Source organism: Notolabrus celidotus, chromosome 3 (assembly GCF_009762535.1).
Source record: "Notolabrus celidotus isolate fNotCel1 chromosome 3, fNotCel1.pri, whole genome shotgun sequence".
Classification (NCBI taxonomy): Eukaryota; Metazoa; Chordata; class Actinopteri; order Labriformes; family Labridae; genus Notolabrus; species Notolabrus celidotus.
In genome coordinates, this window is record NC_048274.1 from 21,620,885 (window position 1) to 21,765,063 (window position 144,179).

General features: G+C 39.5%; 7 protein-coding genes across 10 annotated transcripts in view; 2 read left to right on the plus strand and 5 right to left on the minus strand.

The window, feature by feature from the left end:
• gse1 (Gse1 coiled-coil protein) overlaps window positions 1-1,936 on the minus strand; it is a 206,324-nt gene extending 204,388 nt beyond the window's left edge. Inside the window, exon 1 of the mRNA XM_034679727.1 lies at window positions 1-1,936. This exon is cut by the window's left edge and continues 950 nt beyond it. Within this exon, the coding sequence (XP_034535618.1) occupies window positions 1-1,534 (1,534 nt within the window). The 5' untranslated portion in view covers window positions 1,535-1,936.
• Window positions 1,937-31,674: 29,738 nt separating this feature from the next.
• LOC117810286 (protein phosphatase 1 regulatory subunit 3E) lies at window positions 31,675-36,536 on the minus strand. The gene has a single exon (XM_034680044.1). The coding sequence runs from the start codon at window positions 36,195-36,197 to the stop codon at window positions 35,274-35,276; it is 924 nt and encodes a 307-aa protein (XP_034535935.1). The 5' UTR covers window positions 36,198-36,536; the 3' UTR covers window positions 31,675-35,273.
• Window positions 36,537-36,883: 347 nt separating this feature from the next.
• Window positions 36,884-39,565, plus strand: LOC117810285. 3 transcript variants are annotated; one of them, XM_034680041.1, is made up of 3 exons: window positions 36,884-37,012; window positions 37,173-37,395; window positions 38,212-39,565. In XM_034680041.1, the coding sequence occupies exons 1-3, from the start codon at window positions 36,948-36,950 to the stop codon at window positions 39,064-39,066; spliced, it is 1,143 nt and encodes a 380-aa protein (XP_034535932.1). In that variant the 5' UTR covers window positions 36,884-36,947; the 3' UTR covers window positions 39,067-39,565. The 3 variants fall into 3 exon arrangements, with proteins under 3 accessions (XP_034535932.1, XP_034535934.1, XP_034535933.1); XM_034680043.1 differs by having other exon boundaries at window positions 36,911-36,991; window positions 38,212-39,552; XM_034680042.1 differs by having other exon boundaries at window positions 36,913-37,035; window positions 38,212-39,552.
• Window positions 39,566-40,746: 1,181 nt separating this feature from the next.
• Window positions 40,747-50,496, minus strand: atmin (ATM interactor). The gene is made up of 4 exons (XM_034680040.1): window positions 50,114-50,496; window positions 45,094-45,219; window positions 44,725-44,924; window positions 40,747-44,634 (listed from the first exon to the last, which is right to left on the minus strand). Exons 1-4 carry the CDS (start codon window positions 50,399-50,401, stop codon window positions 42,855-42,857), a joined length of 2,394 nt encoding a protein of 797 aa, XP_034535931.1. The 5' UTR covers window positions 50,402-50,496; the 3' UTR covers window positions 40,747-42,854.
• Window positions 50,497-54,484: 3,988 nt separating this feature from the next.
• Window positions 54,485-59,762, minus strand: cenpn (centromere protein N). Its single transcript, XM_034680899.1, has 10 exons — window positions 59,444-59,762; window positions 58,347-58,392; window positions 57,766-57,825; window positions 57,407-57,480; window positions 57,098-57,271; window positions 56,911-57,012; window positions 55,788-55,839; window positions 55,549-55,658; window positions 55,249-55,372; window positions 54,485-54,893 (listed from the first exon to the last, which is right to left on the minus strand). The coding sequence occupies exons 1-10, from the start codon at window positions 59,612-59,614 to the stop codon at window positions 54,772-54,774; spliced, it is 1,035 nt and encodes a 344-aa protein (XP_034536790.1). The 5' UTR covers window positions 59,615-59,762; the 3' UTR covers window positions 54,485-54,771.
• Window positions 59,763-63,028: 3,266 nt separating this feature from the next.
• Window positions 63,029-65,695, plus strand: cmc2 (C-x(9)-C motif containing 2). Its single transcript, XM_034680626.1, has 4 exons — window positions 63,029-63,324; window positions 64,193-64,309; window positions 64,391-64,462; window positions 64,602-65,695. Exons 2-4 carry the CDS (start codon window positions 64,229-64,231, stop codon window positions 64,683-64,685), a joined length of 237 nt encoding a protein of 78 aa, XP_034536517.1. The 5' UTR covers window positions 63,029-63,324; window positions 64,193-64,228; the 3' UTR covers window positions 64,686-65,695.
• A 3,655-nt stretch (window positions 65,696-69,350) lies between these two features.
• LOC117810595 (chromodomain Y-like protein 2) lies at window positions 69,351-110,108 on the minus strand. Of its 2 annotated transcripts, XM_034680508.1 has the most exons (8): window positions 109,863-110,108; window positions 94,107-94,713; window positions 80,639-80,856; window positions 72,103-72,275; window positions 71,797-72,007; window positions 71,506-71,649; window positions 69,707-69,895; window positions 69,351-69,665 (listed from the first exon to the last, which is right to left on the minus strand). In XM_034680508.1, exons 1-7 carry the CDS (start codon window positions 109,884-109,886, stop codon window positions 69,737-69,739), a joined length of 1,536 nt encoding a protein of 511 aa, XP_034536399.1. In that variant the 5' UTR covers window positions 109,887-110,108; the 3' UTR covers window positions 69,351-69,665; window positions 69,707-69,736. The 2 variants fall into 2 exon arrangements, with proteins under 2 accessions (XP_034536399.1, XP_034536398.1); XM_034680507.1 differs by having other exon boundaries at window positions 69,351-69,895.
• Window positions 110,109-144,179: the final 34,071 nt, after the last annotated feature.

The window sequence follows — 144,179 nt, forward strand, 5'->3', positions numbered from 1 at the left end:
CAGTGATGCTCTCCATGGACTGTGGAGGTTTTCCCTCCTGGGATGGAGGGAGACCAGCAGCCGGGTTTAGGGGGACAACATATAGTCGCTGGAGGACAGGTACATCTGCCAGCTGGAAGCTCTGCCACTGCTGCATGAGGGAGGTGTGGCAGCTGCCGCACACCACAGTGGTACCTGTAGGACTGATGGGCATTGCTCCTCTGGGCGGGGAGTGAAGCCACAGGAAGGGAAAGAAGGGCTCACCCTGTGCCCACTCCTGTTTCTGAACACTGACTTTAAATCTGCCATCATGTCTGAGCCCAGAGCCACAGATGAAGCACACACAATCCTCAGGATTGTCATTCACTTTTTGGGAGCTCTTCCTTGCCGAGAGGTCTTTTGCAGGTCTAAGTTGAGCAGTTGGACCCGCTTTGCTTTCATACATGTCATCATCACTTGTAATGTTAATCTCATCTTCATCAGAGTTGTCAGAGTGAGCCTCCCTGCTCGCACCTATATTGCGTTTAGTGCCAACAAATGACAGTGCAGTGGTGGGGTGACCCTCGCCTCTCCCTCGGTGCAGCAGAGATGGATGTCTGGATGAAGCACAGCTGCTGTCGGCAGCTCGCTGAATGTGACGCTGCTCTGCATGTCTGACATTCCCCTCCTCCAACCAGCGCCTGTTGCGCATAATGACCCCGTTGTCTTGCACAGGTGTGTCAGACAGAGGACTGTCATAGCACCGTGGAGGGAATCTCTCCTGAGACTTTGCCAGAGATCCTGATGATTGACACACATTATTCATAATTTTAGCTCCGCGCCTCGCGGAGAAAACACTCTCCGCTTTTGGCGATCCCTGCGCCCCATAAACACCCACCGGGTAGCGGACTGCCCGCTGAGAATCTGGGCTGTTTTTAACACTGATGACATTGTTTTTCCTGCTAATGTCTCTTGGCGATTTGGCAGATGATTTCATGTACTTATCTCTGCCTACACTAGCTCTGTCGACTAAATCCATCTCCTGGTCTGACATGTTCTCGTTTTCAGAAAAAGATGAGAAATCAGACTCTGCGCCCCCGTCGTAGTGGCTGCCCACACTTATTCTCCTCTCCAGATCATAGGAGATGTTCCACTCCTGTGGCACCCGTCGAGAGTCACACTGGTAGGGTCGTTTTAGCCAATACATGCGCTTCTCAATGGGCGTCCTGCTCCGTTCAAAGGAGTTCCACTGCTCCGTCAGGAAGCAGTGGCACACAGCGCACACCAGCGTGTGTCCATCCGGGCTCACTTCACACGCGCCCGGGGCTGGCTCCTGATTCTGTAGAAACGGGAAAAACGGAAGTCTTTCTTTTTGGTATGTCACTTGTAGCCTCAACTCCTTTCCTGGGGTGACTCCACTTCCACAAATGAAACAGTGAACTAGTCCCCCTAATCCGTTCCGATCAGTCCTGGAAGTATTACCGGGCAAAGGGCTGTCCTCACCGGGCATAGCTGCAGCCATGAGTCGGTGTTTTCGAGGTAAGGGTGTCAGCTCCTTGTCACGGGGGGAGTTCATTGTTTTTTAACACCCAAGACTAAACTACATGGCACAAGTTAAGTCATGCGTGTTGTCCACAGTTAGCCTATCTGCAGGTCAGGAAATTATACAATCAATTTCTGTTACTCACTCAGTGATAACATAGTCCATTGAAGCGACAGCGTGCAGTGAGGACAGCAGAGCGTGAACAGTTATCTTTGAAAGACAGGGAGAAAGTCACCCAGCACATCCACAATACAGATAAGAAGTCCCGGCTAATTGGAGTGCGTAGTCCGCATGTTTTCACTGGAGCTCCGGAGGTTATATGACAGCAGAAGTTGGAATCACGGGTCCCCTCTCCGGCGAACTTTTCCTGCCTGCTCTGCAAACTTTGGCTGCTAACTCGCTTCCACTGTACACAGCGCCATCCCCGATTCATGGGACCCGCTCCGACACCCCAAACACAACCTCCACCCCCTGCCAGCCCCCCCAGTAATAATTCTGCAGAAATTATGAGACCACACTCCCGCAGTAGTTGCCCATGCGTCAAAATAAGCATACACAGGATATCCACAGTTTCGCATGCACAGGGGCGTGTATTCAGTAGACTCGCTGCATTTAGGTATTCATCTGTAGTGAAAACTTTGGAGTTACTTCTCATGATCAATGTCAGACCACAAGGGGAGGAATGCATGCGATTGGAGGTATCCTTACCATGAAACACAAATCAGCAAACTTTATCATTTTGTTTTATCCATATTGTGAAACATGAGTTATGTCTTCTTGCAACCAAACGAAAAAATTTAGAGCATGAAGTTGTTTGTTTTTCTCTGCATGTCATGAGAAAATGCATAGAGAAATTGTTTGTTGGGCATCTATCATTACTGCCTGCTGCAAAATGAGATAATATCAATCATAAGCCTTCCTTTTTTGCCACAGGCAACTCATTTCCAGGGACTAAAGCTACATTTTATTTGCAGCCAATTAATTTAAAAAAAAATGAATGTTCAATTACTTTGTCAAACACAGAATAATGATTGCATATGCACAAGTATGTTATGCCCTTTGTAAACATACATCATCAATCCATTTTGATTTGTTCAGATATTGACAGCTGACTTAAAGCTCCTGTGAGGAACTTTGATAGTGTGTTGATTTTGTCACACCCTGTGGACTAAGTAGTGGGATTTTTCTCTTTGTTGATTTCGCTCCTGTACATTTGTAAGAAGTGTTTTCTGACAAAATAAAAACAACTTTCTTTATTTTTAAAAGTGTAACATTTTGTTTACAATTAATCTTTAGCATGGCAATTTTAAAGAAGGTGGTTTTAGCAGCTCGATGTTAATGATACCTACCCCTTGACATCAGTTTCAGGCTATATATGATAACAATATAGAAATAGTCTATCTTGTCGCTGATGGTACAATTTGCTTTTCAAGGTTGAAAGGGGGCATCAATATTAATTTCAGACAGTTTTGTTGCCAGATGGGGAAAAAAACACAGGAGCTTTAAGCTCATATCTAGAATGGTGAATCTTGGCTTGGTTTCATGGCATACATGTACGGTGAAGACAAGTAGATTTCAACAAATCTGTCAAAATTTTGCAAAAAAATCACAGAATATGTTAGAATATGGCTCAAAAGTCCAAAAAGAGGTGAAGGACGGGGCTCTGGTATATTCCACTGCTCCTGGAGAAAGCAGTGCAGTGTAACTGCAATAGTTTCCCAGGTGCTTTACTTGTTGCAGACGCATGACAAAGTACAAAAGGGAAACACACTTTCAAAGAAAATTAACAAAAGATTATCAACCCAATGGTTTTCATGAGGTATTTGGCAGACTTTAAAGCAACCAAAACCTAAACTGAAGGTATCTAGTTTATGAAAGTTGATTAAGCCTTAAGGCCAACACCATATGTTTCAAGCCAATCACATTCTGTCAGCAGAAGCAAAGATTTTCACGCTTATAGCCATGGTAGTGGTAGCAATGTGCTGCAAGAATGCACCTTGCAGTATGTCCTGTCATATAGGCACATTGCACAAAAAATGCACCATGCTGAAAAAGGATGGCACCTAACAAAAAACTCTCACTCAATGTACAGCTAAAACACCTACTCCAGCTCTTTTCTATGCCTATAATCCTGTATCTAAGACAAAGACGAGGTCTCAAGTCAAGTAATCACACCTCAAACACTCACTTCATCTAACATCAACATACATAAACTGTTATGTCTGTCTGTTCCATGTGAGCTGCGCCTGGCCTCTTCTGCTGTCTGGTGCTTCACTGATGTCAAAGTATCAGAGACTACACGCTACCTTTTTTCCTCCACTCTTTCCTATTTTCACCTCTCTCTTCGGCTTGATAGATTAATTTTCCTCCTTAACCTACCCAGCTGGCAACACAGAGAGGTCTCCAATGAGACTTTTGTACCTCTCTGTAACTCCATGCCCACCCAAGATCTATTTTCCCTTAGGCATGGCAACCAACAAAGATCATTGAAAAAGAGGAATTCCTAAGTGATGCTGACCTGTTTCTATTGACAATTCTCACAGAAAGCAGAGGGGAAACAAGCATGGGAAAAATACACAATGAAGTCCAGCAGAGTATTTGATTTGATGCATTTTAAATCACTTACTTATTATAGTCATGAATTAACAAATGAATGTTTTTGCATCCCTAAATTACTCCATCCTCAGTTTGAGGTAAATGTGACACATACTGTAGTTAGACAGTAATGAAGTGTTGTCTGCACAGATTTACAACACTGCCCTTCAGTGTCAACTCTTGGTACTGCATCATTTGGGAATTCCCCCCATGCAGCCAGTCAGACTGAGGCTAAATCAGGAAAAGCACAGTTCAGAAGAAGCCTTTAAAGAAAAGTTTCTCACCATCTTACTTAACCTCTTTTTTTTCTTGCTTTCTCAGTTAAGAGGTTCCCTGCAGGGTTTGGCATGATAAATCAGATGTCTGAAAGATGAAGAAGTACAAGTAAAAAAAAATTAAAAAACGCATTTCTTGCACAACGATCTAATTGTGTTTCTCCTGACTTATGAAATTCTAAGAAAATCTGGAAACTAACTATGTATGTGTTGGGTGTCTTAGATATTTCAGATGTTTACATCATGGGAGGTAATATTTTTGTTGGCCACATCAACTGCATCTAGGAGTTGGAGGTGAGGAGGATGCTTTTTATTCATATTAAAGATCACACAATGAAATGTCTGTTCTGCTCATTTATGGTACATTACATTTGTCAATGAGTTAATGAAACACTATAGCAACAACATGTAATGCCTTATACTGTGCTCATAAAAAAGGTGTTATTAGGCTTGTCCTTGTAGCTCAAAGAGCATGTGTGGGTGTGAAATGATCATTCTTTGCTCATTGTGATAAACTGAATTGGCGATTTCATGAATGAAATTTATTTCAGTCTTAGACTGACTCATTGTCACTGTAAGAAAATGGAAATGGGTTCACACTGTCGTTCCCTGTAGGCTGGGCTGGGATGAAGAGGAGTAGATGAGAGAGTATTATGTGTGTTGAGGAGGTGATAGAGGTGGGAGAAAGGGAATGCAGAGGGAGAGTGATTTGAATAAAATCCTCTTGTTGAGTAGTATAGGGCCTCCAGGAGTGCTGTTAGAAGGAGGTGATGACAGGGGCAGGAGGAGGGCAGAGACATTATGTGTATATGTGGGAGAGTTGGTGTCCGGTTTTAAAGCACCTGTCATTAAGTTATTCGACAATAATTATGAGACCATGTGACTTTTAATGTTTATAATTAAAAATAATCACACATACAGAGTTCACATGTTTGAACATACACACATCCCTCACAATCACACTGCAGGCGGTAAAAGCAGTCAGAGGTACTTGATAGTTTGGACCTGGTTCCTTTATTCGGGGGAGGCAGATAAATCAGGTCATACATACACCTGATTCCATCATATATACTAAGTTCCCCTCAAGTGCATGTGCAGAGCAGACGTACAGTGTGTCTGTTTCTGTGCATTACTTATGGCACCCTGTATGTGTCTGGGCCTTCAGGGCACATCTGGGAGGCATTATATTAGAGCTCCACCACAGGACTCCATACTTCACCACAAAGACCTCCTGGGATCCGGACATGTCAGTAAGAGTGAGAGAGAATATACTTATAAGGGGAAATACTCTTTTTTAAAACAACCAAAGCTTAAAAAAAAGGTGGGGGGGGGTTGATGCAGCGCACTGAAGCCGACATGATAAATCAGAATCTAAAATACAAAGATTCATCCTTGAGCACTGAGAACTGTGTTTTTTTAGACAAATATCAAGTAACAAAGTGTTCTTCAAGTATTTGCAGAACTTGTTGTGAAGCTACCCTGCAGATTTTGTTTCAGCAGCTGATTAACCCTTACACTGTTCATACTCCACCTTGGCAGTATGCTCCAGGTCAATTTTGACCCCGGCCAGGAGTTCCATCAAAACATGTGTATACCAAAATTTGGACTAAAGATCTAGCAGTAAAACATGTACTTTCACTTAATAGCATGTCCTCAAACTTGACCCAGATATCAGAGTTAAATTACTCATATTTTTTCTCATATTTGTGGCTGACTTTACTCACCTGTTGAACAAAGCATCTGTGCACTTGATACAGCCCACATATTTGCTGTACAGCATCACCTGTTTTTTCTTTCACAGCTGATTCTAAAAAAAGTTCAAGTACATCTGACACAGATTTTTTCTGTTGATGACCTTTTTGACTTCTCTCCAAGGACTTCAGCTCTTTTCTTATTCCAGTGTCATGCTTCCTTTTTCGGTCACCTTGTTTCCTTTTCTTGAGTAGTTGACTCATTTCTGAGAAACATGACTCTTCTAAAAACATATTTCCAATAAAGCCCCCTCCCCATGTGTTTTTGGACACAGAGGGAGATATTCATTGCTCATGCGGGTCTAAGTTCCAAATAATAAACATTAAACCGCTTGGAACAGTTGGTCCTTTTATTCTGATGGACTTGGACTGAAAGTAGGAAATTGCTTTTGTTTTTGATTGGTATTTAGAAAGAATTCTATTGTTTTTTTTCTCACACATGGTCTGCACATGATCGAGTATATGTGAGCCATCATAAATCATAGAAACACAATACATATTCTTCAACAGAAGAGTATCACTGTCGACTCAGCAAAGATTTCTATCCCTTTGTTAAGTGATGAAGTTTGAGTGTCTACGTCACTTGAAAAAGGGTTATCCAATTTTAAGCATGGACAAAATTCAGCAGAGAAAGCATCACTTTTTATTTTCCCCCCAAGCTGAATTTAGAGAGAGCTTATTAAAACTGAAATTAGAAAATCATTTGAATTAAGACTGAAGTCCTCTGCTGGGCAGTGCAGCAAATGTGAGTGCAGGGTTGGTGATGGTCCTCTTTCTGTCTGTTAACAGTTAATGTCCTCTCTGTTTATTAATGTTCAAAAGTAACCTTTTGATGCCAGAAAAAACAACCCTCTTCAGCTGCCAAACACTGCTCTGCATCCTGCCAACCGGGAAGTGAGGGTGCACATGCCATTGCAGGGAGGTGACAGAGGAAGTGAACCAAGCCAAGGTGTCAGCAGTGCAATTGAATATATGGACAGAGAGCCACTGAGCTGGGCAGCAGGTTGAATATTACAAGATGTATCTCAAAATCTTTTGAGAAAAGAGTGAAAGACACTTAAAAAATGGTTTATTATTTGTTTTTTAGCAGATGTCACACAGAGCAAAGAGAGATAGAGAGAGAAAGAGAGAGTGAGAGCAGCCAGGACTTCTTCTTGTTTATTTATTCTTTTATTTCAGCAGGATCTCTTCCCTCTCTCCGGGGTCAGAGGGGAACCGAGGAATGTGTTTCCTCTGGACAAGGAAAAACCAACACAACCAGCTTGTACAGTGTAGACTGGGACACATTTCACTGGGTTTTCTGGACTATGCTTCCTCTGCTTCAATCAACATGTATCAAACATTCTTTCCATAAGGTGTGAGAGCTGTGTCTTCAAACTCAGTATATTGTTAGGCATTGATATAAAAGTTGCTACGTATAACAGAAAAGCATTAATTGGTACTTTTATATCTTCTTATTTAACCCAATCTCAGGTCAAATCAAAGTAATGTGTACTTGAACAGGCTGCATCACCAGCTTTCATATGATTAATTGTCTGAGTGGTTATTACATTTGCATGACTCTTAAATGGGAATTTGATGCCCTTTGTTTTCATTCACAATATTAAAATAAAAGTTTTAGGCTTTTGACTGTTGGTTGAAAAAGAGGAGAAAAGAATCAAATGGAGGATGACTTTAGACAATAAAGTGAATCAATTGATTGATTAATCTTGTAAAAAATGGTTCTAAGTATTCTATAATCTTAGGGCCAACAGAAAAATGTTACTTTGAATTTGGAAAAAAAGAAGGATAAACTGAATAATTGATAAATTGTTAGATATGTTGATATTTCTTCTCTATAGATGTGACAATTTGCTGCTATACTTTGATTCTCTGTCATTTATGACAGTCAAAGGAAAACCCAAGGACTCTTCATTCACTGTTATGACAAAGCAGTTCTTGGATTTTACAGTGTTGGTTGAAAGAAAGAAGCTTTTAGAAGGCCACTTTGGCTTTTGACACAAGGCCAACTGATTAATGGATTAAAAAGAATGTGCAAATTAGTTGACAGTAACCATTACTTGTACTGCTGAACCGTACTCCCCACCACAAGTCTTCGCTCCCTGACAGTGATGTGCAAAGGAAAAAGTAGACTGTAGTCCCTGCAGACCTTCTACGTTCCCCTGTAGCTAACCCCGTCACAGCTGTAGTTGACCTCTCCCCTCTTTCCCAGAGAGGTTCAGTCTGACTGGAGCCTGGGTGTGTGTGTGTCCACAGTGACACAAGGTTGACCCAATCCACTTTCACCTGTACATGTCAGTCAGTCACGAGGCCCCTCCCCAGACCTGAGGCTCCAGGCCTCTCAGCGGAGACCTTGAGAAGTCTTTACATACTTCTGATGAACATCCCTCCCACCTCAGGTCACTGAGACCCATTAGAGGGAAGGAATGCACAGGGGAAAGAGGAAGAGAATATTTCTGAGAGGAGTGAGAAAGGGAGGAAGTGTCGAGGAAAAAACAAGGGACCAGAAGATAGAGATAAAAGAGGGAGTGTGTGAACAGGGAGAGCAATGATAAGAGGCGCTGATGGTGTTTTCCTGCAGGGTCATCACTGGTCCACATGGGACTGGAGATCTGGGGACACCTGCTCTCTGTGGCAGATGTTGAATAACTATCTCTCAACTTGTCACCTGCTCTCAGTTACAGCATGATATCAAGCCTTTCTTATAAACATATTTAAATGTGGCATAAATATAAATATTCACATATTTAGATATGAAAATCTAATAAAAGTAAAAGCACTACTTTAATTTCTTACAGTGTATAGAAAAAGAGACATAAGCTATTGAACCTAAACCTGTTTTTTTGAAGCAGGCTGAAAACTTTTATATTTCTGCTCTTAAACTGGGCATTTTTTATGATGGGGTCTACCTGGCCTCAAGAGGACACATGAGGAACTGCAATTTTTTGCACTGTCTTCATTTTTCAACAACAAAGGTTGCTGCTTGGTTACATGTAATTTTTGTCATGAAACATCTGTCATGTATGATATACACTAATAGAAACACCAAAAATGATCATTTCTAAGTGATATTTTCTCATACATTTGAAAAAATGTATCCAGATATTATAGAAACAGCACAACTTTGAAAATGTCTGATAATTCGTCTTAAAAGTATTGAGGGCTAATGTCACAAACCTCTTTTGAAAGTGTAGTAACATAGTTCAACTATTTGTGCTAGAATGTAAAAGTGAAAAGTTGAATATCTGAGTGAACAACAGACACCTGGAAACTTTGCAAAAAAGAGCAAAAACAAGGTAATTACACTTTGATACTGCTCACCTTCGTACATGACCTTACTGATTAACTAGTTCTTGTGAAAAGAACATTTTAAAGTTTGAAAATGATAAGGCAAACACTTTACTTGACACAAACACACACACACCTGCACACACAGACCCACATGGGCCCTTCAGTCCCCTGCTCCTGTTCCCTTCTTCTCCCTTTTTCCTCCTGCTCTCTGACACATCTCCGTCTTTCCCCTCAGCTGCCGCAGCTAATAACCAGAAAATAATGGTGAGGATGAAAACACGGGACATCAGGGGCCAGAGGAAAGGCCAGCACTATCTGGGGATGGTGCTGTTCGTAAAGAGACGCCTGGAATAATGGCATAGGAATGTGCTGTAACGACTCCCCCGGGACTGGCTGAGCTGAAGGCCCTCTGGCTCGGGAACAACAAACGGGAAAGCTTGAGGAGAGCAGGGTGCACACATAAGGGCTTAACAGCCCCCTCTCATCTCCACCCCCCCATACTCACACACACACACACACACACACACACACACCACACACACACACAGACACACACACACACACACACACACACACACACACACACACACACACACACACACACACACACACACCTCTACACACATACTGTTGTACACTCACCCCCACCTCCCCCCCTTCCTGTGCCGACCTACTGGAGTCGGCTGTTGTTGTTGGCTGCTGGCCACCTTCGGAAGAAGCGCAGCACTCCTCAGACTCTCCCTCCTTCCTTCTCTCTCCCTCTCTCTTTCTCTGCTTGCAAGCTGCCAGGGAAATGCTGATGACATGACATCTTCAGAGAGGTCCCTGGAAAAAGCCATTACCGCCCACCCTCATTCCTATCAAATAATCCTATTTTTTCAGTTCAACCCCACCTTTCAGTCTATTCAGTACTCAATATCCACACTTCGTCCCTCTAGCTGTCTCTCCATCTCTCTCTATCACCTGTCTGCCCTGTGTGTGTGTGTGTGTGTGTGTGTGTGTGTGTGTGTGTGTGTGTGTGTGTGTGTGTGTGTGTGTGTGTGTGTGTGTGTGTGTGTGTGTGTGTGCGTGTGTGTGTGTGTGGTGTGTGTGTGTGTGTGTGTGTGTGTGTGTGTGTGTGTGTCTGTGCGTGTGTGTGTGTGTGTCTCTTCATATTAGCAGCTAGATCACTTGTCCTTTGCCCCAGAGAGGAGAAAGTGCTTTTTTCCTTGACCCCTGGCAAACACATTTACGCACACAGGCAGGCTCAGCTGTCAGGAGGCTGCATTTTTTTCTCAGGTTCTGTCCTTTGACTCATGTAATCGTGTGTGTGTTTGTGTGTTTGATATTTGTGTGTGTGTGTGTGGAGAGAGTATCCAAGCAAGGTAGGAAAGCCCCTTGTCTCCTGTTCATTTTGCTCTGGTGAACAGAGGTGCTGTCTGATACATGAGGTGCCTGCCATACACACAACCTGTATAAGGGGTCTTTAATTCCCTGCAAACGCACACACACAAACAGACACACACACTAACACACACACTGGATTCCTGGGGTGCGCTGGTCACGCGAAGAGCTGTGTGAGAGCTGAGTGTGGGCCAGCAGTCAGAAGAAGAGGAGAAGTTCTGATGAAGGGAGGGCAGGATGGAGGTCGGCTGGGCTGCTGTGTTTGGGTCAGAGCCATCTTTACGTTCAGTACTTTGACTCACAGCTCAGTTCCTCTTGCCAGAACCGTTAAACCCGTATGAACTTTGAGTTTCCAGAGGATGTCTTGGAAGACAGCAAGGAAACAGCTAAGCATCTTATTTTCTGATATTTCTAAATGGAAGGAGGCACATTCCCCTCATGAGAAAGTGTGTATAATTGTGGTAAAGACAAATTGCATTTGTATTTCAAATAAACATTTGCTGGTTGAACTGCATTTTCATTATGTTAAAGTTAAAGTAGGCCTGTCTGATTGGCTCAAGGAGGAGCATTTAGGACAACTGACCAATAATCCAGACTTATTGTATTTGCCCTAATGACTTCTTTAATCTATCTGAATTTTCCTCTATCACTCCAGTCGGTTAACATTTTGGGTTTTATGTGAAATATCTAAAAAGCTAGAGATAATTACAGTGGAACCGGGTACCACCACCTGGTCTTGTAATACCTGCTAAACGTATGACATTTCTATCAGCCTTGGCTAAGATTTAACAGGCAAATAAAAGCAGTCTGACATGCTAGACTAAGACAGTGGAAATGTGGGAAAGGTGCCTGCTAAACATCAGCTTGATAGCATTGTAAATGTAAGCATGTTAGCATGTTTATGACAGTATTCCTCTTACAGCAGGCTAGTTAGGCTAGCATCGTAGATACAGCTGCTCCTCTGAACTAACTCTTCCAATTAATACTCAATATATGATCTGTTCAACCTTTTGCAGGTGTGTAGTACATCGCCAAAGCATAGGGTCGTAAATACCTATTAATAATGGTATATCTGTCCCTCTAAATTTGTTTTCATGCAATTCCTCCATTCTCTCAATTTTTTATCTTCAAAGTCTACAAACGGAACAACTAAAGTGGTAAAGCAAGTAAGCTACAATATGACACTGAGAGCAAGCCCTTAACTCCCACTCTTTTCTGTTTCTCCCAAATGTTGGTCTCCTTGATGACAATTGCTTTCCAAACCTACCTTTTTAAGCCACTGAAAGCCAAGAGCCAGAGTTCAGAACAAAAAGAAGGAAACGAAAAACTCTTGTCGTCAGTCCTCCTCATAGAAAACATAATTCTACTAGTTTGAATCCAGAGTTTTCATGTCTAAACTTTTCGTAAGACACTGTTTGCAGTAATTTCACACTGATGCGATGCTCTGGGTGGGATCCCCCAATGCTGGTATGATTTTAGTGGTCTACTGTCCAGGTAGTAAGATCAAGAAATGTAGCTGGTAAATAATTAACGTCAGCACTTTTCAAATTATCAGCACATGAAAAGATGATGAGAGGGAACATTTGTTGGGTTAGCTCTGAATCTGGCCAAATTGTATTTGATAATCTAAGGTAAGGTCTTAGGGCAGTAAACTTATCCATTAGCGAGGGAGATGGGATGTTATCTTTTTCTAGTGTATCCAAATACTTTAGTAAGGATTTACACCAAACCAACTGGTTTAAAGCTAAAATTAGCCCTTTTTACTGCCATAACCAATAGCCTATCGAATGTGTTGTTTTCACTTAAAATATAAAAGGATGTCTCTCTGACTTTTCATTTCCAAATGTCTTTTCAGTTGCTCATCCTTCCCATCCTTAACTTGCCATCAGAGGAAATTCCCCCCAAGATAAAAAAAAGTTAATTAGACTGCTTATCAACTCAACTCAACTCAACTTTATTTATATAGAACCTTTCATACATAAAAACATGCAGCCCAAAGTGCTTCACAGAATAACAGAGACAGAAAACAACAGCAATGGTAAAATTATAAAAGGCATGACTATGAATAAAATACTTGAAAGTAAAAGAACAACACAGTAAAATTAATTAAATGAATAATAGTGGAAATAAAAGTTAGAAAAAAGGTAGCATTAACAAGATCAGATAAATACAAGAAATAAATAGATAAATATATAATTTAACAAAGTAAATAAATGTTAAGACAATGATTTAAATGATAATGATTAAAATAATATTAAAAATAATGAAAATAATAATAACAATGATAATAACAATGCAGTCCAGGGCTAAAACAAATTACTCCAAATGAAGAGCTAGATTAAAAAGGTAAGTCTTAAGTTTACTTTTAAAAACACACAGAGAGCTCACCGTTTTGATGTCCAGAGACAGAGAGTTCCTTAAAACAGAAAGCTCTCTGGCCGTTGCTTTTGTGAGACACACGAGGAACATAGAATGACAGGAGATCAGTGATGTATGGAGGAGCAAGGCTGTTAAGAACTTTAAAAACAAGTACAAAGGACTTTAAAATAAGTTCTAAAATAAACAGGGAGCCAATGCAGAGTTTTTAAAAGAGGGGTTATGTGATCACTTTTCTTTCTCCTTGTTAAAACTCTGGCAGCAGCGTTCTGAACAAGCTGCAGTTTCTTGAGTGACTTTTTGGGCAAGCCCGTAAAAATCAAGAGGTTAGCTGTGCAAAGAGAGAAAAAAGATCAGAGCAAGTCATTCTTGATTTTTCATTTTGTTGGCTCATAAGTTTTTTTCAGACAGAAACATCCAACCAGATCATCATTCCAAGTTTGATCTTGACTCCATTAACAAATCTCTCTCAGCCATAAAAGCTCAATAAATAGCCTTCTTTTTCTGAGTCATATCAACCTTTAAAGAAAAATTATCCTCCCTTTGTGAAAAATACATCAGGAAGGAGAAACAGGATTTTTTTTTGTTTGTTTGGATGCTAGGAAAAGTTGAAAAATGTTCACATATAGCACATGTTGACCCTACTTGGTGTCTCTCACTTCTCTACTGTGTGTTGGGTTGTGCATGTGTTTCTAAAAAAAGAGCTCACTAATTGCTTTAACAAACGTCAATGATGGATGAGGCCTGCTGTGTTGCATTTGTTCCAAAGCCAGTGTTGTAATACAGTTTGTGTTAGTCATTGGTCTCTGGCTGTGTTCACAACATCCAGAAACTTGCTGTTGTATTGCTGTGTGAAGTTGTGTGAATCATACAAATGATTGTTTCTGAGTCTGAGTACATTTCTGAATGCACAAGAAATGTGTGCGTGTCTGTGGAGTACAATGCTCATCTCCAGATGTGCCAAGCAGATGGCCATATTACTCTCCTCAGAGGCCACTAACAACAGCTCATCAACAGATTCTCATGTATCACCTTTCACCTGATTATAAAAACAGAGCAGATTGAAAATAAAAAGCATGTACGCACAAGTTTCACCCTGTATGTGCACTTTATGCCTGCAAGTTCTCATGCATGTGTATGATTGAGCACATGTGTGTTTATCATGATGCCTCACCTCAGCTCTCCCACAGCTTCCCGGCAGTTTCCCGAGGATGAAAGCGAGTGAAACCCCAGACTAGTGGGGCTCCACAGCCAATTAGGATTGTTTATTTAGCCAGCCACGGCCGCCTCGCAGAACAGGAGCACACAGCCAGCCACACAGCGCTGCACTGGAAACCTCTCTCTAACTCCCCCCCCCTTTTTTTTCCACTCCTTTAAACTCCTTTGGCTCCATCTCTTCTCTTGCTTCTCTACACCCTTTGCCCTCTCTATCCAACTTGTATTGCCCTCCAGTCAGATGCAACATTTCCAAGACATTATAGAAGACCTAACAGCTGATAATTGTGTTAAATTACTTGGAGTTTATTTTTTATTTATTAGGAGATGCTATTGTTGCGGCAAGCATTAATGCTCATAATAACCCCTTTAAAGCCTACATAAGCAGGAACACATAGGCTGGATAATATGTTATTTCTCTCCAACTCTCTGATATTCATCCCCTGGTAACATTATAGTCTAGCTGTGGTAAAGCCTGTCAAACATTGTAGCATTTCCAAGCGGTCCAGCGTCTGCGTTTATCAAATCTTCCATTGTTGGACTCAGATCATGACAGTACTGTGGTTTCTCTCTGTCTGAGTTTTACTGATTTCTGACCAGTATAAATCCTCCAGTCTTTTGTCTGATGTTTGAGCTGTAAAAAACCGACATGGTGAGTTATTGCTGTAAAAAAAAAGGTTGCATGCATGTTGGCAGTAGCAAAGACTGGATTTGTTTATGAGAGAAACAAAAAATAAAACTCGCCTGATTACACACAACCCCCCCCACCCTCCAAAATCTACTCCCTCCTGGGTTTCTGTAGCCCTTTCACACCAGCCATCCCATGTGTAAAGTTTTCCTGCTTGAGTTCACGTTCACATGAGACTCAAAGGGGAGACTAGCCATCAACCTGCATCCTCTGTGTCATCCATCACCTGGATCAGGGCTCTACATCTTCTCCCCTCCCTCTCTTTCTCCTTCCCACATCAGCGCCCCTTTTTCTCCACCTTCTTTCCATCAGCACAAATGTCCCATGATGGATTGGCTCACTGACTGATGCCTGGGGGGGGCTTTAGCGTAGTATATGCATTGGGATGTGGGTTTGGGGGTTATTGGAGTGAGGAAATATGCAGAGAAAAGAGATGTGGTGAGCGAGCAATATAATATCCTACTAAGACCTATTTTCAAGTGTGGGGTGAAGCATCTGTCACAGGGAAGAGGGAAGCATTTATTGAATTAACCATTTAAATCACACCTTATTTTCTTTGAAGCCTCAAACTGCACATAAGAGATAGATGTAGCCTTTTTTTATGAGGTGATGCCAATGTCAGAGTGCAATAAACCTACATTCTTTCTACTGGCCAGCAGGGGTAGACTCCAAACTAAGCCTTATTGTGTAAAACCAAATGGCCTCACTGAACATTTTCCTTATGAGTTTATGATCTCAATAGCTTGATTACGTTTTTTTTCTTAATTAAGTATGTTTATATTATAAGTTATGGTCGCAATTAGGGTAAAGTTGGTGATAATCAAAGTTTGTTCTAGGGTGTTACTAGCTTTGATCATAGACTGTATAAAACATGGACACAGACTCACTGACATCACCCATTGGTTTTTGAAGAGCCGTAACAAACCCAAAGATAACGGTCACAATATTGGAAATAATGACTCCTACCAACTTCTGAGTACTCTGGAAACCTATAAAGAGGTGGAGATGAGGTGTGCCAATAGCCTCCTATAATGTCCCCACGTTAGTAAAAAATGCCTCCAATTACGCATCATAGTTAGCCTTGATATAATTACAACAGATAAGACAATCCAACCCCCATGGAGTTTGTACAAATAAAAAATGAGGTATAGAGACCAAAACGGTCTTTTTTTCTGTACCAGGCTATAAACATGTTTATTTATGTTGTAATACTGGCATTTTAAAGGTCCCATATAATGACAAAAACATTTTTCTTACTTAGTTATCCTCCAGCCCATCAACCCTGAGAATGTGGACACGAAGGAGCCTCTGCATTATTTCTGTAGCCCCTGGGAAAACATCTACATGGCGATATGAATTGGCTCCTGTGGTGACGTAATGTCAAAAGTGATGTGCTTAGGCATGCATGCAAAACCACTCTTACTCCCACTCTTTACTATTGCAGTACTGTTTTCCTACTGTGGATTTTCTACTGCATTGCAGAGACAGGATGTCAAGAGTTGGAGCCAGGCATGCCAACTGCTGTTCCTGGTTGCAAAAACCAAGCACAAAAGGATTAAAGAAAAAAGTGGTTCCTTTTATTTTTTAACAACATGTCAGCTACAATTTGTGCTAATTTGTCTGTTTGTGCCAACCACTTCACCTTGGACTGCTTCAACAACAAGGGCCAATCCATAGCTGCATTTGTTTCAGCACTGATCTTCATATTAACATCTTTATCAACAGTTTGTGACCCAAGGACAGCAGGAGTGCTATTGATAAGTGATGTGATAGAGCTAATTATATTGCTTCTGTCTTGGTACTGGAGTGGGTTTTTCTGGTGCATTCACCAAGTAAGTTTTGATGTTTTTCCACCTCTGCATCTGTCTGCTCTGTTGCATTGTAAACAGCTCAAAACACCATTATGGGACCTTTGACATGGGTTTCCAAAGGGTCTAAATTTGAGGCTTTGAAGGTTAGTAAATAACAAATATGGGATGTCACATTGCCTTCACCTTCCATAGATTATTTTTGTGTTAGGAAATATCATCTGGTTGTTGCAAATGATGAGTCCTATTGACTCTCTGACCCCCCCCCCCCCCCAAACTGAAGAAACCCAATGTTTCTGAGTATTTTTGTACATACACAAAACAGAAGAGGACACATGTATGAATTCACACACAAACACACACAGGGCAACCGGAGCTTGTGCTTCCAGGAGAGTGGAAAATGAAAAAGAATCTTTGTATACTGCTGCACACTCCTGCACCCTGTGCCAGGGCTCCTGGATAGGTGGGGAAGTACCTGTTTACTCCTACACACACTCAGTAACCCAATCAGTGTGTCCGACAGGTACTGAGGAGCCAAATGGGCCTCACGTACCTTACTGGGCAACAGGCCAACCTGAGAGAGTTCACTCCAAGGTCGAAGAGCATACAACGGGGAAACTTAGCAGGTAACAGGGTCAACATGCAAACAGGACAAAGGCAATTTGGTGAGACACGCTCAGTGCTTTGAATGATTTTGGTTAGTCATAAAGATGGCACAGTTAACTCAATGAGTAAGTAAAGAAAATAGAAACCAGACTTGAGAGAGTTTGAGTGAGTTTACTCACAGAGAAGCTCAGTGCAGGAATAAAGGTCTGTTCACTGACTCGTTCCACATGGGTGCCTGTGGTCTGGGCTTGTCGTGACCACAGTGGAAGTGTGTGCATACATATGGGTGTGTGTGTGTGTGTGTGTGTGTGTGTGTGTGTGTGTGTGTGTGTGTGTGTGCGTGAAGTGAGTGTGTGTGTGTCTTACCCTTCCGCCACCATCACTCACAGAGTGGGTATGACTCTGTGGAGCCAAAGATCACGGAAACCAAAAAACTAAATGACGTCATTTTGCCAAAGCTAACACAAGTTTGATGATTGAGTAAGCCTGGTCGGCTGAGAATTAGTACAAGACAGAATTGACTAATTTCTTTACATTCCTTTAATGAGTGTACTGTGACCTCCTGAACTTGTCATTTCCCTTTGGAGGACAAAATAAACCAAAATACATCTGAGAAGTGGTCAGTGTTTGTGCATTGTAGTGATATTTTTTGATTTTACATAGATCATGGAGATGCTTTGGTCACTAATATTAGAGCTTATCGAAAGTAATGGGTACTTGTCTTGTTCAAAACAGTTTTTCATTGTGCCATCAAAATTAAGAAAGCTACATGCTTTCTTTGTGTGACCACATTTGTATCCCTTTTTGTCTTTCTTGGCTGACATTGAATAAAAAGAGATGTGACTCTGAAATTCAGAAAAATACTGACAAAAAGAAGAATTACCAAGCACAAAAGTTGTGTTTTAGGACAACTTGTAATAGTTTTGAGTCCAATTTTTAAAGGCTGTTGTTCCCAATGGATTTTGGACAGAAAACTGAAAGCAGCTGAAAGTAACACAATATTGAACAGACAACTAGATATTCAATGTTTAAATTAAGATAACATGGGGTACTTTACAGGATTTTTTTTGATGCCTTTACCATTTCAGAAGTCTAGCTTCTTATGTCTTAGATCCACAATATTCTGGAGAAAAATCCACTCTCTTCTGTGTGAGTTAAATCCCAGCACCGGATCAAAAATCTTTTATGAAGGTCAGCACAAAATGGTTTCCTTTGTATCAATGTGGTCAAAGCTCGTAGTGCGCTAGAAAATAATATATAATTTTAGTCTGGAAAATTACTCAAAAGTACACCACCTAATGGAAATTTAATCATTTCTTCTAAGTCCTGTGACCTTTGCTACCATTCAGTGTGAAAAGTTGGCTCACATATTGTAAGAGGCAGCTCACTTAAAAGATAAAAGTTGGTTTTCATCAACAGCACATTCAGCATGTTAAACACCCATACGGACTCAGCTCTCTGTTCTCTGAGTTGGCTTGGCTTGATAGATAATGTAGATGGTCATGCTCAATCAATCTCCCCAGTCCGCCCCCAGTGAAAAAACATCTTTCAAAAGAAAAGAAAAAAACTGTCTGGACTGTGTTTGGTATATTTCAGCCTTTCTTTCGCTGTATCTGTCTCTCTGACTTTCTGTCAGGTTGGCAGAGCTGCTGTTGGCCTTCAGACTGGCAGAGCTATTGTTTTCATTTCCCTTCCATTAAACACAGCCTTGGGAGAAAAGAGAGGGAAAGTGGGAGAGGAAAGGATAGGAGAGGAGGGGTGGGCGACCATCTTGGGAGGATCTGTTGCTACTAGACAGTGTGTTTATCATAACAGCTGCTGTCCACAGGGGAAAGTTGGCAGGCAACATCAAAGGCTCATTCACAGCCCACCTCTGCCATCAGACACACATCACAACCTTACACACACACACCATGGGAGAAAGTACTATCCTCAAGTTTAATGTGCTAAAGATTTTGTAAGAAAAGGCTTATAAAAGGCTCATTCTCAGGTTAAAGGAAGTTGTGTTCCAGCTTTTATTACCTAAGCTGTTAGCTCTCGGCAGCGAGGTCTGCTTTTACGATTGTTCTGGTTTTGTGTAAATGAATTAAAGTTCCATTTGAGTGGCGCCCCTTGAATATGCCAACACATTCTTCAGATTGAGAGCTGAGCTGGCCCGGCTTCAACACATCTCTCTCACAGAGTCTGGTTAATAGGGAGCAGTCGTTACAATTCCTCCCCTCAAGACAGGGAGACAGAAAGGGAGGGGGGGGGGGGGCAATGAGGGTGGTTTTATGCAGCAATTTAACCAGACTCCTCAAAGGCTCCGAGGATGAGGTTACAATTTATTTCCTTGTTAAGTCTCACCCCCTGCTCTGAGGCAGCACACCAATCTTATCACTCTGCTGCCATCTTGTGGTTGGAAAAATCAACTACCAGCTAGTTCTCCAAATCAAAGGTCAAGAAATACAAGACTACACTACACTTCTTAATTTATGTATTACTGTAGTAAATACTACTATGACAAAGAAATACAAAAGAGTAATACCATGGTTTACATGTGGACAGCATTTTTAAGTATATGGACATTTTAATCAATTGTTGTAACGATAATGCATTAGTTACCTCTTTAAAAGCACTATGCCAACCCAGAGGAAAAATTTACTGCTCAAGGCTTTCTCTTCTAAGTCTCCGGAGACAAAATTGAGATTCTCACTTCAGCCTCATTCAAGTTTCAAATTGTTCTCATTCGTTTCTCATTAGTTTCTCCTAAAATTCACTAAGATAACTAGTTGAGACCATGACATGAGTCTTATTTGAGAGTTAAATGAGAGATCTCATTAATGGCTAATTTTCTTTTCTTTTTTCAATTATATTTTTGGCCTTTTTGCCTTTATTTGATAGGACAGATGAAGAGAGACACCCCACAAAAGTAAAATTCTAGAACATGTACATGACAAATTTTCACAATTTCCCTTCTATTGAAAGAATTCATCAAACATAAGCAGCCCAGCCACAGACAGTGAATTAACAGTAACTCATGTCCCCGACATGCTGCTACTGCATGAACTGAGACTAATTTCAAAACAAGTCACAGCCACTGTTTGTTTCCTCTTTGTGTGTCATAGAAAAGCATGAAAATGTACCTGTTCTCAAATGATGAGGCCAAATACACACATTCAGACCTGCTCTGGGATGTCTGCAGATATCAGACATGTGCAATGATCTATGTCAGAAGACATCAATAAGACGGAGCAGAGTGACGTCAGTGCAGCAGTGCTTTACAGATTGCTGCCATATTTCATCTTTTGAAGTCTGTCAAACTTAAGAAAGTCATTACAGCTTCAACACTTTGTAATTATCTGATGATGGTCGTGATTAATCAAATGGATTGATAGGATATCCAACACCACACAGTTTTTACTTTTATACAAGCACTTCTACATTTCATCTGTCAATCTCCTTCTTCTTCTTCTTCTCCTTTTTTGTCTTCCCAGTTTTATCTTTATCTTTTCACCCCTTTTTGTTTTTACCAATCTCTCTTCTTCTTTATCACCTCTTTTTTGTTTTAACGTATTTTTTGACAGTGTTCTTTTTCATCCTCCTCTTTTTTTCTTTTCTTTTCTTATCTATATTACTTTTTCCCCATTTTAGAATATTCCTAACTTCTTCTTTTTATCCTTTTTTATCCTTTTATCATTTCTTACTCTTTTCACATTATTTTACATAACCATCATCTTGTTTTTCTTTTTTTTGCTTTTCTTCCATCTTTTTCTCCTTTTATCTTCTACCCTGTTGCTTTTTCATCTCTGTACCTTCTTTTTCCCATTCCCTTTTTATTAAACTATTTCTAAATTATTATGTATTCCTGGTTGATCATCCCTTTTAATCATCATTACTTTTTGCCTCCTCTTCTTTTTCTTTTTTGTTCTCTTTTTAACTCCATTTCATTCTCTTCTGTCACATTTTTTCTCATTTATCATGCCATCTCCTTGTTCTTCTTCTCCCTCCTATTGTGTCATTTTCTATTCTTCTTGGCCTTGTTCTTGTTCTTTTTATGCTTCTTCTTTTTCTACTTCTTCTTCAGGTCTGTGTGTGGAGTCATTTCTCATTGTATCTGTCCGTCCATCTTTCTGTCAGTGCTGTTGAAATCTCTCCCTCTGTCCCCCTGTTGTCCTCGGGGCTGAAACATCACAGAGCGCAGGACATTTTTGGATCACTGCGCTATCCTCTTGCCAGAATCATGAGCCCTCCACTCATCTGCTGCCAAAACCTCTCCCTCACTGCATGGAAGTGAGTGCTGTGTTTGACAGCGGCATGCTGTGATCAATTAGAACACATTGTTCAATCAATCGATTTCATTGACTTCTGGTCCAAAACAGGAGACCTGTGGTTGATCTTCTGGTGACCATTTATTCCCACAAGATTGGGAAGATAAGGGTCACATCTTGACAACGTTAAGAGGTCACCATGGCAACAGGTGAGTCTTGGGATAGATGAACGCAAAAGAGAGCAGGCTAGGGAAGGATAGCACACCTAGCATTTACATCATGTTTATGAGTGTGTGTATTTGCATGAACAGGTGGACTCAAAAATAGAAACAAAAGCATTGTTCTGATAAAATTAGTGCGACTGTATGCTGATAGTGGTATGGCGACACAATCAGTGTGAGATGGGGAGAAGGGAGAAAGAGAGCTGACAGATGGAGGCAGAGATGCTGTGTCCAAAGACTGGGCTGCAGAGACAGGGGCAATGGCCTGTGCTGCTCTGTTACGCAGGAGGCTCACACTCTGGGCCTTTTGATCTCTGTGATCTGCAAACCTTTGGAGCATTTTAAACAGATGAGACATTTAGAGAAAAACAGGCCATCAGATGGGTCACCAACAAAGGCTCATCTAGTAACCTGGCTTGTACTGAGAATTTACACCATTCTGAAATGTATTTTTTGCCATTTGCATTCCTTTGTGTGTTGTTTTGAGTAGCTAATACGACATTTGAAATTTAATCAAGGATTAAAATTACACATGCTGAAGAATCTGAGCCTGTTTTTTCCTCTGCTGCCCTTGAAGAAACACACGAGAATGATGACCGTGTATTAACATGTTTGCACAAAAGAGGGCAGCAGAGAGCGAGCAGCAAACCCCAGGAGGAAAAGTAAACATATGAAGAGCTTCAGTGCACACATGCATGAAGAGCATCAGTGTGCATCACACATAAATAGTGTGTACTACACGTGGTGCATGTGCTTTCAAATAAATAAATAGTTTAAGCACATGTCAAGACAGTTGAGGCTTCTAAACTTTAAAAGAAACACCACTCTGAACCTCACAAAGCTTTAACGGTCAGCTGTTACTCTTTGAATGTATTTACAATAAAAACCTGGCATCAGAGCATCATAGCCATAGATTCATGTATGAATCTTTAAAATGTATTGTACTAGGAGTTTAATTAATTTGGTTTTTATTGCCAGCCTGATGTAATGTGTAAGAATTAACTACATTGGTACCCAATCAATTTCCCTGCACCCTCCTGCACGCACATGTCATGGGTGGGTGCTCATAAGTGTGGGATATATATCATCTGTTAAGCTAAAGGTCCCCGCCAGAGGAAGACTACTGCATGTCAAGTCACACACTCGCTCCATGTGACCTTCCTCTGTCGGCAGGAGAGAGTCAGAGAGATATGTGAGAGAGTGCTTTGGGACAGACGCCAGACACACTGAGAGGTGTTTGAGAGTGCAGCAGCATCATTATTTCATGAGACCTGTTGTGAGTGTTCTTCACCCTAAGGCAACAGGCCTTATGGAGGTATAGCCAGTAGGGTGAAAATGATATGCTTCGGTTCGCTATATGGCAGACACACAGAGAGAGGACAACCTATATATAGACGCATCATTATCTCATGTGCTGATGTATATGCATATTCAAACTTGCAGGGCTGTGATCATGCATGGCTGCTGATGCCAGCTGCGTCATATCTCCAGCACCAATCTGCAGGAAGAGATGGTCCCCCAAACAAGCTAACAAATATCAGTACTGACAGTGGTCACGTTTTGCTGAATCACTCACGCGCCCAGCACTGCTCCTAAACACCCGACAAGGTTTTTATTTAGAAATGAGGGTGGGGATGGGAGCCTGTGACATCATTCCTTGTGACAAAGTGCTGATGACACCCCTGCAGGGGTGAGAATGGTGTGGATGGACAGATGGAATGTGGAAGTGACCCCTCTGAGCACACACAAAGAGTGAGAAACAAATAGGAGACACAGTAGGAACGTACATCCATCCATTTCTCCCAGCATAGAGAAACTATCACAACCTGAATGGTAAAGGCCTTACACACCAGTATTTAAAAGTCAGCTTAAGACACCGTCGCAGCCACACCTCTTGGCTCTTCTTGTCCATTCAGTTATTTTCTGATTCTTAATATCTAAAAAAACATCATATCCTTGATTTTCATATCAATTCAAAGAAGTTTACATTCTACATCTACATCCAACCAAAACTCATGCATTGGTACTTCAGTACATATTTACTTAGTTTGAACCTTTTACATAGACTGTGTAAGTAGTAAACGTAGTTTCAAAATGAAACCAAACTAGAAGTGTCTTCAACCTGCTTTTTTTTGTCTGATTTTTGTTCCTGGAGGCCAGCATGGGTTGACAAACAGTTCAAAAAGTATGTTGTCTTGTGAAATGTACCTACTTTTCAGTCAGTTTATTACCTCACTTAACATTATTCAAATCTGTGGCCTTTATCATTAATGTCAGGTCATTATATACATACAACATGGAAATATATTTAATTATACAGCATGATGTTCAATCTTTATTATGTCCCATTATAAGTGAAATACATGGTAAAGCAGGGTATACAGTATATGGCCTCTTCTGGCCCCAAAAAACAAGATGGTGGCATCCAAGGTGACAACATTGGCTTCATAAGCCAAATTTACAAAACAGCAGGGTAAGTCACGATGTCTGTGTCCACTTCTCATATGTTACATTACTACATTTAATGTGGCTGTTACATATTGGGGATATTAAATAGTGAATGGGTGGTTAGAAATTAGAATCCCAACAAGTAGAACGAGACCCTGATGGGAAAGAGAGGGGTCTAATCTCAATGTAAGAGCCATATTCATGTTCTTGGGTCAAGCTGTGAACTACATTGATTATGGTGCCACTGGGTGTCATTGTTTTGTTGATTAAGGGCACAGGTATATAGGTATGTCACTGCCAAGGTATCAGATGTGTGTCTTGACCTGGAAGGGCATATGGTTTTTGACCGCTGTGACGCTGTGACGGCAGGCGGAATGGAGACACTGCAGCTGAATTGTTTTTATTGTCTAATGAATGAACTGTTGGATGCTGTTATCAATTTGCATGGTGCTGCAAATAAATGGATTGTACTGTGCTGCAAACTAAAGTTACGCCTGAAGAATTGTTATTGAAAATCTACAGCAAACAGTATTGTATCGACAAACATATGACAGTACAGCGCGTCAGCAAAGTCATACCCGGGATTAAACAAAACACATTGGCAGCTTTACTATTGGACTAAGCTTCCATACTCAAGATGAAGAGACTCTAATCTACCAAACCACCCGCTCATTATACTATCCCTATTATTACTCAGCTACCAAATTAAGTTACAAACAAGTTGACACAAAATATTGATTCAAAGATGATTTTATTGATTTGAAGTCTAAAACAGATGTTAACGTTTTTGCCACAGTTTCAACAGGCCGGGGAAAATTGTGCAAGACTATTTTATGTGGATTGATTTGATATAACCTGTTGTCGCTTTTACAGTTAAGAATGAGTCGCCTCTGTTAAAGGATTTCAACCAATCAGAATCAATTTTTGCTCCTCATATCAAGCTGCGGGAAATCTAACTGCAACAACACACACTATAACATTGGATGAAAGAGTATACTGTATATTGTAATATGACAGGATCTCTTACCTATGTACAAAGTTTTGTTTTTCTGTCTAAATTGATTGGGAAAGAACTTGACAAGCCTACAGATTCTCAGTTGTAACTTCAACCAACACCTTTGGAATCAATTGAACACAAAGAACTATTAGTGCCCAACATCACTTACGCTCTTGTGCTTGAATGAGAGCAAATACCCACAGCCTCTTTCCAGAATCTTATGGAAAGTCTCCTCAGGACAGAGTGATAGAACTTTCAGTGTCGTCAATAGCTTACTTATCTTGGTATGACGGCTGTTTTTAAAGTGGCAGACCTATCAGCTGAGAACTAATGCTGCCTAATGTTCCACGGATTATCTCCTCTCAACACATGGTCTTTCACAGTCTCTCTGTGTGTGTACTCTGATGTGTGCTTTAACCAAGTGCCCACCACCTAGGTCCCTCCACCTGTTTGTCAGCCAGATGCTGTCTTTTTATCCATCTGAGGTCAGAGCGACATGATGGAGAGCTGATGAGAGGATGAAATCAGTCTGGTTCAGTTGATTATTTATGAGTGCACCCCTGGCCCGAGTCCCTCCCTGAAAGAAGAAATTTACTGTGTCTGCAGTGGTCTGAATGCTGATTGTGTTATTGGAACCGCAGATACAGTCCAAGAAAGGCAGTAAACAAAGTAAGGACAGAACAGATGGTAAAGGGAAAAAATCTGAATGGACAGCATTAACAGAGTAGTTATCTATTTGGTTTGGAGCATTGTTCTTCTTTATATATATATAGAATCATTATTTAAAGCTTTGGAAATAAGTAGAAGTAAAAATAAAAAAACAGCGAAGTCACTGAAGTTGCGTCATCAATGCAAGCTGTATTCCTTATAAAATCATAATATGAAATGAAAAGTGGAGAATGATGGAAACAGAAAGAGATAGGGAGTTAAAGATGAGGAAGAAAATGTAAGCTGCACCTTCTGTTTTATACAAAGAAGTGGTGCTCATATTGAACAAAAGTAATTTGTGTGTGTGTGTGTTTCTGGCAGACTTGAGAGCGTTAAAAGGAGATCAGCAGCATACCAAACAGTCACTGATGGTAGCGGGACCCACCTAAACCGCCCTTTGCATTCACATCACATGCACAATGGTCCAGACAATTACTTTTCAAGATATCATTATATTACATCATTGTAGTTTTCAGTGTTAGATGTCGTTCCATTTGCTGCATATGACATAACATCTATTTCACAATATCCTGCCCATGGTATTGCATGGTTGCTCTTGCAGTCTGAGCATCTGCACCAGAACTTCCTGAGAATTTGGTCAAATAATATTAAGATAAACTGTCAATTCTGATGTTTTGTGGTAAAAATGTTATTCATTAACAGTATCTTATAGATGTCCTTAAAACCTAAGTAGCATCAGCCTCAGTTGTTTTTTTCCAGTCACAATGAGTGATGACAAGTTTTTCAACTTCCTCTTTTACCCAGGTTCTCACAAAGGCCTTCAGTAAGATGGAAGAAATGTGTCAACCAACAATGGAAATCACAAGTGTATCTAACAAACACATTCCTTAAACTTGAACTGTGTCTCAGTTGAGGAAGGGTGGGGTAGAAAGGTATCATGGGGAAATCTGATGTAATCTCTATGATTACCTTAAATTCATATGTTGAACTCAGTGAAGAGTTACTTAATGTTATGCCTAGTTGCTGTATTATTAATTTGAAGTCTTATTTATGACAATTTTCTAAATACCCAATATTCATTCTCTTTTTGTCTTTTCTAAATTGTGATAGAAGTATCTGTCTGTACTACTTTTGCTACCTTTTTCACTGTCAAACTTTTTCAGACTGTCATTTAATTTTTTTAAAGAAACGGAATTATGCACAGTACAAATAGGTCAACTCTTAGTTTATCTGGAGGCAGTTGTGACATAAATCACACATGAGGTTATCTTTCCAAAGTCTGGCATTTAGTCAAGGCACAGTGCCACTGTTCTGTTGGGAAAGTATTTCCTCTGAATCCTCTCTCCCTTTCTCATGTCTAAATATGGTGTGAGTGGAAACAAGTCATGTTTATTTAAAAAAAAAAGTTCAACACAATGGAAAGCTCCACCAATAAAAGTTTAAAGGGCTTATTATAGATACAGATGGGCCTTTTGTAGATTTCTTTAGGTGTGTGCACATACTGTAAGATTGTTGTTAAGCCTTCAATAATACATAATGTCCACTCTGATGATTTACCTTTAAATAGGGTTTTACATGATGAAAAAACATGCAACCCCTACAGTCTGCTGCACATCCTACTACATTTTGCCTCCATTTATGTGTGTTTCTCTGTGTTAACAGCCAAAACTACATAAATACACAAACTATTTTGACTTTGTAGAGTAACATTCATGTATGGTTCCCTTTTTTGTATGTGACACACTGTCATACTATATACTGTGCACAAGCGTGTATTTTTGAACTTTCACATGTGAATAGTAATGTTTACATTTGCTTTCAGCATTTTTTTTGTGCTTAGTGTCCTCATTGCAAAAACATCCAGGGACATAGATGTATTTTGTCACTGTACTCACAGTGCTCTCAGTTAAACATAGTTCAGCTTTTGGAATACCAATGTGCATGCAATTTTACATCTCCATCACTGACCAATCAAAACCAAGAATGGGTGGGCCTTCTGAATCAGCTTTGTCAACAACATTTGCAGAGGTCTCATTTGTTTTTTAAGGTATAACACAATAACTATCAACTATCTTTATTTTTTCTTTGTAAAATGCAACTTAATAACAGCACATCTGAGCATACCGAGCATTACAGACTTAACAGTCCATAGTAAGGGAAGCAGAAGTGTCACAGGACAGCACTGGTGAGAAGACTCTGACATTGAGGTCACTATTATGGCCCTTTTCCACTACACAGTTCCATCCCTACTCAACTCGACTTGGCTCTACCCTACTCGACTCTACTCGGTTTGGGTACCTTTTCCACCAGCCGGAGTACCGACTCACAGTGGGCGGGGTTGTCATAACACTGCTGCGTGAAACTGCATTCACGTCATTTTGAACGCGACAAACACAACAATCACAAACGATGGAGGATATGTTCCCGTTGGATCTATTCGTCGGTCACTAGACCCCAAAAAGTCTGGACCTCGTCAACGGACCACTGAGAAACTTTGTGTGCAGACATTGTACAGTACTGATGTTGTTTTTTTAAAAATGGCGGGTTTGATTCCTGTGTTTGGCAGCGGCAGTCCGTCGACATCACCTTTTAGTATCGGCTCAGCTCGCTTGGAAGCAGAGCAGAGCGGGTACGAAAAACTGGTGTCTGACACGAGGTACCGCGCCCGTGGAAACGCAACACAAACCGAGTAGAGTTGAGTCAAGTCGTGTAGAGTAGGGCTATGACGGGCTGGTGGAAAAGGGCCATTAGTGTGCATGGTTCCTAATGTAATCCAAATCTGTTTATAAAAAAGTTGAGGACATGCATTACATTGTATCAAAAAATGATATAGCATAAAATTAAGTGGCCTAAAATATATACTCTACACTTACATGAGGTACATAAAGTGTTGAGAAGTTACTGGAAAGAAATGACAAATGAATCAGAAAGTGCTGGTGAACCATTGCTAAATGAGTTACTCCTAAACAAATGTAAAATGATAGTCTATGATAAGTGCATGATTAATCAGTGTTGAACTAATCAGGGACAACTTTTATTGTCATGAAATGTTTCAACATACTCTCTCAATACTTTTCTAGTTAGAAGCTACAGAACAGAACTACATAGCTATGGATGAGTACTAGAAAACTAGTTGGGAGATCCTAAATATCAATGAATCATTAAGCACTTGAAAAGCGATGTATCTATCATACTGACCTCTTTATAAATGAGATGATCTCAAATTAACTCATGGGATGGCAGGAAACAAATTTGGGATAGAGATATGCAGTAAAGGGGGATGAGAGAGGTAAGCAAGCCAGCTGTTTGATGAAGATTCGGTGTGACTCCTGCCATCCCTGGTTTGTACATCTCTTATCTGAGATGGTGTACTTTATAGAGTATGTGCAAGGCTGTGTTCCGATACACAGAGAAAGAGTTCAGTTTTAACAAACTGTTTTAGGGGGAAGGGAGGTTATGGGTGATTTGCCCTGCAGGAGGCCTATAAAGAGAAAGATTGCAAACGAAACAGCTGTGCTCAAAGGACAAGGAGGCTGTCTTTGTTATCCTTTGTGAGTGTACATAAAGCAATGTCTAATACATTTTCCAAAGTTCCAAAACAACAACATTTAGCAAATTAATTATTCAGGCCTGATGTGCTCACTGAGCCGAGGTTATGACTGAGCTATATACAGCAGGCCTGACATCAGCAGATTTAGGATCAGTCTCCAGACACAGCATTCCTCTCAATGCACTGCATGAATTATTTACACTGGAATCATGAAACCTATTTGTGTGCCACATTACTGAGCCGAAGGACACACTTTGGATGAGGTGAGAGAAGCTGCGCAGGTGGGATGGAAGCAGCTCTGTGGTTGTAATTTCATAATGCAGAACGCCTGAGGGGAAGGACAATCAGAATTGCTGTCCTCACATGAACACAGTAGACAAGCAGCTGTTATTACACAGCATGACAGTCATTTTAATTACAGAAAGTACACCACTTGAGCGTGTGGCTGAAATACATAGGGTGATAGGATTCATGGTCCTGCCTCAGGCCTTTAAAAAACGTTCTTACAATTCGTTCAATAAAATCTAGACAAGACAAATGTACCTCTTTTAATTCAAATCAAACTGTGCATGTCTTCATCTCCTGCTTCACCAGTTACAGCAAAGATGTTCTAATCTCCTTCATGTCTTTGAGAAAGTTATGAGACTTCCCACTTCGAGCAAGTAGCTGAATAGCTCTAATCATAGAACTAAAGTGGAATCTAACAGCAGGTCTTAATTGTCTCACCATATGGATCCTCTCTGACTGACCGCTGAAGCATGATGCAAGCATTGCAGAGCTGCCACAAAGTGTCAGGAATCCTTCAACACAGGCAGAAGTAAGCAAAGTTTGGCTCAACCTTCTCTGTATGTGGGCCAATGATGCTCAGTTGTCACTGTGTCAGGTTTACATGACAATTAAGCCATATCGTGTTCCTAATCTGACACGGAAACCCCCAATACACAACCAGCACAATATAGAACTACAACATATGACCCAAATACACACCTAAAGTGTAACACTGAATGTCAGTGAAGAAGGAATTTTGTTACAGTGCACACTATGAGACATTCAAATTTATGTTAAAAGAGTTGGAGGCTCTGGATGCAGACTTTAACTTTATTTAAGTTCACACCAGTTGGCTTATTACTTTATAAGGAAGTTGAGTTATTTAGAACAAAAGCTGTCATGACTGCAAGAAGAGGATATATTGTAAACTGATTACACTTCAAGTAATTGTTCACCAAATAGTATCACAGAGTGTCTGACATGAAATGATATCCCTAGTAAAATCTAAAACTAAGGTATGGGAATAAAGTGTATTTGTTGCACCTCTGAAAAATGAGAGGACATACATAGCTACAGGTTTTCCTGTTTGACCAAGCAGGGGCTGTACTTACATGTGTAGTTCAAACATGTCTAGGTCAGACAGTTTCTGTTTTGCTGAGTGTTTTCTAATGTTAAAGGTCTAATATATAGTTCATCAATTTTGCAAGAATAAAATGCTCCAAAGGGCCTTTCAGAGGACATCTAAACAAGCAGCTTGAAAAAGTCCCAAAGATGAAAAAAAACAACAACAAACTAAATACTATCATTCGCTGCCTCTACAAGCTTTTCTGTTGTCCCCAGATGCCTCTGCTTATCTCTCCTGCACCTCTCTCTGCCTCAGTCTCAACCCCTCCCTACACAGAGGAGGGGGGTGTGGTGTCAGGCTGTAATCGATTCAAGGACATGTCCGCAGCCATGTCTACAATGGCGATGGCTACAGCCCTCTGCAGTGTGCTGATTTTATGAATGGGGAGATGCTTCAGGCAAATGAGATTCCCAGCTGGCCTAATGGTCCATAGACACCGAGGGACCAAACACATTAAGAGCTCAGCAGTCACGTATCGCACAGTTTTAGTCTGTGAGATGAAGTTTGGTAATAACAGGTCTGATAAAAATGGTATGCAACAGTTTGTGATTCATGTTCCATAATAACTGGGAGGGGATTACATGTGGGGCTATGGTGCAGATCTTACAATGGATTATTCTGATCTTTACACGCTGGAGGAAAATTATTTTTCATCACAAATCATTTTATTGACCATTGTTAAAACAAAATTTAGGTTACATTAAAAACCAAACATAAAAGTAAAGGTATGTTACAGCTGTACATGCAAATATGACTAACATTCACTGCAAAATAATTTAAGAAAACAAACAGCAACATTACAGATTAACACTGCCAGTTTGCTGCAGGTGTTACAACAAAAATAAGGCTTTGCTAATGAAACCAAAAACACAAACTGAAATAAACTCAGTGATTTACAGTGGTTACAATAAAGACAGAAGTGGTTTAGGCTTTCCACTGTGAGAGAAAAGACAGTAATGTAAAACAAAGGATGGAAAGCATCTTGGTTAGCAGCTATTCACAGGACAAGTTTTCTTATATTTAGGGACTTGCAACCCTGACCTTTACCTTGTCTTCACTCAAAGTGCATTACACCTGCTGTGACTGAGTCTACTACAATCATAAGTCACTCTTTTCTAAAGTTTTCAAACACCAAAGTGCATCTTGCTTTAATCATTTTCCCAACCTTTGTCCTTGTGCAATTACGTTCTCTCGGTCCAAACAAGCACTTGCATTCTTCCAGCTTTGTTTTGTGTCTCTGAGTGTACCAACATTTTAGTAAGGCAGAGTGCACATAAAGTTGTGCACATGGAGTTTCAAATGTAGTCATTTTGTTCAAGTGCACTGGTCACATTTTGGGACATATTTCAGGGGTCACTCCCCATATTTACACATGATCTCATTGAGTCATAATACCAATTTGATAAGCAGCGTTAATCTATCTGATTTAAGCAATGTTTGTTACTTAATCAAATAGTAAGTGTGCTTAAGGAATTCCTGTTTAGGCTCTTTTAACTAAACACGCCCCTCAGAAAACAAACTTTTACAATTCAAGTCTTTCATTCCTGCTTTTCAGATGCTTAAAATACATTTGACACAGAACAGTAAATAGAGGACATTCAATATGAAACATTAAAACATTTACATACACATCTATATATCAGTGAGCTCTGATGCAAGAATGTTATGTTACATTAAGATGAGCATCTAATGAGACCAGAAGCCCTTCATATCTTTTATGCACCAAGAACAACAGCAGTGTGGGAGAAATCAGGCCAAAGCTTGAATAACTTTACAGGTTTACTCATTTTGTTTTCTGAAATTTAAAATAAAATGCCATATATAGATGCACTTAGAGAAAACATGTTTTTCAGACTAGCGATCTAGAGCTGTTGAACAGAACTTGTTAGTCAGAGCCAAATTTTTAAATAAAAATAGAATCTGTGTTAGCACAAAACGATTGATATTGATTGATCTCTACACTTGCATCAGTGGTCTCTGGTTTGATATTTAATGCTATCTGGTAGTGCATAGCATTAATGCCTATACAAAGTTTCACATACCAAAGCAGACAAGATAATACACAGTAAGTTCTGCCATGGCTGAACTATATATACCACAGTGTGTCAGAAATTAATAAAAGAAATTCAGCTTTGTACATGAAAAAGCACTGTCTGAAATATCAGCCCAGTGCTAGCCATCTCTCACTTTAGCGAAACTATTATAAAAAATTCCAGGTATGACACTGAAGTTCCAAAAGAAACCATGTCAGAAACTATCATTACTGATGTTTTCAAAACACTAAGTGGTTACAAGGATAGAATTTTTCCACAACCCAACCCTCTGGCCTCATTAAATGAAGAGCTTTATTATGCCCTGTAGCACTTTGAGATTTGCTCCAAATGTAAAGTGCGTGATAAATAAAATTCATTATTATTATTATTATTAGCTTCCCTCTGAGGCCTTACTGATGTAAACAAAGGACAAAGTGATGTTCAGATTACAGTCAGAGCACTGGAAAAAAAAAGCATCTTGCTGTTGTCCCTCTACTCACTGAACTTAGGCAAAACGTTCTGCATCTCCGCACATTGCTGATATCAGACAGTTATTCAAAAGCACTGTGGATATTTGCATTTCGTTAAACTTGTCTGCCTAAAACATGCAAGCCTGAGTACATGTTACAAATGATCCGGAGCAGGCGGATACTGGCCAGTGAAGTGATTATAAACCTATGGATGCAATATTAGTAGTCTGCAAAGGACAGACTGGTTATGTAACATCAAGGCTACTTAAAACAGTAATCTGAAAATAGTTTACTATCTAAGGATGCAAAAGTCTGCCGGCAGGGCAGTTCAAACTGTTATGGTCATATGGGATGTGAGGAGCAGCAGTTTTCTTGCACAGTGGTTAATGAGGTTATTATCATGTAGTAGAGACTAGTATAACAGTTGTTGGTGTATAATAGCTACTTTGTCTGTTGACATTACGTTCTGTGAAAAAATAAGTGCAGTAAGGAACATTAGAAATAAAAAAGAGTTGTGCCTTGAATATGCAAATGCACAATAATGCTTAGAAAAAATTCCTGTGAAAATAAGATCTGTTCTGTATCAATTAACCTGAAGGAGGAGAGCATAAGTCCACGAGTAATTTGAGGTAATGTGATCAGGCAAAACTGCTACTAAAATAATGTCCTCTTAGGGGAGAACATCAAGTCAAACTTCAGTAAGAGTGAAAAGCTATTCTTATTAAACTTTGCTTTTATGATTTGAGAATACACTTAATGGTTGGGTATTTTATTTTGCAGAAAATTTAACTCCATTGTTTTCAGACTTTGGACAGGCATTCTTGATTGTGAAATTTAGAATACCTTTACCATCATTGCAGCAAAGAAATATGCAATGAATGTTGAAAAGTTGCAAACCAGGACTTAAATGTAGTTCAATTCATCTCTGAGTGCAATGTAACTGGACTGGAAGTCTACATATTTTAAAACACTCATTTCAAGTGTCTAAGTAGCTGATCTTAAACCCAATGCTAAATGATGACCATCTACTGTATACGCTGTTCAAGTATAATAGAGAAAATACAACATAACATTCAAAGCACAACTTCCCACAATAAGTCTCATAATAAGGCATCTTTAAGCGGCATGTCAGTGGGAAGTTAGACATTGAATTTCTAATGAGAAAACCTGCAACATATAAGATGTGTGTACCTTCCCCTAAGCCTGCAGATCAGGCCTACTCTCACAGATCTCAAAGGAGGATGCTGCTCTAGGTTCACCTGGCATCTGCATTAGCCAACATTAGATGTTCTCTGCTTCCCCATTAGGATTTTTTTTCTTCCATGCAAAAGAAACTGATGTTTCATAAATCTTCATGCCACTGAATAAATGAAAGCATCTCCTGGCAGGAGCAGTGATGCTTGAAATCGGCATTGCCCGGCACGTTTTCCGTGGCACGTGTCTCTACTTTACATAACTTCAACATGCCCTCCCAAAGGGCACCCAGCTGTACAGAGCCCTGACATCAAGGCAAATTATCTAACAGCATCCCACACCGGGCACCCATCAAAGGCTTTTATAGTGGTCTGTAACACTCAATCTGTGATAACAGGGGGAGGGACAAATATTAATTTTACTCAGGGTAATAGTTTTCACTGTAGCTGACAATGGCAGAGGAAAAATCATTTTACACAGTCTACAGTCTTATTTAAGGTACCCGGGGATCCGTTACGTGTAAATTACGCACACTGTGTGCCGCTGCAACCAACAAAGCTCAGATAAAGTGAATCCAACCGTTCTCCCACTCTCGCGGTGGGGACATCTTGTACCGGTGACGCCGCACTTTGTAGTTGTTTCCGTTATTATTGTCCCAGAATTCTTCCCCCTCAACACAGTATTTGATCGCAAACTGCAATGTGCCTCCGTTATCGAAGGATGTGGGCATTACGACTTTGAAACAGAACTTATCAGTGACACCGTTGGATGAACTAGGCACATATGAAGCCATACTGTCCATAAATGTTATCCAGTTGTTCAGAGAATATCGTAAAGACACGCTCTTTTCAAAAGCAAGATTCAACACGCGCACAAAACCAGACAGACAGAATTCATCCGCCTCCACGCACTCCAGCATCACTTTCACCTCCCTCACTTTCTGCTCAAAGCCGGGTAGTGTGCCTGGGTTGGTGAACTGCAGCTCCATGAACACAGAGTGCGATGGAGCCCGGGGGAACTTTGTGTCCATATGACCAAGGTGGAGTGGTCCTTTTGGGATTTTCGCCAAAATGCGCTCCGGCACCTCTGGCTCATCCAATTCATCGAAGTGCTTCACTGTGATGAGCTCCAGGCCAAGGGAGTCAGCGAATCGGACCTTTTTCTGACTGGTTGGACTCCTGCTGCGGGAGATCTCTAACTTTGCTCTCTCGGTGGGCGTGGGGAGCGACTTGCACCTCCGCCGTAGGTTTGGACTCTGTGGAGGCTTCAGGAAGATCTCTCTGCCCCGCGGTCTCTCATCCACAACGGGGCTCTCGATGGGCTCACATGTAGCGTTCATCAGGTCAAAATCCTCCCCATCTTCTAGCCTCGGGTTTGCCGCTGCCAGGCTCCCGAAGAGTCCAGCTATGCAGCTGTAGTTCCTCGGCAGGCAGTTTTTTGGAGGCAGCATGATTACGACCGTGTGCACAGGTTCTGCTTCCATATAACACAGCAGTCCCTGCACTGCAGAGCCGAAGTGGTCGTGATAGGAAAAACCGGCGTGTCGAGTGATGGGGCCGTCAGGTGTCAGTGTGCCCTCGCGCGGATAGGTGCTTCGGCTGCGTCAGAATCTGACTCTGCGTGCTCTGGACCAATAAAGCAAGCTGCAGGAGTGCACGAGCCAAGTGCGAGGCAAAGTGCGAGTTTGATCCTGCAGAGGGTCACTTCAAATTTCCAGCATGTGAGAAAAAAAAGATTACACTGTCAAATTATTTCCGCAAGAACAAGAGAGTGGAAGCTACCTCTTCATCTGACGAACTTCTCGTTTCAATTTTGATGTGTTGAACATAGTGTCCTCTCACAGCTGAGCGGGAGGGGGGCGTGTGAGGTTGACGACTACGTGCAGAATTGAACGTTGCTTGTCAAAATGGTTTCCGCCTTCGTGAGTAAATAGAGTTCACCTATCCAACCATATCCAAAGACCACACCACGGTGGCCCTTTACACAGAGATAAACACATTTTCAACACATTGTAGTAAATGAGCTTTTCTGTTAACATACCATTGATTAGGCATATCTCTGTCTTCATTACCGTCACTAATGCTTTCTTATGCTTTTCCAATATCACAGTTTGTGAATCATTTCTTATTGCAGAACAGAGGTTTAATAGTAAATCATCAGGAGCAGAATGGGCATTTGGTCCCTCCCCCTTTTCTACGTCACATCCCTACCGGTGCAGCCTCAATAGGTTGCTATGACGACAGCGTTGCAGCTCTCCTGTGAAGGCATTCATGGCTGGTGCGCTTCTAACCACGATGAGTATGAGCAGCTTTTTGTGAATGGTGCTTACTGACATGGGAGTAGTGAAACATTTAGAGTGCTATCGAGTGGTTTCTGTTTATAAGGAAAGTTTATTTTCAAAATAACTTGAACAAACCGTCCCTCGTTCATGTATACTATCTTTTGATCGACTTTTAAGATTCCACCATGGAGAACCTGAGCTAACTCTAATGGCGACCTTAAAAGGAGAGGACCCGGCAGCTGAAAATGATTTACCAACAGAGGAGGACACAGTTGAGGAACTTCCTCATGAGACGCCAGAAAGACAACATGCTGATACTTTGATAGATATCAGTGAGAGGGCGTTTTTAAAGGAGCTGGAGCCGTTTGAGTATCACTGTAACAATGGATGGGAAGAAGCCGTAAGTGAATGAATAGCTATCTTCTTACTGCAAACCTTTTTTACAGACTGCCTTTATCTGATCAAGATAATGTTACCTTTAAATAGCTTCTTGTATGTTGATTCTGTAAAAGCTTTTGCGTCCAATCAATTGTTTGATCTACATTTTAAAATGTATGAAATGTAACTGTGCTATACGTTAGATCAGGGCTATTCCATTAAACATTTGGACATGAGCTAGGCCGGACATTTTTAGCAGACAGGTAGCAAAGTTAACAATTTAAAAGAAAAACAAATAGATAAGATAACAAACACACTGGATGTTTATTAACGTATTGCCACATCCAAAAGAGCATAATCACAATAAAAGAGCAGTACTTAAACTAAACCTATGCTGAAATACTGCTTCTTTAAATTTTACATTTCAACCACATAACTTCCTTTTTGACAGGTAAATACAAGCACATGTTAAGGTGCATATGAACAAAAAAAAGATGCAGATTAGGAAAACCACCTTTTGTTTTGGTCACATCTGAAAGTGCATAAATGAATTTTTGTAAGAACTAGTTGTCAGTGTTAGTAAAAGATGTTTTTCTTGCCGGACCCAAGTCACAATCAATCGGAAGTGGCTTTCAGGACGCATGTGGCCCGCTGGCCGCTAAATGAATTGGACTGTGTTAGATTATTCTCCTACCTTCTGATTGCTAAATTGTTATTTCTGACAATGGCACCCATGTTTACACACAGGACCCTGTGGAGATTTTGGCTCTGTACCATCATTATTTCAGTGCTGCTTCTTTTAAACCTACGTTTTCTCTCGTATTTTAATCTAAAACAGGTCAGAGGTTGGGCCAGAGTGCATCCACTGAGCTGCATACTTTTGACGCCAAAGTCATGCACGAAAGGAAAGCAAAAGGAAGCTGCCACCCCGACCCCCATCCCATCTAACCCAACACCACCCTCTAATGCGGACATTTCATCCAGAACTGTAAAGCACCACAGTGAATGGAAAAATGGCCCTCAGAAATCCACACAATTAACCACGTGCATAGGAACCTGGAATAATACTGCTGTGGCTGCTCTAAAGAAAGATACCTGGCCTTTCCTCCACACACTGCAAGGAACTACATCAAATCCTTTGCATAAAGAAAAAGATGAGCAGGAAGGGATGCTCAGGGAGACTCATCATTCCTCCACAAAATACTCAGTGTATACCAGGCCCTGTAAGCCTCAGAAATACATCCACAGGCCTAATAGCACAATGATTTCCATTAAAAACCTCACATTCTTACCACCTATTAATCCATCACACCTGCATACTCAGGGAGCCAGTGGCAAGATAGTTCTAGAGGGAGGAACCACAGAGGAAAACGATGTCTTATTTAATAATAAGAGCATGAAAAGAGGAACAAGAAGGGACTCTGTTTCTAACTCAGAGCTTCTAACAAACTCTGCAGCCCTGACCTCCAAGTGCCAGACATGTCAACACAACCCCCACATGTTCTCTGCGGTAAGTGTATCGATACCCAGAAGGTATCAGGTACCCTTGTCTTCCAAACCTGACACAGTGCACCATACCAGCTACTTAGTGGGCACGCATGTCCTCCACTCCAGAACTGCAGCAAGTCCACAAGCTCATATGAACCCAAACAAGACAGTGTGTGGGGTCAGAGCTGTGAGAGCTGTGAAATAAATATTTAACCAACAGTGCAAGTAAAGTATGCAATCATTTTAAACTCTCAGGTTCAATCAAGTAAAACTGAACTGTATTATCTTATCTTTTATTATGCACACCTAAGCCTCAATGTTTCTAACATTGTTCCAAAGAATCAATTCACTGTCTGAGTTTTATGTCTGTTAATGTAGTTAATTGTAGATATTGTTTATTGTTTTAATTTTTTGCCTTCAGTCAATTCAGTCCGGCACAAAATGTCTGGTCATACTAACCACGACAATAACAGTGGAGTTAGTGGATCATTGAGAGATTAAGATTTCTTTGTCATTTGTGTCTCATTTCGTTCCGACCAGTTCACACAAGTGCTTTTTCAGCTATTCCAGTTACCCAGCAACAGTGCAACTACCTCACAAGAGGCCTAGCAGTGTGCCGGCCTAACACTGACAACCTTTTAAACTTTAGCCATAAGCTACAGCTCGGTCACAAATAAAGTGTTGCATTGTGGTCTGTGACTTTACATCATGTGATTGTGAATCTTTGCCAAACCACTGCATCTGCTCAGTGATTCAATAGAACACATTTGTTGATATATTTATCAGTATAAGTGATTCCTGGGGACTGTGGATGGGTTCTGGGTGTTGCTCATTTTAACCCTCCTTTTATGTTTGTTTCTCTGGAACAGCAATAATGTTCCTGGGTCAATTTGACTCAGGGCATATTCAATTATCTGAAAGTGTCAGAACCCCAAAAAATCCCAATAAACATTTTTTTAATCTAATTTTTAACCATTAATAATCATTTAAATCAAGATTTGGTCCATTGGTGTTCTTTAATTCTCACAGATCATGGTTCAATGAGGATAACTCACTCGTTTTTCATTTAAATTCATGTTAAAACTTTTTTTAATATACATTGGAAAGCCCTGAATATAAATACAATAGTTTTACATGACATGATTTTTGTTTATTTTATTTTACATTTTGAATTTTTTTCTTTTTATGAAGTGATGTTGATAAATGAACCTAGTCTCTAAATAGACTTTTAAAAGGGTCAATTTGACCCACAACATAACAGGAGGGTTAATTTAACTTTAACGCTAATCCTAAAAGGTTATTGGAGCAGTCACACTGAGCTAAACATACATTGAGTCATATTTGTCTTCCAAAGCCAGCCAACTACTCCACATCATTTAATGTTGTGATAATATACTAATTATTGCTTTACTATACCATCTGTTTTGTTTTGCTGACATGTGAAATAAAATCTGCATAAATGTATTTGTCTTATAGTCCAAGGAGCTGACACTTACACAAATATAAACTTTTGTTTTACATCAGTTGGGATATAAAATGAAATGGTTCATGGTTACTTTATTTGTACCCACAAAAAGGTTTGGTTTACAGTGAACAAAAACTACCTATGGGAAAATTTCAGAGTAGTCAATGCACCGCAGTGATAAGATGAAGGTGATACACACACATCAAGTTTGAGATTTGTTTTGCAGGTCTAACACAGGTTGGCAAGAATAATTTGAGTAGTTGACACTTAACTTGGATGAAGAAAGCTAAATTTCACAAGTAATGTCACTGATTTGTGTTTTTTGTATACAGTCTTTATTCTTTTTTTTGTTAAAAGCACTTTTTTACTTTGTCCTATAGTCACAGACAAGAACAACTTCAAGTGACAGGAAACACAATGTACACTTTCCAGCAGTTTATTTAGAACATCTGTGGTGTAGCTCAGACAATTAATCAAGGCAACCATCAACTACTAATATAGGCAACAGAAATGCTCCTTTAACAAATATTTTGTGCAGGGAAAATATCAGCATGCATTCCCATAGGAATAAAACAAAGCACTGTAACTGACACTTTGAGACTGACAAGGCTTCTACACATAGATCCGTCTAAACAAAGCATTTCCCTGTGCTGCTAAAGCAGCAGAGAGCCGCTCTGCTGTATTCAAATTCAAGAACCACAAACTAGAAGTACTAATTTTACCTCAAGACATGAGAAATGTAATATCTAATGTCAAAATCTTCATGAATACAGAGGAGTTATCCTTTAAATTGTTTGATTGTAGTTTGAGGAATAGTGAATGTTTTATTTGGACACAGTGTCATGTTAGGTACATTCCTCAATTTCTACCAACATCTATAAACTTTAACCATCCATCCAAAAAATCGTGGGATGGCATCAAACTAATTCTCTTCAACAAAATGTTGCATAGCATTATTTTCATATGACAGAACTTAAATATTTAAATAGAAACTATAGATAACAATTAGGGACATTCTAATATTTCATGCAACATGGTAGAAACACAAATACAGACTGAAATAATCATGCAAAGCAAAAGCAGAGGATTCTGACCATCCTTCAGTGTTTGATCATTGTTTTAAACAAGTGTTAGAATTCTGATAATTAAGTGTCTGTAACATAACTAAAGCTAATACTCTGGATAAGGCACCAACAAAACAAAATCAACAAATGGTCAAGGCGTATGACTACGTTTCCCAGGACACACAGTATACATGTGGCACCTGTGCTTCAAATGAGGTAACTCAGTGCAGTAGTATGACAACACAACCAAAACATTGGGTTAAGTTGCATTGACAACAGAGAAGAAATGAATAAATTAAAAATATGTGTCTTATTGATAAAGGCGAATATCTGATGTACTTAACGGAAGATATTCAACAGGACTCCTTTCAGTTCAATCCGGTAGTGAATACATGAAATATCTCTGTACCAATCCTTCCTCCAACCCACTGTTTGTTTCTCTACGGTAACATCACTGCATCACTACAGCACTGTGTACTGCTTCTGTATACACTTACTCTCAGCTAATGAATAAGTCAAAGACGTTGACAGCCTAGTCTGCTTACTGACTTTAACTGACTGCCTAGCTATAAAGGCCCAGACACAAACACGTTTTTACACAACAACATAATACTTCACAAAACACATTTCAATGAAAGTTGTGCAACAACAGACAAGACATTTCCAAAACATTTCATTTTGACTTGTGCCACATATCTATGAGTTCTGTTTCAGAGAAACACCTTAGTGGTTCACTGTCCAAGGCTTCATGGGCTTTATTTTGGAAAACCTAAGCTGACAGGTCATCAGTGGTTAAGTTTACCATTGACTGCAAAGTTTGTTTGTTTGTTTGTTTGTTTCTCTTAGTGTATAGTCATGCTGTCTCAGGTAACATCAACAAGGCGGCCACCAGATGCACAAGCTGCACAATGCACCATACGTCACATATGTATGTAAGACATATACTAAATGCAATGTTGCTTTCAGAGTAGCTGAGATGATATTGTTCCCATGCAGTATGTGCATATCTCAAAGCTTACATACAGGGTGACAACCTCATAAGCCTTTTCTTGTGCAGCTAAAGCTTCCAGCAGACCCTTACATTGATGTAATGTAACATTATTTAACTGCTAGTAAGACCAAGCAGGGAAAACCAGTCATAGTGGTTAAATACAGAAGTAAACTGGCATTTCCGACAAGACACATACAATGTTACTTTATGTGCAAATAAATATGTAAACTGTCACAGGAGCGGATAAATCATGCCTGTTGAGCTAATAAAGTGCAGCAGAGCTGTCAGGATTCAAACCTGGAACAACTCTTTACATGACATCTCCATGGGAATGGTCAAAGACAATTTAGCAGACTTCATACTGCTAAGACTGGTCGGCTGGAGGACAGCCTAGACTGATTCCTCATTAAAAGGAATAAGCAGGCATGAGAAACCTGCACTGGTAAACTTCAGACAGCTTTTCAGTGAGGGCTTCAGCTGTTGGGTTTCTCAGGGTGCTGAAAGAGAGCACAGAGCTCCTCACATGTCTGCGTTTCCACAGAGCTGAAATGGGACTCCATATTCCAGGCCAGGTCTGCTGACAAGAAGTCATCCATGACCGTTTGTGTTTCGTTGCTTGTCAGGAAGAGGTGCCCCAGTCCTTCTGCCTGGCTGGTTACAGTCTGTGTCTCTATGCTGTTCAGCAGCCTTGCATGCTCACCCTGACTGACAGGTGTCTGAGCAGAGAGGCCAGTGGGAAATGAAGGGAGATCAGTCTGTGTTTCAGTGTCTGATGACTCGGTGCTCATAGAAAAACTTGAATGTCGCAGGATGCTGCTCAGGGGCATGTGGCTGCCGGCGCTCAGCAGGAAATTGAGGTCAGTCTGAGTTTGAGTATCAAATAGCTCAAGGTCGTTGGCTTGGGTTCGATTTGGTCCCTCACTTTGGTCCAGTTCATCCATCAAGAGGAAGTCTGTCTGGGTTTGAATGTCCAGAGACTCCAGCTGTGTGTCCCCACCCAGTCCTCCCAGCTCGCTCTCCTCAGTCTGTGTCTGGATGTGCACAGCATTAAGAAACTCTTCAAAGTCAAAGTCAATGCCGTTGTGTTGCTCTTGAACAGAACCAAGACCTGAGCCACAGCCTGCAGATGCCTCACTGAGAACCTGGTGGCTTGACATGCTATCAGACAAAATGTTTTCTAGATCATTTAACAAGGTCATTGTTTGGGTCTGGTTGTCTGCCATGTTGTTTGAACTGAGCTCAACTGTCTGCACCCCAAAACACATACCACCTGCTGACTTTGAGTCCTCATATATACTGCTTCCTGCAGCAGTAAGGGTGTCATCTATGTCCAGAGCTGTCTGGGTGGAGACACTGAGGGAATCACCGCCAAATAAGTCAGAGCACATGATAGCTTGGTCCTGAGCCTTCTCCTCTGACTGGAGTGAGGCAAAACGTGTCTGTGTCTGCCTGGTTTTGTAGGGAGGCAGACATGAGGAGGAGCAAGGAATCTGGCTCACGCACTGGGTATCTGTCTGAGCTCCAATAGTGGATGTGGCTTTGGCCCTGGAGGAGAATGTTTGTGTTTCAACGCTGACTGGCAGGAGGACTTGGGCACTCACGCTGATGTCTGTTTGGGAGCAAGATGACACTGAGGACTCAGTTACGGAGCACAAGCCCAATCCGTCCCCTACCCCAACTCCTGAAGGTATTTTTGACAAATAGGATTTCTCTGTCTGAATATTGGTGGATGTGCTTCTTCCTCGCTGTCCTCCAAGGTTACTGGCTGAGTCCTCTGGACCTGCAGAGTCCAGACTGACCTGCACCCCTGTACTAACAGGCCCAAGACTAGAGCGGGAAGTAGGCATGCTGTCCTTAAATACCAAACTCTTAGCGTCAAGTTGGGGTACCACAGCTCCCGCGGCTTGCGACAGGAGGTGGAGAGTGCTGACCGAGCCTTGGCTGTCTACAGCAAGCACTACAGACCTCAGAGCCCCGCTTTCTGTAGATGGAAGGAGGACAGGCAGGTGGGCAAGCTGCATCACAGGAACACTGACCAAAGCCATCTTGGGTTTTGGTAGGAGCAACTTCTGGAGGTTCTTACGAGGGTGTGAGTTCTGGGTCACTGAGTCTAAAATACAAACAGGTGTGTCAGTCAGGATAGCAGTCTCTGATAGCTCCTTAGTAGCAGATGCGACTTGACAGGTTGACTCATGAACCTTTTCTGAGCCACCCAACAGTTTCTCCATCTTTCTCTTCTTTACTGGAGGAATTCTGTGAAGAAAACAAAATAAAGTTTTACTTCAAGCCTAATCCAGAGCAAAGTTTTTAATGAAAGTCACTCCATGCTGTACATGTTCATACCTGTGTTCTGTAGGGATCTCATGACCGGTCCTGTAGATATGGGACAGCAGTGCAGCCCTACTAGCATAGGGGCAGCCACATGTGCATTGGTAGGTCTTCCCACAGTCCTCTATGTGTCTCTTCAGGTCCCACTCTGTGCTGTAACCATTGTTGCATTTAACACACTTGTGTTTCTTCTCTGCATGCATCTTCATGAAGTGCTACATTCACACAGATAAAAAAGGAAAATATGTTATGGACACAGTTTTGGAGGGTTTTTTTATGTATCATTTAGGCTGTATAGTGAAATGATGAGTGTTTTTCAGTCCCTGATTGGTTTTGGATTAGACATGCTCCAGATGGCGGACATGCACTGGGGGAAAGGCTTACTTGTTTAACCAGGGAGAACTGGGAGAAGGGTCTGTTAGGCCCTCTGGGACACCCTTCAATGGGACAGCAGTAAAGCTTCTGAGAGCCCTTCATGTCCTTCCTGACCGTAGGATTCACAATACCATCCTGAGGGCGAGAATAGCAGGGAAACAGAAGTATAAGATAAAGCAGAAAAACATTTGCATTTCAAATATGTATTCAAAATGATGTAATGCTCTTCCTTTGCTTAGCTTGCAGTACATACTGAATTGCTAGATCACCAGATAAACAGAACCCCCATTAAAAACATGTAGTCCTTTCAATTCATTTTCAGACTTTGAGCAAAGTTTAAAGTTTGGAGTCTTACAGGTTTACCTTTTTTAGAGTAAGTGCAAAATGAGAACTATACTGCACACTTAAAACCCTTCAACTACATCTCCTCCTTTTCACTAGTTGTAATCATATTTCAAATGAAATTTATGACTGCAACCCATGATAAAAAAAACCCAAAGTGGGTTTGAACGTGTATGGTATACAACAGTCTGCTGTGTCACTCCTTCTCTTTTCCTCCAAAAGAGGTCTTTCAGCCAAGGCTCGGTCAGCACTCTCCACCTCCTGCCACAAGCCACGGGAGCTGTGGTACCCCAACTTGACGCTAAGAGTTTGGTATTTAAGGACAGCATGCCCGCTCTAGCCTTGGGCCTGTTAGTACAGGGGTGCAGGTCAGTCTGGACCCTGGCCAGAGAGCTTTCTGTTTTTACGCCCCTAAGCTATGGAACTCTCTGCCTCTGGACATTAAAAAGGCAAGATCTCTGGGTGTTTTTAAACAGAAAATTAAGACTTACCTTTTTAATTTAGCTTTTAACTTGAAGTAATTTATTTTTAGCCCTGGTCTGCGTTATTATTATTATTATCATTATTATTATTATTTTTAATATTATTTGTATTATTTGTATTTGTATTTGTATTATTATTTTCATCATTTCTTTAACATATATTTATCTTATTAATTTATTTATTGATTTATCTATTTATTTCTTGTACTCACCTGATCTTGTTAACGCTATCTTATTTTTACCTTTTCTTTCCACCATTACTTATTTTATTAATTTTACTGTATTGATTTTATTTATTTTTTGAGTATTTTATTTTTAATCCTGCTTTTTATAATTTTAACATTGCTGTTGTTTTCTGTCTCTCTGTTATTCTGTGAAGCACTTTGGGCTGCATGTTTTTATGTATGAAAGGTGCTATATAAATAAAGTTGAGTTTCAGCAGCAGTGGCCAGCCCATTATTTTATAGGCTAATGAAAAGCATACTTATTAGAAAAAACAGCAACAACCCTTAATGGTGAAAATGAACAGAACCAGTCTACATTGTGATAAATGTGATAAATACTGGAGTCTTTCAGTAGTCAAGGTCACCTCCATCTGCTCTAACACTGAAGGGAGCAGAGAATCCCAGCTAATAATCACCCCGCAGTTTATCAAAAGGTTTGAGCATAAAGAGACATTTTGCCAACAGTGAATGTTCTTGCCGATAGCTTTAATGCATCCTCTGGTTGTTGGCTCTGTTGAGTGAGTCATATCAACACATTATTCATCCTCAGTCAGTAGCTTGCTGTAGCTCCAAGCAGGGGTAAGTCATGAGTCACTGTTTTTCCCAAACCAGGGTCAGCCTTAAGTAACCTTTGCAGAGGTTACGTCCCCATGAGATCACATCGTACAGTGTTAGGGGACTGAAACAGTCTCATTCAGCTGCTGAAGTCGGGACATGGACAGAAAAAGAGAGAAATCAAAGCCAAAGCAGTCACACTAAACTTATTACCGGAGTCTCAACTGTGCTGGTTTAACAAACTGTATTCAGCTAGCTATTAAATCATTCAAGAACTTGGTTGTGACCCAATACAGAATACCTATCATTTTTACAAAAGTTATGATTTCAAAAACAACATGCTCAGTCTCTACCTCTTCGAAGGTCTGCATCTGGATTCTTTCCTCGTCTCACACTCCTCAAAAGCACAGTATGAGGTACAAGTGTGCATGCAGAAAATAAAATAAAATACCTTTTCATCTAAATATGTGTCAAGTTTGTTTAGGAGCCTGATGGAAGATCAGATGTCTAATAAAGTTTCTCCTTATTGCCAAAGAAGATAAATGTAACATATACCTGTCCAAAGTTTCCTTTATATTTTACATATTTTATATGAAGTTTTGGTACAGTAGTTATTTTTAGGCATCAGAGAAACAAGTCTCAACAATATGAGTGACAGAAGAAGCAGATTCAATCTTTAAATTATGCCTACTTTGACCTTAAATTGACTTGGTACAACCACTGATCCGGCTTTTATAAGTCTGCTGGCTCATGAGGACTCCTTTTAAGAGCTCATTCAAATTCAAACATTCACCTATTTTAGACAAAGAGCTTAGTCTAACGCTGGACAAAAGGCAGCGTTACCCGGCAAAGAACTTCATTCATGAAGCGAGACAGTGAATTACAGCCTCTCACGAAACAGACCAGTGTACTGAGGACTTAGGATCCAGGGTCAGAAGTAAGCTTTGGGTCCAACTGCTTCCACTGTCTTTACTTTGCTGACTGTTGGACTTTATATTAGACCTAGAACAATCAATAGACTGGGGAAGGTACTGAATGTATCCATCCAGTGACTTTGCGACATTGATTGACTGGATATGAAACAGATGACAGTGAAAACAGTCCAACAGCTACTTACAAATATGCAATATGATCCTTTAGTGAGGCAGTAGCTGTAGAGCTGCTTTCAATATAACCAATTTGATACAATCCAACTAAAACATGCAATGTAATATGGCATGTTCCCTAAAGCACCGGAGCAAAAGATGCAATACTGACAAAACAAATTGGACTTGCAAAGGAACGTTAAATATCCTCACGAAAAAGCCAAAATGATAAAAGAAGGTGGTTGAATTCATGGATTTCGACAACCAGCCCTTCTCTGTGTAGAGGAGGATCCCGCAGTCTTTTGGATCCATGTCATGTCCTGCAATCTTGACGATACATTTCAGACATTCCCTAAACAAAGCTGTACAGCAATGTTGGTGACAACATGTGAGGTGATTTCTAATATGATGTGAATGCTGTTAGTGTTACAACAGACATGTGGAGCCCTGAGCCTCTCTGCACACTGGATTGATCCCTCCACTTTGAGTTGAGCTTTCACATTCTGAGTAGAGCCTTGATTTTATATGTGATTTTAACAGTGTTACCTGGACTAACCATAGACTGTATAAAATATGGACGTAGTATCCGTGATGTCACCCATCTGTTTCTGAAGAGCTGTTTTGAGGCCAGTCGGCGGCGGCAGCCATATTGCTGCTGTCGAGCGAGTGAGATGTAAAGAGGCGGGCTTTGAGCCTCCCAGCCAACAGATACAGTGTTCCCGCCTGTCAATCAAATCAGCTGTGTCTCTTATTGGAAGACTCGTAATCTCAATATCTTCTAAATTGACGCGTTCGGAAAAAATTCAGCCCCAGTACAGTAAGTGCCGATCGAGAAATGAGCTATCCAGACTACACTTGTCTTTTGTACCAGACTGTAAACATGTTTATTTCTGCTGTAAAGATCGGCTTTTTTGAATTGTCTGGTACTTCCGGAGCCAGCCTCAGGCAGATCCTTGATGAACTGCAGTGTTTAGCACTTCTGCATTGGACTCATATTTTTAGGTCGGAGGTTGCTGCTTGGGACTAACTGAAGGCATGTTTTAGTTCATTTGTTTACTTTAGCTATTTTGTAAACAAATGAACTAAGTGTACCTCTATTATCTAGGAAAATACAAGTGCAGCAGGGCACAGTGTAAGCAGGTACTAAATATAAAAAAATAGGATTTGGGGCAAAAAATAATGTGAGATACTGTTTCAATTGTCAGTACTTTAATTTGTTACTACTTGGCTATTGCTGTATGCTTTTTCATGTGATTAAAAGACGGTAATGCTGCGTTATATGTACATTCTTCATCAATAAATTCTTATAGGGGAGCCCGGCCGAGCCCTCAGGAGGTTTTTTTTGCTACATTTTTTTCACTTGTGTTTCCAGTTAGCCTATACCTTGGGCCATCTCAAGATAATAATGAGCATTCTCAACTCAGGGCCGTTTGGTCGAAAGGGGCCCAAAAAAACCTTTTTTAAAAAATGCTCCTGGGATGATAATCTAAATCTAGAAAACAAGGTGTTAAAATTGCATTATTTGATATCCAAGTATGTAATTTGGCATAGAGTATCCTGATACATAGGGGGGAGTGGCAAAATAAGATTCTGGTGCTTGCTAATTTGGGATTTTTAAATATCATCCAGAAAATACACAGCAAGACTACAAAAGTAACATCTGTTGGATGAAATTTCATACAAAATGGTCACTTTTGAGCATTATATGGTCAAAGTCACTGCCTCATTTGTATCTAAAAAAAAAACTGCCCAACTTTGTAAGCTTCAAATAGAGCTCTAGATTACCTCTGTGAGGGTTGTGCTTCAAAAGCTGATTATTTACTTATATTCTCATTTTACACATCACACAACCGAAATGAGATGCGGCGCAGATTTCAGAATCTACAACCCAACACTACCCAGGGGAAACCAGTTGTGTTAAACCAGGTGTGTTAAACCAACACAGGTGTTTTAAACCAGGTGTGTTAAACCAGGTGTGTATCGACATATCGCGACCAATGATCGCGACATATGCAGCAAGCATCAGTCGTCACGTGCGAGCCATATCAGTAATTTATGACGTAGTTGCTAGTTAGTAGTTACAATGTTGCTAGCTAACTTGCTAACAGCAAACTTCACTGAGAAGATTCATGTTTCAGCTTCATTCACAGCAAAGTACATTTATACTCAACGTTAACTGAAACATTGCATCAATACTGTGTTATCCCAAACTTAGTCGTTAAGGATGACTTGCGTTTTCTCAGTTCCATGCCAATGTTTTCACAATAGTTAGCCAAGTTAGCTTTGAAGTGATGTGATGCCTCCAGCTGTATGAACATGAAATAGGATTCAAAACGTTTACCTTCACTCTGTGTGACTTCACAAGATGCATGTTAAGTGCAGGTGTGTTGGGGAGAATCTTGCCACATCCTTCCACGGTGCAGAGGATGTTCGTCCTCACTCCTTTGGTCAGCTCCGTGATGGTGGGTTTGATCATTTCCCCTGACTGCGACAGAGGCTCTTCGTGACATTTCGGACTGTCAGAAGAGGTAACGTGATCTCGAGTATTCGCCTTACTCATTGCAGAAGAGGCCATGTTTCTGCGCTGACAGTCCATTCTGTGTTTGGGGAAAAGCCCCAGCAGCAGCATTGAATGAAAAGTGACATAACGTCCCTCCGCTTTGCCTGAAAGGCTGCATCGACACCGCCTTCAACACACCGCAGCGCAGCCTACGTCACGTCCGGTATGTTACACTACTTCCGTTCACGAAGAAAAACAAATAGTGAAGCTCCCAAATACACTACTCTTGTTTCAAGTATAAGCTGCATAAAGTACTGCTTAAACTTTTTATTGACAATCTACTGGGATACAAGGTAACAGCCACATAAAAAGTCTGACTGTAAAGTTGACAAAAGAATGATTGTTTAGGTGGGACATCTTTTAAATGGACACCATAGACTGTATAAAATATGGACATAGGATCCATGACATCACCCATCTGTTTCTGAAGCGCTGTTTGAAGCCAATCGCCGGCGGAAGCCATATCACTGCTGTCGAGTGATTGTGACGTAAAGAGGCGGGCTTTGAGCCTCCTAGCCAACAGCTACAGTGTTCCCGCCTGTCAATCAAGTCAGCTATTCCTCTCTTTGGAAGACTTGTGAGGTATCTCACATGAAGTTATACAATACATACAGTTTTTACTGCTTGGAGTGATCACAGAAAGTTCAGATAGAGACACCTTTACTGTTCTGTAAATTAGTGTGACAATTAGCACACTTACATCAAGGGTTGGAGCCCAGCATTGGTGTAAGTCACGGTGACAGTTAGCATGCATAGGTCAACAGAGTTGAAGTCCACTACTGGATGTTAACCAGATGTTAAGAGAAATGTGTGTGCGTCGTGGACATCACTTAAACCTATATAAAGAACGTGTTTAGTGGCCTTGGTAGGAGAGACACAATCTGGCCGAGTCATCTTCCCAAGCTGTCTGGAATGCTTGTTCGATACTGGTGTTGTTTTCCTGTAATAAACCTATTACTCTAAAAGCAAGCCAATGTCACAAAGTTCCTTCTGCATCTACACATCACAGGCTGTCAATATACGACACTCGTAATCTCAATATCTTCGAAATTGCCGAATTAGAAAAAAATTCACCCCCCTCACAGTGTGAGCAGATCAAGAAATGAGCTATCCAGACTACACTCGTCTTTTGAACCAGGCTGTAAACATGATTATTTCTGCTGTAAAGATTGTCTTTTTTTAATTGGTGTGTATGTGGTTTCCGGTACTTCCGGAGCCAGCCTCAAGGGGATCATCGATGAACTGCAGTTTTTAGCACTTCCGCATTAGACTCATATTTCTAGACTGGAGGTTGCCTCTTGCTTCCAGCACAACGCTGGTTGGGACCATAGACTGTATAAAGTATGGCTGTAGTATCCGTGATGTCACCCATCTGTTCCTGAGCACTGTTTTGAAACCAATCTACACCGCAGCTATATTGGAAATGCGGAACTAAACCAGTCAAAGTGTGACGCAAAGAGGCAGAGTTTGAGCCTCCTAGCCAACAGCTATGTGTTCCCGTCTGGGAGTCAAGTCTGTTATGTCCTTTTTTGGGAAAAAACTTGTAATCTTAATATCATCTGAACCGTCGCATTAGAAAAAAAATTCACCCCCCGTACAGTGTGTGCCAATAGAGAAATTAGCCACGTAGAGCCAAGCTGTTTTTTGAACCAGGCTGTAAACATGTTTATTATTGCTGCACAGATCGTCTTTTTTGAATTGCTGTGTGTGTGGTTTCCGGAGTTTCTGCTGCCAGCCTCAAGCAGATTCTCCGCATGGGTTTCCTAGTTTGAGACCGAAGGTTGCCGCTTGGTTGGGACGGCGCAGCCTACGTCACGTCTGGTATGTTACATTACTTCTGTTCACAAAACAAAATCAAAGTGAAACAAATAGCGAAGCTCCTAAATACACTCATCTTGCTTAAAGTATAAACTGCATAAAGCACTGCTTTAACTTTTTATTGCCAATCTACTGGGACACAAGTTAACAGCCACATAAAAAAGTCTGACTGTAAAGTTGACAAAATAATGATTGTTTAGGTGGGACATCTTTTAAATGGAGATCCAGATGCATTAACCCTGTAAGGCTCAGTTTTAGCTATCCTAAAAAAAAAGTAATCAGCAATTCCTTTTACATAGTCAATGGGTCTATTGTTTAACCCTGCAATGCGATTGGATTGTCAATGTTTTTTTTTTCTATATTTGGATTATACAGGGTTAATACAAGCCCTTCATTGTTTTTCTGGATAATGAGTAATTTCCAGTTGTTTTCTCAAAATGTTAACTTATTTGTTACTGCTTGTCCCCACTGCAGGCACTACAGATCACTGTGCGCCAACACAACCCGCCATAAGAACAGTTTCTTCCCCCAGGCTGTCACTCTGATGAACACTAAACCATAACAGTGTCATACCTGTCAGATAAATACTCTCTGTAGATATACATGCAGATATACAATGCAACAATTCTCCAAGCAGAATTCACATCTTTTTATTTATTTTATTATTTAACTAGCACCTACATTTACAGTTGTACTCATAAGTTTTCATACCCTGCCAGAATTTGTGATTTTTTTTTACCATTTATAGAGAATATGAATGATAAGAGAAAAACTTTTTTTTCACTCATGGTTAGTGGTTGGGTGAAGCAACATTTTTATCAATCAACTGTGTTTACTCTTTTTATATCAGAAAGACAACAGAAACTACCCAAGAAATCATAAATTCTGCCAGGGTATGTAAACTTACGAGCACAACTGTACTTTTTTAATGTAAAAACTACCTCTGCACTACTCACCACTGTACTATTATCATATTATTTTAGCCTGTACATATTAGTAATGCCTACTACTTGTTCTTTTTGTTTTTAGTTGATATTATTATTATTGTAATTATTATTATTTATTATTATTTAAAATTATTTATTATTTTTATTTTGAGAGCACAGCTTACCAAGTCAAATTCCTTGTGTGTTCAAGCATACCTGGCCAATAAAGCTGATTCTGATTCTGAAACAGTTGCATCGCAGTGATAGATGTAAATAGAAGTTGTAAATAGAAGATGGTGTGTGTAGTATTTTAGCAGGATTTAGCAGAAATAGAATATAAGTGAGGAATACCTTTAAATGTGTATAATGACCTGAATGTAAAAATTGTTTTGTTTTTAGGCGTTTTTCATTGGCATATGAGCGGGTCCCCCTCCACGGATGCTGTTGTCTTGAACGCCAAGTTTCTACCTTAGCACAGACCAGAAATAAAAAAAACTGCAACAGACATTTTTGTATTTAGTAAATGGCCGACCATCTCCCTATTGCAAAAAAACCCCAATCTGTTATATAGAGATACTGAGATAGGGAGACAAATAAATCCAATATAATAGGAAAACCAACTTTGGTGGTATTTACTAGTTATTGCATGAAACTGCAAAAAGTGTATGGATGCATGTCTGCTTCAGGCTTCTATACTTTAGTCAAGCTTCAATTTAGAAACTTTTTTTTTTTACAAATATCTGGCAAAACACTGAAGGCATAATGATATTTCAAGAAAAGTTCAGATTAGATTATTATAATACAAACTCTTTCTAGATGTCTGCATACAAGTTATAAGAAATTGTTGGAGGTAATTTAGATATAGAGTCAATAGTATACGGCTTGGCTAACACGACTTGTTCAATCGCCAATAATCAAGTTAAGTTAAAAGTAAAGCTGTTGCAATAACAGTAACAGTATACATCCCATAATGAAAAAATACTACTATGACTGGCAATGTGGGATTTGATCCCAAGATAAGCCCCCAGAATTCTCCTTGTTTCTGCTTCTCCAAACAGTCCAACGAGCAGCCTTACAATACATTTTGACTTCAATAAGCGACAGTTTTAGATGGGCAGAGAAGTGACTTCAGAGAATCATCACTTGACTATAGCAAACAATGGTCAAGGCATAATATTAAACATACATGTAGCTAGCAAAAGGCCAGTTGTCAGTGTCTTCCTTTCATGTTGCAGTTTTTTTCCTTCACCCCACTCCGTTTCGAACATGTACAGCTTGTGATGTATCTAACATGTTAACAGATATTTAAGTTTGCTTTTTTGTTCTTTATTGTTTTTATCATTAAAACACATAAAGTACTTTATTTTCTTTCTTTAAAAAAAACTAAAACCATGTTAGAACAAAGAGACAAAGGAACAAACTGAAAGATAATTATTATATACTGTACAATCAGTGTCTTCATAAACTGTTCTGTTCATTTCTGTATTATATGGCATTGAAGGGGTACTGAGTAATGGAAAGAACTTAGGTCTTGTATTACAAATTGTACTGAACATAAAAATGGTGAAAAACATCACTACTATCAGTGCCATTGCATTTTTTTAACTTTTACTCCTGGCTGGAATTACAGGTCAATGATCTGTCCCCAATGAGTCTGTTGTTTTGTTAGTCCATTAAGTCGAGGTTTGTCACACATTAGTTTTGGGGCCGTCTTGACTGTGAGGAGGCACCAGGGTCATTGTCTGTAATGACAAAATAATTCTTTCCTTTAAGGGAAATAGATGAGAGCAGAGGTGTAACAGGGGTGGAGGCAAATCCTGAAAAATATAAAGAGACATGAAATTAGCCAAACTGAAAATTAAGAGTATTAATGGTATTACATGAAATGATTATGAAGTGGAATGAAATAATTAGCTTTTTCCTAAAATATAAAAGGAAGGATGGGTAAGAAATAGTTATCATATAACTCTCAATTACTATGACATATTCATGATGAATTATGCCTGTGTATGAGTAAGGATATTTCATCTTGTTTGTATGCCCCCTTGTGGTCGTTTATGGAATTGCTGAAATATGAAACATTATATATTTTTTTGTATAAATAAGTTTTGTTGAATTTATTTTAAAAATTAAAATGTTCTACATGTATATGGCTAAACAAACTATTTGTACCTGAAGATGCACAGTCTTTGAGTGACTCCAGGAGGCTGGTGCTTTCAAATTTGACAACACATCTGAAGGGCTCCTCTCGCTCTGTCATGGTCTTGTTGGTCTGGTCTCTGAATTTTGTCTCAAGCTAAAAAAAATATTAACACAAAGTATAATTCCGATGATTACAGAACAGAGAAGTGTCAACTTTATGAACCGATAAAGTGAAAACAAGTCATGTCATTTGTTCCTTTGATTTGATTTTCAACAACAGTTCAACTTTTATTAAGTAACTGTTATAAACACAAGCATCCCTCAGGGTACCTTGTATACTGCAGACTGTAGCTGAGGTAACGTCCCGTTACCAAAGGCCTCACAGGCCAGCTGAAGTCTGTTTGCTGCATTTCCATCTTGTTCTTTATTTATGTGTGGGTCTGTGAAAACAAATGACATACACTCACAACAGTGCAGAACTCCAGACATGCCTTACTGCAAATTACGTGAAGCTCAAGAATAATGTTCAAGCTGAAATTATATGATGTCAAATATATTTTTTAGCCTACTTGAGATTTGATTCTCCTCTGCAAGAGTGCTGGGATACTTTGTGGGGAACACCTAGAAGGAAACACAAGGAATGTGAAATCCACCCAATCGCAAAATACATCTGCTCAATCTTTCTGGAAATGTGAACAACTATCCTTGACTATGGACTTCTCAAAAGAAAAACTAACCATGGGTTAACAAGTTATCACGCTGCTTTAAAAGTCGCCTCCTTCAAGTCTCATAAATCATATTTTCATGATATCTTCTTGGGCAAACTAAGTGATGATAAAGTACCTCTGTTTTCATCTCTCTCTCTTTTTTTTTTGAGAAAATTCTGACCACAACCAATCAGTTAGACTTGGAATGGCAAATAGTATCCTACCAAAAACTCTGGTTTACCTGAGCCCCAATTTAAATGTGAAAACAAACAAATCCAGGTAAAAGGACATAAGCAGTTAATTGTTGCAATTGTAAAAGTTTTGTGTAATCAATATTAAAAAAAAGTATTTTTTTTAATCATTATTTATGCTACGTATGATGTCTGATATTTGTAGGTGATATGGGGCTGCCTTTGTATGAGGTGGTGGGGTGAATTAGTGTCAGACAGCAAGGCAGCAGATGGCAGCAGTGCCAGACTTTGAAAAACATCAGAGGGAACAGAAAGAAGTTGGCAGGGGGTTTAATGCATCGGTGCTTCTTTGAGATAACTAAGGAATAGGATGAAGTTTAGAGAAAAGGTCTCCTCATTGTTATTAAAGTTAGCCTATGCTATCTAAGTGTCTGGGTGTGGAGAGACCTCATAAGCTATGAAGAACTAAAGGATGTCAGGAGAGCTGTGACAGTTCTGTATTGTAACTATACCTACATTGAAGTTAAATGTTATTTTCATTTAAAAATATCATCCTAAACCATACATTTGGATTCATCAGTGAAAACAATTGAACACCCATCTTTTATCAGTGGGGAAATGGACATTTATATTTATTCTTTTACAGAAAATTAGACATTTTTTAATTCCCTTCATCATGCATCATGACAGAGTTCAGTGGTAGATGATCCTCAACTCTAAGTGAAGTGGGAAATAATGTGGAGTATTAAGATAAAGAGCCTCGTCTTATCCAGTTGTCATCACAAACAGCTCACCTGTTGGTACTGTCTCATCAGCAGGTCCCTGATGGCAGTGAGTTTCCGTCCACTGAGATAAGCATCCTTGATAGCTTGATATCTGGTGGACAGAACCAAGGCCTGCAAAGTAGAGTGAAATCTGTTTTTAAAAAAGGCTGCCTTACAACTGTGTAAATAAGGGCTATTTCTAGCACTTGTTCCTCACCTGGGATAACAGGGGCTTCTGCTTTGAAGTCAGGCTGGTCACATAGACATACGGAGTCTGAAGATAGTGAACAACATATGTTGGTTTCATGTGGTTGGGCCGAGAGTAGCTGTCTCCCCATGCAATCCGAATCCATACAGCTTCATCAGTGTGCTTCTTTATTTTTATAGACACCTTGGATGAAAAATACAAAAGCAGACAATTATTAAAGGATGTTTGACACAAAGGAGATCATAAATGACATCAAATAATGCATCCATATCATTAGTAAGACTTTGCAACATATGTGAGGAGATATGTGTGGCTTACATGTCCTAAAAGCTCCCTGAGATGAGATTTAAATTGTTCATTGAATTGTGTGACCTCTACGCAGTGAGCATCATCTGAAATAAAAAAAGAGAAATCTGTATCATTAACATATAGAAAGAACACAATGTACATACAGAGACACTTTGCTTTGTGAATGGAAAACAAGTGACACCCTCTAGTAGGTTACTTTCTTTGCTTTCCTAGTTAATAAACCAAACTTTTCACCTGAAAAAATAACCCTAATGACTCTAGCAGCTGTGTATTCTTGTGTTTAATGAAAAATAAATAAAGAAGAACACATGTAGAATTTTGCCTTCATGGTACAAAATGTATATCGTTTTAAGGTTTTTGTCAGATACCTTGAGGGTCAATGAGCTGGTAGGCATGCCACATTCCCTGGTTGGGATTGTCCATAATATCTAAGAGATAATGACAGCAAAGCCACACAAGAACTATTACAGACCTGTAAGTGTTACATGATTTATTAGCTAACAGTATGGTTAGCCAGCTTGCCTTGCCGGTGCTCAGGTTAAAGCTGCTGTTGGTAGTCATGGAGTAAACATCTGTTCAGATAGAGGGACTTCGAATGTCAACACTATCCCTACCAACCAGATTTCCTCTTAGCCCCCCAACACAGATCGGTGTGTGCAGTCATGATAGTGCTGGACTCATAACCAATCGGAGGATGTAGTAGGGGCCACCCCTTAACCAATCAGGACAGAGGATTGGAGATTAGCTATGATTGGTCCGTCATAACGGGAACGAGGGGAATAATAACATTGCTTGATACAAAGGCATTGGAAATGCAGAGATTTCAGTCTCAAATGAATCCACTTACCGATGAGTACCGATGGGTATTATGACCTTTTCTACAAACCCAGCACCACACCATTCCTACCAACAGCAGCTTTGAAATGACAAAATGAAGTATCTGACTCACATATCATTTCGAGCTCCGTGATGCGTTTAAGTGTCCAATCATTTTCCTGAAAATAAAACAGGTGATGTTTAGGATCAGATGACTACACCTGTCCTTAACAAGAAAGGCAGGAATCCAATAACAACGTTTTGAACAACAATGAGCAGCCATACACGCAAACAAAGTCCAATATATGTCATTTTAAATCATCGTTAATAGCATTAGCAATAACAGTTTTATTTATAAAGCACATTTCATTACACGTAAGTTTAATGTGCTTTACATGGAGAATTAAAAAGATGAAAACATTTTTCCCAAAAATAGAGTAAATAAAAATAGAAAAACAATAGATACACCCAACATAAATCCACCCCAGCAATCAACCAAACAGCAATTGTTGCTGCACATGCATTCTGTCACAACAGTCATTATATCATGTCAAGGCAAGTCAAGTCAAATGCATTTATAAAGCACATTTAAAAAAACAGCAGAAGCTGGCCAAAGTGCTGTACAATACATAAAAAAAACGTAATGTGAGACCAAACAAGCAATCATTTAAAAAAAGACAAACGACAAGGAAAGCACAGCATTGGAAATGAGAACCTATTCAGGACTAGAGGACTCAAATGCTAAAATATAAAAGTGCGTTTTGAAGAGAGTCTTAAAAGAGTCGACCGAGGGGAGGCTGTTCCAACGCCCTTACACTAAAAGCACGGTCGCCCTTCAGTTTGTATTTTGACCGGGGAACTGCCAGGAGACCCATGTCAGAAGACCTCAGAGGCCTGGAGGTTTTTTAAGGACTCAGGAGGTCAGTTATATAGTGAGGGGCCAGACCATTCAGAGCTTTAAAAACAAAAAGCAAAATCTTAAAATCAATTCTAAAGCGAATTGGAATTCATACGCTTGAGAAAATAAAAATGTTTTGAGTCTTTTTATAAAAGTGGAGACAGTTGTTATGGACCTGAGGTCTGCAGGCAGTTTGTTCCAAAAAGACGGACCACAGTAACTAAAGGCCCCTTTCATCGGACTTTGATTTGACTCTGGGTACATTTAAAAGACTTCAAAATGTTCAGGTATTTTGCATAATAGCTCATTTTTTAAGAAAGGGTTTGAAATACCTCGCACATAGTTAACATTTTCTCCGTTAAGGTCCATTTGGATTGAGTACAGTCTAAGGACTGCTGCTGATCCTCCGTCAGTCGGCCCCACTTCTCCAGGGTTGTTTGTAGCAACTGACTAGGGATCCGTCTTATGAGCCGCCGCAGCAAACGTTTCCCAGACTCGTCCATTATTCCTCAAGCAGAAACCAGTATAAGGGTTGGGTGCGCTTTTTGGAGGCCAGTTTCTGAGTGTATTTATTCCTCCCTGAAGTGTACGCAGCAACAAAAACACAGTCTGAAACCATCCAAACAACCCGCCAATAAGGGAGCGCACGAATCAGCCAATCATGTGTCGATTGAAAATCATGAGCGTTCTTGATCAGCGCCCTCTGCTGTATTGGAGTGGTACTGCATAACAGAAAGTATATCAGTAACTTCACAGAGGTGAACAGGGCCGGTGTTGTGCCGAGAAATACTGTTATTCAGCTATAGAGACAATAACAAGTTATATATTTGTAAATTATGAATCCACACAGTCCAAAATATGAGCTGGCAGCAGTTTGTGACTACAAAGGATTAGAAACTAACTCTATGGGTGGATGCATATATCGGCAATAAAGATTTGTCTGCCGAAATATGCATGTCAGAGTTATAACAGGGTTTGGATTCAACCATTTTTTTTCCAACAGTATTTACCATAGACTGTATAAAATATTATATACATGTTATGTTACACCTGATATTTAAACCAGTTGAATTCTTCTTTACATATGAGCGAAGCCTGTTTTTGCACCAAGAAACCTAAACAAAACACTGCCATCTAGCGGACAACAGTACAAATTACAAATAAACAAAAGGGAAGAGCACACACTTACAGAGTACTTAGACAATTTAAAGTTCCCTACTTTACGAAAAAAAGAGACATAGATATATTTCTGTCTCTTTTTTTCGTAAAGTCAAGAACTTTAAATAGTCTATGTATTATTTAAAAGAAAAATTAACAAAGTTTAGCATAAAAAAGAAATATGTAACAAGCAAAAAACAAGGCATAGAAACATCTAATACATTAAAAAAAGACCTTTAAGCACAGTTTAAAATACTTATGAGCCTTAGAAAACTTTAATATATATATATATCTGTTAAGCAGGGATCTGACACCATAATATCTCAAACATGTTTTCCTGTGAAAGTTTTGCCAGCAGTTTTCATGTCAAGAGTAATATTTTTTTCCCTTGGACTTGGCTGAAGGGTAACTGAACAGCCTCTCCATAGAAAGAAACAGTGTTATGTCTTTTTTTGAACTTCTTCCAGACTCATCCTCAAGCCATTAAAAGAAATAGACTTTCTCTTTTGTGAAGTACAACATGTTGTATGGGATAGAAGACCAATAATTTTACTGCCATCTTTGTGTACATACTTAGCTAACACCATACCCTATCCATCCATCCATCCATCTTCTTCCGCTTATCCGGGTCCAGGTCGCGGGGGCAGCAGCCTCAGCAGGGAAGCCTAGGTACTCCTCTCTCCGGCCACTTCCACCAGCTCTTCTGGGAGGATACCGAGGCGCTCCCAGGCCAGCTGAGAGATATAATCTCGCCAGCGTGTCCTGGGCCTTCCCCGTGGCCTCCTCCCAGACGTGTGTGTACCATACCCTAGTTGATTCTAAATATTTATTTTCCATCACTTTTTGTAATTAACAGTATTAAGCATTTGCATTTTTAATATTTATGTCAAAGAGCATGCAGGCCTTTTGTACAGGAAGTCCTTGTTTTATAGATATTTGTGCGAGGTGTAGGTCGGTTTGAATTTAAGGCTTAGGGAAACATTTTGGCTAAACTAAATTATGCTGAGGTTTCTGTACTGCTCTGCAGAGAAAATATATCATATTATTCCTGGAATCAAGCTATTAAAAGTGTGTGTGTTCTATTTATTCACTTTGAGTTACCATGTTGGCATAATTAATCTGAAAGAACCCAACATATTGTGAATGCAGCAATGAAAAAGAGGGGTTGGCTTGTTGTTTAGTTTTAAATGCAGATAAAGTCTGTCATCACTTAAGAGTTAAGTCAGTGTACTTCCTGGAGTTTGCATGACATTTTCCTGTTTTTTTTCCTGAGGAATTGTCATGGCAAATATTTCAGTAGTGAAATAAAATTATCTTGAGCGGGTATTGCATTTTTTCTAGCTATTGTCTTAATACTGTGATGTGTTGGCGACCTGTCTAGGGTGTACCCTGCCTTCCGTCCGAAGTCAGCTGGGATAGGCTCCAGCCCCTGATAACCCCAAACAGGATAAGTGGTCAAGATAATTAATGGATGGATATTGTCTGAATATTGAAATCTTATTGGTCCAGACTGATGCAATAATAAGCACATTTTTCAAGAAATCCCTGTCATTATTTACGCTGTTTTTTATATAAGAGGATGTAATGCAGCACAGGTGCAATTATCTGGTGGGTTTCACATCAGCTTTTTTGTTCACACTTAATATAAAATACTCATTGTTTCATAAATGCTCGAAATCTCTCCACAAATGCACCTGTAGGTTATTTTAATCCATCCCCTGCTATCCCTGGGACATCTGTGAGCCAAATGATGCTTCATCAGGTATTTACAAAACTTTGTATTTCTGCACAAGGTGGTTTGATATTAAATGTTCTTGCATATTATTTTCAATTTGTACTCATTTCGTTTTTTACATTTATTTTATGATAAGCATTACCATTGTTGCCATTTAATTCGTGTTTCTTCTGAGTTTTCTTCTTATAAAATAAAGAAAATTGGTACAACATAGAACTGAATGACAGTTTTCTTTGAGTCGATATTGTATGTAATATTGTGATTAGTGTTGATCTTGTATGGGGTTGCAAAGGGGTAGAAAGTTTCCGGTAAATTTCCGGAAAGTTTCCAGTAAATTTCCATGGGAAGATAAGCTGGGGAATTTTGGAAATATTCCAAATTGGAAACGTTCCATGGGAATTAATGGTAATTTATGGGAATTAATGGGAATCAACTGGGAATTGAGGGTAATTTAATGGACAGGTATCATATCCAAGCATAAATATATGTTTTGTTATAAGCAGACATTCATCCGAAATAGAAATCATCTGTGCATGTGATGGGAGCGTGGTCCCAATAGCCCTGCAGTAAGCAGTGTGCTATGTGCATGTGATTGAGGAATAGCAGAGATATTAAACTGTACTTGCATGAAATCTGGTTGTTTAAGTCAGGATTATGCTAAAACACATTTTGCCCAACTATATTTAAGTTCCTTATTAAGAGCCAACCTTGAATTTAGTAAATTCCTGGTTTATTCCCGTTTATTCCCATACATTCCTGTAATTCCCAAGGAAAGTTTCCAACTTTTAAAATGTTCTAACCCTAGTCTTGTACAGGGCACCAAATTAGTTAGGGCCGTCTCTGATGCACCTTACCAAACGAAACAGTTCATTAACATAACCGGAAGTGTGTTCCTGTGAATCCTCTTGTCTTGTCCGTAAACTTCCGCTATCTAAGTCCCGCCTATTGTCAGAGAAACGCATGTCATTGGGTGCCTGCTGAGCACACAGAAAGCTGATTCGCCATCGAATGCTATCAGTCAATGTGTTGTCGTCACACAGTTACGCAAAGCTTCAAGTGCTGTCCACAGACAGCATGTCCTCCAACTCTGTCTGCTATTGTAGGTTAAATGAACGCTAGCACATGAGCATCCTATTAATCAGGATTGATAGAGAAAGAGTTGTTACCCACTGGGAGAAAGGTTAAGCGTTCAGTAGATCTTAAGGGAGTTCATGAATTCATGCTGTTTAACAAAGCTGACGGTAACAGAGGCCTGATTAGCAGCTAGCTGACATTTGACCGAGGTTTGCAGGGAAACATCACAACACCCCTTCTCCACTGGTAAGGAAATCACAGTTATATTAACTACAGGTAACAGTCCACAGTGTAAGGAATTACTTTTAGTCAATCATTATAAACTCTGAGAGCCAGCTTAGCTTTGCATTCACAACCTTTACAACTCAACTCAGTGTTAATGCACATTGAAGTGGCCATGTTCCCTGATTCAGAGTCATTAAGTAAAACATTTCCTGTTTACATTGGTAAAGTAGAGTACTGTGTGAACGTGCAAAATGTTAACTAAACCACGACTTTGCATTGTCATGGTGTTTTGAATCGTTACTCTTTCTTTACTTCTCTGTTTCTGCAGATAAGTGTCCACAGGAAAAACAAATCCCATCATCAATATGACAGCTCAGGAAGGAGAGGGATGGGGAGGCATTAGTATCCTTTAGAAGACATGTCCATGGCACAATTGTTGCATATCAGAGTCAACACAGTAGATTTAAGTAGTGCTGAACTAGTGACTAGCTGGATGATTCACAAGGGAAGAATAAATGACAAGTGTTGGGTTTAAATGTATAACTTGTCTAAGTCAGTTAGCAAACTAAAACTCCATTCATTAACATGATCTTACCTGTGGCGTGAGAAGATTTAGATGTTTTATACTTATGTAAATTAACTATCTTTGGCTCTTGGAAAAATTGAGGGTTATTTTTAGAATCTGTTCAAATACATAATCAATGCATTAAATACACATATTAATAACAAAACAAATGGCCTTAGTATTGAGATGTGATATCCATCATTTTTCTTTGTGTTTAGTTGATACAGCTCAAGTTGTTTTGCTACACCTCTTGTAGCAATTTTTAACGGTAACTCCAAACTCAGAGCTCCTCAGTCTGTACTCCTCTTGTTTGTGGCTTTTCAGTCTTGCTGCAGTGGTACAGTAGGCCCTTAACTCAGTATGCACCCTGACCTGTCCCCTCACCTGCACACCGATGCGTGCAATGTACTGATAACCCAGCTGAGGCAGTGCCACGCCGATGTAAGTCACTCTCAGATTTTTTTTGTCAAATGCATCCAATATGCAGAAATGTTTTTAAATGTTCTTTCATGTTTTCTGCAGCACAATGTCATGAAGTTTTTCGGCACATGTAATGATGTGGACCGGGCTATGCGTGAGTGCCTGAAGAAAGAGGTTTGTGATTTATTTAATGTTTAATTTTTGTCTTTGTTAATATGCCTGATGATAATACTAATGGAATGCTTTTACTACTAATAGCTGCTTTATTTGTCTTAATCTTGTTCCACATTTTCTTTGTTTCACCTTGCAATAGAGACTGGAAAAGAGAGAGCAAAGCAAACAGCACGCACGGGACATGAAAAAGAGGCTGAAAGAGGGACCCAAGGAGGAGTTCTGAAGGACATTTGACAACCATGTTGCCACTGCCATTCCTAGTTTAAAGATGGTGGGACTGGAATGAAGCATCACTGTGTTCAACATGTCTTCTGCTTTTGTGTTATGGAGACAGAAGAAGGGTTGTAGCCTCTGTCTGTAAATGCAAAGCTGTGTGGGTTTTATTAACATCAACAGTTTTGAGTATCACATGAATGGAAACATCAACAAGTGCAAGGCCTTGTTATTTATATTACTGCCATTACTTCTATCAAGATTTTTAAGGTCAAAGCCTAATCTTCACTAGGACTGATGAGCGTATTTGTCAAATGCTGGACACCGCTCACAAAAATCCAGAAATCAAGCCTTTGATTTATTGCTTTTCTGCTGATATTCAAGTGAATGGTTACAGTGAGTAACGATAGCCAATCTCTATTCTTGAGCAAACTATCAGTGATAAATGAAATACGTAGTAGCTGTATTCCTGTTACTATTAATACAGCTACTAGTGTGATGAGTCAAGCAGCTATTTGTTCCGGTCGCTGGGTTGTTTGTGTTCCCACTGCAAACGAACCACTCCGGAGCTGGACGATCCAGGTGTGAAAATGTCCTTGATCTACTTTGGTCTATCACACTCTATTTAATCTGCATCGACTAAAACTTGCTCAACATTAAAACCAACTAGTGCTTCTGATTAAAGATCACTGTTCATCATTTGTGCCCCCCCCTAGCAGAACATTACAGGTCTGTCAAAGAGATAAGTGTAGCTGATGGCTGAGCCCTTTCATCAAACCATTATTTTATTCAGCAGGACTCCTCAGGAATATTCTGGTACCTGAATTATTAATGATTCAGGCGGGGAGAGTCCATTTCAGGGATGCATCAGAAAGGCATGTGAAAAAAAAAAGATTCAAAGCCGGACCAGCATTAGGAAACTGTGTGTGAATGTGCTCATTCTTGTTTGAAAGTGTATGTGAAGGGAGAATCATATTGATTCGATAAGTTCTTTCAAATAAAGTGATTTCATGATGTTGACATAAGAATCCAGTCTTTGTTTTAAGTGTAAGAAAACATCAACCAGGGTATCTGCAGGATGTAGAAATACCCTAATGGAATACATCTGGATTGTCCACCAAATTTCCACCTTGGTTGACAATAAAAATGTATTCTATAGCATTCAAGATCTTAAATAAGTTTTCTCAAAGAGTCCCAAAATAGAGAAAGTAATACATTTTATTTGAAACTATTTGTTATGCCTGCTGTATACAGTACACATCTGTATACTTTGCTTTGTGTCCATTATAGGGTTTCAGGAGATCTATTTCTTCTTTAGACTACATTTAGGGCTGTTGCAACAATGAATATATCACACTCCTTAAACATGAGGTCCTTAAACGTGTCTCCATACAGGAAAAGTGTATGTTTGAGATCACAATATAAAAATCAATGTAAGACATATTTGTATCTTTCCATGCTACTACATTTTGCTTAATTTAGCATCAATTAGGCATTGCAATAATATCATGTGATTTCAATCATACAAAAATGCCTCTCCCAATGTAAAGAGAGTATAAGCTCAGGAGCCCATTGTTAATAATTTAGATATTCCTGGTCTATATGCAGCAACGCAAGCTGGTGAAGGTGTCATTATGTGACCTGAATGGGATGCTTCTTTCACATGTTCACTCGTGGTCATGTAACCTCCTCTCTTTGTTTAACAGTGGGCTCTGGTTGACCTTCTAGACCTTTCATTGGCTGACACCTGGCTCTACGTCGGTGGCCTATTGTTCATGCAACTGAAAGTTCACAATAGGGTCAGAAAATGACACCTGAGCCTCGGTTTGTTGAGTGAATACCATGAAATGTGGGCACAGAAGCAGTGGTGGCCTGGCTTTTAAGCTCTTTACCATAGAGGGAAGGCTCTTTCTGTTTATTATGTTCTTTGGTTAGTTACATTAATAACTTTTCCCTCTTACTTTCTCACAACACATAAAATGTGAAGTATCTCCTTCATAACTATAAAGCCTTCTCTATATTGTAAAAGAAAATTACAGCTGCTAGTACATGAGCCACAAACTGAACCTGCACCCTTGTGCCATTCACTGTAGATATATCCTATAATTCCTGGAACTTTACAGACATAACCATGTTAGTGTTTTTAGACATGTACAACACAAAACACATAGTGGAAGTACTGTTCGTTTATTTGAAGCAGCTTACTCTACCCATCACAATGTATGGATCCACATCTGACAGATATTTAAACTGTAAGGCACCCGAAGGTGTGCTAAGAGACAACGTGGGGAAAAACATGAATGACTGAATACTCATAAAGGGGATGGTAAATAATATTGTGTTTCTAAAAGACTAAATTATTTTATTTTCAAAATCATTTTTCATAAATAATAGTAAAAATTATGGCAGGCAATTTCTGATATTCATTTCTTTTTTCTTATTAAGTACATGTAAAACACATGGATTTGATTAAATGCCTGACAGACAGTTAAAAACATTTCTTTATCAGTCAAAAAAGCTTTTGTTTCCAGGGGCACACTAAGAAAGGATGCATAATATTTGGGAAATTATAATAAATTAATGAATAAATACAGAGATCTTTGTGATGAATCCTCAGCTCACATGAATGATCGGCATTCAGTGGTGCTGTACAGTAGACACATTACACGGGTAGTTCCCAATGCTGCCAGGCAAGAGGTGTGGATAAACTATTACAATGGACTGTTATTTTCCTGCAGATGAGGGACATTGCCACAATAGTGAATGCAGGGAACTTTTCATTTAAGATGAAGGGATATTCAGGTGCACTGCCACACAGCTGCAAAGGTTTGATCTTTCATCAGCCTAGGACAAATGGTGTCAATGTCTTGGTTGATTTAAGTTGAAAAAGTCTAATCAAACTATTAATCATCATCTGTAATCAAACTGCCATGGCTAATTACAAAACAGATGACTTAAAATTATTCAGCGACCCTGCAGAGCAGTGAGCCTCACATGATTGAAGAGGAAAATTCAGAAATACAATATATAGGTTGTTCTACTGATTATCAGTTCTTACTTCGAAAGCCCAGTAAAACACAACATCACATTTTAGATTAAATGACATGCTTCAATAATTTACAACATAATCTAGATCTTAATTAAATAATGTCAACTGGAAATTAAATATTCAAGTGAAAAAGCATGTGTATTTTGGTGTTTAAGTGATAAATTATCATCAGAATTTTAATGGAATAATTTGAATGTCTGATTATAGGAGTCGGTTGCTTCTGGAGCAAAAGAACCCACATGGCACTGCACATCCAAACAGTTATCTCAAATAAATACAAAAATAAACTGCACAATTTCTAACAATACTTACAATGTTGGTACAAAACATACCCCGCAATACAAGGTATTCAGACCGGCGACACATTTATATGTACAGTATATTACATGCAAGCTGTTACACAAAACAGTCTACTTTATCCATATATTATTCTGTATTTTACAACGTGTACGACTGCAAAAACGGACACATATCTTTTTAAGAAACTGTTTTCATAGGTTTCCTTTCTCTTTTTCTTTTTTTTTGGTAAACCAAAATAGATGCCTGTATATAATATACACATTGCAATAAAAATATGTCTTCAAATCTTGAATCATCACATGCAGTTAAGGACAAAGTTGACTCCAGGTACATGACTGTTGAATTTTCACAATATAGATTGATTACAGTTTTTGTAGTCACAATCAACAAGATTAAAAAAAAAAAAAAAAAATACACGCATTTCACACAATTATTATCTGCGCTTATAACTGGAAGCCATATTTTACATATAAACCCACACAGCACTGCATGTAAGGATACCACATGTAGCTCAGAGTAAATTGGATAAAAATCCATTGCTAATCCTTGCATGTGATCTGTACTGCCAGTTCATTCAATCCTTTGCAGTCATTTTGTACTCCTGCCATTATGTCACTTGATTTATAACTGACACATTTTTATATTCAGTGCCGACATGTACATCAGACTTCCAGTGTTTTCCATCTACATCCATCTACATTTCTTTTTCTTTTAAGAAAACTAAGTGCATTCAATTCAGAAATCCTGAACTCAGTGGGAAATGATTTGTATAAATATGAGTTGCACTTGTAGTTGCATGTGAAACTAAGACAGATGGATGGACAGTATGAGTATGATTTTGAATGTACTTATGCACCAGACGGTCTCATTAGTAGCCTTCAAGAGCATTAATCTTAATTTCATGGACCAGAAGCAAATTGATGGGGATGATAATAATGATAGCAAAGTTACAGGAAAACAAGCTGCTCAGTGTGATAGAGACTTTTACAGTAGGAAGAATAAATCAAATGCCTTGAATTATCTAGAGGGTACATATATTTTCCTGGTAATCATAATTTCACATGAGCATGTATGTATAATAGCTTTTGGGAAGAGGAAGGAATGTGCATGTACGGAGCAGGAAACAGTGTCCTCATGCAAACTTTGGCTTACACTTCAACTTCAAACGATAAGCAACCAAACACGGTCCTGAAAAATGCATCTTATATACAGAAGAAATCTCTTCTATACACTGCTAAATATATATATATATATATATATATATATATATATATATATATATATATATTAACATTAACATTAACATATATTACTGTAAATGTATCATGTGCAACTAGACATACAATGATATTCTACATCCTGATGATTTCACTAACACATTAGTATCTCATATGAACAGCAGCACTCTGTACCTCCCTGAATAACCTCTTTCAGTGATCATTTATGCAATGCACATTTGGCCCTTTGCTCTTTGTCCCCTAGAGAATGCACGATTGGACAGTAACGGGTCCAACAAAAACTTTAAAGAATAAGATCATGAAGAATTTGTTGGTAGAAGTGTAAGCGAACAGAACTCCAGAGAATCCCCTCAGCTGATGGTCGGAAACAAAAACTGTGAATGCAACTTTTTCCTTCAGTTGAAGATCACAACACATTCATCCTGGACGTCCTCCTGTGAGTAACCTTTGACCCTCATTCTCTGGGAAGGATGATTACTTCTCATACGTCTTGTTATGCAGGTAGCTGAAGAGTGCCTCTAGTCCTTTGGTTGAGCACCACAGCTGCTTCAACATCTGACACTCTTTCTCATTGACTTCTTCCAGGACTGACATGATGATACTTCTCACCAGGCATTTGGATTCTTCCAAAACCTTTAAGACACAGACAAATCAAGAGACTTATTTGGCACTGTTACAACTCAGAGAAAAGATATTTACAAAGCATATGAAGTGGTTAATCTTAAATTGGCTAAACAGAGATACCAAAGTGATACACTTAAGAGGCTAACTAGTTGAACGTAGTTAATTAGACCAATGTGTAAGAGATTAAATATAGTGAGCGGGGTGTCCTTAGCTGTCAAAATATCAAATTTACAAGACATCTTTCTGATGACTGATATGATTACAACTACTCCTCCAGATTCATTGACTGGAACTGCATCCCAAGGAATGTTCAGTGCTTCATGACTACAGTCTGCTATAGAGAAATAGTAGACCTTGTTGTAACCCATATCATCACTCTATTAAAATAATGGCCTATGTCATTTTTTTTGAGTTTTGGGGAAAACACAAAAACCTTACCAAATGCAGAGCATATGATATTTATTAATCATTTCAATCAAAAAGGCCTTGACAGTGGATGACTGTTGACATACATAGAACGTTGTGTGTCAACTAACATTAAAGAATGAGGGGACTTGGGCCAATTTTCGAACATTCTAGTGTGACTTAGGCAACTTTAAACATGGTATAAACTGCCTTTTCATTCCATAGTGCAAACTCAAAACTGAAATTAACCTGAGTTAAATTAAACAAATGTTAGGTAAATCAAATTGGTCAGGAGGCAGTCCCTTTCCTCACTTCTCCAGGACTTCTTTGCTGGGTTTTTATTGAACTTAACCCATTTCCAACATCCAGTTTTGACTACTTTTTGAAACCTGACTATTAACTGTCCTTTAATTCCATAAAGCAAACTCAAAACATAAATAACTCTAACCTAAACTGAACAAATGTCAGGTCGATAGTAAACCTTATCACTAACCGGTAGAAACTGATTCAAGAATCATGTTTAGAGCCTCTTCTGCACTATAGATTATGTTGCCTCTTGAAGCAGCTGCCATCATGAAAGCTTGTTAAATTACCCAAGTCAGACATTTTATCCTAAAGAATCAAAAATGTTGACTTAGGACAAGAATAAAATGGTCTAAGTCAACCTCTTGACATAGGCTATTGTCCTATAAGGCATAAAGAGCATAATCCTTTCAACTAAGGATAAAGGTGATTTCACCAGAGGTGACCAGAATCATCAAGAGATGATTTAGGCCAAAATCTCATTTTCGTCCAAAAAGGACTTAGGCCATTATTTTAATAGGGTGATGATATGAAAACTAGGGCTTCTACACCCATATACTGTATGTCATTTAGAACTGTAGTAGCATTTTGTTCCCAGGAGGGGGCTCATCACATATTCTGTAGGAATTAAGGTAGATGATACTGCATCTAATGCATCACCTCCTCTTAAGATCTTTACCTGGAAAACACTGTGAGATTGTGCTCGGAGCAGACTTTAGGACATAGTTAAATAATCTTGAAAGAGTATTTATCTTTCAAAGTTTAAGCTAACAAGCAATTCTTTTGATGAGAATCCCGCCTGTGACAGTTTTCTGTCTAGTGTTAACAGTTTGAAACCCCGGTGAGTTGACATTTTACAATTTTTAAATAATCATGAAAATGTTCACCCCGTCATACACACAAAAACCTACCACTGCGTTGCACGATGCCATTTCCTTCACACGCAACATCACTTCTTGGTTAAATGTAGTTGGCCAGAAGACCTGTGACACTAGGCCTCGACTGCATGCTTCCTGTGCTGTGAGTTTTCTCCCACAAAACAGCATCTCATTGGCCTGCCATTGAGGACAAAAAGAGGAAAAATGACTTAAAAATGACTTTAAATAAAGCTATACCATCCGAATGCTTAATTTGAAGAAATATACAGTAATCAGGTAATTAAGGTGGAAGAATCAAATTAGTTCTTGATATCTGGGACACACCAAAGCTACACCCAGGATCTGGGGGAAGGTGTAAGAGGAGCATCCAGAGGGGGTGAGGTGGAGGGCTGCACATGGAGTCTGAAACCAGGCTCTCTCACTGGCCCACACTACGTCACACAGTGGCAGGATGGAGGCCCCTAAGCCCAGAGCAGGCCCGTTTATGGCCACCACAATGGGTTTCTTGAAGTGGATGAATGCCAACACAAAATCCCTGAAGGGGTCACAGAACAATTAGTCCCAACTCAGTCAGCTCTGAAAGCAAGTGATGAAAGAATCACCGGTATAAGTGGACAGATTTTTCATTACCGAACAGCATCTGCGATGCGGCCGCTCTCTTTCCTGCGGTCAGTGGACAGACGCCCGATCAGGTACGACGGCTCTAAGCCACTGCAGAACACAGTCCCCACGGAGCTCAGCAACAATAATTTGCTGTCATCAGCAGCTGCATTACCAAGAGCTCGACACACTTCCTTCATGATCTGAAGAAAAAGAGAAAGAGGAGGAGATATGTATTACTGTCTGCACTCATCTGACACCTGAGGATAGGTTGACATGCTGAGTGATTTTTCTTTTTTAAAGGCAGGCATGAGAGGTAATACATAATGAATGAAAGAATGCTTGTTTATTTACATACAATACTGACAGCCCGTGGAGAAGTGTAAACACAATAGGGCATTTTTTCTAGAGTGATATATCAACAAGTGTCCAACATATAATCTATTGAGGAAACACCGATTTTGAGGATCCAATTATCCATCTTTTATCTGTTTATGTATCTACATCATAGATCTGTTTAAGTATATAATTCACTTAGCTACAAACAAATGATTTTAAGTCAGCAAGGTAACTTTTTCATGTGTCAAGAAATGCATTTCAGGAGTAGTGTCATGTAAGCATAGCTACATCCAAATACAAACAGAATCAGACATGCATCATTACGTAATTTGAACAGAAGACCCCCACCATACTATTCTGAAGAAGAGTTTGTTAAAGAAGTGATCCCATCTTCTGTCTATTTATTAGATCCAGACCTCTCCATTTGCTGGAGAAACAGTTCAAAGTATTTTGTCTGCTAAATTTCAGAGAGTTCAAGCTTTAAGTGTGTCATTTATTTCAAACAATGATGGCATTAGCTTTAAGCTTATTGTAAGCTTCAATCAGGTACATCAATAAAAACTGTCCTTGGCAGGAGACACCTCCTCACCTCCTGTTGAGATTCAGTTCCTTTAATCATGACACAATCTTTGATACAACTATAGAAAAGTACAACAAATGTAAAACATTTATCTAAGGTTTCGGCAGTTACCTATAGCTTGTAACAATAACTTCACAAAAAAATAACAGAATACAAATTATATGATTACATGATCATGGGTGGCATGCCTCCTTGTAAGCCAGTCATAGGAATTACAACCTATTTTGTGTTCAAGACAAAATGAAGTTGTTTTCTATTTTAAAAAGTCACATTTGATGATAAAAGAAGGTTTGAGCCCTCATTGTTAGACATCCAATCTGATAAGATGTCACCCAAAAACCCCACACCCACATCACTGTCTGCTGCCTATCTGCACACTTTAATGCTGCTTTTTAATCAGATTATCACCCCTGACCCATATTAGTCATTCAACCTCAAAGAAACTTAATTCTCTCTCTTTCCTCAAGCACATAATCTGTCCCCTGTTTTTACTGGCTGTGTGTGTGTGTGTGTGTGTGTGTGTGTGTGTGTGTGTGTGTGTGTGTGTGTGTGTGTGTGTGTGTGTGTGTGTGTGTGTGTGTGTGTGCGTGTCTGTGTGTGATGACTATGACAATGATATTATTCTACTAAGTTGAATGAAAATCCTGCTCAGAAACAAGAAGCAGAGATGGGCAGATGCTGGTTCCAGTCTGCGAGACATGGAGGAGGAAGAGCTCAGCAGCCAAAGTGACATTCATGTGCAGTGAGCAGAGGCCTAAAGGACATTTGTAGACAAACACAGGTGGTATCCACAACAAAGAGGCCGGCAACAGTAAGCACCAGCTTGAAATGAAAACACTGCCTGCAGGGGTGGGGAGAAGTCAATCAATCATTCGTTTTTTGTGCCTTTTTAGAATTGAGCAGGTCTGACAGGCTGTTTTCAGTTCACTCCAGTTTCCAGATGCTGTTTGATGTTATGTGCGAGAAATCATTTATTTATTCTTATCTATTTAGCATTTTCCTGTGGGGCATTTTTTGATTTCTGAGAGCAGAAATTGTTTTTGTTTTTTTCAGGGGCTACATTTTACCCCCCTCCATCCTTCACTCATTCACCACTCCCTAAAGAACAGACTCTCAGCAGTTAACTCTTAAGGGCACTTGGTTGGAGTTCATCATCACTGACAAAGGGAGAGTCACAAAACTCATCATTGAATCTGAAAAATGCCTTGAATTTGGAGATATTCAATCCATTTACACTTTATTTCAAGTATTTATTAATCTAACCAGCCTTTTTCCAAAGATATAGTACGAAACCATATGATAGAATTCAATACAGTTACAAGAGGGCACAATACAATACAACATGACAGGATAGAATTAAATACTATAAGATGCAATACTATCCAATATGACACGATATGTTACAATACGTACGGTAGTGTGATATTATCTAATACTATCCAATAAGATAAGAATGATAAAATATGATAAGATGCGATATATCCCATATGATACTGTACAATATGATAAAATATCAAGCAATATGATGCAATACAATACAGTGTGGTATGATATAGTAAGACATGAGACCTGTTAGAAAGATAGGACTTAAGAGATACTGATGATATAATACGATTTTATTAGATACGATATGATACGATAGTGTGATATTATCCAATACTATAGAATACAATATAATAAGATATGATTAGACCGAACACTATCCAATATCATACAACACAATATATGATCCGTTATGATACAAAAAGATGTGATACTATACAATGTGATATGATGCAGTACAATATGTATGGGATTAGATGGGATACTATCCGATATGATGTGATCTGATCACAGACTGTATAAAATATGGACTTGTATCCGTGACATCACCCATCTGTTTCTGAAGAGTTGTTTTGAAACCAATCGTTGTCAGGAGCCATATTGCTGCTGTCGAGAGAGTGTGACATAAAGAGGCGGGTATTGAGCCTCCTAGCCAACAGCTACAGTGTCCCCGCCTGTCAATCAAGTCAGCTATGCCTCTCATTGGAAGACTTGTAATCTCAATATCTTTGAAATTGCCACGTTAGAAAAAAATTCACCCCCCCCCCCCCTGCAGTGTGTGCTGATCGAGAAATGAGCTATCCAGACTACACTCGTCTTTTGTACCAGGCTGTAAACATGTTTATTTCTGCTGTAAAGATCATTTTTTTAAATTCGTGTGTATGTGGTTTCTGGTACTTCCAGAGCCAGCCTCAAGCAGATCCTCAATGAACTGCAGTTTTTAGCATTTCCGCATTGGACTCATATTTTTAGACCAGATGTTGCCGCTTGGATCTGATACGGTATATGATTTGATACAATAAGATACAACAGGATATGATGGGATTCAATGCAATATGATAGGAAATAATGCAATATGAAACGGAACGATATGTAACGATTCAATACAATACACTGTATTGTGCTCTAAGCTAAATTTGTCTCAGGCCCAACTGCTGCCTCAACAGTAGCATTAACAAAGAAATGCAATAAGACACTCCGCATATAAACAGAGAAGCATATACCCTTAGAAGTCAGTTTCTTCTTCATAATTTTTTGACCTTTTCCTCAATTGAACTTTCTCCAACATGAAAACTCAACATATCTAAAGTAAAAGCATCTAAACTCATGTCTACGCTTTTTCAGTTTTGTGTGTGTGTGAGTGAGAGTGAGTGTGTGTCTCTCTAGGTCAACCCACCATTGGCTGCCAGATCAATGATTGTGATTGCTGAAGCACTTCATCAACCAGACCAATCACAAGGATACAATCAGAAACTGAACCTCTCAAGAGTTCCACAGTCAAGCCAGTTTGGGTTCAGTTAGTCCTCTGGTATTGATTGTCTGTGCTGTGGTTTGAACTGTGTGATTTTGAGCATAACTATTGGTTTGTCACTCCTATACTTTGTAAAACAAGCTGAGGCACTTGTGAAGTACCTGGAACTTGGCCAGGGTTAGTTTTAACTTGGCAGACATATTTTGATTTGGTATTTATTTGTTGGTTACAGTAGGTGTAGGGGTTGGGGGTATTGGCTAAAAAGGCGAGTATGTAAGGCTTTATTTCATATAATTGTGTGTGTTGTCTCAGTGAGGTCACCCATTGGTTTGGAGGGGCATTATGAAGCTCAATAAAGGCTGTCACCCAACTGGAAATGAGTCACACTAACTGGTTGTTCAAGAAACAGCTAAGAGATTAAGTTGAGGCCGTAGACTGGCAAACAGAAACCACTCACCAACCTGTCAGTCAAATCAGCCATGCCCCTTTCATCATTTTGTATAACTATTAGCCTTGATAAACAAAAAACAGATGAGTCATACAAAAAGTAACCCACAACTATCTTAGAAACAAATTAATTATGTATAGAGACCAAAACTATTTTGGTACAAGGCTTTAAACATGTTTTGTCCTTCTGTAAAAATAGGCATTTTAGAAGTTGATGGTTTGCAAATCATTGTAACCCTTTGTTTAGTTAAAAAATAAACAACATATCAAATGTTGAGACTTAAAATTTGTATTGTTCTATTCTATTTGTTTTAATCTGTAAACTCACCCTGTCTTAATTTGGGACAGGCATCAATGGGAGACAGGCTTATTTGTCAATAAAACTTTTCCCTAAAAAGGATAGGCTTTTTGTTGTCATTTCAGCCTTATTTTCTATCTTTCAAGTCAAAACTAACAGCAAAGTCTACTCCTGTCACTCACCCTTGCATACATTTTTTCAGTTCTCATTCTGATCACCTCTTAGGAGACTGTACCGCCAATCTATGCCATGCCTGCATGCTTCGGCTCATCATTAACCCTCCTCCTCCTCCTTCGTAGTGAGCTTTTTATCTCTGTCTTTTTCAGATTTAAGTTCAAGTTCAGCTATGATTCCTCCCATGGAAAGGGTCCTCCTGCTGCTTTTTGTTGTGCAAACTTGACAGCCTTCATGACCCCCTGTTTTCTCTGTGCGGCTTTAGTGATCACTAAATGTGACCTGGCATTTCAGTATCAGCTTTAAAAAATCATTCAGTTCATTGCCAAGACTGCTAGAAAACAGTTAATGTAATACTTATCATGTACAAGAGAAGACCAGAAAAATAGTTAAAGCTAGGAATGGAAGTTACGGAAAACTAGCATGAATTTGAATGTAGCATTTCCTTAGGACTCTGTCTAACCCCCCCTCCCTTTGCAGCTCCTCCAAAACAACACCCCACTCACATGCACAAGCGTCACTGATGCGCGACCATATGATCGTTACTGGCTCAGAACAGGTCCTCAGCACATCGTTTGTGTTTTGCACTATGTCAACTCATGTCTCACTCAGCAGTAAGAAAACACCAAAACATTATCATAGTGAAAGTTAAAAACACAAACAAACATGAAATGTATGCGCAGGAGGTGGGCAGAACGGTAGGACGGGATTTGATTGTTTTCATAATTTGATTGGTTGGTGTTTTCCCAGGTTTACTCCGGCTGTAGATAACGGCTTTTTTTGCTCTTTTTTAAGAACACATTGCCATCGGGGCAGAAAGATCATTTTAACCAGTATAACAAAAAGTGTATCTAAATCTGACAACCAATCCCAGCTTTAAGAAGTACCACTTTTTCAACAGAGGAACTAAATCAATGCAAAATACAAGTCCTCCAGAGGAGCTTTAAAGATAGCCATGTCTTTGTGACTAAATAGCTTGGATAACCAACAAACTGAACTGGACTGTAGCAGGCTATCATAGAAAGTATTTGCATACAGTGTGCTACTTCTTCAAATGCTTAATTTACTTTAAATGAAAGATCCAGATGCCTCTCTTTTGTAATAAAAAGGTTGTATTTTTTTTGCTCATTGTGTCGTTTAAAAGAACATACATGGTGTTATTTGAAAACCATGGACAGAGAGCCTCTGTGTAAAAGAATGGTGACGGACAAAGCAGTAGCTAAGAGCTCAGGGACTTCCTCACTTAAATCAGGCTCTGAGTGTTTGGATGAAAAACGTGCAGGGATATTTTAGAAGATTTTCAGCCATCAGTGAGCACATGGGCTAACTCTCTTGTTCCTGTACTGTAGCTTCAAAGACTCAGAGGCAGAAAAGGAGCTATCAGAGCTGTTTGATAAGCCCACAGCTTACGGGCTTACTGTCACACATGAAAGTACACACACATGTGCGCACACAGTTAAGGCCACTTCAGTGTGTGTGAAGTGCAGGCTGCTGTGCACACGGGCGCTCTATCAAAGCCAGAACCACCCTGTGTGGAAGATCTGAGACACAACCCGCAATCCTTCAATCTGAGAAGAGGAAAATCCTGTATGCTTAGATTCAGGAGCCAGAGGTGAATGACTATGATACATGACATTATCTGAAGTTTAACTTGCTCTTACATTAACTGAGCTCGAAGGAAGCGTAAATACTCTATTTTCATTCATTTAAAATCTGTCAACTCACAAAAGGTCAATACTGAAAATAAGTTAACAGACTATTACTTTTTATAATCAGCTTTTTTTATATTTTTCTAGCAATTTTCTTAATAATAAAGTAAAAACAAAATGGGAAATGGCCTCTTGGGTGTATTTGTGCTGGGTCAACATCATTTGTGGAAGGCAAATTTAACAGAAATGCATGATAAGTTTTCTCATCATTTATAAATTAATCTAAAGCATTTTGGGATAATCCCCAGCTAACTTGACTCACAAATAGATTCAAAATGAATTCCTGCTCTGGATGCGTGGTAGTTCATAAATGACACCTTTTTAAAATTGAAGGCTACAAAGCGTCACAATAGCTAATACAAAAAGTTCAAAAGTAAACAGACTAGCAGACAGGAGTGCAGCTGAGGAGAGCATCTACTGAACTGTGAAGCTGCTGAATTCATCGAGGAGAACTTAAAGCAGAGCAGCTTCCTGCTGATTCGAGTGTGAAAAAGAGCGACCAATCACAGGCTGGTATTTTCCTGCAGGCGGTCAATTCTGCAAATGGATCATCACAATGCAAGAGGCTACAGCATCAGAGCAGATAGCCAGTGAACTGCAGTGCTACAGACAGACACACATTTGTATAAGTAGTCATTTATAATCAGTTTAAAACTTTGAAATAATCGGCCCATACTTACAGTACGTCCATCAGTGCGGCAAAATTACAATTAAAATGTTAAATTTAGAGCTGGTTTAGGCTTAAACCAGCTCTTTGTTATGCTGCTATGGACTGAGACTGCTGAGGGAGCTGGCACACTTTGCTCTTTCCCTCTCTCGCCTCTATCTGTACATGTTGCTAACTTAAAATCCTCATGTCCAATTAAAGTTCATTACCACAGATCTCTGCGTTCCTGAGCTCCCTTGTCTCTATGTTCTTCTAAATCTTTGCTGCAGATTCCTTGCTCCTGTGGACCTGCCTGACTGAATCTGCTGCAACTATTTGTACCAGTCTTACTTTTACTATCAATATAATTTTAATTGTATTCTTATACCTACTCCCCTCCAACTGCCATAATTGATATACTGCCGCTATTATGATCATTATCATTGTAATTGGTAATGTAAGATATGTTGACTTTCTTTCTGCATCTCCCTCTATCCCCCTCCTACACTCAACAGATGGTCAGGTCTCAGCAGATGTCTGTTCAACATGAGTCTGGTTCTGCTCGGGGTTTCTGCCTATTAAAAAGAAAAATGATTATATGGGGGATTTGATTGACATCAAGTTAGCAGGTGATTGACAAATTGCTGAGGAGGTTGTGAGAAAATATCTGAAAAAGCCACTGAACACTGCTTGACATAGATTATGCACCTTTAACGCCTGCAGAGAGACTCAGCTAGAATATCATTGAGCAATCTGAAGTGTTTGTCCTAAAAATAGACAGATTATTTTTCCATGTGTTCAATGTAATGGTAAATCAACTTTGCATTGATCACTACTCTGGCTTCTGTATATCCCTGTTTGAAACTAATAACCGGACTGTAACTTTAAAAAAAGGAAATTTGCTTCATCATAGAAACATCTTACAATTATGTCAGACTAGACTTTTCTTAAACGTTTTCCTTGGTTCTCCAGTTCTCTTGAAGTATAAATATGTAATGCTCTCTTCTGAACTTGCTGCATATTTTCCACTCTAGTTCAGCTGACATTTTGCTGCAATAACAACAGATGGCATAACGCTGGATTATAAGTGCCCCCAATTAATCTACTTGTTGAAACCTTGTCTGGCAGGAGGCAGTTATAAGGAAACACTGCGTCAGTTCTAAAGACGGAGCCCAAAGAGATATTTCCTAACCTTTTTATTATTGAGTATATTTTTCAGCAATGCCCTGTGGAAGATTAATGAAGCCGAAGCTAAACATAGTCAAACCTGCAAGTTGTCAAATAAAACCACAGTTTCTGAAAGTTGTCTCCTGAAAAGCTCCCCAGCAGCAGTTGTAGAGTTAGTGCATAGCTTCAGGGCATCTCTACAGCATGTAATGGGGAAACTTGTCTCTTTTACTCTTCCTCATACTGAGCTCTATTTCAACTGGGATATAATGTAACAACATTGAAAGTAGGTCTTTAGTTATTAATACATACCAGAAAAACAAAAAAGGGATAAGTGAAAAATAAAACAAATGAGTGCCTTTCGTATGCATTAAAACAGTTTATGTAGGTGTGAGTACATTCCTATTTTTACCTCTGGTGTCAGAGCGTTGTTGTCCGTCGTTTGGCTTGAGAGCAGGACGTGCGTGAAGCCTTCCTCCTTCCTGACCACGATGTCTCGGAATCGACAGTTGCTCTCGTTCTGTCGCACATTGTACCTGAGCCGCTTGTCGAACACATAACCTTTCTCCTCGCCCAACTTCCTCTTCACTGAGCTGTGTAGATGCATGTTTCCATTGGGCAGAGGGGAGCCTGACATAAAGGGGGTGACAAAACAGGTCAGTTTCTTTCGAAAAAAACAGTTAGGTATTAGACACCTGCAATTTAAATTGATATTTAAATAAACCCCATTAAAGTAACATAATTTAAATGAATACTTTAACACTATGGTAACACCTATTTATCTGCTGTTCCAAGGCTATAAAACATCACCGTCCATTCTTCAAGTAATGTCTGTTTACATGGCCCTCAAAATTAGACCAGCATATGCTTAAGGACTGTAACAGATGTTTCCAATGAACATTTAGATATTAATATTCAATTGTTTACTCAGGTTAGGTCAGTTTTGGTAACGGTAGGTGTGGTTAGGTAAGTTTGTTACATTGTACAACCCAAAGTTCAACAAAATACTGAAAAAGTTGTGTAATGCTAAAAAAACACCAGACGGAATTAGGAATAGTAAGGTTAATCTGTATTTATTGGTAATTTGTAAGGTAAATGACATGTTTAAATGAGCACTCCAGAGTGGCTGAGTTTCACAGAAGTAAAGATGAGAAGAGGTTTACTACTTTGTGAGAGACTGTGTGAGCAAAAAGTTCAACAATTATAGAATGATGTTTCTAAAATTGAAAAATACATGGGGATTTTGTTATCTACAGTATAAAGTATCAAAAGATTCAGATAATATCTCAGTGCAAAAGGAACAAGGCAAACAAAACCAACAACACTGGATGGCCCTCAGGCTGCATCAAAATCTGATATGACTTTGCAATGTAAATCACTGCATTGTTCAAAGTCACAGTCTAAAACCACTGTCTGTGAACACATTTCATCCACCAATGTTTGTTAAAACTGTGTAAATGAACATGATCAAGAAAAGCCGGCGAATTCTCTGGACCCAAGCCGATAGAGATGGACTGAGGCGAAATGGAAAGTTGTCATGTTGTCTGACGAATCAAAATTTGACATTCTTTTAGGAAATTGTGGATGTCACACCTTCTGCCTGAAAGAGGAGAGGGACCACCTGGTTTGCTATCAGTGCACAGTTTGAAAGCCAGCATCGGTCGTGGTATGGGGATGCACAAGTACAAATGGCATGGGTAGCTTACACAACTCTGAAGGCACCATTTGTGCTTAACAATATACAAAGGTTCTGGAGCAACATATACTATACGGCCATCCAGACAATGCCTATTCAGGGAAGACCTTGCATATTTCAGCAAACAATGCCACCAAACCACATTTTTTACATAAAGTGGGGCAAAAAAGTATTTAGTCAGCCACTGATTTTGCAAGTTCTCCCACTTAGAAAGATGAGAGAGGTCTGTAATTTTCATCAGAGGTACACTTCAACTATGAGAGACAAAATGAGAAAAAAAAATCCAGGAAATCACATTGCAGGATTTTTGAAGAATTGATTTGTAAATTATGGTGGAAAATAAGTATTTGATCAATAAGAAAAGTTCAACTCAATCCTTTGTAACATAACCTTTGTTGGCAATGACAGAAGTCAAACGTTTCCTGTAAGTCTTCACCAGGTTTGCACACACTGTAGCTGGTATTTTGGCCCATTCCTCCATGCAGATCTCCTCTAGAGCAGTGATGTTTTGGGGCTGTCGCTGGGCAACACGGGCTTTCAACTCCCTCCACAAATTTTCTATGGGGTTGAGGTCTGGAGACTGGCTAAGCCACTCCAGGACATTGAAATGCTTTTTACGGAGCCACTCCTTGGTTGCCCGAGCGGTGTGTTTGGGATCATTGTCATGCTGGAAGACCCAGCCACGTTCCATCTTCAATGCTCTCACTGATGGAAGGAGGTTTTAGCTTAAAATCTCACGATACATGGCCCCGTTCATTCTTCCCTTAACACGGATCAGTCGTCCTGTCCCCTTTGCAGAAAAACAGCCCCAAAACATGAGGTTTCCACCCCCATGCTTCACAGTAGGTATGGTGTTCTTGGGATGCAACTCAGCATTCTTCTTCCTCCAAACACGACAAGTTGAGTTTTTACCAAAAAGTTCTATTTTGGTTTCATCTGACCACATGATATTCTCCCAATCCTCTTCTGGATCATCCATATGCTCTCTGGCAAACTTCAGACGGGCCTGGACGTGTACTGGCTTAAGCAGGGGGACACACCTGACGCTGCAGGATTTGAGTCCCTCTCGGCGTAGTGTGTTACTGATGGTAGCCTTTGTTACTTTGTAACCTTTGGTATAAATAAGGCAAAAGTAAAGCAACAGTAAAAACAAAGTAAAGAAAAAGAAGATAAAAATAAACCAACAGTAAAACAAGGTGAATGTTAAGATAAAAACATACAATCAGTAAATTAAATCATGAAAAAACCAAGGTAAATATGATAAATATAAAGTTAAATATGACATCATTATATAACAGGAGAATTTTGGAACGTTGTGTGAATAAGTGACTTGTTATTCCTTAAACAGACTTATGATTAAGACCTATATATAGCTTGATTTGACTCGGGAAAACATATATTTGCATGTCTGATGAGGAAAGTGGAGAGTGTCTGGAGTGTAATGTCTCATTGATTGTGAGATCAGGCAAACAGCTGCCCCTCCTCCTTGTGGCTCCAGAGCACGGCGAGTTCTTCTCGACTTAAATAAAAACACCGTACTGCTCACTGTATCTCATCTCATTCTGCCATCTTTCCCTGTCTGAAAGATTTGCAATTACAGTTTGTCACCATTTTTATCAAGTGTGACATCTTACTGCCAGCACTAATGCATGCCCTTCTACAGACAGACATACTGATGAATGTACTCATGCACTTCTATAATAGATTCATTTTTTACATGTTAGACAAAAATTCCACCTAGTACAGGATTTTCACCCAGGATAAATAATAATATTTGTCATCAGATAAGAAAAAGCAGATGGGTGGAATATTGATAGATAAAAACAGGCCTTCAAGTACTGATCACCAATCAACAACAGTTGATGATGTGTTTGAAACACAGGTGAGGCATGTGAGGGAGACTTTTCCCCTTTACAATTAACTAGATGGAAGCAAAAGCCCAAAATCTTAATAACACCATAGACCTGCTTTTCTAAATCTTTCTAAACGTTTTAATCAGCAAAAGTCATCTAGGGAAGTCTTGAACCTTTTTAAATGGAAAAAATTGAGATACAACCAGTCAACGTGGCTCCTTCTATTGATGCCCCCTGTGAGGACCTGACTTTAATCAAGTTTTATATAAGTTTGTTTTTAATGAGCTAAACATCACTATTGTAAATCATATATTCTCCACAACCTCTGTACATCTACTGCCTCTCCAGTGTTCCTGAAAACCAACAGACGTGACTGCAACTTAGTCTTTCTTATTTAAAAACTCGATTTCAGTGTCCACAAAACTTGAAACTGTCTGTATGCAACTGCTGATGAAAAAGTAAATCTTGTAGCAAAAAAAAAGATTTCAAAATGACCATTGTTTCTGTAAAACCTGAAAAAACTCTTTCAACCAAAGTCTTTATTTTGTTGGAACAAAACATTTCTTAAAACTTTCAGTCTGGCTTTGGACAGGAACACTTCAGTGAGATTGTCCTCTTTGTGACTAATGATCTTTCGAGAATGGATGATAATGTTGTATTCTCCATCCTGGAAGTACTGACTTTCATTTGATACACTTGACCACCAAATGTCAGTATGAAATACTGTAGCACAGGTGTGATAGCTCTGATAGTAGTCTGACGATGTCTCGTTCTTCATATCATAGTTTTTCTATTTATAAACATGTCTCCCCTCACATCATATACATCTTTGTGGAGTCCCTCAAGAGTCAATACTGGAATCACTAGCATTTTATTTCTATGTGCCCCTTTGTCACATTATACAATTCAACTCATACGCCGAGGACACACAGCTGTATTTGTCAGAAAAGCCCACAACAGCTCCGAACCTCTACAGTCCAACAAATTATCTCACATTAATAGCTGTGTGTATGCAAATTGTCCTCACTTAAACTTTGTGTGGGACCTATAATAATGTCATGCATTGATATGGACACTGACACCCCCCACTCTAATGTTTATTTGTGTTATTTTGTTATTTATACATAATCTTTCTAATTAATAATTGTGCAGTAGTCAGGTACAAAGGCATTTGTGTGTTATCCTTATGTGTAATGTGTAATAAGTAGGAGCAAGGCTTAAGCAGGCAGTTTGGGGCAGCTTTGGAGCAGTTTTGGGTCTTTTGGGGATGCGCAGGTGCACATGCGCAGTTGAGGGAGTGGACCGAACTGTTTATGCTGTACGCAGCTACACTGCGCTGTTGTAATTGTACCTGTTGAATAATTCCTGGAAGTGAGTAAACAACAAAAACAACCCATGCACGCCTGGAAAATCACTTTTTGTTTTCCAAGTGTGTAACATTTGGCATAACCTAAATCTTAGCACAGGCCCTGATACAGTTAATACGGGTATTTAGTCCTTTCTCCAATCAGTAATTGTTAGGCAAAATGAAAATTATAATCAGAATGTGATCTTTGACAGTGACCTCATTTAAAAAAACATGCAGACTGTGTTTTTCATTTCTACAACTACCATCACAGAAATAATACTAGAATCTAATTAGTGTTCAGGTATTGTTAAAACTCAAACTTATATTCAAAAATCTATAAAAAAAAGACTTAAAGTTCTACAAAATGCAGCAAGACTTCAGACAATAACATTTTCATTGACTATAAAATTGAATTGGAAAGCTGAAAAACAACAACATTATGCTGAAGAAAATACACCTTGATAGCAGTTCCAGCACATATTAGTTTTTTTAATGAAGACCTTATTCCCATTTCAAGAAATAACGGGCACATTTTTCTTATCACACTGGGAGATCTTTTTTTATTCAATACAAGCAATCCAGGTCTTATTTTTGCTTGTCATTTCTTGAAGTATGATGCTTCTGTGGACTTTTCAGATAAACCTGGTTTGATGAGATATTGTTTTTACTTGAAAGAGGACAAAAGCACTTGCTTAGCTTCAACTTTTGGCAGCATGCAAAGCTCCATTTACAAGTGTTCAAGCGATTGCATTATCATGCGTTCTCAAAATGCATCTCCAGTGACCACATGAGTGGTTGTGTTAATTTTGCTGAAAGTGTGGTTTCATTATTTTGTAGTTATCTCGCACAAATGATTTGATTTGTGCAAGAATCAAATTGACTTTTGTGTCATTGCTGCATGGTATTTTAGCTTTTATGCACTGAATTTGAATATTTCTTAAAAGGAGTTCATACCCCCTACATAAAAAGACACCATGCCTTAGTAGAGAACAGGGGTCTATAAAGAGCTACTCTCATCCAAACACTGATCAGTGACTCAGTGCTCAGAAAGTATCAGAGCAAGCTGATTTTCTGTGCAAGCTGAGTCACAGTCTCAGCTGTGCACTTTTATCAGTTGAATTGATGACGGACAAAAGAAACATTACTTTAGCAATGCATTAGCTCTTTATCTAAGATCTAGTGATGGAGAACAAGTAAACACAAACAAATAAACCATACATCACTTAAATACAAAAGCACAGATTTTATCAAACAGAAAGTTGTGTGATGCTTCATTTTTAATTCAAACAAAGATAACTAAGGGTCCTACAAAAAACAGGGGATTTATTTTTTATCAAATTTTTCTGTCACTGAAGATTTAAAAGCAGATTTAAGCTCTCACTGACATCTTATAAGGTTGTTTTAAATAAAACTGGGTGACTTAAGCAGTGATCTATTCAACGCTTTAAAAGTTTGAGAACTTCAAGACATTCATCAATAAAATAAGGAGATAAAAAGATGTGTTTGAAATGTTTGGGGTGCTATAAAAAGACATTTAGGTCACAGCAATTGAAAATGATAATATAAGAAATGCATCAGTTTTAAGAAATTAAATTACAGTTAAACCTGATACATTTGGGTGAGTCTGACTCTGCAAAACAAAATCGGATTAACACTGATTTTCAAATTTACAGACTGTTCCAATTCATTTCCACAGAAGAAGATTAAATACAGACATCAGCTTGAATACATGTATTTGTAATGCCAGCAGTGCTTGTGTGATAAGAGGTTGATGCTTTTATCTCATTGACAGTGTTTCAGATTTTTGGACACAAGGTGATGTCAGTACAATTATTCAGCTGACTTTGACGGAGATGCTCCTGTCTCAATCACTGTTGAACAATTAGTCTGCTATCTTCTGTCTTTGCTGAAAAAACAATGGAACAACTTTTTTCAAGCTGCTGCAGGTTCTAATTTGTTCATATGCCAAAGTAAAGACCGATAATAGGCAGGAGAATGACTTATCATTATCGCGGGCCATTCTTTTCTACGGTGAAATAACCATGAAAGGAATGCTGAATAGTAAGGTTAATCAAACAAGCATTTAGATGCCCCTGAAACATTCTTGTTGTTATGCAAGCACAACTTTTCCAACAATTATGTGCTCAATAAGCACGTGAATTATATAACTACGTTTGCACCTTTCTTGCTGTAGGTCAGTGATGACAGCAGCAACCTATTATCATTTTTGGATGGCAGTAAGGGTAGAGAATGAGATGATTTGGACAGTTTGTCTGCAAACTGTTTTCTCAAAGAGACAAAGCAACAATAAGGGACGCTTCATAGCTGACTAACTGCCTTAAAATCATAGACTGTATAAATAATGGATGTAGTATCCGTGATGTCACCCATCTGTTCCTGAGCGCTGTTTTGAAGCCAATCAACGGCGGCAGCCATATTGGAAATGCGTAACTCAACCAGGCAGAGTGTGACGTAAAGAGGCAGAGTTTGAGCCTCTTAGCCAACAGCTATGTGTTCCCGTCCAGGAGTCAAGTCAGTCATGTCCTTATCCAGGCAAAAACTCATAATCTTAATATCTTTTGAACCGTCACCTTAGAAAAAAATTCACCCCACGTACAGTGTGTGTGCCGATAGAGAAATTAGCTACGTAGAGCCAAGCCGTTTTTTTAACCAGGCTGTAAACATGTTTATTAATGCGGCAAATATCGTCTTTTTTGAATTGGTGTGTGTGTGGTTTCCGGAGTTTCTGCAGCCAGCCTCAAGCAGATTCTCCGCATGGGTTTCCTAGTTTGAGACCGGAGGTTGCTGCTTGCTTAAAACCCCAATACAAAAAAAGCCGGGACCCTGTGTGAATTTAGATTCAGATTCGGATGCAGAGCACTTTATTGATCCCAGAAGGGTAATATAGTTTGAAATCTACCAGCTTGTCAAATTAACAACACTAGACAGACAAACCCTAACACTTATAACACTCAACAGTTAAATGTTGATAAAACAAGATTTGGATGGTTTGCACATCATTTGAACCAAATATTTAATTCAAATTAGTGCAAAGACAATATATCAAATGTTGAAATGGTAAAATGTTAAGGTTTTATGATAAACATCGGCTTATTTTATATGCAATGCTAGCAACAGGTTTCAAAACAGTTGAGGCACAGACAACAAAACACTGAAACAGCTGTGTAATGCAAAAACACCTGGAGGAACATCTCCCAACTAATGAACAGCTTAGTAACATGACTGCATATAAGAAGCATATTACAGAGAGGCTGTGTCTCTCAGAAGTAAAGGTGGGAAGAGAATCACCACTCTGTGAGAGACTGTGAGCAAATAGTTCATCAGTCTCAGAATAATGTTCCTCAGCTTAAAAATGTGAAGAATTTGGGGATTTCATCATCCAGAGTAAATCATTTCATTAAAAGATTTGGAGAATCTGCAGAAATCTCTGTGCCAACTGGACAAGGCTAGAAACCAATACTGGATGGCAGCGATCTATGGGCCCTCGGGCGGCACTGCATCAAAATTGGACATTCTCTTTGAAAATCATGGACACTGCACCCTCTGCCCTAAAGTGGAGAGGGTCCACTCAGCATGTTGTCAGCACACAGTTTAAAAGCCAGGAGCCCTGATGGAATGTGAATGCATAAGTGCCCATGGCAATGGTAGCTTCCACATCTGGTAAGGCACCATTAATGCTGAACAATACACACAGGTTTTAGAGCAACTTATACTGCCATCCGGACAATTCCTTTTTCAGGGCAGACCTTGCGTAAGATGCCAAACTACATTTTGCACGTATTGCACGAGTGCAATCCTAACTTAACCACAATTAAAAACATTCGACACATCATGAAATCACAACATTTCACTTTCACAACCAAGAAACTGGTCTCCTTGGTTCTCAAACATTTACAGAGTGTTGCTAATAGAAGTGGTGATGCAGCACAATGGTAATCACGCCCCTTCACGACTTTCTTAAATTGTGTTTTTGGCATCAAATTAAAAATGTTAATACATTTTTCACAAGACAATACAATTATTGTGTTTCATTATTTGAGACATTGTCATTGCACTAATTGAATATGGGGTTTAAATAATTTGCAAACATCAAATTGGGTTTTTGATGACATTTTACACTTGGCTGTACATTTAGGGAGTTGTAGGGTTGTATAACTGGGGGTCCATTACACTCACTGTATTCTGTATATCAAAGTTGGTTTGCCCTCTCTGGCAGAGGTGTGATAAACTCTTGTATCTTTTATCTATGGATAATTTACTAGATGTCCACCACTCTATATAACAGCTATGCTGAAATGGACCAAAGGACCCAATCCAACTTGCTTTACTAACTAATAGTTTGGGGTCACTCTGAACAGCTTTTAGTTTTTGTGCTCCAACCATGGGGCATTATTTACAACCCTCCCCAAAGATCAATACTCTCATTTCACCAAGACAATTCAAGGTGATTATCTCAACCCATTTAATCCAAGTGTGCCATTGTTTTCACGGAGTATTGCTTTTTTTAGACTTTGTTTTGGTTTGTTTTAAGATAAGATAAGATAAGATAGTCCTTTTCTCGTCCCACAACGGGGAAATTCAAGTGTCACAGTAACAAAGTTAACAGTGCACAAAAAGAAAAAATATATAAAGCAAACAAGAGCCTATAAAGTAACAATTATTAAAAAGTTATTAGCAATTAAAATTAAAATTAAAATTAAAGGGGTAAAAAATAAGCATATCTTACAACATGTATATATATAATATTGGTTATAGACTCTGACCACTGCAGGAAGAAAAGACCTGCAGTATCTCTCCGTGAGACACCACAGGTGAAGAAGTCTGTCACTGAACGAGCTACTTAGTGTTGTTATGGTCTCCTGGAGGGGGTGTGACACTTTGTCCATCAGAGTAGACAGCTTTGCTATCATCCTCCTGTCAGCCACCACCTCCACAGGGTCCAGTGGGCAGCCCAGGACAGACCTTTAATTGTATCTCAACATCATTGTAAATGATTAAAAAATTTTCAGAAGTCTGTTGGAGCTTGACAACAGCATACAACAAAATAAGTTAAAAGCAATACGGCAGAACATGCACATGATGTACATGCCAATACGAACACAGGTTGTAAAGGGTTTTTATAACAAAGCTGTAATGTCTTGGGAACCCTGAGTGGGAACCGTTTTGGTATGATGGTATGACAGGTATGATAAGTAGGACAGTAAGAATAGACAATGTAGGTAAACGTATCATTTTACTGCTGATATTTACTGTATTTGGATCATTATCATTATTTGGTTAACTGAAACTACTCAGGTTTGGTAAAATAGATTGTAGATATTACTTTTTTAAATTGCATGTAATAATTAACCACAGTGGTGCAGGCCTTGGACTGTGACCCAGGAGTGATATTCAGAGGTGTTATCAGCTGCAGTAAAACACCACAGTAACAGGCTTAAGAGCTGTGTGCCAGTACAAGTATCTACAGTATGAAAAGCAGCCTGTAAAATATATTGTATTTATCTTTCTAAGACACGTAATCCATCATGTAAGAAGAAATATTCATCATGTAGAAATGATTTTATAAACCCCATAAAAAGATAACGGTGAAATCCCTAAACAGAAACACTCCTGTGTGCTACAGCCTGGTGTGTTAGGAACTTTCCAGGACCTGTATTATTCAAATTCATGAAGGAAACGTCACACTCCAGTACATTTTCCATTAGACACAAACAGATGCATTTGCTTGGCTGACATACGCCATTAGCCATTTTAGGTTATCACAGATCTATCATTGGTCGGTATGAAAGCAAACATAAAACAAATATTGCAGCACAACAGGCCAAAAGTCTATTTTTAGGTCATTTAGAAATACTGTCAGTATTACATAGAATGCTCATCACCTGTAGTTTAAGTGACATTTTATTTTCCTGTAAGTATGACTGCTTAAGTAAATTTTTGTCGTTGTTAAACAGATATCTAAATCGAGACAACATTTAACACTGAATAAAGTAATATACTTGTGATAGAGATCACGGCCTGCTGTTGATGGCAGTACCTGGAAAATTACAAGTAGTGTAACACACTTCTCCAGAGAGGGTAGACCAACTGTATGCGACTGACTTGCTCTTGAATTCTCAGGGTGGAATTCACAAAGAATTCTCCTGCTATCTGCTTTGTCTCATTTCAAACTCACAAAGCAAATTTGGCTAATAATATTCAAGCACAAAAACGCTCACAAAGTTCTGCAGCCCTGTGCAGCTTGTTCTGCTGTTGCACCTGATTGAGACTGAGATAAGCTTCCACATCCCCACACTGTTAATTGCTATCATACAGTATATGATGAGCTGAATCGAGACAGAAAGTCCTCACAATTTAATTAGGAGTAGATTCATAACAGATGTGATACAAATGTATCAGTCAATATCCAGCTTACTTCCTGGAGTGCGCTCATTCAGATTTAAGAAAGAAAACTCTCCATCATGCCTAATGACACAGGCCGTACATGTAGACGTTGAGCCTCAGACAGCCTCAGACTGATTTAACCCCTGATTAATATGATATTAGTGATATCAATGTACTCTGAATAGCCTTTATGTTTAGATATATTATTTCTAGGTCATCCAGAGGTCACTGGGAAGCATCAGCATAACATAACTTATAAACACTGCAGCGCAGTTACCACCAGCTCTCAGTAGATGGTAAATATTTCACTCTATCCAACCATCTGTGAATTAGATGGTTTTTAGCAATGAGGCTGATTTGCATAGCAAAGGGCCTATTTTCCAACAAATGAATGTGTAATGGTGTAAATATAAATGTATGCAAACAGCACTGTGGCACAGATACGCTATATCTGTAGCATTAAGACGGTAATTTAAATAATTCAAAAGGTTGAAACTTGGTTGAAAACAGGTTTAAAATGGGGTCAGAATGCCAGTAATTTCAACCAATTTTCAACTAGCTAAAATACAGTTAAAACATCAGTGTATCAGAAATCTCAAAACATTTGTAGCCTTTTTACAAAGGTAGAAAGACCCCTACATGCTAACATAGTTAACTGACACTTGACGGATGCCACTGTTGGCATAGCACAATGGCTGATGGTGTTGAGGGGGAGACTGTAAAACAGGCAGTTGTGTTGACACTTGAGGATATTTTAGGTTAGGCTGTACAACTTGTTTCCATGTAGGACATTTTTGTGACTATTCTGACATAATTTGACAGCAAAATCAGAGACAGCACAAAAAACTATTTTTGTTCTTAAAAATCTAAATATCTTAAACAAAATGATTACAACGTCTTTGTGGCTCATGTTTGCAGTTTGCAAACTTCAGGCAGATATTTTTGTGAAACTCACATCACTGAATCAGTGTACCATAACTCTTTAAATGCTCATGTTGTTACTTTAGAACTACTTTACCCTGAACTAAAAGGTTCCTGTGCCCCCCATTGATGTCTGCGTTTTGACCGCGGGGCCAAAGCCCCGATTAGATTGTGCAAATCAGGCCAGTGACATACGGAGGAAATAATAAATAAATGCACTACACCACCAGACCAGTACAGGGCAGTAAGTCAAAGACGAATGCCATTCATCACAGATGACACCACAGAAGAAGACGGGCCGGCCGGTATCACAACAGTTAGCCTGTTAGCATGAAAGAGACTCAGCTTGCGATGTTTTAGATGGTGCTATATTTCATCACAGATGGATTCACTGAATCAACACGTGAGATGAGATAAGCGTGAGTAGCAAGACGTTTCAACACGGCTTTAAAATCCTTTTTAACTCAAAAAGCTGTGGCAGAGATATCCGGTGTTTTGGTTTAAACAGCGACCATGATTACGGCAGACTTTCAGACGGATTCATCCCTCATAAACTTCTTTAGACGATCATTAAATACTTATCTGATGAGGATATTGAATCTTAAAACTCCCTCTGTGTTTCAACAGCTTTCAACTCCACAAAAACTGTTACATTCAGCTGAAGGTCACCAGCTTACAAGGTCACTTTTAAAACCGTAACAGTCGGAGAGACGCATTCAAGGTGGTTTTAGAGAAGCATACTGTTACAAGCTGCTAAATCAAGTGAATCACAACCTTCTTTTGAAAAGTACACACACATACAATAAAGATAGAACAAATGAAAGAAAGAGAAATCAAGTGAATCACAGATGTGTGTGATGTTATTGTGGACGATGAGCGGAAAACAATGCGGTTAAGCTACCAATCAGACACGTTCAGCATTGCAGGCCCTGCCCCCAAAAGCCTTTTGAAGCTTTTTGAAAAGTACTAACCCCCTAGCAGGGGCTGTTTAGGGGGAGATTAGAAAGAAGAAGAAGAAGAAGAAGAAGAAGAAAGGTACTTTATTGATCTCCAGGGGGGAAATTCACTTTTTTCACTCATGCTATTTTGGACATGCTACACATACAGTTTTTTTGGTATATACAAACAAATGCACACACATGCAGTGAAGATGCTTAGGGAGAGATGTCAGAGTGAGGATACTGTTGTCAACCAGCGCACCCAGAGCAGTTGGGGGTTCGGTGCCTTGCTCAAGGGCGCCTCTGCAGTGCCCAGGCAGGTGAACCAGCACCTCTCCAGCCACCGGTCCACTTGCCAAACTTCGTCCGTAGTGGGACTCGAACCGGCGACCCTTCAGTTCCCTAGCCAAGTCCCTATGGACTGAGCTACTGCCGCCCCGTACCCCTATCTACCTATTATCTACCCCTGAACTAAATTTAGACCCTAGTTCCATCGGTTGAAACGCACGTAGTTCAGGGGTAAAGTCCCTAATTCCGGGGTAAAGTTCCTCCGGTCAAAAAACGCCTAAAAGTGGTTAACTAAATGATACTGTTAAGTCAGGATTTGTTATTTTCTGTATCACAAATATATATATGCTATCGTTTTTTTATTTCTTGACTTTAATCAACATATCACAACATCTATATCTGCAACTGTTTCATTTAGTGTAATAACTTACCTAGCTCAGTGGTGTACTGCTGTCCAGTGTTATCCATGTCTCCTAGCTCTCCATCCACTCTGTCCATAGACGGTCGATGTGGCCTTGCTGCTGGTCTGTACATTAAAGGCTCCATCTCTCCATTCTGGAGACCATTATGAGAAACCCTCAGTGGAGGGACAAGGTGAGGCCCTCCCTGAAGAGGACCCTTGTACGTCATGGCTTTGCTTAGTCTGTCCCCTAAAGCATGTTTCCCAGGTGGTACACCCACCTTCTTCTGCTTCTGACTGTGTCCTGACCCTCCACCACCAATCCCTAAAACAGCTCCAACTCTGACCCCAACAGCAGGGCCAAAAGTCCTTTTCTTCTTTCGAGCTTCAGACCGAGCTCTGGAGTTCTCTGTGGCAGGTTGGTGGCCTGTGAAGGTGGACTCTTGACGGTTTTTGGGAACTTTGGGTCTTTTGTGCGAGTGCAGTCTCAAGCTGTTGAACTGGTCGATAAACTCTTCGCAGTGCAGAAGGTGGTGCTCTGGCTCCCATGTGTCCTCTTTGCTTCCATAACCTTTCCACCTGATCAGGTACTCCCACTTACCCTTCTTGTTCCGCCTTTTGTCCACAATCCGCTCCACCTGAGGGCAGCAAACAGAGGGACAGCCAATTAGACAAAGAGGAAAAAAATTTTGTTCTCCTTTTTCCGGTTCAAAAGCACTGTCATGTTTGTGGAAAGAAAGCAAATAATTGCCGTGTATACTGAAACTGTACTTATTTGACAGCTTCTAAAAATCAAAAAAATACAAAACGCACATCCTCTTTATTTCATTTCCAGTCTATATATCAAGCAAGATATTCAAATAAAACAGTTATCAACAGCTCCTGCCACAGTAATCGATTTGCAGGGGTTTATAAATGAAAATGTCTGCTGCTTTATTCTTTCCCTATAACCTCTCAACACAGGTTCACAGTTTTCCAATTCTCAACACAGTGTGTTTAATTGTGAAAGCTTCACCCAATGAAAATAAATACCATGTAGGTGACAGACCCTGCGCTTGTTTGTTTCCCCTCTGCACTAAAAGCAGCAAAGATTCATGAAGCCAGACTTTGGAATGTAATTACAAAGCTAAAGTAATCACATCTGGTTTTATAAAATAGCTCAAACCAGGGAATAATGAAATTAAGAGAAAATGAAACTGAAACAAGGAGCTGGAAGAAGTGAGGTAAAATGCTTATAATCAATTTATTTTCTTTTTATTAAACTAAAAATAAGGTGAACTTTTAACTATATGATGACTGAAATCATTGCTGCCTTTATCAATTCCACTACACATTAAAGGATCTGAGGCCCTGTATATAATGGCAGCTACACCCCTGACATTTGCAGCAACACTCATGATCCCCAAAGGATACATTCTGGAGGTATTCTGCTGGCAAACCTAGGCTAGGCTGTTCATATTGTTTACAGGACATACTGTATCAAAACAGATTTTTAAATAGATTTCCATGGAAGTTCTAAGTACTTTCATAGTCCCCAGAGGTTAACCCTTCAATGTCTAATATACAAAGACACATTTTACTCCATGTGTGTTTAAATGTTGGATTTAACTTCTGACACATTGCCAGTGGGTGTTAAATCTTTAAAAATGTACATTTTGTGACATATGTCAGGTTTAAGATAAGAGCTTATGCCCTGCAGAAGAAAGATAAGAGTCCAGAGTGGAGCTGAGATGAGCTGCAGGCTGTTAAAAGGACACCTCAACAAACAGCTTTTTAAGGTCACATTAAAATGAGGAAAGCATAAATAAATAAATTGTAACTACTTAGATTAAATGGTAGAAAAATAACCAATGATCTTCAACTTTAGTAGCCAGTAAAGCTGTTGTCATACAAGTTCATTTTTGTCTTTCTTTTAGTGGAGTACAGTACAGGCTTTATAACACCATAACATCTGTTTAAAAGTTAAAGTTAAGTTGTTGTTGTTGTTGTTGTTGTTGTTGTTGTTGTTGTTGTTGTTGTTGTTGTTGTTGTTGTTGTTGTTGTTGTTGTTGTTGTTGTTGTTGTTGTTGTTGTTGTTGTAACAAAAAAAAAAAGATAAGGTTGTGACATGTTTGCTTGAAGTTTTACAAATATAATGTTGGCTTAAAACTGAATCCATTCACACATTAACTACACTGCTTATCCTTTTGGGGTCATTAGGGGCTGGAGCCTACCCCAGCTGTCACTGGGTGACAAGTGCGATACACCCTGGAAAGGTCAGAAGCCTAGCATAGGGCTAACAAATAGAGAGACAAACAGACACTCTCAAACTCACACCTGCGGATAATTTTGAGTGACCCATTAACCAAAGCATGTCTTTGGACTGTGGTAGGAAGCCGGAGCACCTAAAAGGGAACACACACATGCACAAGGAGGACATGCAGACTCCACACAGAAAGGGCCTGGCTGGGATTCAAAGCAAGGAACCTTTGCTGTGAGGCCACAGCGCTAACAACAGCATCACCATGCAGCCCCGTGTGTGAATTATCAATCAAATAATGGGAGTGTGAATCATTCATCTGCTTCTCAGTTGAAATGAATTCACCTTGATTTGCAATTCAGAATGTGCTGGAAGGACTCACAGTGGCATGTCTGGGAAATAGTCCTTCATACTCTATATGCTAAAGATTTAAATACATATTCATATTTCATACAAATCATACATACACTGGCTTTACTGCTGCTAAATACTTTTTTATTCAGCAGGTTTGCTGGATATCAACTGGTGGTTGTCTGACAATTTTTTGGTTTTATTTAAGTGGCATTTACTTCCAACTGAATTGTGACTTTTTAAATTCAAACTTCTTGGAGTGCAGTTGGCCTAGCGGCAGGGGTGTGTCCAGAATTTTTTGACCAGGGTGGCCCAACTGAGGCTCTCACATAGGCAGGGGTGGCCAGTGCATTTACAAATAATTAACATTTACCCTTTCCGTCTTCACAAACTACTTTCATTAAAGTATTAAACAGTTGCTATATTCCTTTTGTCTTAAAAAAAACATGACAAAGTGGCATAAATCTTCCAAGCTGAATTCTTTAAGAACTTACATTTGAGGGCACTAATAAAGAAATCTACTGTCAGCCTTTTACCTCATCCCAAATTATAGATTTTAATAGAAACCCCACCTCTGACAAGGCAAACAGCCAATCATAGTTGAGGATTTTGGGGTGGCCCCTGGGGTGCCCAAATTGGATTTCAAAGGGTGCCTGTGCCACCCTTGGCCACCCCTCTGGATACGCCACTGCCTAACGGTCTAAGCGCACACCATATACATAGACCATAGTCCTTGTCGCAGTGGTTGCAGGTTCGACTACCAGCCTCTACCATTTGCTGCATGTCCTCCCCCACTCTCTACTCCCCACATGTCCTGTCCCTCTCCAGCTTTCCTATCAAATAAAGAAAAACGAGAAAAATATAACAACAAAACAAAAAAAGATTCCAACTTCTTTACTTAAATCTAAATTCTTTGCTGCCAAATTTCTCAGATTTGGGTGATATAAGGAGATTTGAGTAAAACTTTGGGCTTGGAAGGCTCTAACAAAGGAAGACAGTGCTTAACGTTACTACACAAATAGCTGCTAAAACCTGTAGTGTCCCGCACAAAGCTAAAACTGTCATGCTGAATAGAAGCGTCAGCGTCTACTGGTATATTGTGTCTACATATTATATGAATCACAATATTTCAGGAAAACATAACAGTTGTTCAAAGCTGCCCTAAGTTTAAAGGCTTTCACACATGCAAAAATACATACATGGTCACTGGCAGAGGTGGATTGTATTCTACTTACATCTTAGATTTTTCCACTTGTGTCCCTGGGAGAAGGGCATAGTTAGCTGTCACCTGATGACTATAAAAACAGTATGTAATATCAGCATTTCACACATTCGCCAACAACAATTTAAGGTAACCGCCTCTGGGGTATCATAACTGGAGTAATTCTAATCATTGTTCTCTGCCCTTGCTCCTTGAAGTACTTCGACAGAAACAGGCTTATAGCTGGTCAAGATAATTGCAACGTTTTTCTGGAGCTAATGATGAGAGACCAACGCCACCCCACACACAAAGCACCACAACAAAAATATTACTCTATCTATCAGCATCATCCATTCTCTAGATTCACAAACAAACCCTGCACCACTGTTGTTTGATATTCATACACAAGGATTACTGCCTGACATTAGGCTGCATTTATCCCAACAAACATATGACTAGCACTATAAAATAAACACAGAGAACATCTTCAGGCTTTTATGAGTTCACGACAGTCTGTTACAGTTACTCTGAGGACAACTATGAATGCAAACAAGGCATAGTTGAGTGAGAATATGTTAAATAACACTCACAGGACATTTGGGCAAAGGGACTGATGGAAAATGTTGGTAGGTGTCATCAGAGACTCTCTTACAGCTGTGGTAATAACCACTCATCATCTTCTCAGATGTGCTGCTCACATTAACGTGAATAAACAGCCTTTGATGGGTGAGCCACAGGGGTGTCACAGAAATGAGGAGAGGATTAGGTTGCTTACAGTCCCAAACAATGCCACGCTTAACAGCACTGCAGAGAAAGACGCATGCAGAGAAAAGAAGAGAAAGCGTGGGGTAAACTTGTGTACACAGACCCCAGAGCTTTGGAACCACTTGATGCTCAAGTATGAGCTGGCAGAGAGTCAGTAAATGTGGGGCATTGTATCCTCCAACACCAACCATAAGGTACTGAGCTCATCACATGCTGTGTATAACTTCTGACAAACCATCAGCAGAAATGTTGATATGAGGACCAAAGACAGATCTTCTGATCTGTGAAGCACTTTTGGGGTGAATAACTTGTGCCAGGGGCACTTCTTAGGGTCCTTTCAACACACGAGAAAAAGGGTCCAATGTTCCTTGTTTTAGGTTGCCAAAGAATAAAAAGGAGCATCACAACCAACATGTGGTATAAAAGAAAAGACAACACAGTTTTCATGATAAGAACAGACTATTTGAGGGGAGAGCTGACTTTAATGCAAGACCATCTGACTGATACGTCAGTAATATTCTAAAAGGCCTGAAAAAACAGAAGAAATGCAGTTTCTGACAGCAGACACACTGTGTTATTTACGACTCATAACAGATCAAGTATCAGGGTTGACTGAAGCAGCATCTTCTTAACCTTTATATTATTCAGACCATGCCCCTTACTTGGCCTTTTACTGCTTACACACTGAAAGTCAGCATTTAAAAAAAACATTCAAAGGTTCAAAAGTTTCTCTTTTTGGGCAAGATTACATATTTGTAGAGTGGACAGGAGACTGAAATGGAGAGAAAAAGATGCTTTTACAGCTTTGTGTGGACATACTCATCCATCCACTCCATCAAGCCAGAACAGCCCAACAAGTCCAGAAAATTGTAGCACTCAAGTCCACTGAAAGGACATCAAAGCTAGACTTACAAGTTATAGCACAGACAGAATCTCAAAACACTCAGTACAATACAGTAACCATCTGCATCACAGTGTGAATGTCATACTCCAAATCCAATTGGATTTAATATCATCATGCTTTAATACACTGCAAAATTACAGCAGGCCCAAGACTACTTCCCTTCAGTTGGCTCTATATCAGAGTGAACGGAGAGACCTCATGATGAGACAGATTTCAGATAGATTTCCAAATAAAAAAAAGTGACCTCAGTCATTCTTTTGTTTTAAAAAAGACTTCCCAAAAATCCCCAATGTTAGAACTACACCACATCTTGGATTGCTTCATTCTGTTTAACCTTTGACCAACACTAAGCCATAGCAGTGCAGTTGTGTACACATGAGTTTACAACACAAAGGGTGTGCAGTACATGGCACAATTTTCATTGAGCTCACTTTTGGTTTGTGCCCAGCGTTAAACCTGAAAGTGAACATTGTAAAGTACAGATCTCTACCAGGTGTGTTCCAGGGTACATGGTGGGGGTCAGTGTGGAGATGGAGGGCAGACTGAGTGCTTTAGTAAGAAATCCCTATTTCCAACCTCATTGCAATATGAGCAATAAACACATCGCAAATGCTGCCGCTCTTGCAATAAATAAGAAAACACTTTTATATGAGGCATGGCGCAGTCACTTCGGTACGGGAGCATTAGTCTCTGAAATGGAGCTGTTAGTTCACCTGAGGCATGCAGTCATAGCATTTGGCCAATCAGATGAGGCCCAGCAGCAGTCAGTTACTCATCAAGCAGCAACCACCAGTGTTGAAAGATGAAGCCAATACATAAGTGCAAAAGCCAAAGAAACCTCAACACCAATGTTAAGATGCCTGTCACATAGCAGCTAAAAAAGTTTACAGCTTGACACAAAAAAAACTTTTGTCTGTATGGCTCATTTCTGTATTTGTTCTCACTGTACGGGGGTTGAATTCTCAAATAACTGATCCATTTTGATCACATTAAGGCGTAGAGCTATGCATGAGGCACTTGATTGAGTTGACTGACAAGTGGGCGTGTTGTTGCTGTCTGCCAGGGCGCTTGAGGCTGCTTCAGCCCTACCTCTTTGCTGGTAAAATTAGGTTGAGTCAGCGATTCTAATGGCAGCCACCATTGTTGGGCTTCACCCTTTAGAAAGCAATGAATGGCGTCACTGAGACTATGTCCGTCTTCAGTCTATGCTACCCATAAGTAAGTTAATGTAAGTCCTTGGGACTGAAAAGAGAAGCACTTTTTTTGGAATGGATTAACATGCAGCATGGCAGAGGGGCAAAGACAACTTATAAAAGATACGTACCCTTAGATATCTATTCATTCAATCCATGCCATTTCTCAGACAAAATACCAAACAATGTAATTGCACATCTTAAAAAATCTAAATATTGTGCAGGCCTAATGTTAGCCTTGTGCATGATCAAATTGTGTAACCAGATAGGTGTCATTTTTGAACTGGAGCTTTTGTTAAATAAATCCTAACTTGTCTATCTCTGTCTCCAGATAGTTTTACCCAATGTAGTGTAATTTGTGGCTTTATTGAGAATCCACTGCTGCCGTTTTTTTTGCAAGCTGGTCAGCTCACATAAACAGGCCGGTCTGACTTCAACATTTCTGCTCCTCATTGTGGGTGGAGTGACATGCAACACATGTGCCACATATCGGTTACAAGCTAACTTCACTTTGCAACTTTGACCAGCTAGCCAAACAGACAGTCCCATGGATAAGAACATAGCCAAAATACCTTGAAAAGCTTTCAGAAAGACAAATACTGGTGGTGACAGTTAGTACGGCAGAGACTGCTGACATTTGATGGCAGTCCAGCCTTGAGTTGACAAAGCACAGCCAGTAAACACCTTTGGTAAAACCAAACAGCAACTTCTTCAAACAGCTGTCAGAACAAAAACAACAAATATTGATAACAGGAACCATACAAAAGAAAGGTCTCCATTTAATGTCCCTCATTCGCTCTAACCTCCCTTATCTTTTTGGATAACAGTGCCAGATTTGTTTCTAGTTTTGAAGGTTGCTGTTTGGGTCACTTAGTTGATCTTGTATGGTAGCCAGCAAGGACATATTACATGATGTTGACCAGGGCTGTAACCTTGTCATGACATAATTATTTTTAAGCAATTTTGTTGATGACTATGAAAGTATTACAAGGCTGAGTGAAACTTACTGTAAGTGCTCAGAGAGGGCTTGAGCTTTACTGGAACCTTCTTTAATGTTTAAAGTATGTTTTGAAGCCGATGAATGAACCTTATTTTTTTGTGGCCAGATTCCCATTTTGTGTCCTTTAATGTTCATGCTATAAGTCTAGTTCTTATCTTTCGCACCAACGCTTCTATTCTTTGCAGCAAGGCCCCAAAATCACTCTGATCTCTGCCATTAAGGAATGTCTTTTGAAGAAAAGCAGGTTTTTGCATGTGGACATTCAAGTAAAAATGAAACACACATTGTCTTTTAGGGCTGTTGGATTAAGGTTAAGTCAAAGGATCACATTTCATATGCATCTTTTAAATGAAGCTAGGTGACATCAATGTACTTAATCTCCTTTGAAGGCATTGTCTGTGGTGTTATTAATGTGTGCAGTGGAACTACACTGCTGTATTGACTGGCCTTGATGCCAATCATTGGTATAGACTGAACCAAGATACGTTCATTTTCACAGGTTTTCTGTTCACTGCAAACACATGATGGAGACAAGAAATGGAGGAAGCAGTGGAAATAAGCCTTTTTTTTTAAGTAATAAAAAAATTACACAACCAAGTTGGACATCTGCTGAACAGATGAAATTAAACTAAGAGTCTTCACTCTTCCAATGCTATAATTTCCGCTTACATTCCCTGTCCTTGAAATAACTGAAAAAATGAAAATCAATTATGTTGGTTAATGTAGTTGTACCCTTTCATTAGTTTCTCCATATTATTTATATTTCTACTATCAGTCCATTTTTTGCTTAAAAGGACCCATGACGAACCCTGCTTGTGTTTTTATATACTGGAGGCCATACTTATTGCTATATTTTTTTCCTTGAGGTGCCAGGACTGCTGATTGGTTACATCCTCTCAGATTTGGTGCACCTTAGCCTGTGGCTCCACCCTTGATAAAAGGCAGGCTTCCTGCTACCTCACTCACTCTCTCTCTCTCTCCTCACTCTCCCCAGGCGAGACAACTCGCACCATTTCACTTTAGACTTTTGTGTTAGTGCACTCGTCAACACCTCTCACTACACCATGTTCGCACCCGCATGCAAACTACTGATGTTGCAGACTCTACATACTTCATATTCATTGTCCTTGTTCTTTTTATCTAACTTACTTTTGTAATAAATTATTTGTTTACTTTGATTTAGTTGTGCCCCTACCGTCTTCTTGTCATGGCCCATGAGCTGGGTTATGACTGAGCAACATTTTCAGTATTTTCTCCTTTTTTAAAATTTCATCCAAAGCCTTTCTCTACCTATGATGGAAAATAAGTGTGAAAATGTAAAAGATCAGGTGTTATCTGTCTTTTTGAACATTGGTTTTCTAACAAAAATAATAATAACACACTACTCAGAGTTGGATGATATTAGATTTTTTTTTCAAAGTGGTTTAATGCTGTTTTGGCAATAAAATATCATGTCCATCATTTTGCAAAAAGTTTTAAACACAGTTTCAGGCATGTACGGCCCTTGATGGGTGAGTTTCTGGTGTTTCGTTTCATTGAACACTAGTTTTAAAGACCAAAACATTGCACTTAATACACACAGTACTGTATGCATGTTAAGGGGGAGGAAAGTGAAGGAGGTAGTTAGAAAGGCTAAGCTACATACAGAGACCAGAGAGGGCTACTCTATGCATAAGATAGAAGAATGAAGGTGGGCATATCCTCCTTCAGCTTCAAGTATTAGGGTGTTAGGGGTTTCAAGGCAGGTGTGTAACGTATACATGGATGACTTATGGAAGGTGGGGTGAGGGGCACCTGTAATCACACCCAGGAGTGATGTCATGGTGTGTTTTACACACCTGTCATTACGTCACTGACAGACCACAGACCACACTGACTCAACATTATCATCTCTGCTTTGAACCCGGTGATCTCATTGAAATCCTTCTCTTGCTCTTCATCACACACAGATAGGAGCTAACCGTAATAAGCTGCTGTCTTACACATTCAGGTGATGAACACAGACTGCAGCCACATACTCAGATTGCAGAGTACATTTGCACAATGTTATTTTCTAGGTAAATCTGGCCTGAAATGTCCCCATCGATTCCTGTCACACGTTCAGTTCAGAGAGCCACATGCATGCACATTCACTGAGTGCTTAATTGTCTCTGAGACAGTTGCAGGGTTCCTTACTGAAGTTGTTTATGGGATCTATATCTAGTGAGGATATGTAAGGTTGGAAACTTGTCAAAGATTGACGTTAAAGCATTTAACTTGATAAACTTTGCAGTGATGTTGCCAAAAGATAAAAAGACAGGGGATCAACAAATTCATTAGAATAAATGTTCTGAGCACCATTACTATGTAGCTGAAGGAGATGCAGCTTTAAGGAGAGCTTCAAAGCATCTGCAACATACAAATACTGAAGCAGTGACATGGAAGCAAGATGTTAGATTTTCGCCCATTTCTAAAATGTGGCAATTTTTCATCTCATTTTGGTTGTTTACGATGCCCAATATTTGCACATATTTTTCTACTGTCTCCCGTAGAGTAATGACAATATTTCGATGCCCAATCTGGAGGTCTTTCCATGCATGAACTCTGGATACTTCCTGGATCATTTCAGGATACTCAGGCCCTGGTATTTTTAGGAACTTGACTATCACATAAGCAAAATATCTGTGTCGGCTGGGCTCTTGCAACTGAAAATACCCCATATGGTTTAGGTGAAAGAAGGTGGCTGAGTAGCGTGTACAGGAAGAGGAGACAGAGTCTTTTGTGATAGTGACTCTTCAGTTAGTTTCACTAAAACATGTATCAAGACATTTTTCATCACAAACATAACAAAAAGTAATACACTGACAATTGAGGTGAATGTTAAAAGTATAAAACAACAAAATTCCACTCAACGTGAACAACGTCATCACCCTGCACAATTAAAAGGTGAGTTTTCCTGAGAACTACCTGCTGCCTGCTCACATTAGCTCAGCCCAACTTCATGCTTACTTTTGACTAGTGGAAAGAGTCTGGGAAAAGCTGGGATGAACAGTTGTGGTGCTTTGTGTTCACAGAAGCTCCCCACTTGAACAATGTTGGGAAATTTCCCTGAGTGCAGTGCATGTGTGAAAGTGCCTTTATTGCGAAGGCCCTAGTCATAGATGCAGAAATATAATATGCACCTACTGGACAAATAAAGACACTAGAGATAGACTGATACAATTTTTTCAGGGCAGATACTGATACTGATTATTAGTAGTCAAGGAGGCCGATAACCGATATTTGGAGCCGATATTCATTTGCAGTAAAAGGGGAAATATTGGCGGCAAAATTTTGAATAATACAAACTCCAACACTTAACTTTGTTTAAATGCCTTTAAGCATATGTTTATTAACAGCTTTTCAGATTTGCAACATGTTAAAGTTTTTTTTTTTTCTCTTAGACAATAGACATCTTTGTTTTAAAATTCTAACAAAAGTGCAGGGAGCTCCCAGGCTCAGCAGCATGTCTCATAAAGTTCAATGAAAACTTAAACAAATAGATAGCTCCCTAAAGTTTTCTACAGTAAATAAAGTTTTCCAAAATGTCAATATAACTGAAATGTTAATCTTTCACTTATCTTTGTTTTATGGGGGTATTTCAGTTTTTTTGAAGTGAGGTTGTATGAGTTTAAATCACTAGTAATTGTAGGGGCCACAACAGATGCTGCTCAGCTCGTCTCCTGCAATGAGAAACTTCAGGGAGAAATGGAACACAAGCTAGGCTACGGTTTCTGCAGACGGTGTCATTTCAGCCACATGATTTAGTGAAATTTGAGCCAAAATAACCCAGTTTTAAATTGATCTCTTGTCAGCCATCAGATTTTTTAAAAAGGTCAATGCTGATATGCATCAAAATACCGAATATCAGCGCTGATAATCAGCCCGGCCAGTCTATCCCTAAAACATACTACATTAACTTAGCTTATAGGTAAGTGTCATCAATCTTACACAGTGTGAGGAATAGTATCTACATTATCTAATTCAATATTACAATGACATTTAGTATTAGACTCCTATTATAACTTGTTTCTGTTATAAAAGTCAGTCTAAAAACTTGGCATGGATGAGAACAATAATTCAAATTTACTTAGAAGAATTTTTGCCAACAAACAAACAACTGACCAAACCCAAAGTTCTCAAAACTAGCAAGTAAACTGTAGTTGAAGAAGATGCTGGCCAATGTTAGCACCACACAGTCACTAGAGGGAGAGAAACTGGAAGAAAAGTTCTAAATGGAGTACTGTGTTCTTTCCATCTCACATCAATAGACTACAGATCTGCACCGTGTAAAAACACACTGAACCCCCTTGATAAAAAAATTCAAGACAAGTTTCCTCACTGTTGTGTTATTGTTTCTGCCCTTCTAACGCACAAATAGAGCTGTTCTATCTTTAACACAACTAAGCAAATATTGTCTTTGGGATGTAAGAGAACATTATCAGGCATCATTGTAAATGAGAGTGGGAATCTTAAGACAAAGAGCTGGCATGCTCAGCTGGAAAAATATTCAGAATCACTTCATGTGAATCTCAAACACGATAAGCTCAGGAAAGACAGGAAATATTCAGTGTTTGGTGAATGTCAAAAGGGCATCTGAATATTCAAAGACTTGTATTAAGTGAGCATAATTAAAGCATCAATTTATCACTCAGTGAGAAAGATGAAGTTTAGGCCGATGACAGTTTTTAATTTTAGAAGGCTTTATTGTTCAATGACTACAGCGTTGAGATGTTATTTTGTGTCAGTACAGTTGTAAATTCATGGTTTTTGACAATTATTCTCAAGCCTTTAGTGGATCGGTGGAGATTCTGCCTACATGTTGTAATAAATCCACTCACTTTAAATAAGACGTGCAGCATGAATATATGTCCTGAGTGATTCAAGGGTGAGCAATGTGCATCCCTGTGGTAACTCACCCAAACATATAGTTTTCTTAGCAACATTTTAGAGCTGACACTGTAACTTAATTGTGGTGCATCTGCTGCCTCATCACATTTTAAAAAGTCGACAGACAGCCTGACATTTAGCCAAGAGTTTACAAAAGTGCTTCCACACATAACTTCTCAGATGTCTTTACATCATCATATCTGTTCCATGCAGCTTGTGTGTTAGTGAACCCCTTTTGCCACCAAGGAAAGGAACATGGCTCAGTTACTGATCAGTACAGAGTGCTACCTTGCATTTAGGAAGGCCACATCTGGAGCCTTAGGCACCGACTGACCAGTACAATCAGACAGGTAATTATTTCACACTCTTCAACTGTTCCAAAGAAAGTACTGAATTTCAATACTGGGCCAGGGTTGCAGTCTTTCTCACTCAGTCCTGAAGGTCACTGGATTAACATCCTAAAGTCTTTCAGTCCAGGCTTGACCTAATTTACTCCTACTTTCCAAAAACGTATTCTCTATCTGAAAATACTGCTAGTGGCTCACAGTTAGAGTCCACATGGTCTTTTTATAAACCTATAATGAGTGATGTCAAGATGTTCTTTATAAAAAAAAATCCAGGTTCATCTAGGCTCGAGAGGCTGACAGTTTGTGTGTGATGAGGAAATTAGTATTGGCCTCTGAGACTGCCTAAAATATTGCATTGGTTATTGTGGGGTTTGTCTGTAGTGGAGAGAGTAATGTTGGAGCTTTCAAAATAGCAGCCATCAGTGTTCGTCCTCCATGGTATATTTTTTAGGTACAAAATTAAAGTGTTAATTTTTATTAAACGCAGGCTATCTGTAGTTGGGGGGTCATCTCCTGCTGCTGCCATAATGGAAAGTAGCGAAACCACCGCGCTTTTGAACAACAGCTCAGCTCACACGGCAAAATAAAATGCACTTTGTGTGAAACAGAATTAGAATATCACTGCATTTGAGTTTAAGCTACCATCTACAAGCTAAGCACAGGTGCAACCATTTACACTGATGTCAGCAGGAGACCACATCACAAAAGGCAGCAGAGCACTATTTTAGTAGCCTAGTGGTGTGAATTGCCACAGACCTGTGGATGACACAAAATCAACGAAACAGAGAAAAAAAAATTTAACTCCTTAAAAGTGCAAATGCTTCTACATTAATCATGTACTGGATGCAAGTGAGTAATCAAAATGATCTTGGAATAACTACACACAATATTGAAACTAACTGGACATCTTGTACACTCCTGCATGTTTCTTATTGTGTTACAGTGTTATCCTTTAAAAACTTTAAAACTGTTTTTAAATGCAAAATAATGTAATTTAAACATGATTAAAAATGTGATTAATATTACCAATTGAAATTCTGCCATTACAAAAATGAACCCTTGGACAGCCTTTGTATCCTTGTACCTTACTCAATCCCAACTATTATAAGCATCAAATGATTCATTAAAAGAGACAACATTACAAAAACAGACAGGCAGTCAAATCGCAATACCAACAACAGTTATTAAACAACGTTCTACAGCAGGCTACAAACAAACCACATCAATAATGACATTATCTGCCAGTTTTTCTTGCTTGCTCAAACTCACCAGTTACTACTTGCCATCCTCAATAGATTAAATTTTTAGGGAGGTTGTTTCATTTTAAAACAGTTTTTGAATAAAGCTGTAAAGAGCCTGCAAATTCTGTTCAGCTTCATTATGTTGCTCACCCTGAGGTGAGTGCATGGATATGTTGTCATGTGAGCAGGTTCAGGACCCAAACAGTCACCTGTTCTACAATGATCAGCCAATCACAGAAAATGAATCAACTTCAAGCAACTTGAGTGATAGGAGAGGCTGCTTCATGAGGTTCAGGCTTTATTAAACTGAGCCTGTGTGAAACAAACAGTGCAAGCTTTAAAGTAAAAATATAATACTTGTAAGTAATAGACAGTTTTCATGGAAGTGGGGATTACAAGCAGAAGCTGAGATGCTCAAATCATGTTATAGAACATTGAGAAAGATGTTTCACTGCTCTATGAAAGTTCATAGAAGTAAGGAGCTTCATAAAGTAAATTAAACTGAATAAATAAACTTATGTTGTAATGTACTGTGTAAGAAAAAAAGCATGAAGGTTACAATAGCAAAAATACCACAACGCAAGTGGGATGAGGGATGTATAACTATGATGTGTCAAATTTAGTCCACAGATGTGATTTTTGGCAGCATTTTGTTATAATTTTCAGTACCAAGTGAGGTTCAGGAGTAAAAAGTGATATTAATTTAGAAATATATTATATAAACAAACAAAAAGAAATGTCCTGATGTCATATTAAACCTGTATCGTTTGTCTGTGCTGTGTGAAGATAGGCCCTATACTGTCACTTTAAAACTCATGGGATAATCCCCCAACGTTTCTCTTTCAGATCGATATTTGTGGCAGGACTTAACTAATTACTTAACTTTGAAAATCTAAAAGCACATACACTTGTGAAACCCACATCTCTCTCATGTTTCTCTGTCAGCACCGTGAACTGACACATATGACACCAGGTCAGCATTACAGGGGCTAATGACAGTAAGTAAAGCTGATGTGGAAACCAGGCTTCATGCAAATTCTGGCACCAGTTCCAGAGTGATGTTGCGCACGAGGGCAGCGTGACCTTCCTGCCCCCCATACGGGCAACTTTTACGCCCAACACTGGTGGTCCGGAGTCATCATTTCCCAAATCCACACATGAAAGAAGCCCTCACAGACTTGTTTACGCAGCTCGATAAAAATAAACCGGTGTATCATCTAAAGTGCCAAATCGTCTGTGAAACAGTCACACCGCTGTTAAGGCTTTGATGACTAAATATCTTTTGGCATGTAAGCGCACCTTCAGGACCATCACTCCGTCTGGAGCTATTCACCATGTCCGTCCGCTCACGCTGCTGTCACTTTACCACGACTTTCAACTCGGCGAGTTCAGCCCGTAAATACATCTCATCTATTTCCGACTATCGCGGAGAATGATATCAAAGTATATCAGAAGCGGCACAAAGTAAACGCATAAATTAAGCCACCTCGTCTCCGCGAAGCTTCAAAGGGGTTAGTTTCGCCTGTTAAAGGGCTTAGTACACCGCTTTTTACATACGCGACGCCCTCCCCTTTACTTCCTAATTCCATTATTCGTCTATATTACACAGCCTTTTCCGTGGACACGCGTATGTCCTACCTCGTAAAGGTCTCCTGAAGCCATAGTGGGGTGCAGACTCCGGCAGCGCGGCGGTCTTGCCTGCCTTGTTGGGGGTTTTTTGGACCCTACTCTCTCGGTGCTTCGGCGAATGCCCCGATAGACGGGAATTAGCGAGCAGCCTTGTTATTCTGAGCAATCCGCAGTAGCAGATCAGCAGACAGTGTCAATCGAGCCCGGCGCTGTGCGATGGATCGCTCCACACATAAAACAAACAACCATCGGGGCGGTGCTGTTTACTCAGACCCAAGTGCAGGACTGAAAATGAGACCGGAGCTAAGAATGCTCAGCCTGATGGTCTGCACGCGCCCTGCTCCGCTCAGTTCGCGTGCAATCCAACTACTCAACGGGGGATGAAATGCTAGATGTGCTCAGAGACACCAGCTGAGACAGTTCTCTGTCGGCGACCCACTCTGCCTGTCCACTTCACTGTCAGTTTGAGACCTTATTCAACCTTCATTTAAAGTTGATAATCCAGATCCAAATATCTGGGATTATATCTGAGTTTGTAGTCAATAGGAAGCTGCAAAACTATGATTATTTATGTTATTGCATACCCAGTTTCCTTATGCCACCAGAAATGTACAATCAATTGCTAATATTTGTTTTAGAATAAAGCTTTTAATGAATTAAACTGTGCAAAAATATGTTATTTAAATGACAAATGTACAATCACTGAAAATTCTGGATAAAAAAAAACAAGGAACTACCACCACTGTAACATCATTAATAAATATAACTTAATGACCTTTGACAGTTTTCTTTGTAATGCAGATATGTGTCTGATGTATAAACTAATTCATGATCAGGCCCCACCACCACTTAAACAATGTATGTTACTCTGCAAGAGCAATCTTAGGGAGACCAGGGCATCAGCAAGAGGAGACTGTTCAGCTAAACTAAAGAGAACTGCATTTGGACAGTCTGCGTTTTCAGTCAGAGCAGCAGGAAAATGGAACTCAATTCCTACCCAGATTAGAGACTGTACAAGCCTCAGTGTTTTTAAAAAGTACACTGAAATTATAACTCAAGTAAAAACAATCACGTGATCACTGAGTTAATCCTCTGAATGCATCAAACTAGAGACAATGAAATGTAATTTTAAATGTGTTGTTATTAGTGATGGACTGTTGTTGAGTATGTATTGTTTTAAATCCTAGTATGTTTTTATCATTTGTATTGTACATTCTTTGACATCTTCCTGCCCAGGGACCACAGATGAAAATTAGCTTATAGCTAACTCTGGCTTGACAGATTTTGTTTTGCATGGCCCCTGTCAAATAAACTAATAAATAATAAATAAATGTGTTTATTAAAATTTTTATTCAACAGGCACCTTCTGCACCTAACACATATATTCAAAGCAATAATGACACTTGTGGGCTATTCACCACTACATTAGTTTTGTAAAACAACCTGCATGGTGGAGATAAGACAATTATAAAAAGAAGCCCTACTAGTCTGTATGAAAAATGTCCTGATTGTTGTAGTTTTGCAGTAATGGTTTACACCAAAATGCTGAGAAGTGCCCAATCCGTGAAGATTAAGGTAAAGAGTTATGTTAAATGTATACAGACTACTGTAGAATATTGTGAGCTGATTACAGCAGTCTTTGTCTTTTTCATCTGTTTATATTTAATTATTATATAGTTGTAAAAAAGTTCTTTATTCTTTATTAAGTTAACACATATAAGTTATTTCATTTATGTAATTCTCAATATAGAAATAAAAAAGTCCAACAATCACTTGTGATATGTACTGAGTATCACAGTAATAGTTTGACATGGCAAACAATTACATAACAAAAAGCCTTGTTTTTACATTTAGTTGTAAAGACTAGTGCAATAAGGTAATTGATGTTTATCACTGACTTTCTAACTTCATTCATTTTTTCTTTTTAAACTTCAATACACAACACCACACATGCTTCTGCATATTTATTCAGATATAATTCAAAGCCATAAAGCGACACCACTCGCTTCAAGTTTAACTTAAATATTGTTAAAAGTAAAACTTGAGAGAAACTATAAAACACAGTGAGGTCATTCCGCGTCCATCTCTAAGCTTGGAGCATGAATCTGAAACAACCTCTGCCTGATACATAATATTGATGAGGTCTGGGTGAAAGTAGCTCAGTGCAGGTGATGTTCAGCTTCTCCAGGCCACTATGGAGCATAACTTCGAGCCTTTACTGTTAAAACAAATGCAAAAGAATGTATGTGTCTTTTTTCAGTTGAAAACAAGGACCATTGTGATATCCCAGCAGAGAATATGACTTACTTTGCCCTTTATTTAATATTAATGTGATTTGTTCTTGCTTACAGGGATTTGAAATGCTGCACTGAACATTTTTCAGCTCCAACTCTGTAAAGCCCAAATACGGACATAACTGAGGGACTATTTTACCTACCAAATGTTGTTGCAGTAGACCACTAATACATAAAATAAAGGTTGTAAAGTTTTAATAACTTTGGGGTGAATGTTATAATATCTGCCATCGCTGACTGTCCCTTTGAGGAGAATTTACTTTCTCTTTCTACATTTAAAAATACAAAACAACTCATGGTTCAGCTGTATGGTGTACTTCACATCTAGCCCCAAAACAGAATAAATTATGCATCATTTCCACACAGCTGTCATATTTTTAATAATATCGATGGATTTGTTTTGATTTTTTACTTACAAGGAAAAAGTATATTTCAAACAACTGAATTTCTATCCTAGTATCAGTTTTATGACAGAGGTAGATTTTCCCACTGGAAAGGTAAAAGAAAGCTAACTTTCAATCATCTCAGATATAAAGAAGTCAAACTCATTTTTTCTGGGTTGGCATGCTGTGATATCAAATATGATGCAAGTGAGGCATCTGTTATAGTATAATTCATGTTGCACTCTACTTATCATCTTTGAAAGCTACTGAAGATTTGAAGATATGCTTTATTAAAGCTGCTGTTGGTAGTCACAGAGTAAACATCTGTTCAGAGAGCGGGACTTTGAATGTCAACACTATCACTCCCAACCAGATTTCCTCTTAGTCCCCCAACACAGATCGGTGTGTGCAGTCATGATATTGCCGCGGACTCATAACCAATCGGAGGACGTAGTAGGGGCTGACCCTTAACCAATGAGGACAGAGGATTGGAGATTAGCTATGAATGGTCCGTCATAACGGGAACGAGGGAATAATAACATTGCTTAATACAAAGGCATTGGGAAACACAGAGATTTCGCAATAGTCTCAAACTACTCCACTTACCGATGAGTACCGATGGGTATTATGACCTTTTCACCAACCCCAGCAGAAAAAGTAATGGTTTTTACACCATTCCTACCAACAGCAGCTTTAAGTGGAGGATGGACATTTATTTGAAAGAGAGAAAAATGAATAACTTTCCTTGTAACAGAGTTAAACTAATATGGTTGCAGCGAGTGCAATAATTTAATTTCAAGGCTGTTTGAAACCAAACTGTAGTGTTGGTGCTATAAAATAAACAGCACCTTTTGTCCTGTTTGGTAAATGCAGAGCAGTTTACTCTGTTGATATGAGGGAAGGATGAGGAAATGACTAAACAGGAAGTGTTGTCTGGATAGATTGTAGCTCACTGAAATTCAGGAGACAGTTGTGTATTGGGAAAATATGCTTCTATCTATCATAAAAAAACAAAGTAGGGTAGTACTTTCTCAATCATGCTTTACTTAATGGATTCGAAGCAGCATTTTCCACACATGATTCTTGTTGAAACCTTTATCTGCTGTTGTTGGCAGCACAATGTACAGTCAAATGATGCAGGTACTGTTCATATGTGATAAAGGGAAATGAATGCTTTCTTTTCCCACAGTGACAGAGATGTTATTTCCTCTGTCATTAGTGGGGAGTTGGTTCCTTTTTCTCTGCTGTGACAGGTGTGTCTGTGACTTGTCTTTTGATTTAAACTGGCACCTTACATTAAGAGATGAGGCACATTAGCTGTTTCCAGCTTTTCATCTTTCAAACATCATCAGTGTACATTATCATATCAACAGACATTTAGCTGTGGTGTGGTCCAGGCTTTGGGTGAAGACCGTGTGGAAAAGAATTACTGTCAAGCAGCACTACATAAAAAGGAGGTCTCCATGAATTAACATTTGTAATAAATTAAAGATATATTAAAGATGATAAAAGATGATCATTGTCAAAAGACACAGATTTTCAGGCAACGTTTTGTATTTTGTAGACAAATACAGGAGCCTGTTATCATTTCTTCATATAATGCACTTTTGTTTTATCTCATCTCACTCATTTTATACTCGTGGGCAAAGTACATTTTAGCTTTTGTCTGAAACCCAACACTCTTCAATCCATTTTTATTCATATGGTGCTAATTCCCAAAAAATGTTATCTCAAGAGGCTTAACAAAAAGAGCAGATCTAGTACTCTGTGTCATGTTATCAACAAAGACCAAACATCAAGACAGGATAAGATCCAATCCATCTTATAGGCAAGACTCTGATCTCATCTTAATCCACCATGAGCAGAGCACTTTGCAGCATTTAGCAAGTTACAGTGGGAAGAACAAACTTCTTTTTAACAGGCAGAAACCTCGAGCAGAATCAGATACATGTTAGACAGCCATCTGCCTCGACTGTGTTGGGACTGGAAAGAGAGATAGAGGGAGATGCAGAAATGCTAATAGACTGAGTTTAATCTAATCTAATCTAATCTACTTTGTGGATCTGAAGGTGATGCCCAAGGGTGTGACAAGACTGATAGTTTGATGGCCTTGGATGGTAAGTGTCGCAGATGCATAGGCATACTGCTAGTCATTCTTATCAAATAAAAAGATGTGTTGATTGTGACATCCCTCTTGAATGATAAATATTTTTTTTATGGAGCATATATCAACAGTAGGACATTATTGTATTTGTATCTCTCAGAACTACATCACATTCCTACACAAATACCTAGGGTTGAGGTTAGTTCATGTTTAAGTTAAGTTCTAATTGATTTCTCTTCTGCATAAGAAAACTGAACTTTTAGGTGCAAGACTGTATTCTGTTGTTTGAAGTGTTCTGCTAATGTTTCAGCAGGCTTGTCTGTGTGCAGGAAAACAGTCTCTCTGTAAAAAGCTAAAGGAGTGGAATGTATCAGTTAGAACTGCAACCTCGGAACCCACTGACAGTCATCTGACCCTGCTTTAGCTTTAATCAATGCCTATAAACAGATATCTTCTCAAAAGTGCAGCTTACAATCCCTTCTTTTATGTTGCTTTCTAAATCCAAATCCATTATCACTTCTCAAGCTAGTCTTACATTAAGAGATGGCAACATATGGACGAGGAAGTCTTGACCAGAAGTCTTTATCCCCAACTGCGGGCTATCGCCGAAGCCTCCAATGGTTGGCCATTGGATTCAGAGATGAAGTTTGGTGCAGACAGGATTTAGTTAAGTAAAACATTGTGCTTGGTTAAAACAACTATCACTGTTGCCAAATCTGTATCCTTGGCTTATGTTTAACCATAATCATTATCATGGTTTCCATATTAAACATTAGGTTGAAAGAAAGTGACCATAATCATGGCAAAAAGAAAACAATGTTGGGTGACAGACGTACACGGGGAACCCATTTTGGTGACCCAGCAGTCGACTTTAAACTCTCCATGCAGGCTTTGAGCCTAAGCCGAGCTAATAATTGTTGTTTTTTATCTCCACAGAGTGGTCCCCTCATTAGCATGCAGAGATGCAATACCCGCTTTTCCAAAACTTAAATATCCAGAACTTGGCTGTTGATTTGTTAGAGAGAGGGCACTTTTAACAGACCTCAAGGAAGCACACTTGGATTTTCATAAGAAGCTATCTAGAGGGGACCATTAAATTTACCAAAATAATTTCAACAGTTTGGGCTCATCCAATTATGCACCAAATAACCTTGTGGATTTCAGTTGTAAGCCAAATTGTGAAGGGATTCATGAATAGCCACAAGGAACACTGGCTGAAATGAAATATTATCACTTGGTCCTTGGCTGGTTTTTTTTTGTTTGTTTTTTTAATTTAATCGAAATCAGTTCAGGACTTTTGAAATACCCTGCCATATAACAGAGAAACAAAATGTACTCTGTTTGGAGGTTTAGTTCAGTCAGTATACAGAGGCGGCAGTCCTGGACCATAGACTGTGTAAAAAAATGGACATAGTATCAGTGACGTCACCTATCACTATGTTCCTGAAGCCCTGTTTCAAAGCCATTTGTCAGCGTGTGCCCTATTGGAATTGCTAAACACAACCAAACTTCGTCTGAGCTAGTGTGAGGTAAAGAGGCAGGCCTTAGCCTTTTTACTAACAGCTAACCTACTTGATTGCCAGCCTGTCAATCAAGTCAGCCATGTCCTTATTTAGGAAAAACTTGTACATTAAATATCTTCGAAAATACAGAGTTATAAACAAATTCAACCCCTGTACAGTGTGTGCTGATAGAGAAATTAACTATTCAGACCCAAACTGTTTTTTGAACCAGTCTGTACATGTGTTTACAATTGCTGCACAGATGGTGTTTTATGAATGCGTGTGTAGTTTTCGGTGTTTCTGCAGCCAGTCTCAAGCAGATGCTCAATGAACTGCAGTATTTAACACTTCAGCATGGGCTTCATATTCTAAGTACAGAGGTTGCTGCTTGTCCTGGACGCAGCAGCCTGGGTTGTACAAAACCCAGCTTGTGATTGCTGATCTTTATAATTCAAAGCTTAAAAAGTAACATCTTATTGGAATACCCCCTGCCTTCTTCCCTTAAGGAACTCCCTCCAGTCAGATTTGTTAAATTGGGGCCTCAGACAAACCACACTGCAACTCCAGGATCTTTGCAGTTACTGTAGTGCTTCACAATACTATGGCTCCTTTTCTCTCCCAGGTTCTCTCCTTCAAATGCTCTTGCCACAATAGCTGTTGAGGACATAGGAACTCTCGAGGTTTGCCTCCCATGCTGCTAACCATTCCCTCCAGGTAGTGTTAAAAAAATCCCAGCATTGTCTGTATTCATTTTCAAGTTACTTCAAACTAATTTTTGGCTATTCTAATGTAATGTTGATTGTCACAACATCGTAAGTTCAGTGACAGTGGGAGCATTACAACTCAAAGTTCTGTGCAAAAGCATAAAAAGCTGATGCAGGGCCATCTGCTCATCTTAATGTGGTTCTTTACACCTGAATCAAAAGCTGCACCTGGCTCTTGTTCAACCTCTACATGTTCATGTTGCACACCCAGCATTGGCTGAACATCACTATGAAGAACCTTGTATAATAGTGTTTACCTACACATTGACTAAGACTGGCCTTGAAGCACGTGTTAGTGTGGTGAAAATGCAGATACTACCTTTTATGAGGTTATTGGACAAACACGTTTTTCTTCTGGGGGTTATAGAGAAAAAAACCTTACACATTAACAGTAATTTCAGACAGCATGATTAAAGGCAGTTTCAGTGATCAACTGCAATACCTGCTTATCTAGACATTATTTGTGCTTTGTGATACAATTCAGAAGCTGGTCCAACTGGCTCTAGTAGCTAGCCTAATCTGGATGTCATGGCACTCCCAATTTTGCAGCCACCATGACTGTTGCACTAGTTTTTCTTAAAATCACTAGTGAACAATGGCTCTGGTTTGAAAAACTTTTCATGAGTCACATCCTTTGACCTGCCTCACAAAGCAAAGAACATGGCTTCAAGATGGAGTTAAAAATAGACTACACACAAACATACTCAACATCTGCAGTAAGTCATATTTGTTTCTCGTCATCACCATCATAAGCTGACAGCATGCTGCTCAACCAACTGGCAATTATAGCATGCAGAAGATAACATGCCAGATAGTCTGCTTAATTTACAAGCTGCTCAGATTCACCAAACAAACCATCCAGTCCTCTTAAGTGAACTAATGCTAGCTAATGAGAACCCAAGGTTTGTGGGCCATGGGATTGAAAAATGATCAAACACCTGCATAGTTTCATGAATTGTATATTAAACATATTGCCTGTAAATGACACAAAAACAAATAAACAACAAACACACAAAAATACAAAAACAAACAAAACATCAGCACCAACTCTTTCTGTTAATACTTAAACAACAACTTTTCAGTTAAGAACAGACTGCAATCCTGTAATCAATTTACGGCCTTTACTGTACTAATAATGATCCAATCAATAACTGATAGTTCAACCTTACCTTCAAAACCTGGACTCAGCCTGTTCCCACTTCTCTCTCTTGGGACATTCTCAGTACACACACACACACACACACACACACACACACACACACACACATACACACACACACACACACAAAAAGAACAGATCTTAGTGTCAATAAATGAATAGCAAAGATTAGGTTTTATTTCCCTCATAAGCCTGGCCCACTCTAAAACATCTGAATATCTTAACAGATGATGGAAATGTGAGAGACACCACACATAATGACAAATAATGACAGATATAACGGTTGTGTTCTTATAGAGTGTGGAGTGCAACACGATTATCAACACAAACAGATTCAATTTATCCACAAGCAGAGTCCACACTCTCAAAACTGGAAATCTCACACAATCTATTGCAGATGAGGGATAAGTTGTCAATCTAAAATACGTTTTTTATTAAACCTTTATTTAACCAGATAAAAGACCCATTGAGATCGAGACCTCTTTCACAAGGGTGACCTGACCAAGAGAGGCAGCAACATACGTCATAGTAAACAAAACAGACAGATAACAATGACAACAAACATTAAAATATAAAATGCAAGCAATTTGATAAAATAAAGTGCCGAAGTTATTTACAGTAACAATTTAAGAACACAGGCACTGCTCGAAGGATTTCCGTTGTCGTTTTCTTAAGATAGAGCGGAAAGCTTCCAATGAAACAAATTTACGTTAGCTACTTGGCTACTGGGTACATCCATTGTGATGGCATGTTCAGTTTAACTCTTCCTCGTCAGTTTGATTGCAGTATGTTTTACAGCACATGTTAAGGACACGTTGCCAGTGGCTGAGCAAGACATTATTTTAAGTGGGGTGGCCAAATTGGCGCACTGACTTTTTTAGGGGTTGCCAGGTGTGGTAAACATAAGTGGCTTACCCCAAACCCAGGAGTTTTATCTCCACCAATCATATCTAAGTTCTAGTTCAACAAAATCCCAAAACAAGTTCTATTTTTGCAGATAATTTACTCAACAGAGTAGAAAATTGGAAATCTGCTTAACTTTATTCAGAAAAAAAGTTCCACATTGAAATGTATTGCTTGTTTAAACTCAACCCAAACAGATGGTTTCAATCATAGACTGTATAAAATATGGACGTAGTGTCCGTGATGTCACCCATCTGTTCCTGAGAGCTGTTTTGAAGCAAATCGGCGGCAGCAGCCATATTGGAAATGCGGAACTCAATCAGTCATAGTGTGACGTAAAGAGGCGGTTGAGACTCCTAGCCAACAGCTATGTGTTCCTGTCCAGGAGTCAAGTCAGTCATGTCCTTATTTGGGCAAAAACTCGTAATCTTAATATCTTCTGAACCGCATTAGAAAAAAATTCACCTCCCGTACAGTGTGTGCCGATAGAGAAATTAGCTACGTGGAGCCAAGCCGTTTATTTTAACCAGGCTGTAAACATGTTTATTATGCTGCAAAGATCGTCTTTTTTGAATTGGTTGTATGTGGTTTCAGGTGTTTTTGCAGCCAGACTCAAGCGGATTCCTGATGAATTGCAGTTTATAACACTTGCGCATTGGCTTCATACTTTGAGACTGGATGTTGCCGCTTGATCACATCTAAGTTTTAGTCCAACAAAATCCCAAAACAAGTTACTCAACAGAGTAGAAACATGGAAATCTGCTGAACTTAATTCAGTAAAAAAGTTCCACATTAAAATGTATTGCTTGTTAAAACTCAACCCAAACAGATGGTTTCAATGTAAGTGCTTTGACAACAGCCAATCGTCGTTTAGATTTAATAGTAACCACTTGGATAGCCAATCAGATTTCAGGGGTGGCCATGACTCTTTTTCTGTTGTAATAATAATAAAAAAAACTCTACAGGAAGTAATAGGGCAACACGCGCGCAACTTTCCCTTTTTCCCGACGCAGGCAGCCTGGCACTGCCACCCGCCACTCAAAGTTACACACACACACAGTCAAATTGGTAAACAAGAAGATACCAAGAAGAAAAACTCCCACGTTTAAGTCTGCGGACAACTCAACGGAGATAAACCACAAGATATTGCAAAGAAGGATAGCTCACAATGTAACTTTAATTTAATTAATGGTGAATTTCGACACTAGCTACTGTAGCCTGAGGGAGTCACGACGTCAAACAACCTGGCGACGACAGCAAGTGGACCCTCGTCGGTGGACCTCTCAAATTATGGACAATTAAAGGACACATGGGATTATCTTCTGTCAGTGGAAGCTTGTGAGGACAGAAAGAGGCAACGAACACATCTCAAAACGAGGTGAGGCAGCTGGTTTTAATATTATGTACTGCTGGTTTGGTGCGCTTAGTAAACTTTTTGCGCATGGTGCTTTGCTGGCTCGTTAATTAAGAACAACAGGTGTGTTCTGTGTGGAGCGTGCAGCTGAAGGTGTCATGCAGGTTAAAAGAGGTGGAAACTGTAAGCTGTTCATGGAAGGAGGAAATATTTTTGTCATTTATCATCTGATGTATTGAGAGTTATTGACTGGTGAGCATAAGTGTTGCTGCTTTGACTTGGTTGTTGTACAGTGCAGACATACAATACAGGTCTGATACAGTCTGCTGCCTTTTCTGCAAAAGAGTGAAATTTGTTGCTTGTGTTGAATTCTTCGCATTAGATGATTGTGAGATTGAATGGTTCTTTGTTCTCAAGTTTTTCAGTAATTCAAATTACTTTTAAATTAAAGCTAATCTGCATGTTATTTAGTATTATGCAGTGTTTGTAGCTGTTTCTGTGTTTGGTAAACCCCATCAGGTTATCCATTGTGTTGTCTTTAAAGAAAAGATCATATTCATTAAATCCTCCATAAACTCCAACTGGTCCAGAATTCAGCTGCCCGTTTCATTTCCCGAACCCCCTCCATCCACCACATCACTCCTGTCCTCCAACAGCTCCACTGGCTCCCTGTTCAGTTCCGTATTCAGTTCAAAGTCCTCCTGTTAACATTCAAGACCATCCACAACCTCGCCCCCCAATATCTGTCCGACCTCCTCCATGTTCCCACTCCCTCCCGCTCCCACAGATCCTTTTCCTCCATACACCTGTCTGTCCCCTCCGCCCGTCTCACCACTATGGAGAGCCGAGCATTCAGCCGCTCTGCTCTCCGTCTCTGGAACTCATTGCCACCTCAACTCAGAAACACCGATTCTTTCCCCCATTTCAAATCACAACTCAAAACATATCTGTTCAAAACCGCCTACTCCGTCTGACTCCAATTGCACTGTCATTTTGTTATTGTTTCTATTTTTTCTTACCACTTTGCTAGTTTATATTGTTTTCACTTTGATTTTGATTTTGTTTTCCTTTAATGTAAATTCGTGTATGTATATATATAAATATATATCTGTGCGGTGTCCTTGAGTGCCGAGAAAGGTGCCTTTAAATAAAATATATTATTATTATTATTAAAGGTGTATGAATTCTCACAGATTTGAATGTTACACAAATAGTATAAGTCCTGTAAATCCAGGAGGTTAATTCGAGTTCACAGTATCGTGTTAATCAGATTGTCAAACATCTTTTGAAATCAGATGTTGGTTGTTATTTATCAAAGAGCACTGATTAGTTTTTCATTTTAAAGACCTGGTTCAGATGCAGTGAAGTACTTAATTCTGAATCACACATGTTCATTTTCTCAGATCCTTTAGTGAGTGAATAAATCTATATTGCTGCTGCAGATTACCTTTTTTTTCTTTCTTCAAATCTATTTATTGATTTTCTTTAGAGAATTTCTTGTATCCATTTATTGTGTGTTGGAGGAGAGGCATTTTTCCATTTTAGAAGGACAGCACATCTTGCCTGGAATGTTGTGAAGGCTTGTCTAATTGTTGAGGGGAATGTAGGAATCATGGGGTCAGCCGAAAAGCTCAGTCAGTGGCTCAGGGATGATAGGGACGTTAAAGGCCTTGGTGAGAGAGTCAAAAATACCCCACCAGAAATCATTAAGCTGGGAGCAGATGACTTGTTACATTACTCTGCTTTATGCAACTCTTTCTTTTGCCAGACACTTTGCGTTTTTTTTTCTGAAATTACATATCAAGGCTGACATCTTTCTTCTGGAGCTTTGATTTTATGTTCTTTAGGAAATATGTGAATACATGTGATTAATAGAGAGGAATTTGTTTCCTGTACGTATCTGAGGAGAAGACCTCCGCATGAAAGAGAACCGAATGCATTAAAAAACTGTCAGTCATATACCATTCAACATTTAATCAGCCTTAGCAGACAAGGTTCATATTTTGTGGGTGTGTGAGGATGCCTGTCAAAGCTGCAGGTCAGCAAAAGCTAACTGAAAAGCACTTTTTTTTTTCAAATATTATATATTCTCAGCCTGTTCTCCTTCTTACAAGACTCAGTCTCACTCATCTGTTTTGCTGACAGAAAGAAGAAGCCTTCATCAACACATCCCACACAGACAACACAAACATCATCACAAGACAAGACAAAGACAGACACACATTAGCACATGATGTTCTTGCTCTTGATAACCTCTCCACTGTGTATGAAGACGTATCTGTGTACAAGTCGTCAGGCCGTAAGGGCTCAGAAAGCTTCTGGTTCACTTTGGGTCAATCATTGTAATTTAACTGACATGATTACAGTACAGCTTCTACTTTATTGTTAATGTTATGTGCACATACACACAACATTACTGACCAAGTTCTGGCTCTCATAACATAGCTTGTCCTCTAGATAGTGACATAAGTACGACAGCTGGTGGTCTCCCTTCCTGTGCAGTTTGGGTTAAAAAAATGTCAGACCTGACCAATTTCTAGAACAGGCTCTTCGTAGGCTGCGTGACCTCTCACCCCTGTTCTCACTGGGGTTGGTCAAATCCATGGACTGTAAATAAAATGTACAACGTTGCTCCACCTTTTCCCATTGAACGGTTTTGAAGCCAGAATATCCCACTCTAGAACGCTGCCATCTTGTAAATTTTTCTGCAGCCAGAGTCTGCGCAGTAGAGAATTTCTGTGTTGCCACGGTAATTTCTGTGTTGCCACAGTAACGAGCTCCGCCCTACAGAGTAGCGTCACGACATCCTATGGAGTTTCCCTCTACGGCAGCTGTCAATCAAAGTAAACCCGGATGTTAAACCCTGTTTTTTAAACTCTAATAACTAACGCAAAAGAAACTTTTCAGAAAAAAGAGGCCTTGAACACAAAACAGTCAAATAATAACTACATATCACCACAGCATACGGATAGTAGAAACATTCGTACGATGTGTATTTATTTTTTAAAGTTTGACTGCAGCCCCATTGAAATGAATGAGGGAGACAGAGTTTTTGACCTATACTGCAGCCAGCCACCAGAGGGAAGAGTTTATGTGGAAGCTTCACTCCCAGCCGAGCGAGCAGCACCCCTGGTCAAAACATGTTTAATGTATATTTTCATATCTTAACTTCTTACTAAGTAAATGTGAAATGTGGTCAAAAGCTCTCCTTGAAATGACTCATTTTGTTCTCCTGTTAAGCTTGTGATGCATTCAGGGTTTTACTTGATGAGAGAATTATAACTGCTGGTTGTTGCTTTTGATTTATTGTGTGTTTGAAGTTATTTTAAGCAGTTATTAAACTGTGTCTGGTTTGGATTTAGCTGCAGTATTAGTGATGTGTTATTTTGCTGTATTGAGCGTATGATGAGTTGCATTCATCATCAAGGACAGGGACAAATACACTTAGAACTTCCCAGAACTTGCATTTATTAGAACTCAGTCAAGTCAGTTTTGAAGATCAACCATAGAACTCTTACATTGCTGGTTCAAAGCGGGACATTAAAGCCCCTGTGTAGTCTGACTTTCAATGTAAAAGTCACCAAGGTGTAGCAGCATGAAGTCATCCCACCGCTGAGCTGTCATCGGAGGTGGTAGCAGAGATTAGACAAAATCACGTAAAACTCAGAGTGGAGCTCTCTCTCTCTCTCTCACTCACTCACTCACTCACTCACTCACTCACTCACTCACTCACTCTCTCAATTCAATTCAATTCAATTCAATTCAATTCAATTCAATTCAAATTTGCTTTATTGGCATGAACAACAAGATATTATTGCCAAAGCACATAAATTCATACAGTACATTATATATATTCACAACACACTACACTCACCATATACATTAATCACACACTCTCTCTCTCTCCCTCTCCTTCCTTACACTTGCACGGTTGTGCACTGGACATACCAGCCGGACAAGCTGTATCAGTCTGGATCAGTGGTGCCTCTGCTCGCTCCCTCCTTCTTCCCATCACACAGGCTTTTGAGTAAATGTGCTGAGAGTGGGGGAGACAGCTGTTAACGAACCACTGTCCACAACTTTAGCACACATACAACCCACATGACTTTTCAACAAAAAGTTTGTTTGTTGTTATCGCTCAGCTTAAATAGCAGCAAGGCAGCTTCTTATGTCTTCAGGCTGATTTATGCTTCTGCGTTGAATCGATGGCGTTACCCACACTGGAGGTCCACGTAGCTCCCGTTCCTACGCAGAGGCCTACACACAAAGCTTACATGCACCTCCTCCAAAATGTAACTACCCGTAGAATCAACACGGACTGCAAGCCCCGGGATTGGTCCGCTCGGCAGCATTGTATTTCCCGCATTTACAGCACTTCTGGGATCCCCGCTCATCGGCCACACATCGGATGTGTATTTCATCTCCTCCTCTCTATTCTTCAGGGTTCCCACGCGTCCTGGAAAACCCGGAAAACCTGGAAAACCTGGAAAACAGTTGACCAGTTTTCCTGGAAAATGGGAGAAAAAGTAAAATGTCCTGGAAAATCACATATAGTCCTGGAAAATTATTCCAACATGGCTGCGTGCGACCTGACCCGATTAACAAAACACATCCCATTCATTGAAAGTTGAGCGCACGCTGTGCTGGAAAAGACAGCGACACTGTGCAACTTTTTTCACATCTTTTCTCCTTCACTTCATAATCATGCATTCACAGAAAACGGGGGTATATTGTTTATGTTTTATGCTACATTAACCTTGTAGAGTGCTCTTTTGATTCAAAGAGTCTTATATTTAAGTTATAGTGTGACCAGTGGAGTCGGGCAGAGAGCTTCGGGGTCTGTGCCTCACAACTTTCTCTGCAGGCTGAGAGCTCAATTACCGTACCCTAGCTCAGTTGTTCTCAATGTGGGGTCCTGGGACCCATGGGGGTCCACGAACCATAGCATGTCCATGAAATAATTTGAATACATTTCTAGTAAATCATAAAATTGTGCTGTAATTACAAAACAGCATACACCATTGTTATACCATTTGGTGGCTCGAAGGGATATGTGAGTCTTGCTACTGTTCATTTTCTGAAAGCGTTTAAGATCAATTACTTGAAAAGTATAAATGCTGTCATGTTGAGTCCACAAGGAATGAAATGACCCTCTGTTTTAAAGTATACAAGTGGTATTTACTTGATTCAAATTGAAGTGTTATCTGTTTATCACTATGGTACAGGTCTGAAGTATCTACATTGATACGTTTTACAATACAAATAGTTCCAAGGGCAACTAAGAGTGCAAATGGTAGTAAGCATGTGCTTTAGTGATGATCTCTTTTCAGAGAGCCAGCTCTTTTGACTCTGCTCCCAAAGAAGAGCCGGCTCTTTCGACTCCCGAACGACTCTTAATTGAGGATCTTTTGTAGCCGTATATTTTACCTTAACTTTGCAAAAACTAATGGTTTGTGTGTTGAAAACCCTTCAACGTACGGTGTTTTTATGAGAAGCCTTATATTGCCCAATTTTGTGCATTTATTCTTTTACAAAACCATTCTCACCCTGATCCTAGGGTTAGGGTTGTGATTAGGGTTGGGGTTAGGGTTGTGATTAGGGTTGGGGTTAGGATTAGGGTTACGGTTAAGATTAGGGTTATGATTAGGGTTAGGGTTGTGATTAGGGTTAGGGTTAGGATTAGGGTTAGGGTTGTGATTAGGGTTAGGGTTGTGATTAGGGTTAGGGTTATGATTACGGTTAGGGTTAGGGTTATGATTAGGGTTAGGGTTGTGATTAGGGTTAGAGTAAGGATTAGGGTTAGGGTTAGGATTAGGGTTAGGGTTGTGATTATGATTAGGGTTATGATTAGGGTTAGGATTAGGGTAAGGGTTAGGATTAGGGTTAGGGTTAGGATTAGGGTAAGGGTTAGGATTAGGGTTAGGGTTGTGATTAGGGTTAGGGTTATGATTACGGTTAGGGTTAGGGTTAGGGTTGTGATTAGGGTTAGGATAAGGGTTAGGATTAGGGTTAGGGTTATGATTAGGGTTAGGGTTATGATTAGGATTAGGGTTAGGATTAGGGTTAGGGTTAGGATTAGGGTTAGGGTTAGGATTGGGGTTAGGGTTAGGGTTAGGATTAGGGTTAGGGTTAGGGTTAGGGTTAGGATTAGGGTTAGGGTTATGATTAGGGTTAGGGTTAGGATTAGGGTTAGGATTAGGGTTAGGATTAGGGTTAGGGTTAGGATTAGGGTTAGGGTTAGGGTTAGGATTGGGGTTAGGGTTAGGGTTAGGATTAGGGTTAGGGTTAGGATAAGGGTTAGGGTTAGGATTAGGATTAGGGTTAGGGTTAGGGTTAGAGTTAGGGTTATGATTAGGGTTAGGGTTAGGGTTAGGATTAGGGTTAGGGTAAGGGTTAGGATAAGGGTTAGGGTTAGGGTTAGGATTAGGGTTAGGGTTATGATTAGGGTTAGGATTAGGGTTAGGGTTAGGGTAAGGGTTAGGATTAGGATTAGGGTTAGGATTAGGGTTATGATTAGGGTTAGGGTTAGGATAAGGGTTAGGGTTAGGATTAGGGTTAGGGTTAGGATTAGGGTTAGGGTTAGGATTAGGGTTAGGATTAGGGTTAGGGTTATGATTAGGGTTAGGGTTAGGATTAGGGTTAGGGTTATGATTAGGGTTAGGGTTATGATTAGGGTTAGGGTTAGGATAAGGGTTAGGGTCAGGGTTAGGATAAGGGTTAGGATTAGGGTTAGGGTTAGGATAAGGGTTAGGGTTAGGGGTAGTATTAGGGTTAGGATTAGGGTTAGGATTAGGATTAGGGTTATGATTAGGGTTAGGGTTAGGGTTAGGATTAGGGTTAGGGTTAGGATAAGGGTTAGGGTTAGGATAAGGGTTAGGGTTAGGATTAGGGTTAGGATTAGGGTTAGGGTTAGGGTTAGGGTTAGGATTAGGGTTAGGGTTAGGGTTAGGGTTAGGATAAGGGTTAGGGTTAGGATTAGGGTTAGGGTTAGGGTTAGGATTAGGGTTAGGGTTAGGGTTAGGATTAGGGTTAGGGTTAGGATTAGGGCTAGGGTTAGGATCAGGGTTAGGGTTAGGGTTAGGATTAGGGCTAGGGTTAGGATTAGGGTTAGGGTTAGGGTTAGGGTTAGGATAAGGGTTAGGGTTAGGATTAGGGTTAGGGATAGGATTAGGGTTAGGGTTATGATTAGGGTTAGGGTTAGGATTAGGGTTAGGGTTATGATTAGGGTTAGGGTTATGATTAGGGTTAGGGTTAGGATAAGGGTTAGGGTCAGGGTTAGGATAAGGGTTAGGATTAGGGTTAGGGTTAGGGTTAGGATAAGGGTTAGGGTTAGGGTTAGGGGTAGTATTAGGGTTAGGGTTATGATTAGGGTTAGGGTTAGGATTAGGGTTAGGATTAGGGTTAGGATTAGGATTAGGGTTATGATTAGGGTTAGGATTAGGGTTAGGGTTAGGGTTAGGGTTAGGATTAGGGTTAGGGTTAGGATTAGGGTTAGGGTTAGGATAAGGGTTAGGGTTAGGATTAGGGTTAGGATTAGGGTTAGGGTTAGGGTTAGGGTTAGGATTAGGGTTAGGGTTAGGGTTAGGATTAGGGTTAGGGTTAGGGTTAGGATTAGGGCTAGGGTTAGGATTAGGGTTAGGGTTAGGGTTAGGGTTAGGATAAGGGTTAGGGTAAGAATTAGGGTTAGGGATAGGATTAGGGTTAGGTTTAGAACCAGTACTAAACTTAAGCAAACAGAACCAAACCCAACCTCAAGCAAACAGAACCAGAACCAAACCAGAACCAAGGCAAATCGACAAGAAATTAACCAGAACTGAACCAGAAGTGAACCGAACCAGAACCGAACCAGAACAAAACAGAACCGAACCAGAACAAAACAGAACCGAACCAGAACAAAACAGAACCGAACCGAAACAGAACCGTACCAGAACTGAACCGAACCAGAACCGAACTCAAGCAAACAGAACCGGAAACAGAACCAAACTCAAGCAAACAGAACCAGAACCAGAACCGAACTCAAGCAAACAGAACCGGAACCAGAACCAAACTCAAGCAAACAGAACCGGAACCAGAACCGAACTCAAGCAAACAGAACCAGAACCAGAACCGAACTCAAGCAAACAGAACCTGAACCAGAACCGAACTCAAGCAAACAGAACCAGAACCAGAACCGAACTCAAGCAAACAGAACCGGAACCAGAACCGAACTCAAGCAAACAGAACCGGAACCAGAACCAAACTCAAGCAAACAGAACCAGAACCAGAACCGAACTCAAGCAAACAGAACCGGAACCAGAACTGAACTCAAGCAAACAGAACCGGAACCAGAACCAAACTCAAGCAAACAGAAACAGAACCCAACCAAACCCAACCAGAACCAAACCAGAACCGTACCAGAACTTAACCAAACCGAACCAGAACCGAGCCAGAACCGTACCAGAACTTAACCAAACCGAACCAGAACTTAACCAGAAGCGAAACAGAACCGAACCAGAACCATACCAGAACTTAACCAGAACCGAACCAGAACCGTACTCAAGCAAACAGAACCGGAACCAGAACCAAACTCAAGCAAACAGAACCAGAACCAGAACCGAACTCAAGCAAACAGAACCGGAACCAGAACCAAACTCAAGCAAACAGAACCGGAACCAGAACCGAACTCAAGCAAACAGAACCAGAACCAGAACCGAACTCAAGCAAACAGAACCTGAACCAGAACCGAACTCAAGCAAACAGAACCAGAACCAGAACCAAACTCAAGCAAACAGAACCAGAACCAGAACCGAACTCAAGCAAACAGAAACAGAACCCAACCAAACCCAACCAGAACCAAACCAGAACCGTACCAGAACTTAACCAAACCGAACCAGAACCGAACCAGAACCGTACCAGAACTTAACCAAACCGAACCAGAACTTAACCAGAACCGAACCAGAACCATACCACAACTTAACCAGAACCGAACCAGAACCGTACTAGAACCGAACCACAACCGTACCAGAACCGAACCAGAACCGAACCAGAACTGAACCAGAACAGAACAGAACCAGACCCGAACCAGAACCGTACCAGAACTGAACCAGAACCGAATCAGAACCGAACCAGAACCAGAACAGAACCGTTATAAAACCGAACCAGAACAGAACCAGAACCAGAACCGAACCAGAACAAAACCGATCCAAACCAGAACCAAACTCAAGCAAACATAACCGGAACCAGAACCAAACTCAAGCAAACAGAACCAGAACCAACTCAAATAAATATAAACAGAACCAACTCAAGCAAACAGAGGGTTAGGGGTACGGTTAGGGTTAGGGTTAGGATTAGGGTTAGCGTTAGGGTTATGATTAGGGTTAGATTTAGGGTTAGGGTTAGGATTAGGATTAGGGTTAGGTTAGGGTTAGGAATAGGGTTAGGGTTGTGATTAGGGTTAGGGTTATGATTGGGTTAGGGATAGGATTAGGATTAGTTTTAGGTTTATAATTAGGGTTAGGATTAGGGTTAGGGTTATGATTGGGTTAGGGATAGGATTAGGGTTAGGGTTAGAACCATTACTAAACCGAACCAGAACCGAACCAGAAACATACCAGAACCGTACTACAACCATACCAGAACCGAACCGAACCAGAACTGAACTCAAGCAAACAGAACCAACTCAAATAAATATATAAACAGAACCAACTCAAGCAAACAGAGGGTTAGGGTTAGGGTTAGGAGTAGGGTTAGGGATATGATTAGGTTTAGGGTTAGGGTTGTGATTAGGGTTATGATTAGGTTTATGATTAGGGTTATGATTAGGGTTAGGGCTACGATTAGGGTTAGGATTAGGGTTAGCGTTAGGGTTATGATTAGGGTTATGATTAGGGTTAGGATTAGGATTAGGGTTAGGGTTAGGGTTATGATTACGGTTAGGGTCACAACCCTTAAGGCCATGTGAAAGGCTGGCACTTATAAAAAGTTAGCAGACAGAGAAGAGCTGGACGAGAGCAAGGCCAACTGCAAGATGCACAACATAGAGGTCAAATATTACTGAAATACTACAAATCTCTGAAACCACATATAGAGGCATCTCCAACAAACACATCACCCAAATATCACCAACTTAATGTCGGCGTCTTGTCTCACCGTCGGGACTCTCTCTGGCATAACCTCTGGCTTACTATACGTTATCCCTTACTTACATGTTGCGAATTAACCTCATCAGTTTGGAGATGTTCCTACAGGTTTGTTTTTTTTAGCATTACTGAACTTTTTCATTGTTTTTCCATCCTGTCACAATTGTTTTGAAACTTGTTGCTGGCATCACATTTTCCTGTTTTTTTCAGTTTTAACATTTGTAATGTTGTCTTTGCACTATTTTCAATTCAATGTAGGGTTTAAATGACTTGCAAGCCATCCAAATCTGTTTTTATTTATCTTTTACGCAGCATACAAACTCCTGTGGAGTTGTACTTGTAAAATAATCACATCAGAGAGTGCTTTCCTCAGGTATAAGTGATGTTTACATGACACAAGCTCTCAGGACTTCCTGGATGTAATTGCTTCTTTTAATCTCCCGCAATATGTACAGACTGCTACACACATTCATGGAAACACACTAGATTTAGTTGTTACTATGAGGATTGTCATTTCATCCATCACACTAGTCCCTGTTTCTGACCCTTAAGTATCTTTTGAACTCCACCGTATCTGCTCCAAATGACTGTCACTAGACTGTTGTTGTACTACCAATAATGATCAAGTTATTCTGATCCTCTGCTGAGTTCTTTTCCTCCATCCACATCTGGCTTACAATCATCTTGTTAATGGTTTTAATGCAATACTGAATTCTCTCTAGATAAAGTTGCCCAATCACAGACCAGCAAAGGCAACCAAACCACAAATTAGCATGGAATGCTGCTGTTATCTGTCAGATGAAGAGAGAATGCCAAAAAGCAGAGAGGTGATGGAAGAAAAATAATCTGTTTATTTTAAGATTTTAAAGAACAAGTTTTTTTTATCTCTAATAATTTAGTCTGGAAATATGACACAAGCTACATTCTCAAAGATCATTTCAGAAAGACAGTATAACCCCAAAGTGCTTTTTACCACCATTGACAAACTACTACATGTTTTTATTAACTCAACTCTCAGATGGGAAGAACTTGGGGCGCTGGTGGCCTAGCGGTCTAAGCGCCCCACACACAGAGGCTATAGTCCTCGTCGCAGAGATCGCCGGTTTGATTCCCGACCATTCACTGCATGTCTTCCCTCGCTTTCTGCTCCCCACGTTTCCTGTCTCTCTTCAGCTGTCCTATCATGAAGGCAAAAATGCCCAAAAGCATAACCTAAAAAAAAAAAAATGTGAAGAACTCGCTCACCTGTAAAAGAAAGTTTCAATCATTAAAATTATTTCAATGTAACTTGTCAGTCTTGCTTGGAGTATCCTGCCTTTAATCCTTCAGCTACTGTACCATTCTTTGTTTTAATGACAGAAGCCGCCGTAGGTGAAGTAGTTAGTAGGAAGAAGATCTCCACACATGTGCATTACATTCCATTCCCCCAAAAAATCCTGCTTCCAATGCATCTCACACGAAATAACCAAGATTATAAACTCCTCTCTCAGTTAATGAATCTTTCCCTCAACTTTTAGGACATTCAATATAAATCCCAGTCTAAAAAACTACAGACCGATTTCTAATGGACACTTTTTAAACCCCAGCACAGATACCACCCTGCTTAAAGTTGTAAATGATTCAGCACTCATTTTTTCAGACCTCAGCGCAGCATTTGATACTGTTGACCATGACATTTCAATCAAACAGACAGTTTTTATCAGTCTCAGTGCTTGTGTGTGAGATGCACGTGATTCTAACTATGGGAAGCATTCTCAGGCCTATTGTCATTAGATTTTTACAGCTCACTTAGGTCCTCAACTGCCTCCCTTAAATAAAGACTAATTGAGTTGAGTGTGTAGCCACCTTATCTACGCTGGCTGTGTGAGGATTCAGTTAGAAATATAAAGATGTGTTTTTTAATATTCAGAGGATATTAAATAGTTCATATGCTGGATTTTTAAGAGATCTTTTCAGGGTTGTTCTCTCTCAGGGCACGGACTGCTGTTCAGATCTTGTTGTGTCCTTACACCTCATTTATCCTGTTGAAATGAACACATGCAGTTCTTAACCAGCGTGTGACCGTACAGATGAAAATACAAATACAAGCAAATGATGTGTACCGTCTCTGCAACACAGAGAACACTGATAGTATTTTTGTCTCGTCCCTCAGTACTCACTGACTGTAGAGTCTTTGTTGCACTAAATTATGTTGACTACAACTAAATGTTTTGGTCATTATGTTAAATAATATGTACATTCATGTAACTCTTTTTAATAATGTGTCCACTTAGAAGACACTGTACAGTTAACAGCATTAGTTCTCCAAGAATCTCTCTGAGAAAAATGAATACCAATTTGGTAACTGAAATATCTCTGATGAATCGATATTGAATCGAATAAATAAATGAACTGGAAACCGTGTTAAATCAGTACAATGTGAGTCAGATCAGTGGCGATTAGTGTTGTAGTACTTGTGACCAGTCTTGGTCTTGAGGCCGGTCTCGAGACCGCTTATTTGAGGTCTCGGTCCCGTCCCGGAATCAAAGGCATTTTAACTTGCTCTTATCTCGGTCTCGGACTGGGCGGATTCTGTATTTTGTATCAAGAGCGGTCGAGACCACCACTCATACAGTCTGTGTCCCTGTCATCACTGTGATATGAGAGTTCAACTAATGACGACCAAAACGAAACATAAGGTGCCAAAAGGCTTTCACAACGCATCAAAAGAAAGACAACAAATACTTGTTTGTTACTTTCGCTTGTATTTAAAGCAAACTTAAATAAAATACACAGAAGTCTTTTATTTTGTTAACTCTCATAATGATTTTTCATTGATATATATGGTCTTGGTCTTGACTCGGTCTCGATCCCTAAATGTCTTGGTCTTGTCTTGGTCTCAGTGCACTCTGGTCTTGGACATGTCTTGGTCTCTGTTAATGTGGTCTTGACTACAACATTAGTGGCAATATCCAGATCTACATATACGCTAATATGGGCAAAAGCTGTAGGGAATTTTGTAGAAAATATTAGATAGATAGATAGATAGATAGATAGATAGATAGATAGATAGATAGATAGATAGATAGATAGATAGATTTTATTGATGGAAATGTTTGTTCCAGCAGCTTACAACATGGAATAGGAGAATACAATATTGTGCTTACATAGTAAAATAAATAAATACAATTAAAATGATAATAAAATTAATAATTATAAGGTGAATATAAAATAAAATATAGTAAATATAAGAGATATGTTCACTATGCACACTATAGTGAATACTTCTATCTTACGAATCGATAGTAAGGTATGTCATTGCACCAGGTTCTTATGAGCATACACAGTATGAAAAGCACACACCGAGCGATTTAAATATGAGAAGTTTAAACTTTAGTTTGTGAATGAGACATTTTTGAACATCGACACGAAGCCGCAGTGTAAAGTTTTTACTTTTTCCAGTTCTTCTGTCTGCAGGGTGATTCAGAGCAATCACTCAGCAGGATGAAAAACTCATTAAATAGAATGAACACGTCATCCCATTGAAAAATGGACTGTGTTTGCCGCAGAGTTTTTTTCCACAACATGGTTCAAAGTAAATGCGCTTAACATCATTAAATGTAAAATTATGCCTGAATGCACAACTGTTTCAAATCAAACAAAGATATAATCAAAAAGTTGCATGAGAAAAATGTAGTTTCAAATGCAAAACGTGGGGAAATCAGGGGAATCAGGGGAAATGGTCCTTTCACTGCAGAAACGAACAGGTCTGAAAGTCTTTAGCTGACTTACTCACTAGATGGCAACATTGTCTTACTAAACAGAGACACTGAGTCTTCCTGTGTGTTATAGTTCAGAGATGTTCTGTTGAGAAGAGGAGACAGATTTGAACTTTTCACTTCCAAACAAAGTTAGTCTTGTTTGTATGCTCATGACTCAGTGGGAACTGCTCTGATGAGTCAACTTTCCACGAACGGTGTAACCTCAATAGGTTGAACCATTGAAAATAGGTAAACAGCCGTGACACTGGCCCCTTTTAGTGCAGGATGAGTCACAACCTCCTGCTGCTGTTGGACATCAAACCACAATTTTCACCAGCATTTGAGTTTCCTCCCATCTCAGTAAGTGATCAGTGGTGTCAAGTCATTTCAAACCTCTGTCACACTTTACCTCCTTCATATCCTGTCTCACAAGAGCTTCTGAAAATAACTAAGAATATAGAATAGGATGGTGTCAGAATGAGACAACCAACCATGCCTTAAAGTAATAGTTAACATCACACTTGATTAAAAAGATCAGAGAGGAATGGTGCATTTGCATTTTTTATGCAGGTCTCATGACAACTGAGTTAACCATGTGTGCAGACAACATTTTCATGTTGGGAGACATTGTCTTCTACCTATGATGTGTGTCATCATAACAGTTTATGACACAGGTTTTCAAACGTACATTAAACCCTATACGGCCTGTCCCATTTGGCCAAATAAAACTGTGACCCCAGCTCTGTAATTGGCAGAGGACAGACATTCAAGCGTTTTCTCCAGTAGAGGGCAGAAAAGCACTACAAATAAGCACACCTAGTTTCGCTTTGCTCATTCACTCTTCCAGACTACATGGTTTTTTATGAGATGAATGCAGCCTTGCGTATCCAATAACAGTGAATAGCATTAAAAGCACTGTGTGTGGATATTTGAATTCATACTGTAATTGTTATTAATTGGTATGTTGTAGTCTTGGGAGTCTAATTACGGCTACCGTGCCTCCTTAAACATGACCTGAACTGGAATGGGTAAAATTGTATTCATCCGATAAACACAGTGATCCTAAATCCAATTAGTCCCCATTCTACTGTGTAAGAGTTCAACTCTGCCACATCCGGCTCACCTTTTCAGGTCCCGGCACTCCACAACAGTAAGGATTAATTATTCAGCTACAATTAGCGTGATGTCAATAGTAATTGCCGCCAGTGCAGCGCTCCTCTGACATTCAGGCGGCCTGTTGTGAGACGGAGATTACACTTCTCTCATGTTAAAATTTCTCCTTTTCAATCAACTTACTGTATGTGTTCAAGCACACACACACACACACACACACACACACACACACACACACACACACACACACACACACACACACACACACACACACAGTCACATCCTCACACTCAGGGGCAGGCACGCATGACTGCACTCAGATAACCAACACTAACACACACACACACACACACACACACACACACACACCACACACACCACACACACACACACACACACACACACACACACACACACACACACACACACACACAGAACACACACATGCGAGTACTTTGGGAACATTTTGAGGAAAGTGACTGTAAAACATAGATAAGTGTTTCTCATTTCTTCCTTTAACATTTTTAATGTTTATTAAGCGACACATATTTGCTGTTTGCTGACATGTGGTAATTGCTCAGAGTCCTTCATATTACAGACAGGAGATCAAGGAGGTCTGTGCTCAGACTGAAATATGCTGCTGCTGTTGTTGTTGACATGAATTGAAATTACACGCCAAAAATGCTGAAAAGAAACAGCGAATCATTAAATGTCAAACATTATTTGACCTAAAGTAACCCTTCTGCTAGGTTGCAGGTAAAACAGCCCAGGTGTACAACTCTCACATATTGATTCATGCCAGGTTTTTTTTAAGTTACAGTTTTGAGCAATTTCGCCTTTTATTGGATAGAAAATGGTCAAGGCCGGGAGTCCAACCTGCGACGCCACGACGAGGACTATAGCCTTCACATATCTGGTGCGCACTTAGACCGCTAGGCCAAGGCGCCCCCTTATTTCTGTTTTAATCTTCAAATAGATCTTATACGCCATAAAAAGACTGGGAGAATGATGCAAGTCAATAATGGGTGGTGGTCACCTGATAAGAGATAATATCACATGTGCTACAGATATGAGGAATTAGTCTTAACATCATGTAATAAAAACAAAATAGACTAGCAGGTTTTAGTGAATTCTGTGCACATGCTTATTATTATTATTATTATTATTGACTATGTGCTATATCAGTGATTTACAGACAGAGCAGCCTCAATACACTCTGCAAGGAAAGCTACTCAGTTTGTGAAACGTAATCTGTAGCTCACTTGTCTTTTGGCTAATAATCAACATTCGTTGTACCCCTGAACAAAGTCTTCTACTGTTTGGATGACGTGAATGTAACATTAAAGTTACTGAAGTTCTGACTACAGACATATGCACGTCTGGATTTTGGATCCCACAGGTAACCAAGCACATCTTCCTGCTGGATGGCCTGCAGCCACAGTGTTCTCCTCCTCAACTCTGTGCAATGCGGTCACATCCTGTCCACTAATCAAAACATGCATATAATGTACTGATAAAACTTTGAAGATCCCTCCGGTTGGTACAGCCCACAGCAGAACAAATTCATATGTTGGTTTGAAGCAGACACTCATTGCTATAGAAAGTTCAAAGGCTCTTGTGTTAGTGTCTGTTACGTTCTCTCCCACTGTTCCCCCTCTACTCTGCTATCCCAGTAGAGAACGCTGCGGGAGCCTGCATTTGTAAACAGAGCTGTAAATCAATAATTTACATATAAATCAGCGTGATATGATCTAGCTATGATGACCAAGGATGTATGGAAAAATAACATTTGACATGTATTTTTATTTGACAATTTACCCTCAGTTACCTCTGTTAACATTATGAAGGTGGGAAGGTGACCGATAGTGTAGCACTGTTGTGCGTGAATTAACTTAAATGAACGTGTAATTAAACGCACTCATATTTTAGTGATTGGTGAACTGAATGACTCAGTTTGCAACTCATGAACGGGAACGCAAGCTTGCGTAGTTCACTGGAGACTGAACGACTGCTTCCACGGCAAGAGGATCCAAGAGTTATTGAGAGTGCGGAGTTACCATAAGCTGTATAAATAATGGACGTAGTATCTGTGATGTCACCCATCTGTTTCTGAAGCGCTGTTTTGAGGCCAGTTGATGGCGGGTACCATATTGGAAATGCTGAAGTCGGGGCGCTGGTGGCCTAGCAGTCTAAGCGCCCCACATACAGAGGCTATAGTCCTCGTCGCAGGGGTTGCCGGTTCGATTCCCGACCGGTCAACAATTTCCTGCATGTCTTCCCCCAACCTCTACTCCCAATATTTCCTGTCTCTCATCAGCTGTCCTATGGAATAAAGGCAAAAAGCCCCAAAAATATAACTTAAAAAAAAAAAAGGAAATGCTGAAGTCAACCTAATGTCTGTTGAGCTAATGGGAGGTAAAGAGGCGGTCCTTTAGCCTTTTCGCTAACAGTTACAGAGTGCCCGCTTGTCTAACAAGTTAGCCCTTTTTTAGGCAAAACTTTTAAGTTTCTTATCTTCAAAAATACCTGTTATAAAATTAATTCACCCCGTACAGTGTGTGCTGATAGAGAATTCAGCTGTTCAGACCAAAACTGTTTTTGAACCAGGCTGTAAACATGTTTATTTTTGCTGTAAATATCATCCTCTTTGAATTGCTGTGTATGTAGTTTCCTGTGTTTCTGCAGCCAACTTCAAGCTAACGCCCCATGATATGCGATTTATAATACTTCCGCATTGGCTTTAATTTTAAGGCCGGAGGTTGCTGCTTGGTTTTAAGACAGCCAAAGTCAGATATACGGCACATGGTATGGCTTGTTCTGCTTGCAATTCAGATGTGGCTAGTGGTGTGGATGAAGCCAGCTGCTGTGATCATCTGAAAGAGCTTTACAAACGACTCAGGACAGATTTAAATGGGTGGCCATTTTAATAAACAGTCCATGGTAGTGATGCAGTGAGTCAAACTGGTAGGGAAATCAGTTTAGAGCGCCATGTTTGTTCAATTAAAAGACTGATATGTAGCCCTGGTTTATCAATAATTGTATCCCACAGGTCAGGACCATGATATATTGACCAATCAATATTTTGTCCCACTCGTATGAGTGAGTGGTAAGGTTTAATAAATACCCATTATAGAAGGAATATGAAGCGTCCGTTCTTTTGCTTTGAAGTATTTAATTTACCACAGTACAGCAGAGTACAACTCTGCGCAGTAAATAGAGATATCTTCTATTATATTTTATCCCCCTCTCTTCCCCTTTGTCCCTCTCTCTGATTTAGTTTCACCTCTCCCACATGTTTATTAATCTATCAGACTTGGTGATGTAGGAACAGCCGCGTGTTTCCATTGATTTTTAAACTGAATTATATTTTGAGTTAGAGCATTATGAATCTCATTACTAATTTCACACATGCTTGGTTAGTCAAAGTATTGAACTGCTGTTAACACGGTCAAGTTTGTGCAGCCAGACAGAAAAAAAAATGATCACCCAGACTGAGAGGAGAGGGCCCAGAGAAGTAACTACTGCTTGAATGGTGAAGATAGAATATGATAATGCGATCATGTTGAATAGATAATACATTATCCCAGTTTAAGCCCTATTGCTGCAAGTCTCAGTCCACTCTATGCTGTTGTATCGTGTGTGTAGAAGATGTGTGTGCTCTGCTTACAGTGTTTGTGCCTGGTCTGTACTGGCTGTTGAAACATCTCTCTATGGGGGCCTGAAGTATTGATGGTGGTGATAAAGACATGTAATAATGTCATAAAGCCAGGGAAGACAAGGAGCTGTAAGTGGAGATTGGCTGAACAGTGTAACCAGTAATCAGTCAGCGGGCTGAAAAATGACAGGGCCAATGTGTGTGGACAGAAATGGGGAATAAAACATGGGGCTTGTGAAGGCTGAACGGAGCAGAAGAGGAAGAGGAGGGTGGGGGAGTAGAGGTGACCTGCTCTTAGAGGGGACAGGCCTGTCGCACTTCCTGATTACAACCAATAGGTCTCAATTTCACATGACAACACCAACTACTCATCTGGGGCAGCGTGTGTATTATAGAGCTTGGAGGGGAGAGGGGAGGTGGGGTTAATGTCCCATTGGGTTTATGATACCTTCCTAAAAGAGTAACCTCTATAAGGTGAAGAATAGTTTTGTGCTAGCACTTTTCCTCACCTGCAGTACAGCCTTAAATCAATTCCATGTCCTCTGTTTCAGCTCACATCAAGCTGGTTGAGAGCAGTTTTGATTCAGACGTGATGATTTTTGTCTTTATATTCTTATGTTAAAGTAATTTCTATTCATAATTACTCCTCAGTTATCCTCCAATCGTGAGGTTTTATAAGAGCGGTGACTAAATTAAGCTGCATTAACTCATTGAAATGAACCTTTTTTTCCACTCATTTAGACTGACAGAGCATCTGATGCAATGTGACAGCATTGCTTGTGGTCTAAGTCTAATAAACAGTCAAATGTATCAGCCATGCAAAAGGTCTGATTGTTTGAGAAAGCAGACAAATCTCCCTAACTGGTTGTTAAGGACTATAAAGATGGTCTTGATGAAAGTTAATTAGCTGTAATAGTCTGTACTTCCATCAGCTTCAGGCTATAAGCTTCTGATAGTGATCTCACAGGTAAACATAATGATAATGCAAAGGTTCTTTAGAACACACATAACCTTCTGATGTAGCCATTAAAGCTTGTGATGAAATGGAATAAAACCTACATGGTTAGCGTGCTCTTCCTTAAACAAATCAGGGGAGGAGGAACCTACCAACCAGCTGCTAACCACTTATTGGATGCAACCATTTTTAATGACTCATTCTTAACTGTGGTGTGGTGTCGACTCAGATTGTCGGGTTCATGTTGGATGATATTCCCTAATAGGGGAATCTGATGAACCACCAGAAGTAACATGCAGCCATCACTGTGGTAGCTTCTTCCTCTAATATCTGCAGATGCAAGCTGTCTTATGAAGTGATCAATTTTGTACTGACACACTATTACTTTGAATGTTACTTTACTTCTGACGGTGATGCAGATGACATCAGGAAGAACCTGTAGAGCCTAAGCTGTTCTGTCAGTTGTCACAAACTTGCTGCTGATTCAACTGTCTGCTGATTTGATGCATTTGTTAACACATTTGCAATAGCGTTCATGAGCACAGCTGTATGTGAATGGCATCTCTTCTGTCAGCACAGTGAACATCCATCCATGAGGTCCTTTGACACCGAACATTACCTCAACTGATGTGAAGGACCCTTCAATGTGTTCCTCTTAGCTTCAAACATCTCAGGTTATTAGTTTTATCTTTCAAACTCACTTTTTAGGGGCCATCTGTTTTGTCTTCTGTAAAATCTGTGAATTATTCTTATATTTAATCTACTTTAATCACGTAACACAGGGTTGCAAAGGGTGGGAAATTTCCGGTAAATTTCCATGGGAAGTCAAGCTGGGGAATTTTGCAAATATTCCAAATTGGAAACTGTCCATGAGATGTATAGGAATTCATGGGAATTAACTGGGAATTAATGGGAATTTATGGGAATTAACTGGGAATTGAGGGTAATTTAATGGAAAGGTATCAAATCCAAGCATAAATATTTGTTTTGTTATAAGCAGACATCCAACCAAAATAATACAATTAAAACCGATTTTATTTGTAGGTAGAACTTTATCATGTGTTAAATATTTTATTGAACAATCAATTCTTTCATTGGAGAACAAAAACAAGAATGTTGAGTTAAATATCACTCATCTCCCGAACCAACCCATTCGAAAATTAACAAAAATGCAATCCAAAAAAAGTCCCATTCAACATTCAAAAAAGCATCCTCCCCCAAGCTTCTCTAGAAATCATCTGTGCATGTGATGGATGAATGCACAGTCCATGTAGGGGGCGTGGTCTCAATAGCCCTGCAGTAAGCAGTGTGCTATGTGCATGTGATTGAGGAATAGCACAAATATTCAACTATGCTTGCATGATATCTGGTTGTTTTAGTCAGGATTATGCTAAAATATATTTTCCCCAACTATATTTAAGTTCCCTATTAAGAGCCAACCTTGAATTTAGTAATTCCTGGTTTATTCACATTTATTCCCATACATTCCTGTTAATGGAAAGTTTCCAACTTGAAATTCCTGAATTTTGCAACCCTAGTTACACAACAGTGTTTTAATGTCCATTTAATCCTCTCTTCTCCTTCATTTCCGTGGAATCTGTTTTTATTCCAGCTCTCACAGTGACGTTTCTCACTTATTGCTGATGTATTTTCACCACAGCTGCATTGTGTACTGTAAGGCTGATATCAGTTTGGTTTAATCAGTTCTATTATTAAGTTAAACTGTGTTTTAAACTTTCCTAATTGATGCAATGAGCAGCTGAATAGCACTTTGTTTTTTGTGGGAAATTGCATCTGATTTAAACTAAGTGTTGGAAGTTCAACTGTCTGTAGACTTCAGGCTTTTTCACTGAACCCACTCTGTCTGCCCACCCACTCAAGTTTTATGCAGATAAGAGTGAAGGCTTTCCCTCCCAGAGCTGGGCCGGTGCCCAGTCTGCAGGACTTTATCTGGCACCCATGTCCCTCCCTCCATATTTCACTTCTGTTTCTACTCTCTCTTTCTGATAGCTTTATCACTGCAGAGGGGTCAGATGCTGACACAAGCATAAGGGCCGCTTAAATCGCTCTAAACAACATCTATCATGGACCCTATAAAATAAGCTTCATGGCACGCACAATACCCCGGCCTCGTGCTTGGAAACGCTCATCTATCATATGGCTGCTTGACTCCAGAAAGCCTTTTTTGATGATATGTACAGCATTCAGAGGAGCAGGGTTTGGATTTGGCCATAATCAGTCTTTATGAGTGATTTAAGATTATAGACAACATGTAGGATCGATCACTCATCCTCAGGGAGGCAGGTAGTTTGATTTTTGAGTGATAAATTATGCTGCATACAGTTCTATGTATCAATCAGGAAGAAATTAGATTTCAGGAAAGAAAAATATATAAATTTGGATTGCTAAAAATGTGTAAACGATTTAAACTGCTAACGGGAGGAGTGATTAAAAAAGGGAGTGAGATGGACAATTCACTTTTATCAGCTTAATATTGTGACTTTTTGACGGGCTGCTTACACTGCTTAGAAAAACTGAACCAAATGGAAGGCAGCTGCTTGAAAAGAGAGAAGACGCTGTACTGGCTCTTAAATCATAACAATCCTGCCGGCTGCTCAGCAACCTTGAGATTAATAGCTGGATGCTAACAGATTACAGGAAATAGTTGGTTATTTGAGGTCAGATACAAAAACAAAATGGCTTTTTGTAATGGGACTTTTTTTCCTGTTTTGACACACTCCGTTTATAAAACAAATGTTTTTATCACCAATGCATTTAGGCCCTTTTGATTGGCTTAAAGCAGTAGCAGTAGTGTTTTGAGGGACAGGTGTCTGGAACAGGTTGTTACCCCAGAAATTAAACACAGATATCAGCAGCAGGACATAAGAGGAAAACTTGAATCATTCCCATTAAAGCCTGATTTATACTTCTATGTTGAATCGACGGCATGGCCTGCTCTGTAGGTCTGCATAGCTCCTGTACCTAAGCAGAGACCTATAGATGTAGCCGACACGCACCTCCTCCAAAATTCAACTATAAGTCGATTGCGATTCCCGCACATCGGCCATGTATTTCATCTCCTCCTCTCTATTCTTCCCTGTAATCATGTCAGTATGATAAACAGCAACATGTATTACTCGGTGTTAAAATAGATAATGTACTGTCCTTGTCTGACCAGATCGATTATATTGTCTCCAAGATGGGAAAAGGGATAGCTATTTCAAGGAAATGTCCTGGATTTGTTCCACCATCTGTCATGAAAGATGTTGTTAGGTCACTTGTTCTGTCACACATTGAGTACTGTCCACTTATTTGGTCAAGTGCTGCTGAAAAACATCTAAAAAGATTGGCTCTTAACTGTTCTTTTCACACCAATGTGCTTGAGATGCATACAAGATTATATTGGCTGTGGAGGCTAAATTAAAATCACCTGTCATTTATGCAAACTGTTATATGGAACCACACACCACAGTTCTTTTGCAATATACTCAAATATTCTGGTTTTAATCATAGGTATACGACACGTCATGTGAGCACTGGTCATCTGCTAACACCAAGTCCTAGAACCAACTGTATGATGAGATCTGTTCTTTTTAGAGGTTCCTCTGCCTGGAATCAACTCTCCACCAACATGAGAATGATCAAAAACATATTTTCTTTTAAAAAGTCACTTAAACAAATGCTGATAAATTCCTCATAGATGTTATTATGTAATCACTGTTTTGAAAGTCTTTTTTTAATTCATTTTTGGTGCCATGTGTTTGTGACAATTTTGTTGTGTTTCCATTATTTGTAGTTTAATGCTACTTATGGTTTATTTGCTCAGATACTTAGTTTATTTTTCATTTTCATTCTTGATTTTTATAATTGGCTGCTATTGCATCTTTGTTTTATGGATAATGTGTGATTTTAAATCATTGTTTTTCCTGTTTTTGTTTTGTTGTGTGGACCCCAGGAAGACTAGCAACCACAATGTGGAAGCTAATGGGGATCCTAAGAAATAAAGACATAAAGAAATGTATCAGCTCTAGATTAACATAATACGCTGGGAATTGATGTGAAAAACTAAACAGAAAATGAAGCAGGGACGGAAACAGGTGACCCGACTATCAAAGAGACCACTCTGCCCTTCAGTGTTTCGTGGGGTATTATTGCATGACATGGACACATGGACGCACGAGTTTGTAGAAATAATAATAAAAGAGATTTAATTGTATTCATTCATTCGTTTTATTGGTACACGGAGTCATTATGAGATTTCATGTGATTGTTGTTAAAGATT

Coding starts and splice junctions, on each gene's coding strand:
- LOC117810286 (XM_034680044.1), bottom strand. CDS start 36,197: ATGGAAGCAGAACCTGTGCACACGGTCGTAATCATGCTGCCTCCAAAA.
- LOC117810285 (XM_034680041.1), top strand. CDS start 36,948: ATGACGACAGCGTTGCAGCTCTCCTGTGAAGGCATTCATGGCTGGTGC. Junction 37,013..37,172: donor TGCGCTTCTAACCACGATGA/GTATGAGCAGCT, acceptor TCGACTTTTAAG/ATTCCACCATGGAGAACCTG. Junction 37,396..38,211: donor ACAATGGATGGGAAGAAGCC/GTAAGTGAATGA, acceptor AATCTAAAACAG/GTCAGAGGTTGGGCCAGAGT.
- atmin (XM_034680040.1), bottom strand. CDS start 50,401: ATGCTGCTGCTGGGGCTTTTCCCCAAACACAGAATGGACTGTCAGCGC. Junction 45,220..50,113: donor TGAAGTCACACAGAGTGAAG/GTAAACGTTTTG, acceptor TCTCGCCCTCAG/GATGGTATTGTGAATCCTAC. Junction 44,925..45,093: donor AGTTCTCCCTGGTTAAACAA/GTAAGCCTTTCC, acceptor GTGTGAATGTAG/CACTTCATGAAGATGCATGC.
- cenpn (XM_034680899.1), bottom strand. CDS start 59,614: ATGGACGAGTCTGGGAAACGTTTGCTGCGGCGGCTCATAAGACGGATC. Junction 57,481..57,765: donor CCAGCTCATTGACCCTCAAG/GTATCTGACAAA, acceptor TTTTTATTTCAG/ATGATGCTCACTGCGTAGAG. Junction 55,659..55,787: donor AGAGGAGAATCAAATCTCAA/GTAGGCTAAAAA, acceptor TTGTTTTCACAG/ACCCACACATAAATAAAGAA.
- cmc2 (XM_034680626.1), top strand. CDS start 64,229: ATGCACCCTGACCTGTCCCCTCACCTGCACACCGATGCGTGCAATGTA. Junction 64,310..64,390: donor TGAGGCAGTGCCACGCCGAT/GTAAGTCACTCT, acceptor TGTTTTCTGCAG/CACAATGTCATGAAGTTTTT. Junction 64,463..64,601: donor GTGAGTGCCTGAAGAAAGAG/GTTTGTGATTTA, acceptor ACCTTGCAATAG/AGACTGGAAAAGAGAGAGCA.
- LOC117810595 (XM_034680508.1), bottom strand. CDS start 109,886: ATGGCTTCAGGAGACCTTTACGAG. Junction 94,714..109,862: donor CTTCAGGAGACCTTTACGAG/GTAGGACATACG, acceptor TGCTGCCCTCAG/GTGGAGCGGATTGTGGACAA. Junction 69,896..71,505: donor TGGCATCGTGCAACGCAGTG/GTAGGTTTTTGT, acceptor TGTGTCTTAAAG/GTTTTGGAAGAATCCAAATG.